Genomic DNA, 125202 nt, shown 5'->3' with positions numbered 1-125202 from the left:
ACGATCAGCTGTGAAAAAAAAAAAGGGCAGATCCCACGTACAGTGGGAATCGATGATATGCGAAGCACGAATGAGAAAAGTTGATATGTCAATTTAAAATCAGCACAACGTTACGAGGTGGAGGCAAACGATGCCGTACATGTCTTCCGTGTCATGATTATCATGTTTAGATGGGTTGTTTACCTTCATCTATTCACGTGACGTAACACCAAATTTGGTATATGTGGAGCTAGCAAAACTGCCGCGAGCGCGTCACGAAGAGCCCAATACACTCCAATATAGCGTTGACGCGCACGCACGCTGGGCACAATGACACTACGTTAGCAAAATGCGAGCACTCTATAGTCTGACGCCTGGCGCGACCAGCGTCCGTCGGCGCGGCCCGACGGCAACCGGCGCGAAATGCTGCATTTCGCGCCGAGGTGTTAATCAGACAACACTGCGTCTCCCTCTTTTCAAGACGGAGAGACGCCGGACGCACTGAAACGCGCATGCGCCAAAGCAACGCAGTGTGGCGCGCGTGTGCGAGTATATGGCAGGACCGGCGCCTGGCGTGGCGTGACGTGACGAAATGAACGCAAGTGAGCATGGTCACCGTGTCACATCGAAATGTATTGGTGCCTTGGCTGTGGCATGTAGTCATGTTCTCACATGACGCGCATTCCATGATTATCATGTTCGCACCAGTCACATTCCTTCGTTTGATCTCACGTAATACCAAATTTGTCATATGTGAAGCCAGTTAAACGGCCGTGAGCGCATCATGAGTGTGGCATGTAGTCATATTGTTACATGACATGTCGTGATTATCATGTTTGTATGTGTCATTCACCTCTGTCGTCCGTTCTTGTCGCGTAATACCGAGTTTGGTACTTGTGAAGCTAGTGAAACGGCCGCGAGTGCATCATGAGCCTAGCATGTAGTCATGTTGTTATGACACGCATCTCATGTTTATGATGTTTGCACTAGTATCATACTTTCGTCATCCATTCACGTTCAATAATACCGAAATTCGGTATAAGTGAAGCTGGCGGAACGGCCACCATCGCATCATGAGTATGACATGTAGTCATGCTGTTACATGACTCGCATCTCATATATCATGTTTGCACCAGTCACATACCTTCGTCATTCATTCACGTACCGTAATAATAAACTTGGTATATGTCACGCCGCAGCGAAACGACCACGAGCGCATCATGAGTGTGGCATAGATAGTCACATTGTTACATGACACGCATGTCCTGATGTTCATGTTAGGGTCTGTCACTTGTGTTCACCATGCAATCATGTCATACCAAATCAGTTTTGCAACATGCTATGTGGACAAAACCACCGCAAGAGCTGCAGGACCATAAAATGTAAATCATGACATTCATGACCGACATACAGACAATGAACTTTATGAGATCCTGAGGAGCTTTCGCCGGAACCCCTATCGGGGACCCGCGGAAGCCGCTGGCCGCGTCCAAGTCGGGGCTGGGATACCGTAATGTTCCGCCCTTTCTTGGGCCCTCTGGATTTCCTGGATTTGTGCTTGGAGCGATCGGCTCCGGAGTGCTTCTTCCCAGTCGGCTTCGCTGGATAAAAGGGCCGTTAGGTAACGCGGGGCATTGCCGAAGCATGTGCGCTAAGGAACAATAAATTTCATTAAATTCCGGACAACTTGAGTCAACGTCTGTGGAGATACGACTGAGAAGGCCCCGCGAGGGGAACGAGCTCGTCTGGAGCATTCTAAGTGTAATTCACTGAGACCTATCTAACTTCGGGTGAGGAAGAGAATAGGCCCTTCTACTTAGCCGATAGTGAGATGTGATTTTATTAAACGTAAAGAGTGGATCGTTATGCTGGATTTCATCCTGACCCCATAAGGCCTCCATGCCGCGGCGGCGCGTTAGATCTCGCGCACGGTCATGGGCAAGCTCGTTGAGGTTAGGTACGTGCTGATGAACGTCCGCACCCATATGGGCGGGAAACCAAGAGATTAACCCCCGAATGCAGAGATGTTACTTGGCTCGCGACTTCGACTTAACTTGAGCAAGTCAGCGTGAAGCAAGCAGCGGACTTCAAAACGCCCAAGTCAGCCTTCGCGTTTCATAGATGCTCAGGCTGCCTTGCTTGGTCAAGTAAAGAACGAGATTCAAAGCAGAAACACGCTGCTCGCGTGCTAACGGGGTAATAATAAAGTTGTTCGCGTAAGGCATGCATTACATCAAATACCATACGTTTTAAAATAACTATAAAAACGAAGGGCCACAAGCATATTCCTGCCATTTTACGGCTAACGAGCGGCACGTGGTTCCTGCCGCCACGGCTATGCGCAGTGTTGCTTCTGTAAAGCGTTCGTCGCCCGCTGGTTTTAGTGGCCACCCAAATGCGGCGTGTTTCTTCACGGTTGCTTGTTTGGAGGCGAAGCAAGCATCACGTTGGGTTGTTTCGTCGTTTTTTTTTTTTTTTTTTCAATTGAACGCCACGACATGTATTTGTGCTGACCTGGCTCGCGAGGTGACGCGATTTTCACGGTATTTGCCTTTCTGTTCGCCTGTGTGCATGCCTGAAGTGGGCTAGGTCGCAGTTATATATGAAAAAAAAAAAACAAGTTCTGGGAACAAATGTGATTCGTATCCTTTTGTTGAGCTTGGTAAACAAGAGAAAAAGCGGGGTTCAGGACATTGCCCTCAGCAGAATTCTGTCTCGCAGGGTGCAGCGGTGTCTCGCTGCATCATGGTGAAGCGGACAAAAAAAAAAAAAAAAAACCGTGATAGGGGCACCTTTTTTTTATGTGTGTGGAATTTTACGTAGCGTTGTGCTACAAATGATGCCTTTCTGAGCGAGAAACAGTGACCTAGACGGGACGAAAGGATAGACGAGGCACACAGACACAGCGCCGAGTCAATTTTGTACCGAAAGAGGCGGAAATCGTCGTCGTGTTTAAGAAAAATGGAAACGGCCTTTGCGCTTACGGAACACTTCGGTGTTGTCCCCACCGAAGCTATTAATACGCACGTGTGTGTAGTCGACACAGCCTGTAACACCAGGGAACTCAGCCACTTCATAAAAGTCCCGCATAACTGTAGAAAGTGCTGCCGGCTGCGGAAAGCGCACCAGCATAGCGTATAGGTGCTTTGCGATGAGTAGCGTAACTTTTCCTACTGCATGGCAAACTGCCGACTACGGAATGCGGACGAGATTCCAGGTGACTGTTTGGAATGTGCCAGCGCCGTAAAAACCGGAGAGCCATCAGTAGCTGTAACACTGGGGGCACAGGCTGTCCTCGGTTGTCCCCACTTTCACGGAGCGGCAACATACCCAGCAGCTGCCGCACGGCGTTCTTCGTGAATCTGTACCGAGCATGGAATTGTTCCTCGTCGTACAACTCCTTCGGATTTCCTCGGTCACGTAAAGCGGGTCCAATAATCTTCGGCAGGCAATGCGCCTCAGAAACCCCGCATCAGAATGCGTACCTTTTTGTCTTCCGTCATTGCAGAATCCGCTCGACGGAACAGACGCGACATCTCCTCAACGAACATGGCCACGCTTCCATTGGGTCTTTGATTGCGTGACTCGTTCGGCTTGTTCTTTCCGGTCGGCGCTACCATACGTGTTCCGCAGCTGAGTGCAAAGCACCGGCCAGGTTGTCAGGGCGGCCTCGTGATTCTCGAACCAAATACGCGCCAAATCCTCCAGGTAGAAATAGACATACCGCAGTTTCCGGTGCTCGTCCCACTCGTTGGCGACGGCGACTCATCGTATTGGTCCAGCCAGTCTTCAACGTCTTCGTAGGGCTCCCCATTGAAGGGCTTTGGCGTTCGAGAGGCTGGTAGCCATGGTGCTGGCGGAGTCGCGGTCTGTTCAGTCTGGCTTGCAGTTGTCGCATATGCCATGGTTTGGGAGCGTTCCGGAAGAGGGCTGAATTGGGGTGGTAGGCCTAGTTGCCGCCGACTGCGTCGAAGGTTGGCTGTTTCTACTAAGGCGTTGATGTTGGACCGAGATCTTCCTCGTGGTAACAGTGCATAGACTATTACCCAGCACCTCCACCAGTGTCACGTTACAACGTAACTGTAAGCTGCAGATAATGGCACACAAGGACGTCAAACATTCGAACAACGGCAGTTGGTTGGTTGGTTGGTTCCTCAACACCTTGGCGCAACCCACCTAGGGGGATAGGCCATGAATGGGACGGTGCCTTGCTTTTTAAATTAATTCACTTCTTGAAAGAAAGGGTTGGCAGTATGACTAGTGTTTTTCTCTGCACGCGCATCTTTGTTCTCTTCTGAACAGCGGCACATACAAGCATGCTAGCATCTGTAGAAATAATACTTTCGGAACTTGTACTAGTGGCAGTATGCTCTTCATACAGTCATGCTATGCCATACCAAGTTTGGTAGCGATACCATTATCGGCCAGGAGAGCTATAAACGCTCGGGGAGCTAAAAGTCGGCAAGGAGAGCTGAAATTCGTAGGCGGCTAGATAGATAGATAGATAGATAGATAGATAGATAGATAGATAGATAGATAGATAGATAGATAGATAGATAGATAGATAGATAGATAGATAGATAGATACGCTCAATGTCGCCGAAGTTCGCTAAGAAATGTTTCGCACTTAAAATGGCAGATACCACGTACAGTAGGAATCGATCATATGCGAAGCGCGAATGAGAAACGTTGATATGTCTTTTTAAATTCAGCCCAACGTTACGAGGTGGAGGTAAATGATGCCGTTTATGACTTCCATGTCATGATTATCATGTTTGGATGTGTCATTTACCTTCGTCATCTGTTCAAGTCACCTGATACTAAATTTAGCGTATGTGGAGCTAGCGAAACGCCCGCGAGCACGCTATGAGCGTGGTATGTTGTCATGTTGTTACTTCACACGCATGTCAGCATTATCATGTTTGCACCAGTCTTATATTTCGTCATCCATTGACGTCACGTAACAACAAATCTCGTGTATGTAGAGCTAGCAAAACGGCTGCGAGCGCATCATGAAGGGCCGAATATACTCCAATGTAGCGTTGACCAGCGCCCGTCAGCGCGGCCTGACGGCAACCGGCGTGAAATGCGACATGGTGTATTAAATGCGAAGCATTTCTTAGCGAACTTCGATGACTTTGAGCGTATCTATCTATCTATCTATCTATCTATCTATCTATCTATCTATCTATCTATCTATCTATCTATCTATCTATCTATCTATCTATCTATCTATCTATCTATCTATCTATCTATCTATCTATCTATCTATCTAGCCGCCTACGACTATTACCTCTCCTGACAGCTTCGATAATGGTATCGGTACCAAACTTGGTATGGCATAACATGACTGTATGGGAAACATTTTTGAGTCAAAACATGAAAATCATGACATGTATGTCATGAATGTCATGAATATAGGCTGCAGCTCTTGCGGTGGTTTCGTGCACTTGACACGTTGCAAAACTAGTATGGTATGACATGTTTGCACGGGGAACACAAGCGACAGACCCTAACATGAAAATCATGACATGCGTGTCATGTAACAACATGACCACATGCCACGCTCATCATGCGCTCAAGGCCGCTTCACAAGCGTCACATATACCAAATCTTGTAATACGGTACGTGAAGGGACGACGAATGTATGCGACTGGTGCAAGAATGATAATCATGAGATGCGTGTCATGTAACAACATGACTACCTGCCACGCTCATGATGCGTTCGTTGCCGTTTCGCTAGCGTCACATATACCGAATTCGGTATTACGGTACGTGAATGGATTGACGAAGTTATGCGACCTGAGCAAGCATAATAATCATGAGATGCGTGTCATGTAACAACATGACTACATGCCACGCTCATGATGTGCTCGCGGCCGTTTTGCCAGCTTGACATGTCCCAAACTCGGTATTACGCGAACGGACGACATAGGTAAAGGACACGTCCAAACATGATAATTACGACATGCGTGTCATGTGACAACACGACTAAATGCCACACTCATGATGCACTCGTGGCCGTTTCGCTAGCTCCACATATGCCAAATTTTGTATTACTGGACGCCAATTAATGGAGCATGTATGTGACTGGTGCAAACATGATAATCAAGAGATGCGTGTCATGTGTGAACATGACTACATGCCGCAGTTAAGGTACCAATACATCTCGACGTGACGCGGTGCGCGTGCTCGCCGGCGTTTATTTCGTCGCGTCACGCCGGCGTTGCCACGCCAGGCACTGGTCCTGACAGGCGCGCGCCGCGCTGCGTTGCTTTGCACGTTTCAGCGCGTTCAGCGTCCCTCCGTCACGAAAAGAGGGAGACACAGTGTTGTCTGGGTGACGCATCGGCGCAAATTTCGCGCCGGTTGCTGTATAGGGCCGCGCTGACGGACGCTGGTCGCGTTGGTTGCGCCTGGTGTCTGTCATAAAGTTCTCGCGTTTTGATAACGTAGCGTCGCTTGGCCCAGCGTGCGCGCGCGTCAACGCTACATTGAAGTATATTGGGCCCTTCATGATGCGCTCGCGACTGTTTTGCTAGCTCCACATATACCAAATTCGGTGTTACGTGACGTCAATGAATGACGAAATATATGACTGGTGCAAACATGATAATCCTCACACGCGGGTCATACAAGAACTTGACAACATACCACGCTCATGACGCGCACGCGGCCGTTTTGCTAGCTCCACGTATACAAAATTTGGTATCGCGTGACGTAAATAGAAACGTCCAAACATGATAATCATGCACGTAAGTCATGTAAAGCATCATTTCATGCAAAGCATCAATGGAACGCAGCGCCATCCACTTCGACTTCCTCGGACACTGCGCCTACAGGAAGAGCATCACCCGATCATCTCTTTAGTGGGCACGTCGGCTGGTCACCTGTGAACAGGATGACAAACCCGTTCTTCTATTTCACGCAGGTGATCAATAAGTACTCATCAGTCAAGACTAGTGACCGGTGTCTAGTCCAGCTGACGTGCCCACGTCGTTTGTGTGCTTTGTTTCACTACGCGAAAGATGCCATGTACTCTTGTCTGATGCTTTGTGGTGATATCGAGCCCAATCCAGGGCCTGAAACGGAAAAGATGCTGCGCGAACTTCTTGAGAGTCAAAAGTCAATGCATAAAAAACTAGAGAAGTTGGAAAACCGGCTTAAGAATGTCGAAGACTCAGTGGAAATTGTTAAATAACTCGGAGCTAAACTTGGGAATTTGGAACAGTGACACAGTTAGATAAATGTTGACGAAGCTTGAGGACAGGAGCAGGCGGAACAATGTTCTTGTTTTCGGTGTTCCGGAGCCGTCTGGGGAAACTATAGCTCAGGCCGACCTCTTTACTTTTCTGTAAATAAATTCTTTCTCTCTCTCTCTCTCTCTCTCAAGAATCACCAGCGCAGAAAGTGACTGAGGATATATTTCGAGATACCTTAGGAGTGAAGGTATCCTCTGTAGAAAAAAATCATAGAATTGGCCGTCCTCGTGCGAACCAGTCACGCCCTGTGATTTTAAAATTGTTTGACCATCGCGAGAAAGTTTCCGTTCTCAGCAACGGTTACAAATTAAAGGGTGTCACACCTGTCCCGTTTATTAGGGAGGCGATCGCCGGGCTAGTTCCAAGAGGCGAAGTATCGGCCCCCCGAACCGCACCACGAAAGCGTGGACAATTTAGAAGTGGTCCTTTTTGGCGCGCCAGCGGACGCCGGCTGTGGCCCAAAGAACAAGTCAGAGCCGGGAGTTGATAAACCAAACAAATACTATATTCTCGAAAATGGCAGATCGAAAACAATACACAAGAACGCACACTCCACAATAGTTACATACAATACGTCACCAAACAAACAACGTACAACGTACTACACAGTACAATCAACCACACTTGAAACAAGGGACACAGACAACAATACGCGCTACAATGCAGTCACATGCATTGAACAACCAAGACACTTAAAGACTAAAGAGATATAAAACCTATTCAGTCCAAAGTCCTTGGAACAAAAGTCTGAATGATACTCTTCCGAGAATCACTCACTCAATGTCCAGCTTTGTTGTCGTTCCGCGCCTTCGAAGTTTCTCTTCCAGGAAACCTCGCGTCTTCAATTGGCCACTCTTCAAACTTCAACTTCTTCGCCCGAACACGTCGGCTTCACACACGCAGCTGTCGCCACGCGTCCTCGCTCGATAGCGGTAAACACACTCACTCTTGCCTGTAGCTCGAGTCGTCACCCCTCAGGTGGAAATCCTCTTCATCTCCGGCTTCGTCCCTACGGACCAAAACCTTCGCCGACTACACGGCGGAATCCCTACGCGCTCTGGCGTTAACTTCCGTCTCCTCCTGATTTCTCGTCTCGGCTGCTCGGTTAAATACCTTGCGCGCGACATTCCAGACGCTTCTTGTCATTTCGTCGGCGCGATACGCAGCGAAAGCTGGGGAGAGGTGCGAGACGGTTCGACTGCCCTCCCCGGAGGATGATTCAACTCGGTATGACCCCGCCCCGTTCGTTCTGGAAAAATCGCGGGCTTGCTGGGTCGCCGATGCGGGGTGAGGAGGTTCGTCTGCGACGCCACGCTTCCGCGGGGAGAGCGCGCGCCCGGGGAGCCTCGGACGTTTGCTTTCTTTTTAGATGCGGAAGCATCTTATACTCGCGCCTTGTAGTGCGCCGTCAGCGCCGTCCGCACCGCTTCTCGAACATTCGACAGCTGACGCGCGCGCATGCGCCGTCGCGCCGTCGCCCACTCTTCCACCATCTGTGCATCCCTTCCTCCTCTACACACCGCGCGCGCTTCACTCCTCCACCATCTGTGCAACCTTCCTCCTCTACACACCGCGTTCGACATCTACAATTCTCCTGATTCTCCAGTGGACGCGCATGTGGCGTCGCGCTTCGAGAACATTCAACAGCTGACAGTGCATGCGCCGTCGTGCTGTATATATACTCAAGGTCGGCGCTCGCTCGCTCAGTTGCCGCTCGTCGGTTGGTTTGTACGGCGCGTCGACGTCCAAGGTCGCGGTGAAATGAATTCCAACGAATCCACAAACACAATGATCGACGTCCCTTCGACCAGCGCCGCCCTTTCGCATACGTGTGTACGTGTTCACTCATTTAACATCCCCTCCTACAACTACGTTAACCAATTTAGCCATCGACCCAAGTAAGTCGCAATTTAACACCCCATTTCACAACCACGTTAACCAATTTAGCCATCGACCCAAGTAAGTCGCACTTTAACACCCCGTTAACCAATTATATGCTCCGCATCCTCCTCAGTGTTCCCCCGAAGGAAGCTGCGGGCAATTTTTTTCTTTTTTTCTTTTTTTTTCTTTTGACCTCGCGGCGTTTCTCCTGCCCGTTGTCGCAAGAATTTGGCGGCGCGCTCTTTTTTAGCGCTCGTTCTGTGACACTGCCCCCCACTTTAAGAATATTATCTCATAATATTCAAAACCACACAAACGAGCGCGAAAAGTCACCACACACTCTCACAGACTGTAACATAGTCCGTCGCTCTCGACACGTCACATTCACAATAGATCACTTAATACAATTGTACATTGTAATTCAATTACACAACACGTGAAAACACAACCACAAGCACATGAGTCCAACACTCCACCACACATTCCCAATATACAATGTACAAAGTTCTCTCATTACAACAATGGTCCAATACTATACAGTCTATACATCACATCACAGCACAACACTTCGACACTTGTGACACAGGATACCACAACATTAACACAACATAGGGCACTCAACACTGCCAAACACATTCTGCTTTGACCTCAGCACTTATCCTACGTACTTCGAGCCGCGCTTGCGCCCCTTTTTGCGGTGCTCGCTCGATCTCTTCTTGTGCTTCCACGTTCCTTTTCGGCGAGCCCTTTCCAACGACGATATCTGAGGCGTTGTCTCAGCCATCGTTGTCTCTTCCGACGCCGTTAACGCGTCATTACATTCGACGGGTCCTGTCTGTTTATTTACCCGCTTGATCATGCCTCTACATTTTGCCCGGCTGGCCAACTCCGTCTCTTTTACACTGTCGGTCGGTTGAGGTCGTGCCGACGTAAGTCCGGTTGCTCGGCCCGTGAACTTATTCGACACGATCGTCTTCTCCTTCGCTGTCTCTTGTGCCGCAGCTTCACCTTGGGCTCTAGCGAGATCCGTCACGGGATGCTCCTCCACTGTATCTCGCGGCCGCTGTGTTGGCGAGGGCTCTATCTTCGGGTCTTCTCCCAAACATTCTGGATCACTTGGCCCTCGCGCCCCGTCGATGTTTCCGATGACAAGGTCATACAGGGGGGTCGTCATGCATAAAGCAGTAACCTTCCCGCTGAAGTACGGGGTTTCAACCTCAATTTCTGCTTCGGGAAGCATCCGGACCGTACGGTCAATTAGGCAAACCGGTTTCGTTCTGCCTGTCAACTCTCTTTCCCGTACCAATTTTCTCCGCACGATAACCGTGGAGCTACCGGTGTCTCTTAAAACCATAATCTTCTTGCCAGCAATCTTTCCAGGAAGCGTTGGCATTCTCTTCGTAACACCGGTTGGCTGTTTTGACATTACAGCCCCCACAATAGGAATTTTCTCCCCATTCTTCAACTCTACGAATCCATCAGTGACGGCATTATTATCAGATTTCGGTGCTGCTTGCACACAGGATACCTGGTGAGTTTGACTCACTCCGTTCCGACAAGCGTCTGCTTTGTGCCCAGTCTGACCACACTTAAAACATTTTACAACCGTAGGGCTCGTAAAGATCGTTCGACAGTTTTTCGCGCGATGACCCACTCGGTTGCACAGAAAACATCGCGGAATGCTCTCTGGTGCACGCTTCTTTTCTTCGGGAGCCAATTTCTTCGAATCGTCGGGACACTCCTTCTTTACCTTGGCCAAATTAGTGCCACCTTGCGCTTCCAAGAATTGATCAGCCAATTCAAGCATGTCTTCAAGTGAGTCAGCCTTCCTCTCTTTTAAGTACAGTGACAGGCTTGGGTGGCAACTAGTAAGAAATTGTTCTCTAATTAGCAGCTCTCTAAGCTCATCGTACTCGTGCGCTGTCCCTGAAAGTTCAATCCATCTGTAGAAATAATGGCAAAGTCGGGCGGCATACTGCGTAGCCGTCTCCCCATCAGCTGGCTTTCCTGTCCTAAATCTGTCCCGGAATCCTTCCACAGTGAATCTAAATCGCTTCAGCAAAGCAGCTTTCACCTTGGCATAGTTGGCTGCATCGGTCGGCGTCAGCCTGCCGTACACACTGAGCGCTTCGCCACTTAAGCAAGTACTCAAAGCAGTTGCCCATTGGTGTTCCGGCCAATTCTGGCTCTTCGCAATCGTCTCAAATCGGTGAAGGTACGCGTCAAGGTCGTCCTTCCTTTCATCAAACGCCACGAGCAACTTGCTTGGGTTCAAGCGGAAGCCATGATCCTCCCGTTCGCTGCTTTCAACTCTAGGTTGGACGGGAGTTTCACTTCGCTGTTGCAAACGGAGCCGCTCGAGTTCAATTTCGTGCTGCCGCTGCCGTTCCCTTTCAGCCATCTCCGCTTCTCTTTCTTCTTTCGCCCTTTCGGCTGCCAACTTCTCTCTCTCCAGCTCCAACTTCAATTGCTGCTCTCTTTCTTCTTTCAGCTGTCGCTCCTTTGCTTCTCTTTCTTCTCTCGCCATTTCAGCGGCCAGCCTTTCTCTCTCCAACTCAGCTGCTTTTTCTTCCTTGGCTCTCTCAGCTGCCAACCTCTCTCGTTCCAACTCAGCTGCTTTTTCTTCCTTGGCCCTCTCAGCTGCCAATCTCTCTCTCTCCAACTCAGCTGCTTTTTCTTCCTTGGCTCTCTCAGCTGCCAACCTCTCTCTCTCCACCGCCTCTTTCTCTTTCTGGCTTACCCACTTCCGTAGTTCGGCGCCAGAAAGACCAATCTTCTCACCAAGCGCAACTAACTTTTCGAGATCCATTGTGTCTCGCAACTCGCAAATACAACCTTGCCGCGTGCAAAAAGTATCTGCCTAAATCAGTCTATCGGAACACTCCCCTGCACTCGTTAACGAGAACACTGAACAACACACAAAATCGTTCCAATAGCACTATCAACAACTCGAGGCTCTTTCCCACTACTTTGGACACACTGTGCACCAAAAGGTCCTGTTTCGCGGACGCCAGATTAATTGTCACACCTGTCCCGTTTATTAGGGAGGCGATCGCCGGGCTAGTTCCAAGAGCCGAAGTATCGGCCCCCCGAACCGCACCACGAAAGCGTGGACAATTTAGAAGTGGTCCTTTTTGGCGCGCCAGCGGACGCCGGCTGTGGCCCAAAGAACAAGTCAGAGCCGGGAGCTGATAAACCAAACAAATACTATATTCTCAAAAATGGCAGATCGAAAACAATACACAAGAACGCACACTCCACAATAGTTACATACAATACGTCACCAAACAAACAACGTACAACGTACTACACAGTACAATCAACCACACTTGAAACAAGGGACACAGACAACAATACGCGCTACAATGCAGTCACATGCATTGAACAACCAAGACACTTAAAGACTAAAGAGATATAAAACCTATTCAGTCCAAAGTCCTTGGAACAAAAGTCTGAATGATACTCTTCCGAGAATCACTCACTCAATGTCCAGCGTTGTTGTCGTTCCGCGCCTTCGAAGTTTCTCTTCCAGGAAACCTCGCGTCTTCAATTGGCCACTCTTCAAACTTCAACTTCTTCGCCCGAACACGTCGGCTTCACACACGCAGCTGTCGCCACGCGTCCTCGCTCGATAGCGGTAAACACACTCACTCTTGCCTGTAGCTCGAGTCGTCACTCCTCAGGTGGAAATCCTCTTCATCTCCGGCTTCGTCCCTACGGACCAAAACCTTCGCCGACTACACGGCGGAATCCCTACGCGCTCTGGCGTTAACTTCCGTCTCCTCCTGATTTCTCGTCTCGGCTGCTCGGTTAAATACCTTGCGCGCGACATTCCAGACGCTTCTTGTCATTTCGTCGGCGCGATACGCAGCGAAAGCTGGGGAGAGGTGCGAGACGGTTCGACTGCCCTCCCCGGAGGATGATTCAACTCGGTATGACCCCGCCCCGTTCGTTCTGGAAAAATCGCGGGCTTGCTGGGCCGCCGATGCGGGGTGAGGAGGTTCGTCTGCGACGCCACGCTTCCGCGGGGAGAGCGCGCGCCCGGGGAGCCTCGGACGTTTGCTTTCTTTTTTTCTTTTTTTTCTTTTTTTTTCTTTTGACCTCGCGGCGTTTCTCCTCCCCGTTGTCGCAAGAATTTGGCGGCGCGCTCTTTTTTAGCGCTCGTTCTGTGACAAAGGGAAAGGCCATATCAATCTCGGAGGATTTCTCGGCTGCCACTAGAGGTTCGAAAGTGTCGGATAGCGCGGCTGATGACAGGCGAGATGGGACAAAGGAAAAACTAGTTTATGATAAAATAAAAATCGGCAGTGAATTGTACGAGTGGGACGAAATGAAAAAGGCACGAGTACCAAGTAATCAAAACCGCGAAAAGAGGCGGACCACCGGCCGTCAGCTCCGCTCAGGCGCGAGAGTCATGGAATGAAATAAAGGCCTCAAAAATACTTTCCCATGTCTTGACTTAAATGCCCGAAGTATAATAAAGAAAACAGATGACCTAGAAAGCATAGTTGCTGCTCACAGCCCCCATGTAATAGTTATTACAGAAACGTGGCTGCACGGTGACATAAGTGACTCGGAAGTCGCACCGCATGGATACCGTATCTACTGCAAGGACCGTGATTCCCGCGGTGGCGGCGCTGCTATATTGTACATCGGCTCATTGTGCGTTACACGACTACCAGATATTACCAGCATTGAATGCATATTGCTGAAAGTTCATCTCGAGGAATTCCATTTGGTAATTGGTGGATTTTACCGCTCCCCGTACAGGGACGGTACCTTTTTGAGGCGCTAAACGAGTTCACGTGCAGGAACCACGCTTCTAACTTGGTGCTAACCGGAGATTTCAACTCTCCACTAATTAACTGGGATGGTGATTATCCTGAAGCACTCTGTGCCTCCGCTGAACCACTCGTAGACTTTGCTTCATTACATGGCCTAACAAAACTATAGTAAAGGTGCCTACAAGAACACAAAAGAATAGTCAATCAATTTTGGATTTTTTCATTATTAGTGACAGTGTTCTTGATCGTGCCCCGAGAGTTGACATATTCTAGGTATCTCAGTCCACAAGCTCGTGTGCTTAAATCTCGAAGTGAAATTCCGATCACGGCTGGCGAAGAAATAGCGTATTGTTCCGGTGTTTTCTCGGGCACATGATGTTGATATTTTGGATGTTTTAGATAGTTCTTTTTCTTTGTTTAACTCGTTTTACGAATAAGATGACTATACTGTTGAACATATGTGGTGCTTATTTAAAAACCTGGTTTTGACTTGTGTGAAAAAGTTTATCCCGCACAAACGACACTTGCAGCGTACACACAATCCGTGTATGACGAAAAAGATTGCACGTCACCAACGTAAGTTAAATAAAGCGAAAAGGCAGTACAGGCGGTATCCATGCTCAAGTGGTTCAGATATGATAAGTTCGGAGTAACGCGAACAACTGAGGAACAGTATTAAAAAGGCCGAAGATTTTCTTGAAAACTTTCTTAAAACATCGCCAGAAAAATTTTGGTGACACATTTTGCCAAAGAAGAAAGATCCTCCTACTCTATCAATCGATGGTGTCCCTGCGACAGATATCGCAGTGGTTGCCGAAGCTCTTAATGCTTATTTCGGTTCTGCATTTGTCGTCGACGACGGCCGCGCACCGGAATTTAACAAATTTGATCATGGCGAACGTCTGGATAATGTGTCTATATCTGAAGAAGGCATACCAGCACTATTGTTAAAATTAAACGAAAAGAAATCGCCAGGCATAGCCGGTATACCAAATGCATTTTTAAAGCGATATGCTGAATGGTGTTCTAAATATCTATGTCTGTTGTTCAAGAAATCCCTGTATAATGCGGATCTTTCATGCGACTGAAAGTACGCGAAAATCACGCCGATCCCTAAAACAAACGTGCCATCAACTCCGTCATCACATAGACCAATTTCCTTATTATGCACATGCGCGAAGGTACTAGAGCACATAATTTTTAAACATGTATCCAGCTTCCTTGAAAACAAAGGCTTAATTGGTTCCTTCCAGCATGGATTTCGCCGTGGTTACTCTATACAGTCACCCAGCTCATCGAAACTGTCCACGACTTAGCAGCAGCCCTAGACAGACATAACCAGGTCGACATTATATTTATCGCCTGTGAAAAGGCATTCGACTGAGTCTCACATCGAAAATTATTATTGAAGTTAGAACCAATACTCAAGAACACCAAATTACTAGCTTGTATAGAAGCCTACCTCTCATGTAGACGACAAGTCGTGGCCATTGATAATGAAACTTCGCGTGCCATTCCAGTCCTTTCGGGTATCCCGCAGGGCTCTGTACTTGGTCCTTTATTTTTTTCTTGTATACATCCATGACATCGTTCGGAACATACCCGTTAAAGTAAGGTTCTTTGCTGATGATTGTATTATATACCGTGAAATTACCACACCCCATGACAAGATAACATTAAATAAATATTTGAACCGAATTCAAACATGGTGCACAGACTGGCAAATGACCATCAACAAAAAGAAAACTGTTGCAATGACAATTAGTCGCAAAAAGCACCCTTTAACGTTTTCTTACTGTTTTGATAATGAACCTCTGGAAGTAGTAACTAACTATAAGTATCTGGGAGTTATCATTTCTCATGATCTTATATAGAATGACCACATTGACTACATACGTAGAAAGGCAATGAAAAAACTCGGATACTTAAGGAGGTGCTTGAGTAATTCCTCTCCAGAAGTTAAAATATCAGCCTATAAAACATTTACTCGGCCATCCCTGGAATATTGTGCCGCTGTTTGGGATCCGTACACAAAAAGAAACATTTCAATATTAGAAAAAATACACAGGAAATAAGTTAGGTTCATCTTTAATCAATACAGCTGGGAGGCATCAGTAACATCTCTTCTAGAAACGGCTGAGCTGAAAAAAATTAGCAAATCGCCGATACCGCGAACGAATGAAACTATTTTACCTTCTTTATCATGGACACTTAGGTATAAAAAAGGATACAAATCTAAAAGACTCCCACCGGTGGCCTACTCGGTCCCTCCATAATAAAAAAGTAAGCGAGTTCTCTAGTCACACCAACATTTTCTAGTGTTCTTTTTTTCCCGAGAACTGCAACCAATTGGAATTCCCTCCCTTCAGCTGTGGTGGAATGCCCGTCACTATCATCCTATCTACAGGCCCTTCAGTCTATGGGACATAGCTCTGACATAATTTACATGAACCCTGACGCTTTTTTTTCTTCTTCCATATGTTTACGTATTCATAAGTTTTCACTAGTTATTTAAACAACTTGCTGCTGTGCTTGTATGAACCTGTTGTACTCTTCTTCTTTTGCTGTGATTGATTGATATGTGGGGTTTAACGTCCCAAAACCACTATATGATTATGAGAGACGCCGTAGTGGAGGGCTCCGGAAATTTAGACCACCTGGGGTTCTTTAACGTGCACCCAAATCTGAGCACACGGGCCTACAACATTTCCGCCTCCATCGGAAATGCAGCCGCCGCAGCCGGGATTCGAACCCGCGCCCTGCGGGTCAGCAGCCGAGTACCTTAGCCACTAGACCACCGCGGCGGGGCGCTTTTGCTGTGATTATCGCCGCAATGCTTCATATGTGTTTATTGTAACCCTTTTTTTTGTACTCATTGTACCCACTCCTGCCTAAAGTCTGAAGGTCAGACCGGCAGTACTGTAATAAATAAATAAATAAATAAATAAATAAATAAATAAATAAATAAATAAATAAATAAATAAATAAATAAATAAATAAATAAATAAATAAATAAATAAATAAATAAATAAACTTACCTCCACCTCGTGGCATTGTGCTGATTTTAAAGTGACATATATATTGTCACGCACCAAGAGTCGTGAAGACAAGACAGGAACAGCGGGACAGAAAACGTGCGTTGTTGTTGTTGTTGTTGTTTCCCTGTAGAAATGGCTCGTACCCAAAGAAGGGGATTGGCCGATTTTAAGGTGAATTTGCCCTAAACTTTCAGCATTGTGTCATTCCTACAATTTTTTTTTGTAACTTAATTTTGATTTGAAATACCGATATCAAGTTTCCAGAAAAAAATAAGAAAAATTTTGAGACAGCAATTTAGCAAGAAAATCGTTTAGTCGCAGTGATGTATTCTTGAACGGCGAATAAAACATCCCTGTGGCTGAAACCCAGTGTAGAGGCTCCAAATGAAAGAAGATCAGGCTGTGATAGTTGCAAGCCCAGTCTTTGAAGAGGTGGTGCTAGTATGCTTTGCCTGAATAAATCGAAACGGCGACAATGTAATAAAAAATGACTGATCGTTTCCTCTTGATTACAATAAATGCACATAGGGGAATTCAATATGCCTGATCTATGCAAGTAAAAATTGAGGGAGGTAACGCGGCAGCGAAATTTCGTGATGACAACTTCCATCATCCTTGATTTAGTCAGTTCACTGCGCCAGGGAAATAACAAGTGTTTGTACTCTGGAGAAGCCGTCAGTGCAGGGTCAGATAAATTTTGCCTGATTTTAAGTGTGCGAAATCGCGCCACCGTAATGTATACTGTATGGGGGAAAATAGGAATAATTGGTGTCGAAAGGGATGCCTTCGCAAGAGAATCAGCTATTTCGTTTAACAACAAACCTTTGTGCCCTGGTGTCCAGATTAAATGAATACTTCGGAGATGACAGGGGATCATCGATTTAAAAAGTTTCACTATAGGTGAATGACCAGATGCGGACAGAGAAGAGCACACTGATAATGAATCAGTTATGACTGCTACAACTGGAATGGAAATATTTACCTTTCGCAAAGCTAACATTATTGCCATGAATTCAGCCAGAAAGACAGGAAGAAAGTCCGGTAAGCGAAGTGAAAATGACCAATCAAGTACAGGGCAATATATTCCAACGCCTGATTTTTCATGTGATTGAGATGCGTCCGTTGCTATAATGACATTTGTTGGCAGAGTACTTAAATGGTCCTGCAATAAACCATTTAAAATGCCTGTAGGTAATAGCTTTGCGTGAGTTGGGAAGATATCATGGTAAACAATTTCTGGAGAATTTTGTTGCTCAGTTAAAGGAATCAGATCACGAACGTGCGTCTTTAAACGAAGCGCTAACACACACTTCTTCTTCGTTCTCTTTGCCCTTTTCGGCTCGCTAGGACTTGCCGGCTCACAACTCTAGGTGGCATTATTTCCCCTCCCATTAGAGCATCGACTCGATGCTCATACACAAGGGGACAGCAGGGCCCATAAGGGAATAAAAAGAAAGGGAGAAACGAGATATAGTGCACAGGGCATATGCAGGTGCAAAAAAAAAAAAAGTCTGTGGTTGGTCATAAGAAAAAAAAAACATTAATACAGCTCAAAGTTTGTTCTAGAGCCTATGGACAACGAAAAAAAAAAAGAAAATGTTTGCTGCCCTGGCACAATAAGGCAAATATTACCACGTAAGATAAGGTTTTAAGCAGACGACATGCACAATCTCTGTTCGTGGTGAGTGGCGCTGGGTCGTTGCCGAGCCTCCGTCTGGAATAACTTCGTAGTTGACCTCGTTCAACCGCCGAAATACTTTGTAGGATCCGAAGTATTTGCTCAGGAGTTTCTCGCTGAGACCTCGCCGTCTAACAGGAGTCCAAACCCGCACTTGGTCGCCAGGTTGATAGCTAACTGGTCGATGGTGGATGTTGTACCTTCGGGAGTCTTTACATTGCTGCGATCTTATGTGCACGCGAGCTGATTGACGTGCTTCCTTTGCACGCTGAATGTATTCCTCGACATCAGGAGCTAGCAGCTCGTGCTGGTCGATGTCGCAAGGAATCATGGCGTCTAGCATGGTTTGCACGTCTCGACCGTAAACGAGGCCGAAGGGTGCGAACCTTGTCGTTTCCTGGGTTGCGGTGTTATACGCATGCGTTACGTACGGCAGGATCTCGTCCCACGTTTTATGCTACACATCCACGTACATAGAAATCATGTAAGCCAGTGTTTTGTTGAGCCTTTCTGTCAAGCCGTTACTCTGGGGTTGGTATGCGGTTGTCTTACGGTGGTTCGTGTAACTGAGCTTGAAGATGTCGTCCAACAGTTTTGCCGTAAACGCTGTCCCTCGGTCAGTGATGATGAATGACGGGGCGCCGTGACGAAGCACTATGTGGTGCATGAAAAAAATTGCCCGCAGCTTCCCTCGGGGGAACACTGAGGAGGATGCGGACCATATAATTGGTTAACGGGGTGTTAAAGTGCGACTTACTTGGGTCGATGGCTAAATTGGTTAACGTGGTTGTGAAATGGGGTGTTAAATTGCGACTTACTTGGGTCGATGGCTAAATTGGTTAACGTGGTTGTAGGAGGGGGTGTTAAATGAGTGAACACGTACACACGTATGCGAAAGGGCGGCGCTGGTCGAAGGGACGTCGATCATTGTGTTTGTGGATTCGTTGGAATTCATTTCACCGCGACCTTGGACGTCGACGCGCCGTACAAACCAACCGACGAGCGGCAACTGAGCGAGCGAGCGCCGACCTTGAGTATATATACAGCGCGACGGCGCATGCACTGTCAGCTGTCGAATGTTCGAGAAGGGGGAGAAGCGCAACGGCGCATGCGCGCGCGTCAGCTGCCGATGTTCTCGAAGCGCGACGGCGCATGCGCGCGCGTCAGCTGCCGATGTTCTCGAAGCGTGACGGCGCATGCGCGCTACATTATACAGCTAGCGAATGTTCGTGAAGAGGAGAAGCGCACGCGGTGTGTAGAGGAGGAAGGGTGAACAGATGGTGGAGGAGTGAAGCGTGCGCGGTGTGTAGAGGAGGAAGGGATGCACAGATGGTGGAAGAAAGAGGAGGAAGCTTGCGGACGGCGCCGCACTACAAGCCTCGAGTATTAGATGCTCCGCATCTAAAACTGGGCGACTCCAGATGCTGTACCGCGTGGCAGTGGCTTCGTCTCAGCGTAACGCGTCAAGTAATCAGTTGCGACGATGATCCGCTTGTTTTTAGAGTGAGACAAAGGAAATGGTCCAAGGAGGTCCATTCCAACTTGGTCAAACGGCGTACGCGGTGGGTCGATGGGTTGTAGGAGGCCTGCAGGTTTGTCCAGTATGAGCGGCCTCGCCCCAGAAGGGCGCTGTGGTTAGTTTTCCCGGCGTGGACTGGATGACCGACCCTGCGCCACGCTCGAAAAGGTACTGCGATTATAGAGGGAAATCGCCGCGGTGACGGGGAGCGTGACTGGTGCAAGGATGACGAAGTTCCGCGCTGCTGAGCCTCATACTCTTCGATTTCAGGGGGCCGCTGACCGAACCTGGGTGGCGGTCGAAAATCCGCGTAGTCTAAGTTGTCGGTAAGAACAGTGTCGGTACAGATGCCCAGCTTTGCCACAGTGGAAGCAGAGAGGACGTCGATCTGGCGCACGCCAGACGCCTGATTTCCGCGAAATCAGGCGAGGTGCGCTGTAATATGGCGCCGCTTGGACCGTCTGCAGCATGGCTGGGGCCACGGTGCGATGCGGGATTGCGGGTTGCCGCAAAGCTTGAGCATACGACATGCGGGGATATTTTGTCACATATATTTTGTCAAGTTTTCTCCTCTCTGTGGTCAAAACATCCGAACCTTCCCGACCATGCATTCGACAAACTATCAGTAACACTCTTAGAAACAGGATTGAAATCAAGCCAAGCACGTGAACAGCGAGAGTCTTACTTTATTTAACACCCTCGATATAGGAATAAATGAGAATCTGGGTACAGTTGCACCAATTAAAGTATTAGAAAACAATAACGGCAATAGCGACAATAATAACTGAGTTCACAGCACTGCAGCTGCGACGGGCACTGGACAACTCAAAATACTTCCAAGTGTAACTACTCTTCCTAAGTACAGCTGCCGTCTGTTTCTGTTTCTACCTTACAATCAATTGTACCAAGCATGACGTGGCCAACAGCAACCCTGTGCACAATCGGGAGGCCCCTACTGCACGCGTAATCCAGAAGCGGGCTAGAATTGACATTGCACTCGCTTGCCAGCCTCTGCGGCAATACGTGGCGCCCCTCTTTCAACAACGAGATGTCCACGAGGCGCTGAATAGTTAAAAACTTCTGAAAAAAGCTCTTTTTTCTCACACCGAACCGCCAGAGCCATGCGGTCGGGAACAATACGTTAGTGGAAGGAAGGATACGCAGATCGCGGACATCCCGAAGGTTAGCGTCAGAAAAAGAAGAAAGAAAAAAGAAGGAAGGAAAGAAAGAAAGGAAGAAGAGTAAGGGGGTGGCGGGGGAGTTGACAATGCCCTCTCCGAGCCTTCCGCGGCGTCTGAATAGGCAGCTCTAGCACCCAACGGTCCCTCGTTACCACGGATAATGGCGGGGGCTGCGCCGCTTAGCCGGAGAGGTACAATGGCAGAGCGGGGAGCATGGCTGAAAATGAGGTGCAGGTGTGCAAGTTTAGTCGGTGTCGCTGCGCCACCAGCGCGCGCGTCACCAGCACGTCAACTCCAGAGGCGAACCAATAGCGCGCGAGCAATCCTGAGGCTGCCACTGGGGTCCTCCTCGCACTCTTTCTTTTCCCTCTTTCGTGTGATGCGGGGCCAGCAATGCCAAATACGCGGCCGGGGGAGCCCACCTCATATTGCACTGTTGTGATTTTTATGCACACAGCGCCTGTTCCGATAGCGTAGAAAAGGGTGACATGTAGTCAGTTTTACATGCACTGAGACAACACATGTATACATGCGAGTCTTGTGTCATGCATATTATAGTATTACACGAGACGCTTTTTATGCATTGCCTCTCAACTTTCCGCATGAAAACAATCATGTTGATGGCGTCCTCCCCAACAGTATATATAATTTGCATCATTGAATTTTAATGACTGAAAGTGAAAGAAATGGAATTTTAAATGTAGGGCAACCCCTAGAGAACCAAAGATGTTTTGAGCGTTTCTATCTACTTACCTACATATCTGGTTAGCTACGTCTTGGTACTCTCGTATTTGCCTCATCACTTAGTAAAGTCTAAAATCGGCATAGGGGGGGGGGGGGGGTGGCATGAAGGTATGAGAACATGTGTATGTTGTCGCATTACGTGAAAATCGTGTGTACGTCATGAAACTCTTTCTTTCAGTCATCTGCACGGGCTGCGGTATGCTGTTATGCGCCTTAAAGTTTGTATCTTCCTAGGAGCAGCGACAACAGAGGAGGAAGAAACTTTATTCAGAAAAAAAAAAAAATTGAAATGCAGGCAGTTTGGTCGGGCCCTCAGTCCAGGGCTCCGCTGGTGTCGGTAATTTAAACGCGAGAACCTTTCAAAAATCTGGCATTGGTAGCGTCGATACAATTAGTGCAAAGAATAAAAATCAGGATCCTAGAAGGAATCAAAATCCAGCATTTCATGTGGTAGTCATGTATTCTACCACAGAACCACGCAAGGTAATGTATATGCTTTGGTAAAGGTACTGTGCTGACATCAAGTCGGTGCTAGGTGATTACGGCGTACTATGCTAGCTATTTAAGTTCATAACAAAGAGATAAACATTTTATATGTACTCCTGCTATACAGATGCACGTAATGTCCAGTCAACATCAGTTGTAGCTACATCGCGCCACAAGGAGCCTTCAAAGACAATCGTCATATAGCAGAAATTTCGGAAACTTTTTTCTATATTAAAACATTTCCTGGTAACTTTATAATTTCCCCGTAACAATATAATTGAGTGATTATTGTGGTGAAGGAAAACTTCACCTTAGTTGTTGGTTTCCCCAGCGTGCAGCCGATAGTGACCACTGTAAAAAGTGGGAACGGGGGCTCAGCCTCCCCAACTTTTCTCAGTGGGGGGGCAGGGGGAGCTCGCGCCTCTTTTGCCCCCCCCCCCCCCGGCTATTACGCCTATGGGTACATGTAATGTATGAAAAATTGAGTAGGCAGCACTGCAACCATTATTGACGTTTCACGAAGATTAGCGTCTATTTGAAAAGTAGTTTCGAGACCTGATGTAGCTCTGTAGTAAAATTCTGCAATGCCACGCAGAATATGCTTGGGTTCGATTCCAGCTGGGACCCTTAGATATATTCTTTGCATTCGTCGGGTCGACGATACCAATGTCGGGTATTTCTCAACGTAAAATTACCCGTGCGTGTTCTCGTCGTTCCTGGGTAGACTGAGTGTGTAACACCTATGGCACATACGCGCATACCTACTGCACATACGCGCTTGTGGGTATGTGCCACTGCCTGGCGGGAAATGTTTGACGACGTACGCGACGGGAATGTGACATTATTCATGTCTTGACTAGCGCATCATATTCGTCAAATTATCTTACTCTGTCATGCTAAGTTTGGTTCACGCCAAGATATGGGGTGACCACGAGAGCACCCAAACGTAAGTGGCAAGATAGATAGATAGTTACATACGCTCAATGTCGCATAGGTTTGCTAAAAATGCTTTGAACTTAATACAAAACCATATATTTCTAGCTAAGAATGGTATAATTATCGACAAATAACATGCGGCGTTTATTCTTTGGACACAGCTGCGCGCTATATTTCGCGCGCTCGTGCGAAACCCGTCTGGCAACAAGCACTGTCTTTTTATGGACTCTTTTTTGTTCTTCTCATGCGTGCGGTAGTTACAGCGTCGTTTCCCAAAGGTGGAGATGTTTATGTTTGTGTCTGGACCAAGCGGCGACTATGCTTCCATCGAACGGCTTCTTTAATAAACTGCCGTGTCCTTTCTTTGCGTCGGGACTCTGCGAGCGGCCTCATTGCCACTTCAGCCATGAGAAAAAGGGTAAGCGCCCCCATCGGTGCTGGGGCTCAGTGTGCGCGCGACAACTTTTCTCTTCGGCTTGAAAATCCACGCCGAGGACCCGAAATGCCCCCCAAACTAATCACCGACGCGTTCACGACTACATCTAGTTTCAGTACCGATCACATTCGCTGGTGTGTTCAACAACAGTCGTTTCCGAGTGCTGTGTACAAAAGGCAAGCGCTGTGGAGACGGCGTGCAATTGAAAGACACGAGCTCAACGGGCGAATACACGATCTGCAAGGACTGAGATAGTGTTGTCGCTCACCTTATGAGTGAATGTGGTAGATGAGCTGCGCCGTCTCGAACCTGAAGCGAACCTAAACTCGGACGATACATCACTCGCCGCGCACGAGTCCTTTCGAGGTTACGATGTTGCGAAAGAGTTCAAGTTGGCGGGCGAAAAAACAATTGGCAGGCGTTGAAAGATTTTCATAGCGGATATCCGCGAGGAGATGCGTAATAGCTCGAGTTTAACGCGTACTAGAGCCGCCGATGTGACGACCATTCATTGTATGGGCGTGCCGTCACGTTCTCTGGTCGTCTTCATCCTGGGGCCCGCGTATCGACGGTAGGTCCATTCTTGCGTGTGAGCTAAAAAAAAAAAATCTGATCACAGATAGACGACGCGTTTACAAACACCAGCACGTGGAAACTGCTCGTCGCAGTTCGCTTGCGGGAAAGGTTCATTGCTAGGTGTGGGTGCACTTGACATGTCCGGACGTGCTTGAACGTGCTCGCCGCCTAGGGAAGAGTCCACATCGGATCCCCGTCAATGCCTTCCCACTAAGATCTCTGTTAAGTCCCTTGACCCTTTTCTCAAGCACATTAGGCTAGGGAACATAGACTGATCATGCATCACAACAAACACGTCTGAGACAGCTACATTCTGCAAAGTAGTCACACTCATGCGGACAGTGTGCTAAACTAAATGTTTCGACCTTTGCTGAAGCTTTTCTAACCACAAACTTCTAACTTTTATCTCTGTGCCGTCTTGTATAACTTGTACAAAAGATGCCTTTTTTTTTACTCTTAACGAGGAAACTACCTTTAACAGAGCCCATAACTTGTTCAGAAAATACATGCCGGGTAATTGCTGTTGTCCCGTCTGTCATATGTTTACGTGTCGGGTGTTTGTTTACAGATCCCTGATTTGAGCGTCAGGTATTTGTTTACAAACATCTACTGTGTTCTTATGTTCATATAAATACACAGCAAATGCCTCATACTCTACAGTGAGAAAAACATTTGTCCTGTTGCAGTGCAAGCCTAGTGACATTGATAAATTATTCTGAACAATGGGGCATGAAGTAGTTACTATGGCACACCCACTATGGCAGTGTAAAACTTTTGAAGGCAGCACCAGTTACACCTCGAAGACGAATGCATACAAGCCTGTACGGTTGAACCCTTGCTCTTGATCGGCATCATCAGCTGCACGCTTGGTGATACCGCTGTGTTCTTCGAGCAGAATTCACGAGCGGGTTTTTTTTTTAATCGCCTGGGCGATTGGCTGGTGTTCTTCAGTCGTACAGGTGGGGCCTCTGCTCCCTTATTAAATAGGCCTACACTTTTCTATGTAACCATCGGATGGCTTCACTAAAGGACTTCATTGCCTCACGAATCTAAGGGCCTCAAAATATTTAGAATCCGTCTAGTACGAGCAGAGTTACAGAAATTTGTTGCATGCTGTGACTGCTTTCTTCTCTCATTTCGATGAGTGCACTAAGAGCGGAGCAGGGAGGGATGGCACAGGGGAAGTAAGTGGCGAATGTCGTGGGTTGTATGGCTATTAGAGTTGCTGCAGCGTTTTGCATCATACCCGTCCATGATCACACTTACAGTAAGATTTTTGCTCAGAGAAAAAAAAAAAAACTAGCAATTTTTTTGTGCACGAGTACAACCGGGGATGAAAGCTCCTTATAAATGGGGCGCAAATGACTATGGTCTGATCTCACAACTGGCTTTCATGAAGGCGGTAGGGTGACGAGAGTGTCTGGTGCACTTGGGGGTGGGAATGATTGAGTGAGTGAGTGTGCGGAGCAGCGCGAGCCAGCCCAAGCAATGGACCAACGACTGGGCAGAGTGGAACCCCGAAGGTGCCACGGGGTTGAAGACTGGGCGAAGTGGTGGTTCTTGTGCATTTGCCGGTATGAGGAGAGAAGGCAGTGAGGAAAAATGAGAGAGGGAGAAAGGCGGGAGAGTGGTGCGAGCAGTGATGCAGCGGGGAGCTTTCGACGGCTGGGTGCAAGACTTAGAAGCTTGGCTCATAATGAGAAATGTCATGGTGCATGCTCATGTAGGGATGTAGCTTCTTGTGCCTTTGTCAACCCTCCACTTCCCAGCGGAGCTTTCTGTGCCCTCTCGGGGATGAAAGGAAAGAGTGATTACTTGGAGCTTGTGACAATCACCTTTAGTTCTACTCTTACTTGACGTAATCTGAAAGTTATTGTGGCAATCGATTTGCGAGTCAATAAGCTCCAATACTCATGTAATTCATGTTTACTTGGAAAACTACTCCAGGAGCCCTTCCTGTCGCATCCGACTGTGCTGCTACCACTGTGTCTCCTGCCTCCATTTTATTTCTCCCGTCTTCCTTCCTTCGAGGAAAAGGAGCCCCATTGTTTACTGGGTAGAACAATGCAACTGACTGCTTAATGCGTCCTTGCAGTAAGAGGCCTGCTGAACAGCCTATTCCAAGCACAGTTGCACGTAATTCTGTCTACCGCAGTGGGGTTGATACTGCGGTAGTGTTGGGAAGCATAAGTGGTGGTTTTGTCTCCGTGGCACAATGGCAGCCCCCCAAAGAAAAAGAAAAAATTGTGACAGCTTAATCCTAGCGATGCCGAGCATGAAGGAAATGAGAAACTGAGCAACCTTCTTTGTTTCTGCGGGGTTTTCTCATTCTTTCCTGCTGCCTTTTCCAGTCTTTTTGTGCGTTTTTCTGTTTTTATTTCTTCTATTCTTGATGTTTCTTCCCTTTCTTTCTCACTCTGTTTCTTGCTTGCTTCCTCTTTCACTTTTTACACGTTGCTTGTGATGTCATGTTTCTCTGGCCATAGTAGCAATGTCTACACTTTTATGTCATCATCAAGGCGCTCGAAGAACAAGAGGAAGTCTCTTGGGTGCAAACGTGCGTTCGATATGCTGCAGTTGGCTATGTTATGCGTGGTGCTGTCTACGTTATGCTTATCAATGACGACAGCCTAGCTACATAAAGGGCTTCGCACTCAAAAGGTTAATTAACGAGTGTGGGCATGTTCAACAAACTCCTTGTCATTGTAAAAATTTGACTTCAAAATTCACCACTGCAGTTGCGATGAGTCCCGTGTAGTCTGCACGAAGAATATAGTTGGATTTGGGTCTGTCAGATGATGCAAGGTCTGTCAGCTTCACTTGAAGGGACACTAATGTTATGAAATGAATCAATTTACATTGATAAGTTGCAGTCTGAAAACTCAAGTGTTTTCAATTTCACAATTGTAGGTTCAGTAATGGAGGAGAAGATCAAGGTTGAAGGGGGACTAACACAAATTTGGTCGGCAGAGATAGTTTGCGGGATCGATTCCCGTGAACATGCGTATTTCATCTGCAAATTATCAATGGCCAATATAGCTTCGAAGGTATTTAAAATAAATTTTGACGTTTGCGGGAGCGATCGACTCCATCGCTCTATTAACACCCTCAAAGGGGACCCCACGGAACCCCCTACTTCCCTCACATGACCTCGCTACAGCAAGTTACGATGACGTCATAACCACCTTTTTTTTTGGTCGTGTTTGCTCCAACAGACTATTATTCAGCAGCTGCTCGTGAGTCCATGGCCGCGGCGCAAGAGTTGAAAGTTGTGTGTTTGATGACACTGCTGTCTAGTTTACTGTTTGAAAAAACTTCCTGATGTGAATCGCGCGGAAGTGCATTACAGTACTTTGTGCTGCCATGGTCGAGCGTTGCACCCGCTAGGTAGTGAGGGTTGCACTCGGTGGCTTGTCGTTTTTGAAACCGATACTGAAACTGGTAGGTAGGTAATAGCGAACCTGTAATTAATTATTTGTTGCATGCTGCAGGAAACTATCTGTCGTGTTAAGCTACATCCCTAACAGTACCACAGGAACACATTTCAGCAAAGAAACGTGAGGCCAAAAAGTTTGTGCCAATACCCCTCTGAAGCTTCAATTTTAAAATTTCCTGCCTAAATCTCTGCGCGGGCCGTCACAGATTCCAAAGTACATTTTTTGTATTTTGGTAACATTTACTCAACTAAAATTTCCAAAACTTGATGTGCTGAATTTATAGCCTCCTCCAAGGACAAATTCACTTAAATTTTATTGATTGTGAGTTGTGTATGACTTAGCAGACGCCGTTAAGACCTATGACATCACGGCATCTTGTGCGAAAACTTCAAGGTGGTGTCACCACCTGCATTTTTTCGCTTATCATGTATCTTCTTGCAGCAAGTGCGACGTTTTTTTGCTATCGTCAGAGACTAATTCACTTATCTTAGAAAAATAATTTCTCTCTTTTATGTCCCTTCAAAATGTTACCATCACATTCACTGCAGTCCGCTGGGACTGACACTGCCATGAACAAGGTAGTCAGTTTACAATACCCAGCAATTTTGTGCATTGTAAATGAAAAGCCTTAGCCTGATTCTTATCAATTGGGCAACAGTTGAACTGGTTCTCAGGTGTTACTTTACGTGTTTCCAGTTTCTAAGCAGGCTCATAGACGTGCTATCCTGTAGTTACGTTTTCTGGTAATGTGCGGTCTAGGTTGCATCTAGCTCAGCTGACCTTCATATGAAAGACTGAAAAAGGGAAAATAGACAACCACCTATTTGTAGCACAAAACCACAAGGAAATTATACATATTTTTCAGAAAGAAAAGCTGAAATGCAGTAGAATGACTGTGACGGAAATGTGTTAATCTGGGGTTCAAACCCCAAACCAGGACAAATATTTGGGCAACTAGGAAGCTTTTCTTTATGAAGAAGGTTTTCTTCGTGTTATGAATAGGTGGTTGTCATTTTGTCCTTTCTTGACCCTTCTGCCTTCTTGCGGGATTGTACAGTGCTCATTCGCAATATAAGACAGAGGATATGAAACCTTTGTTTGCTGAGAAATACACTGCTGCTTGAGAAAAAGTATACAGGGGCATTCGTTTAGATATGAGTGCCATATTCTGTTGCAAACATTTATGGCAACACCTGGGGCTACATTATGAAGATCAGTTAAAGAGTAGCCTATAAAAAAAATTTCATAATTTAGAAAGCTTGGCAGGCGGTGGCATTGCGGTTACTTTTGCTGTAATTGCACTGAATGGCATGGGATTTTTAAAAAGCACAAATCTATGCCTCTGGCCAGGGTTATTGCATATACTGGCAGCAGGAGGGGGGGGGGGGGGGCTTCAGCTGTCTTTGCATTAGAAGTCTCATATTTATTCAGAAAATGTTTCTGGCGCATATGTGGAGCTCAATGACTGTGACCTTTAATGAAGCTATTGTGGTCCCAGGTTGACATAATTGTGGGTAGGTATTGACGTCAACAAGCTGAAGGTAATGTAAATGTTATAGATTTTTATCATAACTAGAGGCCAGATTTTTAGGCACTTAAAGATCACACTTCAGGTGCAAAAAATAGGCAGGTAAAACACAGCTTTCGGCCCCCAAAGTTGTAAATATAGGCAACATATATTTTTTTTCAGAAATTCAAACTTTTGCCAGATCCTTGTCTATGGCATGAAAGTAAAAAAAATTACGATGGCACAAAGGCGCTGATAGTTTGTCATAGCCTTGCAGCTGTCCTTGTTTTCACATGATTTTTAGGAGAGAGTTTCTCGTTTCATTGCCCAGCATGGAGAGTTAAGCGTCCAACATAGAATAAACCCGCTCCCGAGTCTCTTTCTTTCACCCCCCCCCCCTCCTTTTTTTCTAACATAAAGAGCCCAAAATAACACTCGGCCACATATGTGGGCCCCTGTGCCACTTCAGATCAAGTAGGTGTGCCTCCCTCCACCCCCCCCCCCCACAAAAAAAAAAAAAGATTTCTGGCTATGCCCTTCCTCGTATTGGCCGGTTGCAATACTTGTGCCGGGTCAATTTCTCCTCTGTCTATGAACACTTTAAAGGTGCTTATAGACAGAGGAGAAATTGACCCGGCACAACTGGATTAAAGGGCTGCTCACTAGGTTTGAGAATTTTAAGCTGGCATGTGCATTGCATGCACTGGGCACTCAAGTTCACATCTGCTAAGATTTCACATCTGCCAAGATCACGCGCCCTGGAAAGAGGTGAAATGTCAGACTGAACGTCGCTTGCCTTTCATCTCATGGGTGCATGCACCAACATGAAGGAGGGGACGTGACGTAGAACAAGAAATATTCCTGTGTACATCAGAGTTTTCTGTGACACTGTCAGAATTATTAGGGCGACTTGTATAATTTGGGAAGTTTGTTTCTTGAGTAGAAAACTGTAAGTTGATAGAATTGTAAAAAAAAAAACAAAAATGGAATCTGTGCATGTTTTTATTAATTCTTTTTTAGTTCAAATTGAGCAAGATGCAAAGCTAAGCTGCCTGCATTCGTGTTGTCGCCGTTCCCATGTAGGGCTGGCACCAGCGCTGACAACGCTTGCCGCATTTTTGTGCATCGTTCCTTACAGCACGTCTAGCAGTGTGACACGGTGTATTGTGGAAAGTATACATGATCCATACCAGACTTTCCAAACGTGTGTGCATAGGGGGATCCATTCCATAAAAACAGGCATTGGACACTACACAGAATGTCGAAACGGCACAACACCACTTGCGTGCATGACCTGGCTGGGCGTGTCTTCCACATGTAACCTTGCGTGCGCATGACGTGTTGATGCATCTGCGTCATGTGATCTTCCGTCTTCAAGTTGCTCCGATACTGAAAAAAGCAGGGAAGGACTTGTCGAGTGGCATACGTTTCAAGCTGAATTCCTCGTATCATGCTTTTGTGGCTCAAATTGATCCAATAAAAACATTCTTGTGATACAAAGCTTTTGCTAGACACAACTTCCTGTGTCTAACTAAAAATTTTTTATGTGACCTGGTGAAGTGCTCTTGACACTGATGGTACATGCTGTAGTATAATAAAGCATGCCAGTGCCCCGTCTTAAGCACATCATCATCATATGTTAGTAAATGAAGAGTAAACGAAAAATAAAAACTTTGTGCGGAGTTTTTTTATGGGTCCTAAATGATAATTCACATAGTTTCTGTCACAGTGTAAGTGGTAAGGCTTTGTGTGCCATCCTGTTACCTTAGAGGGGTGCACAAAATCTGCCCTCATACATTAGTAGGGAAAAGGGGGGGCGCTGGGATAAACCATTGTCTCCCCTTAATGGTAAACCCTGTGCATATTGCTTGCGGGCAGTGCCACCTGTTAGTATCAATTTATTCTATGTCAGTCAGGAACAGGTGTGTTTGATTGGCATGTGGCGAGAGATATCTATTTTAAACACACTCATTTTTTTAATATAAGCTGATTGCATGCTGGCTCGCGTGCTTTTTTTCTGGTATCGATATTCTATACCTTAGGCACAAACTTCACTCATCCAAAACGATTTGGGGCCAGTTAGGCAAGGACTGGGGGGAGAGGTGCTCGTTTGCAATTGGAAATGGATTAATGAAAATGTTAGTGACTCAAGTTCCTACTCTGGTCTGTATTACTGTGCTGTCTATATTATTGCACCAAGCTCACAGTGCAGATTAAGGGTAGCTCTTAACGTTGTAGACATCTGTTGGATACTGTGCTGTGTTGCTCGGGGCACAGTTGCATGCATTTTATTCAGCTTGCACGAAGCTTTTTGTTGGTGTGCACACTCTTACTCTTGCTTTTAGGAATCTCTCTGCTGGGTCTACAAGCTAACACCGTCCAGCCTGCTGATGAGTCCAGTCAGCTCTTGGAGTATGTCAATGATGCCCTGCGCCGAGTCCGGCAGGACATGGTTCAAGTCTCGTCACTTGGGTGAGTGAACTGCTTGTCGCCTTGGTCACTGTCCCGATAATTAGTGCATGGAGGTGTAACTTACACGGTAGCGCTGATCTTAGCTCCCTTTTTTCGTGGTTTTAATTGCTGCGCCATACACTAGTCAAGAAAAGGTGTATTCAGCAGCTTTTCAGCAACACAACAATTGAAAATATTGTGACAATATCTTGCCTGTTTTCCTATCATTACCGCTGTGTGCTCGGTAGTTCCCAGTCATTAATAGCGTGTGGCTATCAGTGGGGCATAGTGTATGGGATCTGGCGTAGAGCAGCAATAGATTCACTTGATCTGGCCGATGTACTTAAGAAAGGCTTTTATTTACACTGTTTTAGGCGATGAAGACTGTGCTAGCAATCAACTTTCTCGATTTCTTCTCTCAAGCTTGCTGGCATTTCTGCATCTGTAGGTTTGCTGGCGCCTGCGATACGGAAAACAATAACGCTCTTGATAGAAAAGGAGAGAGTGCACAGTTTTCGTGAAATGAAGATCATGATGATGAGCGTGGCATTGTACTTTGTTATTGTTGAGGCATTTATTAGCCGGCAGTCAGCTATCACGCGTCATGGCAACAGTCACAGCAATGCACGGACTCTCAGTGCGAACGGCTCCCTTCTCGGAGATGACCCACTAAAAGGCACTCGAGAGTGCAACCCATTTCCAGGTTCAAAGGTTTCACTACAGTATATTGATCCTAAGCGGCATCACTCACATTAACTCACTAATAGAGGGCGCTGCTCAGTGGTTACGGATGTTTTATGTATGGTATTATTTAACCGTATCAATAAACTGTGCAGCCGAACTTTGCATTGTCCTTTTGTTACTCTTAAAACACCATCGAGCTGTATGACAGTTGTTGCCGTGTGGCAGAAAGACACCCCACACAGCCGCAAACGTTTGTTGTAAAGTGTAAGGAATACCACCTCCTCTAGTGACTTGGAGGCTGTACATTCGGTCCCTGGCATATTTGTCACTTTCAACAATTAGAAGTGTCTAGTACCACTAGCACTGTTGGTAGCACTGTACTTCAGTTGCATGCACTCTTTCAAATACTAGTCATTTTTTTAGGGAACTACAGTTTAGAGAACTTTATCTTTTGTGTCTAAAAATATTGCTATATTTTTAAACATGCTTAATATTCTTGCTAGATTTTTCATGCTGGTTTCCCTGCTAGAAACTGCACATATCCTGTGTGCAGCAAAGAATCGAATAAGTGAATGCCGTCAATATTGCTTTGCTGAACGTTTAGGCTAACTGTGCCTCGTTGTGCAGGTACGTGCCTACGCCTGTGGCAGCACATCCGCCAGAACCGAAGCCAAAGCGCTACATTCCAGCCCAAAGCGTGCCCCAGTATCGGCCCACACCTCTGGCCGAGCTGCGCAGGCGTAACCTCCTGACTAACCGCCCGCCAACCCAGCCAAACCAGATTAGAAGTGCGGCTCCAGTGGCACTGGGTAAGGGCTCTTCAGGGGTGACTCCGCACTATGAGCATTTATTTCGGAGTAGATGGTCAGGTCCCATCTGGAGATTAAAGTGGACATCTCGCCAACAGTAGGGTCTGATTGGGAGCCAGTGTGCAGTTTAATCTGTTGCTAAAAAGAAGCCCAACGTAAACGTGACAGAGGAGAACAATGTACCAGCCTGTAATATACGTTGGCATAAGGAAGTGTTTCATTACGAAGGTAAGCTAATGTGTGTTGCAAAATGTGAGGACTAGGAAGTGCTGATAAGGTAAACAGAATGACAATGTTGAAAAAAAAAACGGTGCCTGCTGAAGTAGTGAGGTTGTGTAACAGTGTCTATATGTGAGCCAGTTGGTACATATTCATATTTAAAACATACAGTGCTGGTTCTGTGCTGTTGCATGTCCATGTTAATAGTGCAAATATTTGGGCAAGTTGGGGGTCCATTGTACTGACAGCAGTGCAACAAAGGATGATTAACGCACAAGTCAATTGAGGCAGCAGAAATAGGGAGACTTGGCAGTAACTGCATGAGCATCTCGCCCATTGCCCTGACGGAAGTTCACCATTTGTCCTGGTGAACTTGTCACGCATGACTGGCGAAAGCGCATTACTATGAAAGTGATATAGGCCGATTTGTCATTTTGGTTTTTTGCAAATACTGGCTTGCAATACTTTGTTGACGTGTCATTTCATTTTGATATTCTGCTTCGTTTAAAGAATAAACTTCATTTGTAAGCTCCGCGTCCGTCTGTGTTTCTTCATATCCCTTGGCCCTTGTTGCACTGTTGTCAGTATCCATGTTGATGTTGCACTGTTCTTTTAACTATCGATATTTGCCAACATCATTGAGATTCAGAATACACTGCGTATGCTCTCTCAAGAAAAGCGAAGATAAGATGGTAGTGTGGAGCATATTGCTTGGCTAGGTGTTTTGTGGTGCTGGTATCAATGCATCACATGCTCTTTTGGTGCGGAAGTGGGAGCAGTCTCAAACAACTGACGGACTGATGGCATCACCAGCTGGCACGCCACATCTAGAAGCACCCGTTGCAATCTGCTTTTTTGTTTTAAATGAATATGCTATTTCAGGTTGAATGAGTTACTAGTCATTTTTGCTGGCCACATTTGATTGCTAAGGTTACTGCCCGACAATTAGCAGTAATCAGACTGGATGGCGCTTTCTCGACATTGTCCACCACAACCTGGTACGCAAAGTGACTCCGCGCAACATTTAGCGAATAATCTGAATGTCTTCATCACTGCAAATTTATTTATACTGAGTGTTTTTCTTTCAGCCGAGCCAGTCAAGCAGTTGAAGTCCCCAGAACTGAGCAGTGACGACAGCAGCCAGGTGAACGGCAGTGGCGTAAATGACGAGGATGATGCAGACATGGTGCAGGAGGAAGTGGACGCCATTGTTCGGCTCAAGGACAAGCGTCTCGGAGGGCCGGACGGCTCCTTTGCAAAGCCTTCCTCTGAAGCTCGAGCCACAGATGTTGCCAAGGACAAAGACAAGGCATTGAAGGAGACTGCTAAGCACGAGCCACCAGACAAAGAGAAGGAAGAGGCAAGAGAGGAGAAGTGTGAAGAGAGCAGGGTGAAAGAAGGAGGAGACGGGAACATAGCAAACGGTGATATTGCAGAACAAGCTCAAAAGGAGGAAAGCTCGGAAGGGCACCACTCAGGACACTCGTCCACAAGCAAGGGGCATTCGTCATCCAAGCATGATTCATCAAACAAGCACTCGTCCTCTAAGACTTCACAGTCAAAGCATTCATCATCTAAACACTCATCTTCGAAGCACTCATCGAAGGAACGGTCCTCCAAAGAGTCATCATCCAAAGAGCCATCATCCAAGGAAAAGTCATCCGCAAAAAGTTCGTCGAAAGAATCATCAACCAAAAAGTCTTCATCGAAAGGGAATTACAGGGACTTGTCATCAAGAAGATCCAAGGAGTCGTCATCCAAGCACTCATCTTCTAAGGAGTCTTCAGCTAAGGAGTCCACTAGCAAGGACTCCTCATCCAAAGGCGCCTCTCCCCAGGAAACCTCATCCAAGGTTTTGTCCTCTAAGGAATCCCCATCGAAAGAGACCTTTTCGAATGATTCCCTGTCCAAGGAGTCATGCAAAGAACCGCAGCTGAAAAGTCCCTCCGAAGAGGGTTCCTCATCGAAGTCAGCATCGAAGCCACCAGCTAAAGAGTCGTCTGACAAGCATTCATCGTCGAGACACTCCTCTTCGAAGCACTCGTCGAAACATTCATCTTCGAAGAGCTCATCTTCGCACCGTTCATCGTCAAAGAACTCATCTTCAAAGCAGTCATCGTCGAAACATTCTTCTCATCACTCTTCCTCTAAGCATTCTTCTTCTTCGTCGCGTCACTTGTCCTCCAATCACTCCTCAGAACACTCATCGTCGTCCAAACATTCATCGTCGAATCACTCGTTGAAGCGGCCTTCGTCCACATCCGCCAAGGACCACTCGCCATCCAAAAAGAAGAAGGAAGGTGATTCCAAGTCTAGTCACCACAGTCCGTCCAAGCGGTCATCAAGCCACAAGCAAGGCAGCAGTAGCAGCAGCTTCTCATCGCAAAAGAAGAAATCCGGCGCGAAAGATTCTGACAAGCAAGAAGCAAAGTCTACTTCCAGTGAGTCGGAGTCCTCGTCTTCGGATGCCTCCTCCTGCCAGGAGAGGGGGTCCGACGGAGGGAAGACATCTGGAAAGAACCCAAAAGAGGAAGCGACCGCCGAGGTGCCCTCGTTTGTGCTAGAGTGGGATCTTGACTCTGAAGAAGAGGAAGATCCCGTGGAGGAGTGCTTGCGCATATTCAACGAGGCCTCCGAGCCCAGTAACACCTCGGGGACGGCAACTCAGGTAAAGGCTACATCAAATTCTACGGCTGTGTGGTGCAGTGCTCACCGAGTGAAAAGTATCAGCAGCTAGCTAATTCACACGCTATCATTTCAGCAGTCTGTAAGCCCATGTGGCATCTATGTAGTCTTAGCTTGTACATTTAACTCTTTGCGACATGAATGTTGATTGTCTGGCTATAATTGTGTCAATATTTCATAACTCGATGCTAAGGTTCTGGAAACGAAATTTAAACTATGCGTAAGTACTGCGATAAATTCCAGTGTATTTTAACGTAATTCATTGAAATTGTAAAAATCTATACCCTGTTTCGGAAGTTTCCTTCAGCACTGTGGAGGCTACAGGGCCTCTCAGCCAATAGGAAGGGTGATTAGCCCTGTGGGGTCTCGAAGTGGAGAGCGCCACGCTCTTGGAGTGGACACAGTAGACACGGTCGGACCGAACCAGGCATCACACATTTATTTAACTACATTTAGATCGACGATATTATCAGCCAAAGTATTATACATCAATTGTCATTAACACGTTAAAACAACCTTATACAAAATTACACAACATTAAAAAAACATAATAAACAGCCAGCTTCATCACCATGGTTAGAATGGTGGCGCCGGCAGTGATGCCTGGCGGCAAGCCTTGGTGGTGGCATGGGTGGCACAGGATAGATGAGCGGGCCTAGCGCCCAACGTGATGATGATGGCGGCGACAAACGCTCCAGAGCACAACACCACTTACCGTTCAGTAGTTGTGAACCCAAAATGCGGCCTATGTGCGAAACACGTACGCCACGAAGTGCACACCACATTACAGGGGGTGCTAGCACCCCCACAGCTTTTCTTATCTGCGCCATGTCATCTACTCATAGTTTTTGCGCATCTGATCGCCAAATAGTCTATAAACGCTCATTGCAGGTTATATGGCTGGTTTATCGACTTGAAAAATACAGTGAAACTGTGAAACAAGCAACCCCACCAGGAACTTGAAGCGTGGATTTGTTGCTCGGCTGAATGTCAGTAGACGCTCATGCCGGCAGACAACTTCACTTTACGCGTGTTTCTTTCCGACGCTTTACGTGGCTTTCGTATGACTACTTTTATGTCGTCGCGTTTCGATGCAACGCTTCTTTTCTCTCATTCTTTTTTCGGCGAAGGAGGATCCGACGCGCACAAAACGCTGTGCCAAGTTGCTTGTCCGTTGGATACGCATCGCTCTTGGTTTGGGCATCGGCGCGTTATGCTTAGCAGGTGCGGCTAAGCAAGCAGCTTCTCTCGCTAATAGCAATAAAACATGCCTGATGCTTTATTGTCAGAGTAAGACAAAACAAATCGATGGCTGATTTCATCATTCATTTGTTGCTTTCAGCGCAATGGGCGTGTAGCAAGAGCAAGTTCAAATCGAAGCGGGCGGTCGCTTCTCCATGGGTGCTGCCATGTTAATTTCTTAAAAGTTACCGATGATAACCTAGAAAAATAATTTAATGCATACAAAATAAATGAGAAGAAAAATAAACATACCACATATTGATGTGGCATAATACGCACCAAACAAACACGAATTTTTAGTCAACCCTGTCAATTTTCAGGCACTTACTCTATCTGGGGCTATGTTTTGGTGCGCAAGCGGGTGGCTTTCTTACACCTTGTAGCTTTGGTAGTGCTGAACCACGGTAGTGAAACTGAGTATAGTTATTGTACAGTCAGTTGTCCTGTATTTTTACATAAACTGAATTCAATGAATTACTCGAATTACTTGCAATAGTTTTCTGCCAGCAGTGAGAATTTTTCGTTAGAAGTAAAAAAAATATTTTGAAATTCCCGCTCATGCGCCTCACATCTGGTGTCTTGAAAAACACTGTGCTGTCTTCACCGATGTGGTTGTGCGTAGCGAAGTATTTCTACAAGAGCTGTTATGAAAGAACTTTAGGTAGAATGAATGCTCAGTTTACCACTAGCTGAATGTTTGTGGAGTCTTCCTTGCCGACAGTGCACAAAAGTGGCAAAAAAGATACCTCTGCCACTCTGAGGAGCTTAGTAAGTGCACCTTGCAGCTAGCGCCATTCGCATGCTGTCTCATGGGAGTGCTTTAGTGACAGACGCTGCAAAGCCTCGGTAGCAGTTGCGCGAGAATAAATGAGACATTATCAGAAACTGAGTTTATAGCATTTTAAAACTCTTGTTATTTTTGTTGCTGATATTCTTAAGCATTAAAACATTTGGTACCGCAAAAAACTACTCTGCTATTCTTGCTCTTGGGCAGTTTACAGCCATGAACGCCAGGGGCATGCGCAGCGCATGTCGTGCAATGACTGCAGCCACCGTATTTATGCAAAATGATTATCTGAATGGTTGTTTGTAGCTGTAACTCATTATTACCTAAAAAATATTACCAAAAATAGCAAATATTCATTGTGTTGCTTAAGTGCCCATTGTAATCACCATCATTTCCTGAGTACACTTTCTTTGCTCGTGTAGTAGCTGGCCGCTGAAGGAACATTCTGGGGGTGCAGGTGCACTTAGTCACGATGACACTAAATTTGACAGTGTGGCCGGGGCATAAAGCGCGTTTTCGAAATGGGGGACGGTGCGCTTTAGCACTGGTTGTTAGACCACGGTGTGCATTGCATCGAGTGAACAGATTCTTGGCGAGGTTAGTAAAAAACGTCAAGACGGATGTCTTTGATCTTTTCGAAGAGTTCAGTTCACTCAGGAAAGTCATTCACCTCGTTTGAGATTTTGAAGGCTGGGATGGTGTTTTGCTCCTGCCGTTCGCAGCCGTTGCCTATTGGTTTGGGTGTTAGTGTACTACGAGATTTAAAGTCACTGCAAAACATCATATAATTCAGTTAAACCATTTCAAAGCTAGCCCATATTGGGGACGAATGTTTCTTCCATGCGATCGTGGCCTTCACGATCAAAAGAAAACAGGAAAAATGTGCCAGAATCATCGACAACGTTTTTTCTCAATTTGTAGAGCTTTTTTTGTGAAGAAAACGCTACCATTCTTTCAATTCAATGGCGTTTCTTTATTTCACTAATCATGCTCAAAAAGATGACTCAAAGGTGGTTTCACCGCGTGACAATACAATGAAAAATGCTGCTAAAGTGAAAGCCAATACACAAAATGTCCCAACATGGGCAAGTGTAGCCTTCTAGCGTTAAACACAAGTATGATGAGCATCTTCATGGCTTTCGTGCAGCACCAGTTCCGGGTAATTTTTTTCAGAAAAATCTCATGACTACTATACTCGTCGACGGTCGTGAAAGGGCTAAACGTGTCATCTAGAAATTTGATTTAGAGTTATGCTAAACACAGACTGAGGGATTGTTGAGGTTCCTCTTTATAAAAGACACTTTGAGAGTCATTACAGCTATGCCAGTTTCTGGTTTTAGGGTTTTGACTATGTGTAAACAGTTTTATGGTTAACCCTTTGCTTGCTGAATAATTTTTGAGGTAACATCTTTGAATTACTACTCTGCTTCCTGCTTCTTTAGGACCAGCTTGTCTAACAAGCACATCAGTGCATTCAGGACAATGTTACTTCTTGCAGAACACAGGAATAAGTTGGTAAAGTACAGAATGTTGCATCCTCTCCATGGCTTTCGGAGGGTGAAAGTGAGTGTCTACGAAAATAGACATAGCCGTGAGAATGGCTAGAACACCACCTATAAATATGAATTCCGGCCTTCAGGCCTCTGAATACATTCGAAATAATTCCTAAAAACCAAGTGCATAACTTTTGTACCCACTACCTTGTATACAAAAAATAAATGTTATGTTCATAAGTTTATGTAGTTTAGCCTAAGGAGCTGCGTTCTGCACAAGCTGCTTGCCGATGTTTACTTTTTTTGTGGGGTTGTATCTCTTACATCCTTGCTTGCTAGAGCTGAATACGTAAGCTCCATTTATCTACACGCCCCAAAAAGGGCCTATTAATTATTGGGTAGCGCACAAATGGAGAACACAAAAAAAGGAAACAGGACGAGCCCAGGAAAATTTGTGTGCTACCCAACAATGCATACGTTCCAACTCACCCGTCTTTCAGTTCTACTACACAAAAATCGCAACATCACTGAGGAGTTTGCTGTTTTGTGATTCGCTCAAGGAGTCATGTCCACAAAGGTGGACACTGGAGGTCTCCTTGATTTGGCTGCACTTGGTGCTTATAGTTCACAAAAGTGTTGTGCAAGTGCCGCGTCAGTTCCTCTAGTGTTAGTGTAGCACGACACCAGTGGTTTCGATGCAGCGGTCAAATTAAGGGAAAAAGTGCAGCCACATCATTCACCTAGCGCTACTTGCCTGAGACGACAACTTGCGTGAAGGCTAGTGCTGAAGTGCCGATGAACTTGTGCCGCATGACGCCAAATTGAGTGCAGAAGTGCAAGTAGCACGATCTGCACTCGCCAAATCGAGGGCCAAAGTGCAGCACTCTTGAACTAGTGCAGAAAGTGCTGTCAAATCAAGGAGACCTAGGTAGTGAAAAGGTAAAAGCAGCACGAACCAGTCTCCCTTTCAGCTCTACACACAGAGCTTCTTTTTGCAATATTACTGGGGGGTGTCGTGGCACTGTGGCACTATCTGCACTCGAAACAGAGAACTAGACATATGGATTTACTAGGTCGTCTTCAGTGGCAAGAGAAACTAACATTTTGCTATGAACGACTTCAGCCGGTTTATTTTAGTGGGCACGCAAGATGTGTGGACGCATTGTAGCTCTTTGCGATCTATTGCCAGGCCACCCCTGACAATGCAAAACAGCCACAGTGGTTCACTGTTGGGCATCACATGCTGCCGGAGTATCACTGAGAGACTGGGGCACAAAATGCACTGCAAGAATGAACATGGACTGAGTCTTTCTTGCACAGTTGTTGTTTTCATTCGTGGTACTCAAAACTGGCAAAATACGTGTATGCCAGAGCGGCTATTAAGTGGGTGAAAGCTGCAGACCACAAAAGGTTCAAGGGACACTAAAGAAAAATAATGACTTGGTTCAGATTGACAAACTGCACTTTGAGAAATCTAATGCCATAAGTTTCACTATCATAAGTTCATTATTAGCGGAGAAAATCATGGTCGAAGTTTCATTTTTAAATATCGTCCCAAAATCTCAGCGCATGACATAACCAATTGCTGAATGTATTTTTTTGTATTTTCGTGACATTGGCTTGATAAAATTTTCCGAAACTTCATATGCTAGGCCTATGGCACCCACAGGTGACTATGTACATCATTTTTATGGAGTGGAAGCTATGCAGCACTCAGTAGACATCTTCAAATTTACTACGTCACACTGTTTGGAGTGGGAATCTCACAGTGGCGTCCCTACCTGCATTTTCATTTTGAGCATTTTCTTGCTTACCAAGCATCATGTTGCGGTAATTGTGGTGTTTCCGGGATTGGTAAATTTTACTATAATAATACGCGAAACATTGTTGTGCTCTTTAGTGACCCTTCAAGCCTGTCTGAGAAATGTGAAGGGTCAAACAATTCTATTGAAAGAAAGAAGCAGCATAATAGTTATTATTGATGCATCACCGTCAACAGCTTGCCGCCTGAGACTGATTCTTGTGATCTGCATCCGTAACTTTTTAGCCTCAGGAGCGGCTTCACACCAAGCGGGCAGTGGAGTCGACCCTGGAACCTGCCATCCCGACCAAGAAGCGCGTCGCGCACAACCCGGACCTTGCTCGGGTGAGACCACTAATGAGTGAATTGCACAACCGTGTCCGCTGTATTTTCTCAAGTATAACTTGCTTTTGCATTATTGAAGGAAGGGGAATTTTTTCCAGAGGGTGCATTTCTTTGTTAGACACAACCAAAGGAGTGCAATAGGCAGTTATGCATAGGGAACCATGAGCACCATTAATTGTTGCCTTGAAGTCTAGTGTAGTAACAGGGAAGTTGGCTGGTATAAATTAAAGTGGAAAACGGATCGCATTTACGTCGGTTGGATCTGCTCTGACAACCCTCGAATTGCACGTTGTACGCTGGAATTGTGCATCCCAGTCTGGGATTTCAACTCAAGACCTGAGCACTTAAGGTTTGGGTGCTCTATGATGAATTACAGTGAGTGCAGTTGAACCCTCTTTTAAAATGTTCAAGTGTGAAGACAACTCCGTGGTTATCACTTATGATTGCTTTAAACTGATTGCATGAAAAGAAAAAGACAGGGACAGCAGGCAATTGTGAGAAAACTATAACATCGGATGGGAGATGTCAGCAGGCGTTAGTGGCAAGGATGGAGCTGCTGATTTTTTTAAGATGCTTGAAAATTTTGATGCTTTCATGGAACTGCCACAATCTCCATAGAGTCACTGTACGACATTGTCTAGTTTCAATGGCTGAAACGCTTTGATGTCACAACATTTATTCAAATTTCATTACCTAAAGTGCATCAACAGAAGCTACTGCCACTCCTGTGCTTTTCGGACTTCAAAAATCAGCTTTTCTTAAATGCCATAGTGCTATGCAGTCACAGATACCGTGTCCGAAAGTCTCTTGTACGTTGGTTCCTTATATAGAGCATAGAGTGTAATTGAGGCGTAGAAATTTCAAAGGGTATAATACAAAACAAGTAGCTAACTGAACAATAAAGGTTGCTGAGCTCATAAGTCAGTGCATGCATGTTCAATTATTTCAGCCTTTTGAGAGAGATCTTGTGGCTCTATTATATTGATCGATATTGTATACACCATATACTTCAAGCTTCTCATGAGATTTACTCATTTGCGCAGCGCCCATCAGCCCCGCAAGGCCTATTGGCGCACGTGTCGGCTGCGCAAGCCATGCACAATCGTTTTGCCCAGCTGCACCAGCGTTTCCAGGCAGCAGGACAGGTGAGTGACTCCTTGGGCATGATAGGCATTGGTGAATCAGGGACGTTGCGGGACAGGTTTGTTGTAAATGATTGCTCGAGTCGTATTAGTTGGGCTCATAATCAAAACACTAATTGTCATGTGTCTCACAGGTTTTTCTTGCATTATCGCTGTGCACACTGTTTCTCATGGTCGTGAAAGGCATAGGGGCCATGTGCGTAACTTAGCTTTCTTGATTAAAAGTACTGAGGGCACAATATTTGGGAAAGGAATTACTGGCAAGCCCAGTGATTTTTACTCTACTGCGAGAAGCTGCCCTAAGTGTGCCCTTTTTTCTTAGAGTTTACTCTATCAAGATATGCGTAAGGTCTTAAGTTTGATTGCAGATTTATGCACATGTGTTTAACAATGTATACATGACACTGCTTTAAAAATGTTTATGCATTTGCTCATGATGCTCTGTCCTCGCATGCACAAGTTCGCATTTAGTCCGAGATAAAGGTCCAGAAAAGCAGCCTTTAATGTGCCGCATCTTTACCCTTTCATTTCTAATGTCACCAAAGAATTTTATCCTGTCTGCCTAAAGTGGTTCACCTTTTCTCGAAAACCAGGTTGCCAGGGACAAAGATGGCAATAACAATGCTTGTAGTTACACAGCAACACAGCCAGTTTACTATGTGGAGCAATTTTTGGAGCGAGAACAAGTCTGTTTCGGAGAGTGTCAAGAACACCCATTTCTAGTATGCACACTAATGTAAATATTCACCGGCATTTTAAACAAGTGTTGCTCCATATGATTCTAAATTTTGTTTCGTCTGCTTCAAACTTGCTCCAAAACACAGTTTCTTTTGCTCCAAACCTGCTCCGAAACACACTTTTCTCGCTCCAAAAATTGCTTCAAATTGTAAACTCGCGGGACCACTACTCACTGCCTTCACACGTGTCATTTGTATCTATTTCATCATGTTCTTGACACGCCACCGTGTGTGCGCATGAGTAGTTCCTAGAAGGTTTTTGCTTACATGTTGTTTCTTCAATGAAATTTCAGTTGATAATCAGTGTTCACCTTTTTCCCCTCCTTTTGTATTCGTTTTACATATGCAGTGTTCGTGCACAAGATGTAGGCACTTACGTTGCACGTGCACATGGGCATACTTTATTTCTTCATTCATGTTCCCTAGGAGCATCATGTTAGGGCACATAAAGTAGGAGAATTTACACAACCACTGTAGGCAGTTTAAACGAAACTTTGGTACCACAAATTGTGAGATAATAGAAAGAATGTAAATTTTTAAACAAAAGGGCACGATGAGCAAAGCAAGAACAATGTTGACTTTTGTATATCTTTATACTATGTATGCCCTTCCTACAAAAATTCCCATTGGGACTGGCGGCATGTCTGAAATAAATGAACAAATAAAACAGGTGATACAATTAAGTTCTCTGGTAGAGAAACATTTGTTACTGAGGGTGGCAGGATTCAAGATAAGCTAGCAATGCTGGTCGTAATAAGCTAGTCGGTGTCACCGCAACGATTTGGGTGGGTAGCTTGTTCTATTCCTTTATTGATAAGGATCAAAGATGAATTTAGTACTTTTTCACCCGGGTTTGCTCCGTAGCATGATGTGATGCTTGAGGTGGTGTTGAAATAATTCATAGGGCATGCAGGTTGAACCTGTAAGGACAGATCAATTGTTTAACAGTAAAAGCTCGTTAATTTAAACTTCCAGTTAATTCAAACTTCCACCGTGGTCATGGGGCAGCCCTGTGTATTTCCATGGGGGAATACTTCGGATAGTTGAAATGAGTCAGTATCCGATGCAAATAATTCATAGAGAGTCCCTCGTTTTTATTGCTCTTTGCAGAAGTCGACCCAGAGAGATAACAATGTGTCGCAAAACCAAACCAAACCAAATTTGCTATACAAACAAAACAGTAAAACAGGGAACTCACTCGCTTGATTTCGTGTCGACCAGTTGTACCCCCACGATCTCCAACGACAGCGCAGCTCTGGCCGACTGGCTCGCCCTACGCCATCTCCTGTTGCTGACAAGAGCTCTCGCTGAGTAATGCCCCGTCCTTGAACACCTGCGACCGTGTCCATCTTTTCTACCTTCTCCTTGCTTTTCGGTGTCGCTGTCCCTGTGCCTCACTCTCTCCTTCTTCTCTCTATATATATCTCTTAATTCTATCCTTTGAATTCCTCCTTACCCTCATCCCTCGTGAGCTACTGTTGAGGTGTCGCACGCTGATGCAGACAGTTACGGGGCTCACTTTTATCTTCTTTTCCATTTAAGAATCACATAAGAAAAAAACAGCAGCATTTCTCAGCTGATAATAATTTGGATGCTGCACCGGAACCCTTGTACAAGCTGCAAACTATGCTAGTTGGAGTCACGAATGAAGAAATGCAAGCAAATGCAAATTAATGATTACTTTGATTTTGATTGCATTAACTCTGCCATGTAAATAACTGTTTTGTAAAACAATTAACATCATTTATTTCGCCACGAAGGCTCACTGCTTACATGAATGCTCGTCAGTGCTTGTGTTTGGGTTGTCACTGACTGATCAATTAATTCTGTTCGCTGTTAGAGCTCCATGAATTTAATTTAAGAAATCATCTGCTACAAATTTTTAAGTAGGGGTGTGTTTGTGATAATGAGCCCCGAGGTAGCTTCTTTGGATTTTGCCCGTGCAGTGTATCGCGGTGTCTGTTTATTCTGACAACCGCACAATTATTCTAACTCTACTTAAATTGAACAGTTTTTAGCCCCTTTACAGGTCAATCAACGAGCTTTTACTGTGTTAGGGAAAGGAAAAACCGAAGGTCACTGATGGCACAGGGAGAGGAGGAGGGCATTAATCACACGCTTCAAGCCATTAGTAACCATAAAGTGCGCTAATGTGACAAGTGCATGAGGGTGATCGAGTACATTCGTTCGTACCTCTTCCAAACAGGGATATTGGAAAACGGTGCTCCTTCAATGAGAAAATGTTGCACAGGGCAGTGTAAAACAAAAGGAGGTTGCTCCTCTTTAGGGAGCATTGGATTGTTTCATTTAAGGGGAGACGCTCCTCGAAAAAGTTTTTTTTTTATTTCTAGTAATAGAGACTTGAAAAGTTTGTTATTAGTATAGTTTTTCATGCAGATTTCAAATATGCAATCATTTTTTGTGTAGGTGCTATAATATAAACATATAAACAATAGCAAAAAGTCACATTTTTTGCGGGCACTCTTTTATGTACTAAACTTTCAGTAAAAGCACTGTATCTGATCTTATTTGACTCTTGGTAGATTGAAAAGTGCAAATATCTATATAGATATGTCACAGAAATGTTGGAACCAAGAAAAAAAAAATTGTATTGAATGACTTATTATTTTCAATCTCCCTCGAAACAATAAGCTAATATTTTCACAACTAATGCTGGTAGGCATTGCAATTTAGAGTAGATATTTGCATTCTGCATGTGCTGAAGAATATGTGTGCCAAGTTTCGTTACTATAAAATGAATATAAGTTTCTAAAAGGCTGCCCGGAAAACGTGAAACTGTCAGAAAAAATGAAAATGAGAAAAACAAGTTTGAAAGTTCGCAAAGTTGGCATTTATTAGGAAATCATTCTTTTTGCATCAAATTGGGGCACAATGAAAAGTACCTTGCCTTGAATGCACTGCAAGTGTCTAGAAGTCCCCTGCACCATAGCTTGGTCCTTCACGGCTCTTGCGGTCAGTGTCCTCAACACGAGCTCTCTTCGCTGTGTTGCGACGGTGTGCCCTCGCTTCTGCAGTTTGCTTCAGGTTCATCTTCCTGATGCGCATGACGTCACAGTGGTCACCATGTGTGGCCAGATCTTGTGAGGGGAGAATTCCAATGCCTTCGAGCACTTCTTCAAAGCCCCTGTGGCCTTTGTTGTACCAGAGTACAGCAAGAGCGGTGGCTGTCTCCACAGTTGTTCTGGAGGCGAACTTTGTTTTTGGACATAGCAGCCATATCTTGCTGTTCAGCGATTCGGCTGCATTCTGTGTCTTGCCATGAAGGCACCGAATAAGGAGTTTCTCCTCTGTAAGGCGCTTGTAGATAGGCATAATTGCCAATCCTTGAAACTTCGTCAACAGTGGGGTGTGGCGTGGTGCAGGCTCCCCCAGTGCTTCCGCACGCTTGTGCTTGCACCACGAATTTGGTCCCGCGGGGCAAAAGTTGTGGCTACCGGCACCATCACTGGAGCAGCAATGAAAATACGATGCCCATATGGCAGTGTACATATTTCGGACACTGTCCTTGTTGCTCGTGATGGCGATCTTGTAATATGTTTGTAGTTTTATTATTGTCGCATCTTTCAGTTTTTCGCCTCGTAGCAGTGGCGTTGCCAATTTCCGTAGGGCAGTTCCCAAGCGCTTTGCAACGTGGTTCGTGCACTCTTCTTTGTCAATGGGGGTGTCACAGTATACATTTGCCTCGCAGACTGCAGTGTAGGCCTTGCTGTCACCATCACTTAGGAAGCTGGTGAATCGCAGTGGAGTTTCATAAGACAAGGTCCTCTGCCATATATTGACAGCTGCCGCAGGTTCCATTGCATGGGATGAGCAGTCAGTGTTTTTTTGGCAAACTGGAAGATGAAAAGCTTGCCATATCTCTTCATCCTCCCCAAGGTCCCTGTGTATACTGCAAGCATGGCAGTAGTTCGAAAGAACTTCAAAATCGAGGCAGAGCCCCGTGTCCAGGGACACGACTGTGCCCACTCCATTGTGGCTTTTATGACCTCTTTTCTGCCAGGTGCCATCAAACATGACTGGCACATCTCTGCCGCCGACTGCGTCCTTCGTGATGTTTCGTGCCTGGTGCAAGTTTTTGCTCACTGCCGTCATCGCCGCACCATGGAGCTTCTTGCAAATGCCGTTGAATGTCTTGTGATGCATCGGGCTCGGAAGACCGAGAATCGCACAAAATCGTGAAAGTTGGTCGTGGCCTGCGCCTATAGCGCGTGCTGCCAAAACTGCCTTCATGTTTACAGCAAAGCTGTCACGCGAGCTGCCGCTGTCAAAACGAGCGCTCGTTCCTTGGTCCCCTGCTGAAGCAGTACGTCTCGACGTGTGCGTGAACGAAAGTGCAGATTCAGGGCAATCAGAATTTTGACAGCACAGTTCGAGGAATGCCGAAGGTCCTTTGCGCTTTCCAGCTGCCTCTCGCACGCCGAGCTTCCGTTCGCGGCAGGTTGGGCATTGCGCACCCGCCACAAGTGCCGTCAGCGCATCGATTTCGCAAAGCAGCATGTTCGCAGTAGCAGCATCTACCGGTCTACGTTCACTCTCGAAGAATCCAATCTTCCTTTGGGATGCACTGACGAATTCCACGGCAGCGGCTATTTCACAACCACTGTCGCAGGGTTCGGTGACGGTGTTAGGCCTATCCGAAGCTGGAGCGTCGGGGCGTTGGTCGGGGGCGACATCGTCGTTCGCTGTCGCTTTGCGAAGCGTCCAACGCCGTTTCCCTCGATACTTGTGGCGAGTTCTGAACTTTCGATTATCTGAACTGCACTTCTTCGGGCCTGCTATGACGCAAAAATGCAGAGAAACGCAGAAAAACTCTATCGCGACGTCCGAGGCTTCGCTCTTTTGCCGGAGAGATAGGAGGGGGAGGAGCGTGGAGCGCACCGCCGTCCAATGGCGGCCTCGCGCTGTGTGCCGCGATATTCAAAACGCGTGACGTACGCGTTGTTTTTCTCGTTTTTTGTTTATTCTGCGTGAAGGCACGAGACTGGCTACTAGTGGATTATGAAGGATACGGCCTTTGCAGCATGCGTGCACGATTGCAAATGGCGGCCAACGCGTCGTTTTCGCGACAGGACGACGCGAACTTCGCCGTTTTTCGCGACTTTCGCGCATTTCTCGCGTCACCGCTGCCCACTTGGAAGCATTTTTTGATAATTTCTCGTGCGAATTTCAGCTTGATATTTTCAGAAGTAATAGATTATAGTCCAAGGATGCCAATACAGCCGGAAAAAAAAAAGCGAAAATTTTCCGGAAAACCGTGACTTTTCGACCCGCGTCTCCCCTTAAAGTGGGCCTTCGGCGCCTTAGGTGTTAGTTGTAATAATTCCAGCATTCAGTGATAAATGGCTGCTTGTTCAGTGGTGTGCTCTGTCAGTATGTTCTGTATAATCAATGCCTGTGTTTCAGGGCCGAGTGGCACCGGTGGCGAATGCGCCGCTGCTGGCGGCGGCGCGCCGCTCTGCTTTAGCCCAGCTGCCTCAGGGGACGCGCACTGCAGCTCACGTGGTGGCCTCCCAGCCCAAGGGACAGCCCAGGGTGGCCCACGTCCCAGCTTTGGTGAGTGCGTCTTTTCTCGGTTCCACACTCGTACTCACTCTTCGAGGGCACTTGCGCTACTGCCCAAAAGAGAAAAAGCCCGGCACCACATTTTAAGTTTACTCGTATCTAAAGCAGTTCTGATGCATCTACTGCTCTGTCTTTGCTCAGAAAAGGGATGTCCCTTTTTATTTCTCTCTTACTGTGCAACATTGATCCTCCGTTTGCCATGCCAACCTTTCCTTCTCCTAAGCCCCTTCTTTCTTTTCTTCTCCATCTTTTCATGCAACTTAGACACTTGTTCGCTACTTATGCAGCAGTGTGGAAGCTCTCATTAACGTGCTGCAAGAATTATGTGGGTCAAAATAGACAGTGCATTTAGGGTGTCATGAGCAAAAGGGCGCGAGTCACGTGCCGGGCGCTGGAATGCGGCGTCAGTGCGCGAGACCCGCGATGGTGCACATACATGCCACATTCATGTACGAGTTTGTACAAGAAGGCTCGTGGCACGTGACCTGAGTCGTAATGAAAATTCACGAAAAACATGCTGGCACTGTGCATTGGGGCTTCGAACTGGAAAGATCAGGAAGGTCAGCGTCGCTACAGCGAGGGAAGCAGTAGTGCCGCCCGGTTCTGAAAGCTGTCGGCGAAGAGACCCAGGAAGTGGCTGTCGATCTCGTAAGACTCAAGTGAGGCTGCCCGGACTTGCCGCAACCTTTGACCACAGTTCCTGGTGGGCATACAGCTCTTCCACTTCGAACCAGAGCAGATGTGGCCCACACCACAGTCGCAACGCCATTGATGAGTTAGGCGTAGTCTAACTGAGCCGGAGAAGATGTCAAAGACCGGAACCAACCGGCAATGAGATCAAGCGGCTTGTTCGGCAGAAAAGGACCACGACTGTAGAAACTCACGGAGAGCGTCGGCGGCGAGTTCGACTAAGTGTCGATGCAGCAAAGGGCACGGAGTCGATGTGGCAACACGGCGAATTGCAAGAACGTTCGAGGGTTGGGACGCCATATTGGCTTAGTACTAGCGGCTAGGGCTAGAGACGATTTAGACTTGGCTACAGCCAGTTTAGTTTCACTATGCACAAGCTGTTATTGGATTAATTTTGTGTGTTCGCAAGTGTTTGTTTTCGCTTTCGATTTTTTTACTTCGCTCTCATTTTTTTTGGTGTGATAAAGGGTGTTTGTTTGCCACACCCATCTCCAGTTCCTCTGAACCCAGTCCATTGCAAGTGCTCCCGAAATAATTGTGACAAAAGGGAGACACTGCTCTTAAAAGTATTTATTTATTTCTTGTTCGATTTTTCGATACTTTGTGACTTCATGTATATTTGTGTGTGGATTTCAAGTGGGCAATTATTTTTGTAGTACTACGTAGTTTGCTTCTTATGCAAGTTACCGGAGTGGTGAATATCTGCACCAGTAGGGGGGCCACACTATAACCAAACATCTTCGAAAGGCTGCGTGTGCGCAAAACATGCAAGAGACAGCTGTGCGGATTTGACTGAGGGCATGCGACTGGAATGTACGTTTGTATCCACTTAAATTCAAAAATGTTGAACAATTAGCGTTCGCAGACCTGCATTGTCCACTGAAGGGACGCGGGGAAAAAATAAGTAAAATAAAAATAAAAAGTGTGCTGTAACGGAAATATGTTTAATAACTTTTCAGACATTCTTGTTTATGTCAAATGGCAATCGATATTTTGCGGGTGTATGGGCGATGTCCAAAACATTATTGACCGTGAACTGCCACAAGAGTGTTAGACACCGGCCCTCATTTTTGTCAAAGGTGTAAGCCACTTGTTCTTAATGTAACAAGTGCAAAATGTGTGGACTCAGCATCAAACCGCACCTTTGGTATTTGGCGGCCACTACTGACAAGGCAGCTAGCATTTGTTAGGCCTAGGTTTGGGTTGCAGTGTCGTAAGCAAGCTGTTATGAGACACTTGCTAAAGAAACACGGAGATCAGACGTAGAAGAGATCGCACTCACAAGCTAAACCGAGGCCAGCACGCGGGAAACGAAGTTTTGTTTGCAGTCGGGAGAACAGCCGCTGCAACTGTTCTGAAAAAGGTCTTCCTAGTTTGTCAGCCCGACTGTTGGTGGTCAAAGGCCAAAGCTCGATCACGTTTCAAAGCATTGTCATGAGTGCGGGAATCGAACTGGCATGCACGAAATCTGCACTCTACGATGATGCAGCTATTTTCCCGACTGTTAATCGAACAGAAAAATAGCAGTGGATACGGACGCTCGCTTATGGCTAGGCGTGCATGAAAAGTGGCCAAAGCAAGAGCGGCAAAGGAGGCATAGGCTTCCCTGTCACCTATGCAACTACTCCCCCTCTGCCCCCCGCACCTGTGTAGAACTGCTGCACCCCCACCCCCATCATCACCCCCTCTTCTTTCTTCTCTGCCCCCTCGCATCTCGTTCTACATCCCCTCCCTCGTAATGCTGTTGTTGCTTCCTGCTCAGCTGGCACACGTGCACTGAGAAGGACGCTCGCTTCTTTGAGGATGTTCTGGCAGCCACATAATAACCGGTCTTTTATCTTGGGGGACTGCACAGTAAGCGGTATGCGTACACTCTCAAACCTCATTAAACAAAGTTGCGTCTTAGAAGAAAATTAATTTCATTAAATCTGAAAATTTGTTATAAAGATTATTTATTCGAATGTATCTGTTGCAAGACTTTTTCTTATTTACTTTGTTATACCTGATATTTTGTTATATCCACATTTGTTATATTCAGGTATGAGTGTACATGGAGGCCTGTGGGAGGGCAAATGGGGGTAAGAAAAAACTGCATTATAGCAGGTCCTACACTGTAATCAGTTATGGTTTAAATGGTCTACACTGTATAATGCATGGTTTTTTAAATGAGAAATATCTCATGTGTCTTATGGGGAACAAGACTCTCATCAAAACTGAGTGCATTACAAAGCAAATCAGCATATCAAAATTTATTATCTGCTATCAGGACTGTGTACTGTGTAATATTTTCTATTTTAACAGCTACACCTTATACTGCAAAAATGTCTGCATATTTAAAATTACCGTACTAATATACATAGACTCAAGACGTTTCATGAAAATAGATCAAGAAATTAAACAAGTTTTTTCAAGAGCAAATTCGTGTCACAAGACAACTTTGCGGAAACACTTGTAGCAAATGAATGGGGTACTGTGGCTCCTGTCACTATATTTTCTAGTACTTGAAGTGTTTAGACTATTCGTTCAACAGTAAGGGTTACACAGATGAAATGTCACTTTGACGTTAAGACAACAGTCTACGTGGATTGCGCAGGTCCTGTCCAAGCGTCCCACCATCCCGGCCGAGTATGGCAGCCGAGTTCCGACGGCTGTGCGCCAGCGCTACCTCAACCTTTTCCTGGACGAGTGTGCCAAGTGCTGCAGCACCGAAGACGAAGCCATCCAAAAGGTTTGCCATCTCCTGTGCCATTTTCACAGATGCTTTTTCATTGTGCATTGCAATTTAGTAGCCATCGAACTGTGTCTATAGCCACATTGCATCACGTTTTATTCACTGTAAAGGAAGGCGCGAATACTGTTCGATAAAACGTGAGCCATCTGTGTGCATCACTGTGAAGCACTGTCGTTAAGCCGCTTCCTCACTGAAATCCACATAAAACCTGCACCCTGACCTTAGCTTCAAGTTTTCCGTATTCTTTCAGTGGGTAGTGCATGAGAAAATACGGTAGTTTGCTTTTCTGTACTTTTCTTTCTCTGCCATAAATGTGGGGCAAAGAAGAGTGGGCCACTCGTGGGACATACAGATACAGTACACATCATCGGGTAATGAAGACATACATTTATTAGTTCCTTTTACACACTGGTGCGCCCATTAGCCGGGTCTTACAAATCAAATAACTACAGTAACATGACAAATAATGTCCTTGTATGCAGATATAACACTCACAACAACATAACTCACCCAATGTACCACAAAGCAGCATTGCCGGCATTCGACTCACTGCAGGGGTGTGTGGGACCGAGCCATGGAATCGTTTGATGGAACTCCTGCTAGTTGTCAGCTAGCTCGCCAAGACCCCAAAGAGGATGAGCTGCATTCATCATGACCCTGTGTAACCTCTCTCCCATTGCAGCACCACTGGTGCCATCGCACAAGCGTAGTTTCATTTCTTGCATGATGGCAACTGGGCTAGCTGTTCCACCTACGCTATTGCGCTCATGGGCGCCATGAGGGGAAAACAACCCCCTAGACTATGTGCACTGAAAGTGCTCTCGCCAAAAGTAGTCGAGCCCGTTGACCTGGCTGCATTTTCTGCCATCAGTGGAGCTTGGCTGCTGACCTGAAAGTTGCTGGTTCAGTGCCGAGTGTGGTGGTTGCATTTCAATGGAGGTGAAATGCAAAAGGCCTGTATTCCAGGACGTCAGTGCATGCTAAGGGACATTAGAACGACGAGATTTCTGGAGCCCTCTTATACGATGTCCCTCATAATCGTGTTGTGGGACGTGAAGCCCCAGATATTATTATTTCTGTGATACCGTGCTGCATGTACATGTAACGCGTGGTTCCTATTGCAGGCGTTGTCCGAGGAGAAGCAGACCTACGAGCGGAGCTCAGGCAAGACCGTCTACCTGAATGTGGCCGTGAACACGCTCAAGCGACTGCGCCGAGAGTCGGCCCAAGACGGGGGCGCGTCCTCTGCTGGCTCTAGCTCCTCTGGTGCTGGCACCTCTGCTCCCGCGGCAGCGCCCGTCCAGCCCACCAACCGGGTGGTCTCGCACGAGATGGTGCTGCAGGGTGCCCGAGCGGCACGCACAAGCTTCAGCATTGAGAAGAACCGCTATCGCAAGCCACCTCCGGAACTGACGGGTGAGCAGACCACTTCGCATAGCCTCCCCTATGAAGTCGACTTTTGGAGTAACAGTGTACCCAGTGGCTTCTAACATGTTGCAGCAGACTCCCAGTAAAGGGAAATTTTTAAGTGGAACTGCTGCCTAAATGGAGCAACTGGCTCTGATATGACTGGTTTCGCATATGTACCACCCCCCCACCTTCCTCATTGAAAAAAAAAAAATTAAAAAAAAGTATTTTTTAAATGTATCTGTTCATTTTATTTCGGTGTGACAACCAGTGCTGTTGATGATCGAAACAATAATAAATCAAGCCATTATATCACAAAATAATGATGCACTAAAAGTCAAAGCATAGTTTTGCAACCATGCTAAATGGTTGTGAGCATCGTGAAAGCGAACTACATCAATCAAAGTTTAAAAGTCGCGTCTTTCGCGGCAAAGTGCCATCTGTTGAATGCAGGAGAAATCTTACAGTGCCAATCAAGCACAGCGGCCTGAGAACAGTGCAACAAAACAAATGCATGGCCTCTGAGATGGCGGGCACGCAACGTAAAAACTCTCCACGTACCCGTCAACTCGGAGGCCATGCAAAGTGCTCATCGCCCCGACAGCACGTAGCCTGCGAAGTTTGTGCGCCAGCATCCGGCACTGCATTTTTGTTGTCGGGTTTGTCGAAGTGAGCTTAGTTGAGGACACCTGCTGCGCAGGGAGCGTATGGCCGGTATGCTAGCTACACAGCTGGTTTTAAACTTACCGGTCACTTCGTCATTTTTTTGAAAAGCCGGCACGCTGTGTTACCCGTAGAGTCATGCTATAACATATCCCATCGCGAGCAGACAAAACGCGTGGTCAGCTTTCATGGAAGTTGGTCGAACATGCACTGGAGCATGGGAACTGAGCGGCTGGACGACACTTTGGCATCGATCCGTGCACGTTCTCTATGAAAGAAAGTGAGAGCTTCGGGCTACAAAAAGATTCGTCACGCATTTTGCAGCCCAAGACGAGCAAAGTAGTCATGCAAAATTTTTTCTGGTATAACTCCTGTGACTTTTTTCTCCCGCGTGATGAACCCTACCCCCAAATTGGCGACAACACTTTTGAAAAAAAAAAAAAAATGGGTTCGTTACGCAAGTAAATATGGTACTTTGGACCCTTCGTCTCTTAAAAAGTGCAACTTTTTGTTAAATGGAACATATTTTTTTGTCCCTTCAAGTTTCACTTAAGGGGGGACATGGTTTTTAGAGATAACATAGGTTATTTCTTGGCCAAAGTAGATGAAACTGCACTGCTTTGTTCAGTTTCTTTAGCTTTATTTAACTATCCAGTTATATTTTACACAGGTCAATTATTTCCAGAGGTAATTAGTACTCTCATTCTATTGTTTGCCGAAACAATAAAGTATTATCTATGCAACATAACATCATTTTAAACACATATATGGATACAAGAAAGCCGAAGGAGAACAACGCTGCAAGCTAATTGGAAATTGAACAACTACTTCTCAATTTACAGCACTAATGAGTTCATGGTCTACACCTAGCCAAAAACAAAAAAATTTTAAATTAATATAAAAAAAATTTTGAACTGCAGATTGAAAATCTGCTTACAGCGTTGCTTTCTATGCACATTTAGCTACATTGTGCAAAAAGAATTGTAGCTCTAGCTGTCCTGGGTCGACATTTAGAGAAGAAGCAAACAAGGGAAGTGGCCAAAATCCATGTTCTGAGAAAATGAGCAAAACAGGTTAAAACTTTATTTAGCGTTACAGAATGTAAAACATCACAGGCACACATAATTTTAGCGAGTTAATATGCACCAGGCATATAATCAGATTGATTGTTAGCATGAGCATGCCTTTTTTTCAAGTTTCAAGTTTCGCGCACTCACTCATAAGTTTCGAGGCAGCAAGAGTAGCGGCAGGTGTTAGCTTCTTCTTCACGTACGCCTGCCACGTTTTCGTGTGGAGGCCGCGACGCGATATGTTCATCATTGCAAATATGTCGTTAAAAGCAGTGTGCCTGTTGCCAGTTGCCTGCATTGCGCGGGTGGCGAGCACGTTCACTGTGAATGGATTTATTTTCTGCTGTCCGTCGACGCGCGGCGAACTCCACTTTGACGACCCGTCACCGCAGTTCACACACACTAGCTCAAGCTTGACGGCAAGGCCGTATTCCCGCTCGCCTCTCCTGATCTCGGCGTCTCCGTTGCAAATCTTGCACTTTAAATGCAATATTATCAAAGCATTTACCGCCTCCAAGTCCAGGATGGTGAAAGTCGTTTCATCGGGTGGGGGACCCACAGCGTCGGCACGTTTAGCGATAAGGCTGCGCTTCCGCTCCGTCGCCGCAACAGATGAAATCTCTCGCAGCTTCTCTTCTGCCTTCTTCTTTTTATCCTCTATCTGTTGTGGCTGCAGAATTTGCGTGTCGTGACGCACACGGCCGCTTTCCGCGACGTTGTCGGCAACTGACGGGCTCGTAGGACTAGCGTCCGTTAGGCCTGCCGCGCTGGCGTCGACGACCGCTCCGCTGGCCGCTGCGAGTTCGTCATCCTCGTTGTCCTGGGTCGTTGCGGGGCGCTTCCTGAAGTTCTCGGCTAGCGATCGCCTCACCCGCTTTCCAAACTTTTGTTTGGTGCGGAACTTCTTGATGGCACGACCCATAGCTGTAGGCAGTTGACAACACCAAGACAAAATGGCGCACGCTCACGCGCGTCTCTGCGGTGAAGCAGACGCCAGAAACGCCGCTTGGCCAATCGGATGCCTAGATTTTGTCACGTGCCCCAAGCAGCCAATAAAATCGCGCGCTTGTACCTCTCGATGACGCGCTTTTGCTAGAAAACCAATGAGCAAAGCGAGCCAGTGGTGGCGGGAAATTGAAGATGAAGAACGGCTCTTCCAAACGAGATCGAGATGGCCACGATAGCCCTTGTGTACCGGCAACGGTTCGGCACGGAAAAAGCGCGATTTTAGCGTCAATTTGCGCTCATACACACCTCATATTGGTGTTACAAATTGATTTTACGGCGAAAATAATGACAATATAAGCTAAAAACTTAGCAGATTTGTGCAAAAATAGATATAGATTCCGAAAATGTCAGCTTGAAAAAGTCAATTTTTTTGTGATTTTCGGCCTTCTAAGACCCGTGTCCCCCCTTAATGAGAATCTACTGTGATTTGAACATTCCTAATATTTGGGCCTGTTTATGATTACTATGCTGAAGCTAAAATTTTCTGACATTTCAAGTTTTTTTTTTACTAAATAGCAGCATAAAACTGATTCCAAAAGGTGACAAGTTGTTTTTCAACTGGCTTTCTTGAGCCAGTTTTTATGGAACAGCCTAATATTTCGGTCATGCACCTTCTCCAGTCTCTGCAGTAGAGAAACAACACCATGCAATCGTTACACCTGAAAGGTGGAGTACTGTTAATAAAATGCTTCATCAACAAACACTGGTAGTTCCCTCCGCCTGTGCTGCGGGTAACCGAAGCGTCACTTCAGTGGATACTTCAGGCACTTCAGTGGATACTTCGCTGACACTAATAAAGGCACTTTGGCAATGTACTAAGTTTAACGTCGGCAAAGCTACTAAAGGCACTTAAGGGATTCTACAAAATGGGATTTCGCTTAAACCTCTTAATGGCACTTAGTTGATGATGTCAAAGGACATTTCTGTGATGATATTGAAGAGCTTTTTGGTTAAGTTACCAGAGGGTACTTTGGCGATGCTACTCAAGGAATTTCTGTGTAGCTGCTAAAGAGCTTTTTGGTTAGGCCACTCGAGCACTTTGGGGACAGTATTTCACGGCACTTTCGCGATGCTAGTGAGGGCACTACGGTGATGTAGCTACAGATGGCTACTTGCACTCGGGGGTTGAATGCAGAGAAACGTTTGTATGAGCTGTTGGAGGTGTACCGGATGACCCCAGAGCAGCTTGCGGAGTACAACTACCCGCGACCGCATCCAGCGGAGCCAGGGCGTGCAGTGTTCGCCGGAACTGATGGCCGTCAGTACTCAAAATCAAATGGTGAGTTGGCAACTGTGGCTGCATGCATCCTTCTCTCTTTGCTCATGCTGTTCAGAGTGATTTTCAGATACGTATCGTTCATTATCGTTCTGAGAAGTTCAGTATGATAATAAATGTTGCTCTATGGCAGAGCAAGCCCTGTGTTTGGTTGCACATACTAGGTGAGCGCTGATTATAGGCCATTGATCTATATTTTAGCATGTAAATATTACTGAGTCAAATGGGTTCAGCTATGTTCAGCTGAAAAAAAAAAAGCGAATTGTTACCATTACAGTTAAGGGGGCGGACGGGTCTTTGGGACCGAAAAATCGCGAAAAAAACGTTTTTTTTTCAATGTCATTTTTGAATTCTGCAAGCATTTTTACACCTGCCTGCCAATTTTCAGACTCCAGAAAGCGATAATTTACTTGTTATATCATTACAAAGAGGACACGCGAGCTCGATTTGCGCAGAATCTGACGAAAAAACACCACCTCTTTCGCGATGCAGAGCTGCCGTTTGCCGAACGCCATTGCCGCGATCTCGGTCTTGTTTGAAAGAGCGTTTCTTCACCTTCCGATTCCCGCCCATAGAGCCTCGCTCCGCTCATTGGTTACCGAAAAAAAAGCAACCAAAGAAGAAGCAAAGTACGCGACGCTATTGGTTGTTACGCGCACGTGACCACGAGGTGGTCACTTCATTGGCTGATTGCGCTCGCATCGTCTGCTTGGCGCGTCAACAACGCGCGAACACCTGTTGTCGCACCGACATATTTCCTGTGCCTGTGCTTCGACTAGCGTGCTCGCGATCGAAGTTGTTGCAATGCCTGGATCGGCACGAAAGTTTCATACACGGCATAAGTTCGGCAAAAAAAGAAAAAAGTCTCAGGCGAACAACTTCAAGGCGCGTCTCTTGGCGAGGAGCGTCAACGAACAACGAGATGGGTCGCCCGCCGATGCCGCCGACGCAAGCCTGACGGCCTCGCCAGCCTGCGATGCTCCCAAACGTGACGCATCGCCGGCACATCCATCACCCGAACGCGCAGACGAACTTTGCGAACATCGAGACTGCGCGACCTCCATCTCCGCCGACAGCGAAGGAATCGCCGAGGCGCCCGAGAGAGTCGACGGGGAGTTAGGCCTAGCGGGCCCGCCGGTCACCGACGCTTCGCTAAGCAGCGGCCGCGTCCGCCGTGATACAACCTTACTAACGCAATCGGAGCTGCAGGTAAGGCGCACAAAGGCCGATGCAAGGCTGCAGAAACTGGCATCGACCGCCGCGTCGAAGACAAAACTTGAGTTTTTGAGGAACGACGCACCGGCCGGCGCCGCTCCCGCGGAGCCAAACGAAGAGGCAAGTTTTTTGATCGCCGATCTTGGCTGCTTCGGTAAACTGTTAGATGCCATGAAATGTAAAATCTGCAACGGAAGCGTCAGCATCTACAGACAGGACAGACAATATGGCCTTGCCGTGAAAATGTGTGCGCGTTGCGTGAACTGCGGCGACATCGCGCAAGCATGGAGCTCTCCGCGAGTGGATGAAGCACAGAAAGTAAACTCGTTCGCCGTCAACATTCTCGCCGCTCGAGCCATGCAGGCCACTGGGAACCGTCAAGCAGCTATGAATGATATATTTTCGACAATGAACATATCCCATCGCGGACTTCACAATAAAACGTGGCAAGGATATGTGAAGCGGAAATTGACTCCTGCAGCTAATCGCGCGGCCGAAAAAGTCATGGGCGAGTGCGCGAGTGCAGTTCGTAAGCTTTACAAGGAGCTGCATATTGACAATGCCGACAGTATTGCAGTCTCGTACGACGGCTCCTGGATGACGCGCGGGCACTCGTCCCACATAGGCGTGGGGGCAGTGATCGAGCTCTTCACTGGTCTAGTGCTCGACTATGTCGTTCTGAGCAACTTCTGTGCCGGATGCAAGCGCGGACCGAAGGCAGACGACCCGGCATATCAGGCTTGGCAGGACAGCCACGTGTGCCAAAAAAATACTACAAAAAAAGCTGGCGAAATGGAAGTTGAGGCAGCTGTGCACCTCTTTGAGAGGTCCATAAAAAAAAAATGGCCTCAAGTACACTACAATCCTGTCAGATGGTGACAGCCGCACCTTTCTCGCTTTGCAAGAAGCAGATAGCTATGGCTTCATCAAAGTCCAAAAAGAGGACTGTGTCAATCACGTCCAAAAGCGTATGGGCACTGCCCTACGCAATTTAGTAGCAAGGCACAAAGGAGGTGCCTCTGAAACCCTTGGAGGAAGGGGAAGGCTCACCGGGGACCTCATCACGAAGTTGAGCTCCTATTACGGCTGGGCGCTCAAATCTCACAAAGGAGATGTTGAGGACATGCACAGAGCTGTGATGGCGACTTACTATCACATCACTTCTAATGATAGTGAGTCAAACCACAGCCTGTGTCCCACAGGCCCAGACTCTTGGTGCCGGCAAAATGCAGCTGCTGCCAAAGGGGAGCCCACTCCGAGGCACCATTACAATTTGCCACAACATGTGTGCAAGGCTCTTCTTCCAGTTTATGAGCGCCTGTCAGAAAAAGGGCTTCTAGAAAGGTGTCAAAGGGGTAAAACCCAGAATAGTAATGAAAGCCTTCATTCCGTGATCTGGGCTTTGGCACCTAAGCAGCGCCATGCTTCACTGTTTGCGGTTGAAGCTGCAGTTGCCGAGGCAGTGATGAAATTCAACTGTGGCAACTTGAGAACATCAACAGGAATCCTCGATGAGCTCAATCTCAACGCCACCCTCCCAAGCATCAGACGGATGACTGAGAAGGACAGGCGTCGAGTGGCCGACTCAAACCGCAAGCGTGCCTCTAGTGAGAAGGTCCAGCAAGCACTAAAGAAGTGCCACCGCAGTGCTAAGCACCAGTCTGACTATGTTCCTGGTGGCTATTAAGATCTGCATTGTGAAATATGCACCTTCTTATTGTTGTTTTTGAATAAAGTGTGTGTTATTTGTTTTTGCCATTTTTCTCAAAATGTGAATTTATGACTCCGTTCAATCTTAAGGCCTCGATATCTCGGCAGCTAGGGCTGGTAGAGCAATAATTCTTCTTGCAATGGAAACCTGTATGTGTATAGAATCCAAGTATGGGAATGGAATTTAGAGTACAAGCCTTTTTAATTAATTACTCATCAAAATTGTAATATTATGCCAACTGCTTTTTCAGAGTGGAAAGTGCAATTTGCCATAACATAACTAAAAAGGCCAAATAAAAGAAACTACTTGCATAATTTCAATCTTAGATCATTAGTCTATCTTGCCATATCTTGAATTTTGCTTTTAATTAGGCACTTTTTTTTCTATTGAGGCCTTAAACAATGGGGGTTGAACTTGCATTATCTTGGGAATGAGATGAGTTACAGGAAAAGTAATTGCATATTTGAAATCAGCAGAAAAAACTGCACAAGGCTGTGCATTTTCATCAAGATCACTGAAGAAATAAACAAAAAATGTCTAAGACCAGTTTGCCCCCTTAAACCTGCTTATAACGAACCTCCATATAATGAATTCCTCGATATAACTAAGTTTTTCAATTCCATGCTGTCGCTTCATAAAAGCACATGTATTTGCGACCTCTATGTAACAAAATAATAGTGGGAGACAACCTAGATATAACGAATTTTCTCCACGGACAATCAAGGAATTTCGCTCCGCATTTTGGCACTTTGGTACGAGCATGCACCTTCCGTGACTGCCCTGCCGCCAACAAAGCGCGAAGTGGCGGCGGCGGGCACCCGGGCTGCGTCCGGCAGGCAGACCAGCCTGCGCCCCACGAGCCAGCTTTGTCGCTGTTTTCGCCGCCACGCTCTCATGCGCGGGTGTGCCCCCCCCCCCCCCCTTCTTCTAACCAACACAAAAAAAAACTACTTTTGCTCATTGGCAGTGCCACGCTTTTAGTTCGTCACATATATGGGGCCGCACTGCATATGGAGGGCACTTTACCGGTTAGTTTTCCGTGGTATCCGTGTCTGTGTCGTTCGCTCTTCGTTTGCGACGCCGTGCGCGCGCACATAGCTTCACTGCGTGCGCATGGTGTGTCCCCCGACAATGTTCAGCTTTGCTTTTTTTTTTGTTGCCATAGCAATTATGTATATCGACTGTCTTGGCTGGTATTTTGCCTCCACCGCCGTCATTCACGTATCTATATTTATGAAAACTCAAGAAAGGGAAAAAAAAAAAAGAAAAAAAAAAGCCGCCCGAGCTTGGCGCCCAGATTGTCACAATGCGCCAACATGTGCTTATCTCTCACGTGTACTTTCCCTGCGAATGGGGAGGGTGGTTAGGTGCTTGTGCGCGCGCACTTATCCTTTGGTGGGGAGAATCACATGCCTTCGTCTTTGACCGGGGAACAATTGAGTTTAGTTGCCGGGCACACCAGGATCACTTCGCTCGCTGGACAGGCGCCGTTTGCGAAAAGAGTCCGCGTTTTAAACACACCGAAGTAACAACTGGTTCACTTGTTAGTTCGCACTCATATCTGTACCTGTGATTTTGTTTCGTGCCTCGTTTTTGTTTAAACAGCATGTTAAGCGTCGAGCACTAAATGTTGTTAGTTTCATCTCGTCCTGTGTATGTTCTTTTCTTGCGTCATTTGTGCGTGAGCAGCGCGCTGTCCGTTTCGATCTGCTTGCTGTTCTCAGCGCTACATTCCAAGAATTGTTGCTATCGCATTCATTGCTTCGCCCTTGCGGTGAAACTCTGACACTTCTTTAAAATTTTCGACAATTGTGTCTTCACTATCTAGGGGACGTCAGATTAGGCACTGATGGAAACTCTCCGAAACTAGGGTGATGACGAATCTTCGGAGGTAGACTCGTAGCGCACTTTCGTTTTGCGCCGCACCGCGAGTTCGCCGGCTGGTAGCTTTCACGATTAGTCGATTAGTTCTGACAACATGACGCTGCGTTGAACGCAATGCAGTGAATGCGATAGTGAAATTGTAATGTTATAAAAAGTGAGGCTTGCAGCCAACTTAACTCTTTTGGATCTGATATCGCGGAACTCCTACGAAATGCTAGTGTGAGCAAATACGGCTCTCCTAGGAGAAGTGCTCTTTTCACAGACACTTCGCGTTGTAACAGCACTGATACTCGCCGAGATAGGAAGCGCTCTAGCGATCAAGAATGCCCTTGAACTCATTCATTATTGCTGCTCGAGCGATTCCTCTTTTCACCCTCCCCAGGTTGTTTCATGCTCGTTCAAGACGGGTGGTTTACTTTCTGTATGAATATTCAACTGCAGTTATAACACGCGGGAGATGTTATGCACTTTCCAGGCGATAGGGATGGGCCGACTCAGTTTATCTCTGCTTCAGCAGCGCTCTCGCGCTTTTACCCGCTCGTGAAAGTTAAGATGCGCGGGGCATGTTATGAATTTGCACTTGTTACGGAACATGGCGGCAACGGCAAAAACCCGCCGATAGTGTCCATATAATGGCTATCACGATAATAATGAAGTTTCTTACTGTAAAATAAGTGTTTTGGGTTAGCTCTGCCTTCAGCCCCCCTTTTGTTTAATTTGCACTTTTATTTTCTCAGTTTTCGTACCGAACCTGCATATAATGAAATCCTATTTATAACGATTTTTTCTGGGAATTTATCAATTTATTTATACCCAGGTTTAACTGTACATGCCGAATACTATTCTGAAGATGGCCAACCAAATATTCCCTTGAAGCTCCATTCTTTTCCCTAAGAACGCCCACTTTTCGTATCAGGAATCGTACTTGCATAATCCTTTTGGGTTGCATCTGCTCTCATTTAGAATGTAAAGTCTTACAGGGGGGCTCACTCTATTGGCAGTATATGAAATTAGGCTCTGGAATGATGTTTTACGACAGTGTGATCATTTGCTATGGGTGTGAACTCTGGAGGGGCCAAGGGACCCTCTCATAATTTGAGGGGCAGGGGAGCTAATATTTGACATTAATTTTATTTAGGTGGAAGCCATGTCCTGTCTTTTCTGTTCTTTAGTTCATGTTTGTTAACTCAATTAAAGAGCCTTTGTGGTAAGGCCTTACATGCCTCATCAAGTGCCGAGTAAGTGTGGTAAGCGAAGAGGAGACCTGGACCTGCACGTCTGGCTACGTCGAAGGTAGCAGAACAACTGAGCGAGCCAGTACCCTTTCTTGCTTCTTTATTTCAAACATGTGAAACAAAAACTTTTAGGGTGACACTACACGATTGGCATTACGCTGATATCATTACGATGTCACGGGTCAGAAAAATTCTACAGCCTGATGTCACTGACTGCACGACAACGTCTCTCTGAGTCAAAGGGGCAGTCGACAGAGGAGGAAGAGAATAACGTTTACGCTAGGTGTGTAAATCTTAAGAAACAGCGTAGCTTGCTGATCTGAGGGGACGCTGAAGTGAAAGAATGTATTGGTTTAGCTCGATAAAGTATAAGCTGAGAACTTTAATGTTGTTAGTATTACCATCATAACTTAATTATTAGAGAAGAAAATCAAGGCAAAAGTACCATTTTAAAATTTCGTGCTGAAATCCACGCAGTGACGTCACAAATTGTGAAGTGTATTTGTCGTATTTCGCTGACATGAAATTTTGCTGAAACTTGGTACGTTATGTCTGTGGCCCCATTAGCACACATTGTGCTCCATTTTTACCTATAGGAGCAACGTATAGGCCTTAGTGAACACCGTCAAAATTTATGATGTCGCAGTGTTTAGTTCGAATTGTCACCGCCGATATTTTCTTTTTGAGCATCTTCTAGCCTACCAGGCGCCTTCTCGCAGCGAGCGCGGTGATTTTGGAACTGCAAAAGGGCAATTCAACGAATAACAGAAAAACCGTTTTCCTTCTTAGTGGCTGTTTCTTTCACGTGGCCTTTGCGCAGACAGAATACTTGAACCACTGCCTGCCACAGACCTTGCCAGAGTGTCCACACACTACTGCCAGAAAACTAACAAGCACACCTGGCTGTGGCACTCCCTGCAGAAGCGCAGGCCTTTTGTCCCTTCCACTTGACCCTCACCACACTGTGCAAACTGGGCGTGGCGGCTGCTTGGATAGCTGGTGGGCGTGGCTTGCCCCCTCTTTGGCACATGCATGGCTAGACGAGGTTAAACCCAGGTGTTGCAAATCTGTGACTTGGTTATTTTTAGGCAATGATGCAGAGATTTTTTTTGCGTACAGTGAATGTTTTAAATTGAGCTTTACATGGTAAATTTGGTAAGTATGTTCAATTCTTCAATTTATTTTTTTTCTGCAATCCTATAATCATGTTTTACATCCTGGTGAAACATTGGACCCAAATAACTAGTATAAGTCGAGAAGAAAGTATTTTACTGATGGGCTGTCATGTACGGCTATAAGAAAATTGGACTTCACAAAATGCAAATCTGCTGCTTTCCCTTGGCACAGTGCCACCATATTGGCACCATCATAAAGAAGATAGATCAGAGCTCAAGATAGCCACAAAGCTGCATTTCTCTAATGAAAAATGAAGCCAGCTCGCATTCGAGCTTTATTTTCTTGGTTTCTAGCTCCACTTTCTTTGAGCTCCATCTTCTCAACTGTAATTTTTTGAGCAGCTGTTGTAAATCATCTGTGTGCCACTTCCCAACAAATGAAGCATAGCCATTCCGTTTTCTTCGCTTAGGTCCTGAGAGACTATTGGTAAGTGCTGTAAAGCTGTCTATATTTGTCTGCACATCAAACATATCTTTATAACTGGCTTTTTGTAAAACTTGTTAGTAAGACAACATGCCCAGCACATTAAAAATATTCGTGTGGGCTTAATTTAATATTAGAAAGTAAACCTATAGCAATATGGCACAGAATGGGCTCTTGTAAATATCCTTATGCAGATATATTTACTAACTTGTGTCCAATTATTTCATTAATTTTTTGGGATGACAATGAGAGTCTATCAAGTGCTGTAACTCAAAAACTACATTGGACAGCTGAAAACCTATTTTAGTTATGATATCAGCATAGTAAATTACATCTGCATGACAAATTTAATAACTTTATGTCCATAAATAACAATAATAGTTTCCATTGCCACATCCAAGAAGATAATGGCTTTCACTTTCTAGTGGCTTTATTCAAACGCACAAGGGACTGTGTGACCTATTAGGGGCGAAGCTCCTAAAGCCGTGCGTTTGTTAATGCATGTCTGTGACCGGTTCATAACCACCTAGTTGTACGACTCACTCAGCAGGTGGTGCTAGTGTGAGTGACAGACAGACAGATGGGTGGACGGGCAGATAGGCAGACAGGCAGACGGACACACGTACAGACAGACAGACAGAAAGATAGACGGATGGGCGGACAGACAGACGAACGGATGCACGCACGGATGGAAGCAAGAACGAACGGATAGACGAACGCACGGACAGAAGCACAGATGGACAGACGCTTCGCACCACTCATCATCATTGACTCCGCGCATATGCTGTGATTTTTCGTAAGCAGCACACATGCACCTTGAATTTATTTTATATCAGTTTGTACGGCAAGTAGGCAATCTCTTGTTCTTTGTGATGTATGCCAAAGGAGGGGCATTTCCATGGAGGTGAAATGTTGGAGGCCTGTGTGCTGAGCAATGTTGATGCCTGCTATAGAACACCAAATGGTAAAAATTTTTGCTGCAGCCCTCTCCTACGATGCCTCTCATAGTCATGATTGTGGAACGTAATACTCCAGATATTAATTCTGGGGTGTGAAGGAAGGGGTAAGGGCTGTCAAGCCATGGTTTGTTTCCCCCCTCTTCTGATCTCGATGCATGCCTATGCCATTGGCCTTTGATTTACACTCACGATTAATTCGTTGCAGTGGATGACTCATTTGCCATGTGCAGTTACCAATAGCCTGCAGTTGAGTGCATTCCTTTCTGAAATTCTTCCCATGTTTGCCTGTATGCAGGTTCGGTGCTCCGATGCAGCCGGTGCGGTGCCACTTTCTCGCTGACGGAAGACGGCGACTATGTGCGCCCCGAAGAGTGTGTCCACCACTGGGGTCGCCTCTGGAAGAAGCGGAGTGAGTGTCATTGACCCTGAAGTTCTTATTCTGGCTACGTTGCACTTCAGGAGTCTGACTGCTAAACTGGCTTGCTGCGTCTGTGCATTGCATTGTGTTAGTGCAAGTAGGAGCTGCCTAACCTGAATGGATAGTTGCTGCTGCCTAAGATTTAAGTAGACACATGCAGTCAAGCTAATAGAAACATTTGGCAGGTTACAGAAATGCAGTACGCAAGTACGATAAAACAGTATACCGTATTTTTGTGCGTATAATCCGCCCCTGCATATAATCGGCACCACCACTTTCAGCTCACCGAGAAAGAAAAAAAAAAATCCTAGCGTATTGCCCGCACATTTGATATACAGGAAAGGCTGTACAAAAGCTACTGCTCAAGCAACATAGCACATATGTAGACAGAAAAACCTTTATTTAGCAAGCAGAATACGCTGTCTGCAAGGCCAGTCACAATTCACTCACTGTCGCTGCTCTCGCTAGAGCTATCACTTGAGCCGCAGTCCTCACTATTATGCACAAGGTCATCTTCGGTTCCATCCATGTTGTTTGTGATGCAGCATTTCTTGAAACTTTTTCGCACCATCTCACCTGGAATGGCCTTCCATGCCTCGACAAACCACTTGCAGAATAGGGCAATATCAGGCCTTCGGGCTCGTCCTGTCGGCGTCAAGTCGTAGCAGCCTTCGGCCATCCACTCGGCGTAATAGCGCTTGGCATGCGCTTTAAAGGGCTTGTTAAGCGACACATCTAGAGGCTGCAGCATTGACCTCATTTCACCAGGTATAACAACTAAGTCGGTGCCGTTGCGTGAAAGGCGGTCCTTCACTTCCTCAGTTGTGTGGCCGCGGAACGAGTCAAGAACGAGCATGGACCTCTTTGCGAGCATCGCACCGGGCCTCTTTTTTCATACCGTCTTGATCCAGTCTACGAACAAGTCACTGTTCATCCACGCGTTCTTGTGTGCGCGCACCACCACACCGGCAGGCAAATGAACCTTTGGTAGAGTTTTCCCTTTCAAGATGACGTACGGTCGCAGTTGCGTGCCGTCGGCGAGGGCACAAAGCAAGACTGTGATGCGCAGTTTGGTGTTCCCGCCGGTCAGCACACTCATCGAACTGCTGCTCGTCTTCTCAATCGTTGTTTCCCACGGCATTTCAAAATAAACAGGAGTTTCATCCGCATTGCCGATTTGCGAGAAAATGTAATTGTGCTGCTTTCGCAGGCCAATTACATATCTCTGGTACTTGAGCAGCTTCTCCTCATAAGAAGCCGGCAAGCGTCGACATATTGTAGTCCGCCGTCTGATTGAGAGCCCTTGCCGCTTCATAAAGCGGTGCAGCCATCCACGGCTCGCACAGAACTCGTGAGGTAGGCCTAGCTCTCTCGAAAGTCGCCGTGCTTCCACTTGGGCCACTTCGGTCTATATGGCGTGACCTTTGCTTCTCACATCTTCGATGAACTTAACTAGCTCCGCCTCCAGCTCAGGGCAGGCACCGGTCTTGGGGCCACGAAATGACCTACGGTCGCGGTGCGCAGCTTGTAGGCTCTCTTTCTTCTTTCTCCACAGTCGCACGCAGATCTCGTCCACATCGTGCCGTCTTCCCGCTTCGCGATTTCCAAATTCCTCGGCGACAGCGATGATCTTAAGCTTTTCCTGTGCCGTGAAGGCCTGCCGCCGTACACTACTCATGGTGACAGAACAGATCGACTTAGGCTTGGCGAACAGGTCGAGATGTGAAGAACTAGCGGCATCAGCGAGGTAAAGAGCGCTCACACTCGGCGACAACTTGACAGCACTACCCCTTCTAGTACACTGTAACAGCACCCTGGAAACAACAGAACCGAAATGCATGCCTGCTACCGCGTCAAAAAGTAGTACATTAATTTACTGATAATATCTCTATAGGCACTATAAAATCTCATTTGCCTTGCTGAAATAAATATTGCTTTATTTATTATGGAACTTACTTTATTTATTATGGAACTTTCTTAGACAGCACCACCTTTTCGGCAAGCCCATTCCAAAATTAAACATGGCGTCCGTGACGTAGGGACATGTGGAGGGTCACTGAGCGGCCACGAACATCCAAAAAATATACTTGTGGTGTGACAGTGAGATTTTACACTGAACAATCGAATTGTCTCTCCCCAAATGTTTTTCTAAACGCTTCAACGATGCAAGCAAGCGAAACCAAAATCGACCGCAAGCTGCCGTGCTACTTGCGGAGCAACTCGAATTTGCGGAAACCGCCTCCGTAGCCTTCGCTACACTGTTAAGGGGCTTCACAACACAACACGCATTGCCGTGAAGCAGCACTATAGAAAAAACCCCGTGTATTATCCACACCTCCACTTTGACTTTGCCACTGAAATTTTTGGGTTTTTGGTCAGGGTTATACGCGCGAAAATATGGTAGTAGCACTTCTCCTTTCCTTCTCGTGTGTTTTGCGCTCCCAATTGCAGTGATGGTGCGTCTTCCAGGGGACACATTCTCGTTAACAAAGCATAGGCTGAGAGGCTACAATGAGGCGTGACATCTCCACAGTAATTTTTGAAAAAAGAGTTTGTGCTGTTTGGGTGCCTTCACTGGAAAAAGGTCTACGACCCTGAAAGTTATGCCATACTCTCATACGGTGTCTTATTTGCATACTGTACTTTTATAACTTGCTAAAGGCTCTAAAGTAGCGCACAGCTGAAAGAAGGGAAACTGTGTCATAGTGTCCATCTCTTGTTAGGTGCTACACATTGAAGTCAACAGACAGTTAGGCAGAGGAAAGCATAGCAGGCATTGTTTTTAGATAGTAAGTGAACCAGAGAAATTGTAAAATTGAGGGAAAAAAAGTGGGTGAAAAGACAACTTTTTGTTGGTGGTGGGGGGGGGGGGGGGAGGGGCACGCTACACTTTGCGCTGCTACGCCGACACTAGTGCTGGTCCATTGTATTGGCTGGTTCTGCGTGTATAACTCTGGGGTGGTACCAGATGTGTAACGACCCTTTTGCCAGTAAGCATTCTCACGTGTGGCATGCTTTGATGTGATAGAAGTTTCACGTGGTGCAGTTTCGTGCAGCACATTTTCATGTGACACTGGCTCCTCGTTCGCAGTTGCGGGAGCCCTGGAGAGTCGCTACAGCTGCTGTGAGGGTGACGGGGAGTCGGACGGTTGCTGTGTTGCCAAGGTGAGCTCTGTTGTGCGCCGACACCCCTCACCATCTTTCCACATCCAAAGAAACCTCACCAGCTTTAAGATTCCCCTCTACTGAGCACGTGAAACACTCAGAAAGAATTTTGAACTTCGAGTAATCTTCCATTCAAAACAGTGGTCATCTGGCTCTCTCCAAGTTCCGTTTTTGAAAACTTGGGGCTCACCACTTTCTCATAATTAAGAATGCTTTGGCACACTCATGGGATGCATGGCACGCTCATGGGATTTTTTTCTTTGTCAGACACAATACCAGTAAGAAGTAACAAACAATAAGGCAAAGGAAAGTGAAGAGGACATTATTTGTGCATAATTATAATATAAACACGAAAAAAGTAAGGTGAATCAAAAGACAATGTGCTGCTGGCAGGGACCGAACCTGCAACCTTTGGAAGGTTGCAGGTTCTGTTTGATAAATGTGAAGAAAGTGAAGTGGATGAAAGGACAACTTATCGCTGCTGGCAACCAACCCTGCAAGTTTGCAGGCTCAGTTTTCGCGGGCGGAAAGCTGTCTTTCCTTCCAGTCGAACACTGTCCTAATTGCATCATCGTCTCAACATTGCATATGCAGTGAAACCTCGTTAAACCGTAGTTGGCCAAAGCTCGGAAAAAGTACGTACTGAACAGCAGTACTGCTTGACCAAAATAGCGTCAGGTCGCTCACTTACCTGTCGAAAAAAGAAACTTTCAGGGAGTGCAATGAAAGAACAAAAAACGTCCAGTAATTTATTAACTTCGCGTGACAAAGTCTGTAATCTTCATTTGACGACGCGGCGGCCTAGCAGCAACGACAGCGGCCTCAAACTCACTTATGCTGTGAGCCAGCTTTTCCGCCAGCCCCCTCTTCTCGGCAAATACCCGCATGATGCTGACGCAATGCGCAGCTTCGGCCACTGTCGGACCTGGATCACCCGTGTTGTCGCTTTCCATGTCGTCCTCATTACTATCATTTGGCGACACTTCGACAACCGAGACAACAATGGCTTCGTCGGACATGTCCGGAGATGTCTGCACATCGCTGTCTGCGTCTTTGAAGTCGGGGAAAGAAATGCCTTCCGTAACGCCCTGCCGCTCCAGCACTTCAGCTAGCAGAGTTTCGCAAGCTTCATCTACGATGTTCGAAGTCTGGTTGATGGTGTCACTGCCGTCATCTGCGTCACCCGCACACACACTGAAGCCAGCACGCTTGAAGCAATTTTGAACTGTCGTTGCTTCAACCTGCCGCCACGAGTATTCGAGCAGATGAATCGCGCCAATTTGGTCGATGGAGAATAATTTGCCACATTCAATGGCGAGAAGAAATCTGCGCAGCAGATTGTTCTTGTAGAGCTGTTTTACAGCTCGAATGATGCCTTGGTCCAAGGGCTGGGCAATCGCTGTTGTGTTTGGTGGCAGAAACGCCAGCTGCACAGCCGTCAGGTTGTCCAGGGCAACGTGTGCCGAAGCGTTGTCTAAAATAATAACAACTCTTCTGTTCTTAGCCGCAAAACGACGATCGATGAGGCGCACGTACTCCTCAAAGGGTTTTGTCGTCATCCATGCTTTGGTGTTGCTGCGATAGATGACCCCTCAACCGGGAGTCTTTGAACTGGGAGTCTTTGAAACTTCTAGGCTTCGCCAACTTTCCGATCACGAGGAGCGGAGTTTTGTTGGTTCCAGTCATGTTAACGCAAAACGCCACTGATATTCTGTCTTTTGCATGCTTGCCGCGGTGCACGTCTCGGCTTTGAACGCGAGCATTTTGTCTGGTAGCAGCTTAAAGAATAGCGCCGATTCATTCATATTAAAGATGTCATCAGGTGTGCAGTCTTCCAAGATGTTCTTCAGCTGACCATTTTGCCACTGCTCCGCGCCATCCACGTCAGCAGCAGCATCTGCTCCCGAAGGATTCCTCGAGCAGGGGTCCGCTGATAGGCAGATTTTTTGACCGTGCAGCTTTTAGCCTTTTCACCAGCGCCTCCTCTACATCCGAAAACGCCGAACCGCGTAGCCGGCACCTTTTCGCAGTTGCAGCAGCACTGCCGAGCAACTTCTTTCTGGAATTCCAAATTCCACACACCGTGGTTAACGGCAGGTTTTTTTCGCGTGCCAGCGCTGATTTTTTCGTGCCACTTTCAATAGCACGAATGATGTCCAATTTCTCCTCTATTTTCAGCACTCGATGCTTTTGTCCCAGCTTCGGCATGACGCAAGTACGAAGCAGCACAAGCACACATACACAACACGTGAAAAATGACGCGAGAGCTGTACGGTACAGATCAACCAGAGAACACCTGTGCACGGCGCCAAAAGAACAAAGAAAGAAAAGCAAGCGCACACTGTGTTTGCGTGTTTGTACAAAGCGCCATCGCGTGGACAATACCAGAAGACTAGCCGGCCGAGTGCTTCTTGTTGCAGAAAAATTCAAGAGATGGCGCTCACCAACACAGCCGCCATCATCATCAACACAAACATGCGAGGCGTGTTTCAATCTCTGGGGCTTGCTGATCTGTCGGGACGACCAGTGGGGGACGACATGCCGCGGCGAATGTGCAACGAAAATTGGAAAAACTACTTATTAACCGATACATACGCGATAAGCTGGTACGGCTTATGCGGATACAAAATGCATTATGTTCAATGCCCGCCTAGTTGGGGATTTGACTTCACTACTTTTAAAACGAAACTACTGTTTACGCGGGTACGGTTTAACGAGGTTTCACTGTATCAACCTGTTGCGCAGGGTCACGTGCACGAGGGCCCTGAGCCGAGTCAGCTGACTGGTTTTGTGTCGACGCTCGCCAAGAGTCCACCACCTGGCGGAGGTTGCCCTGGAGTGTATGCGCTTGATTGTGAAATGGTGAGACCTTCACTTGTGGCATTGAGTACTCTTGAAACTCGTCAGCAGTGCTGCTGGTGAAAAGTAAGCCATTTCGTGGGTGCATCTTAGGTGTACAGGAAAGCTCTTTTATGTAATTTTGCATGCTGTCACTTGTGGCAAATTACCATGTATTCATAACATCTTGCTTTATCATTCATCAAGACTTGGAAGTCCTGTACTTGAAGGTCCAAATGAAGGTCCAAATGTGATTTTCCAGCACATTGTCGAATAGTTTGAGCACTGCTTCAGTTAATCGTGTTTCGGTAATGTAAGCATTGTAACTTGTGCTGGCACAAGTTATCTTAGAAGAAAGAAATGTCTGGTAACGGTAACTACAAAAAAAAAAAAAAGTGGCAGGCAAATTACATTCCCGATTCCTGAACCCTTCGCACTGCTGTCATCATCAATGCTGATGGGCAGTAGATTATTTACAGTGCTGTGGCAACGGTTGGAGATAGAAGAAATATGGTTGTGCTGCTGAATCGTGTGCCAACAGAAATTAAGGGGAAACGTGGCAATGAAAATTATCTTTGTTATTTATGAAGCTAAAAAGATGAAATTTGGCATGCAGATGTCATTTGTTGTGCTGACATCATAACTGAAATTGGTTTTGAGATATCTAATAAACTTTTGAGTTACTACACTTGATAGACTCATTCTGATTTCAAAATTAATTAACTAATTAGATGCAACTTTGTCAAAATCTTTGCATAAGGATATTTACATGGGTCCATTTGGTGCCGTAATGCTATTAGTTTATTTTTAGTATTTAAGGAAGCACACAAAATGTTCTTCTGAAATGTTCTGGACATGTTGTCTTACCAACAACTTCTACAAAAAGCCAATTACAAAAGTCTGTATGATGTGCACACAAATATGGACACCTTTACGGCACTCACCAATGTCTCAAAACCTAAGTGCAGGAAACGGAATGGCTATAGCCTAATTTGTTGTGAAATGGTACAGGAATGACTGACAGCAACTGTTCAAAAAATGAAACCTTAGAAAATGGAGCTCAAAGATATTGGAGCTACAAGCTGATAAAATGAAACTCTGAAGGAAGCTGGCTTTATTTTTCATTGGAGAAATGCATCTTTGTGGTTATCTTGAGCTCCAATCTGTCCTCTTTATGATGATGCCAATGTGGTGGCACTTTGCCAAGGGAAAGCTGCAAATTTGCATTTTTCTATGCCCAATTTTCACAAAGCTTTTGACGACAGCCCACCAGTAAAATGCTAGTTTCTCAACTTCAGTTACTTATTTTGATATAAAATCGCACCAGGATGTAAAACATAGTCTCAGGATTACAGAAAAAAATAATTGAAAAACTGAACATTTTGACCAAGTTTACGATTCCCATTGCCACGTCCCCCTTAAATTGGCAGTGATGATATCCGTGTCCACAAGAGTAACTGTACTCGTATGTCAACTCCTAACATTTCTCAGATGAGGCAAGAAAGGCCCTTGAAATCGATTTAAGTGTACTTTATTTATCCAACTTCTGACAGAAAAATTTTTTCATCTTTGAGAAAATATATCACACTTGTGTGTACTCGTGGTATCAGAAATAATCTTTGGTCCTTTTTCATCGAACTGTTAACAGGAAATGTAGGTGTACCCCGAAGTGATCTCTGTCTTTTTTCAAAACGACTTTTTTGGGTGTTAGTGCACTTTCTTCACAGGAATTTACGGCATAGGCAAACAAGAAGTCTCATGTGTGTGAGCTGGTAACATTTACGTAACTGGAATCGGTATAAGTAGCCCAAGTGTGTTTGTATTGTCTTAGCTTAAAAGGAAGAAAAAAACATTCATAAGTAGCAATTTCATACATGGACAAGCATAAAATATTGTAACTAAGTTAGCTTATGTTGTGGGCTCACAATTTTAGTTTGACTTACGTTAAGCATTAGTGGCTACCTTTGTACAAAATTGCAAAGCTCTGCAATTAGTAGTTGAGAAGAAATGAGTATGTTTGTCTAAAAAATAAAATGAAAATTTTAAATATGCTTAATAGCAGAAATAACTAGCCGCTGTCTAATGAAACATGCTCCCCAGGGCCATCGTCTCCTGTAATAAGGTATACTGTGAACAGTTTTGTGATCTTCTGTGGAATTCAGTATACCCCAACTGCAGTAGATCCCAGGTATATCGAATTACTTGCTATATTGAACAGTTGATAAATCTCTTTGAATTCCCCATGCAGAAGTAAAGGACTGTTGCACGCATATTGAGCTTCTGCAGAGTGTAATCTCCTATATATCGAATGCTGCTCCAGGCCGAAGCCTAGAAAGTGCATTTATTCTGACAAAGATTCATCATTTTTCGGCCGTGTTTCTGACAAGTTTCGATCCCTCTTCGGTCGCAAGTGACACAAAGGTGGTGTATTTCAGTGGTTCCGCAGCACTTTTTGTGAGTGCATCAGCACGTGATGCATGATATGTCATAAGTTGTAACATGTGGACACAGTTTTTCAAAGGGTCCAATTGCCAAACGCACCGAAATCAGATGAATGCAAAGTGACTTGGTGGCCTTGTCGCAGTGTTCACATTCCCTTTCCTGCTTGTTCGCGCACAATGCTATACAGGCCCAAAAAGCATGGCCTTCAAGATCCGCAACCTTATGACGTGTCTTTGGCGTTTTTTAGTTATAAAGTACACCTCTCTGAAAGTGCACTTTTTCTTGCTTTTCGCTCTCCGCTACCTACAACGCCCCTTGTGTCATCGACATCGGTTTGTGGATAGGGTGGACAGCGTTGGCAATTGTGGCTTGTCAACTTCAGTAGTTCTCGCTTCGTTCTTGCTGAATCTTTTTTCTGGAGTCGAACCATAGATTGAATTGCTCGTAGTGATAACATTGATGGCTGGTGCTTGGAACAACGTCAAGCAAAGCGCCGTCGTGCACAGTTTTTTGCGGGCTTCGGTGTCAGGCGACGACTTCGGGTGTGCCATCACTGCTGACAACAAGGTACAGTGCTTTAGTCAGTTTTGCAAATTGTTAGAATTCCCGGGTGCTATATCAGACGGGAGTACAGAAAGAGACTTCATCGGTTCAGATGACGATGTCGCTGTTTCTGAGTGCATCGATGCTGATATCATGGCTGGCTTTGTCAGTGCTGTGGAAGTGATCCCGTGCTGTTATGAATCATTACAGCTCTGTGCTAAACAACATTTTACTGTGCTACATAGCTTGTAAAAGTGTTCAGCGTTAATCACCGCGCTTGTAGGCCAAGGTGCTGAATTAGCTTAGTTTTAAAGCTTTAATGCTCGATTAATGATAACGACTTGGTGAACTTGGCGGCATGCAAGTAAAAACAAGTCTACGGACTTTGTCACGCGAAGAAGTGCAGCAACTTGCAAAAGAAGTTGTCACCTTTTTTTTTAAAGCATACTGTGAGCAAATCGTCACATTATTGCTTATTACGATTTCTGAAAGCCGTTTCAGGAATTGTAATACATTAATATAAGCCTTAAAAACACATATTTCTTATATGAAGCATCGATATATCGAACAATTTGCAATCCCTTTGAGTTTGACACATCCATGATCGTCTACTGTAATGGTTTTAGTTTCACAAGCATTCAGTCATCTAACAGTCCTCAAGGAACAAAGCGCCAGCACACGAGGTTTCGCCTTAAAAATTCCTTTTTTTTTTTCATACTGTGCAGTGCTACACGTCCGAAGGAGTGGAGCTCACACGAGTCACGGTGGTCGGCTGGGACCTGAGGCCCGTCTACGAGAAGCTCGTGAAGCCGCGGGGACAGATTCTGGACTACAACACGCGGTGAGTGTGTTGTACAGCTCACTATTGGTGACCCTGGTTACCTAACTGACCTGTTTTGTGCGTGATGTGCAGACAATGAAGCCTTGATAGTGTGAATTTTCACAGGATTAAAAAAATGTTTATTTCTTATGAATTGCTTAATTATTGACATCATCTAAAAAAACCAATCAAGTGCTTAGTACGCATGCACTTATTTACCAAATGAATTGAGAAATGTTCCTGTCCTAATCCAGGATGAATTTTTAGTCTATTATTAAAACGGCTATCATCTGCTTATAACAACAATTATTTTCTAACCACTGCATTGACTTGAAACAGTTATGACATCTATCATGATGTTACTGATGAATTTGATACCAACGAAATGCGAGTGGTAGTACGACTGCTCTTTGTTTTCAACTGCTCCCACCATGCTCATGACATTGTGCCCTCATGGCAGCGATTTAAAATGAATTTTTTCCAGAGGAACTGATGGTCGCGTCCAACTTGGTCACAGTTTAGAGGCGATTCGCAGCAAGTTGAAAGGAAACTCAAACTGCTGTTCGCTGCATTTCTGGCCAAGCTGGCGATCGCGGATGATGACTGCACATTTGCAACAGCTCACGTTGAGCAGGAGTGAAACAGCTGTTTACTGCAGTTGTTCTGGGTGAAACATTGGTCACTATTGGTAGATTTATAGATGGCATTTGTGCAGCTCTGGAAGAACACAAAAAACATACATCCACTGTGGCAAAACAAGACTGTCGTTTGCTGCAGTCACTTCAGAGTTGCTAAGGATGCAGTAGGGTATGGTGGAAGTGCCGTTGTGAAGGCACAAGCACTGCCATTGTGCTGTACTCTGCAGCTCCTGTTTTCGGGAGAAACGCTCTGATGTTCCTGTTTCTCTGTATAGTTTCCTCTGTAAACTAAGGCGATAGGGATGTTGCCGCTTTGTTTCAATTCGACGGTAGCACCGTATTGGCTTTCATGCATTGTGTGTTTGCCGTGTCTTACGGTCAGCATGTTCTGATTATCTGCTGCTTAATAAACTGGGGAGCGTTTAATGCCAATAAGCTATGCACATGCTTGGTGACAACAAAGGATGACCTTGCACAGTGTGACTTACTTAATTATTTTGGGGTGAAATTAACCCAGCTTACTGTAGCCCGCAATCATTTCTTCTAGTCAACCGTCGAGCTTTTCAGAGGTTCCAGTTGGTTTATTATTTTGTTACATGAGTTTTCGAATGCTTCAAGAAAAATAGTGTTCTTGGAGAGGTATTGCTAATTATTTATGTTTATTCATTGAACAGCATGTCACTTGTAAGTTTCTGTTCTCCAAGTCTGCCGATGCGTATGTGCAATTTTGGCGGGGAAATGGCTAATTGTTGTGAAGTATTCTTTATACATGACGCAAAAGTTGTCTTCGTCTTCTGTTTTTTTTTATTATGGTTGCTGCAGTGATTTTATTCGAGTGCTCGCACTTTGATAGCTACTATGCTGACTGCATTGCTTTATGCTGTTTTGTCGCCCGGGTGTAATGCAGGTTCAGCGGCCTGACAGAAGAGGACATGGTGGGCGTGAATACGAACCTAAGGGATGTCCAGGCTGCCCTGCTGGCCCGTTTTTCGGCCGACACAATCCTCTTGGGCCACAGTCTCGACTCGGACTTGCGCGCCCTGCGGCTGATTCACGAGACTGTCGTCGACACGGCCGCCGTGTTCCCCCACCGACGGGGACTCCCTTACAAACGAGCCCTGCGTACCCTCATGGCCGAACACCTCAGCAAGATCATCCAGAATGGAGGTGATTGACAGCTTTCGAGGCTGATGTGCTTGGTTAAAACAAAACTCACTGGGTACCTTGTGCAGTCAGTTAAGACGAATCAAAGGCAAAAGCCATCCTCTTTTTTTTTAGTTGGTCAATTTATTTATTGATCTTGCCATGCCATCCTATGAAAGCTGTCTGCATTCAACATGGTTTAGCTCTGCTTCCAAGATCAGAGGCACCACACCTGATGCTGCATTGCCTCTGGGATCCGACTACTCTTGACCAAGCTACGATTCCATGTGATGAAGTCATCACGTTACTCTACGTCACAGTTACGTCATGATCATGCTAGAAAATTTGGTGATCTGAGATGTCATGATTGTGTCATGTAGTGGCATCATCATGTGACACTAGTTGCATTTGTCATTGTCAGTGCTTTAATCTTTCTTTGTTCAATCAATCAATCTTTCTTTGTTCTAGTTTTATCCCCTGCTATTGATTATTTTAATCAATAGCAATTTATTGATTTTAATCAATAGCAATTTATTTTAATGATTAATTTTATCAGTAGAGTTATCATCATGTTTTGTAATAGTGTAATAGTTTGTAATTGTTTTTGCTGTATTTTTTTGTAATTGCCCCATACATGTCGTCATAAGAGGTCCCCCTGCCAGTTTTTCTGAAATGGTCCAACATGCCAGTCCATCTAGAGAGTGGCGTGTTGGACCGACTTGTCAGACCCGCGGTGGCTGATAGGTTCTGCTTATCAGCATTGTGGATTAGCCGCAGTATGCTTGTGGTTCGAGTGAATGCCCAATAGCATGATTGCCTCACAGGTGAAGGGCGGTTGCGCCGTGTGTGAAGGAGCTATTTATTCTTAAATTGTGACTGATTGTGGTATATTTGTATAGCTGCCCTCATACCACGCGCTTGGCATCGCCAAGGAGGTGGCTGAATTTGCTCTGCCAAGTGGTGACGCAATGCCTTTTATTGTGCGCAGTGGATGGTCACGACAGCCAAGAAGATGCAGCCGCCTGCATGGAGCTGATGCTGTGGAAAGTGCGCGACGACCTCAAGAAAAGTGCACGATGATCGCTTGGATGTCTCCAGCAATACCAAACATGGCTGCTAGAAAGAGCAACACTCGATCCACTTCGCTGGAGCAGGGAGTGTGACTGGCCTTGTCTGCTGGCGTTGCAGAAAGACTGCACTGTTGGCTCATGCGGTTCATGACAAGCTGCTTGCTAAGAACAATTATAGAAGTTTCAGGGTATTCAAAGCCTGCGGTGGTTTCGGATTACCCCGGGTTCGTCCCCACCTGAGAACCTGCCTTGCGAGAGCAATGCTAGCAGTTCTCACAGACGAAGTTGAGGCACGCCCTGAAAAAACCACGTGTATTTGATTGCGTTGAAATAATGCTTCATTCGCCTAAACTTTGAAATGGCTGCTCTCGCTCTAAAAGCAGTGTACTGATTCAGAAACGAGTGGGTTTGAACAAATTCTAAAGCTTTTACAGATATGGGGGCATGGAAAAAAGAAATGTTTGACAGAAAAATTTTATCCTTAAATTAGTGGAAAAGAAGTATCAGTACTTCTTCAGTGTCGTCTGGGATTTTTATGAAAGCTGCCACACGAAGCCGCATCAGAAGCTTGGCAGTGACTTTAAATTTCACGAGTATTTGTTGCACAGACTTGTGTCTGATTGCTTTTCTTGCCGCGCTTCCAAAGGTCACACGTGTTTAACTTTGAGGAAGGCAGAGTCTGAGATAAGTGTGATAAAAGGGTGTCTTTTATGTGTTTTGTTAAAGTAGATAAAGTTGCAAGAGAAGGAAAGGGTGAGTTCTGTTCGCTTAGTGCCTGTCGATTAAAAAGTAAGTGATAAAGAAGTCACCCCTTTCTCACTTGCCAAGCACAGCTTCTTGACTTTGTGAGCATGCGAAGCACTGCGATCCGCGCCTTCATTACACCTAGCACCTCTTGGGTGGCGTGCATTGCCAGTGCTGGTCGCCTTTGGAATGCACGCTGCTGTCATTGCTCCCATGTCCCATTGTTAGCATGACTGGGGTCGTGTTTAAGACGGGGATTTGTAACCGATATTTATGTATATATTCCATACACTGTTGTCTGTTCTTGCACTTGTTTTCCTTCTCCTTAATGAGCAATACAAGATGAACCACATCCAATAAACGTGTTGTTTCGAAGTTACTCGTCTCGTCTGTTTGGTCGAAATCACTTGCACGCAGAGTGATGCACTACTGCAAGTGACACAAGGTGCTTGCCCCACCGAGCACTCCCTATCAAGCTCTTGCGGTTTTCCAAATATTCCCCCCCAAAAATCCTTCCACAAGGATAAAACTGGTGCAAAAGGGGTGGACCTGGTTCAAGCTAAAAGTTATGTTCGATATATGTGATACTGGAGCATAAGTTAACCAGTAATGAACTGTCAGGATCATTATGGAAATTAAATGAATGAGTTCATTTAAAGAGCAGACGGTTGCTTTGTAAGCAGCTGGGAACGTTGTGGTACCTGGTGGAGCAGGTCTCAACCACGTTTTTTTTTTTTTTTATGCGGCCTCTGAGTTGCGCTTCAGCAGCATGAAGGAATGCGAAGTTAAACCTAGGAAAACACTAGAGCAAACGAACACTGATGTGCTGTTACCAGGTAAATTAAAGCTTATGGGCACCTCGAATTTTATTCCCTCGAGAAGTTCCTTACTATGCTGTCAGAACTGCAGTTCATGTGACCTACGACCTCTATTGTAACACTTGACAGCTGCTAGTGTGTATTCTTATTGAGCTATACTAGCATGTCATTTGGTACTGCTTCTTTGGCCGCTCTGGGTAATGCTGCCTGGATGGTTTTTCTTGTTCACTTGAGGTCTTCCAAAGGGACGATCTAATGGGTGCCCATCATGTTAGAATATACACGGCTTGTGTGCCTAATAGGGCTAATAAATGCGAAGCATTTCTTAGCGAACCTCGGCGACTTTGAGCGTATCTATCTATCTATCTATCTATCTATCTATCTATCTATCTATCTATCTATCTATCTATCTATCTATCTATCTATCTATCTATCTATCTATCTGTCTGTCTGTCTGTCTGTCTGTCTGTCTGTCTGTCTGTCTGTCTGTCTGTCTATCTGTCTGTCTGTCTGTCTGTCTGTCTATCTTTCTATCTATCTATCTATCTATCTATCTATCTATCTATCTATCTATCTATCTATCTATCTATCTATCTATCTATCTATGTATCTATCTATCTGTCTATCTATCTATCTATCTATCTATCTATCTATCTATCTATCTATCTATCTATCTATCTATCTATATCTATCTATCTATCTATCTATATCTGTCTGTCTGTCTGTCTATCTATCTATCTATATCTATATATCTATCTATCTGTCTGTCTGTCTGTCTGTCTGTCTATCTATCTATCTATCTATATCTATCTATCTATCTATCTATCTATCTATCTATCTATCTATCTATCTATCTATCTATCTATCTATCTATCTATCTATCTATCTATCTATCTATCTATCCCCTTAGGACATTTAGTTCTCCTGGCCGTTTCGATAACGGTATCGATACCAAACGTGGTATGCCATGACATGACTGCATGACGAGCATAAATGACTTCATAACATGAAAATCATGACATGCTGGTCATGAATGTCATGATTTACATTCCATGGTCTTGCGGTGGTTTCGTTCACATGACATGTTGCAAAACTGGCATGGTAGGACGTGACTGCATAGTGAACATAAGTGACAGACCCAAACGCAGAAATCATGACGTGCATGTTAACATTTTTATGTTATGACTACTCATGACTACACACCACGCTCATGTTGTGCTCGTGGCCGTTTCGCTAGCTTCGCATCTAACAAATTTGGTATTGCGGGATGTAAATGAATGATAAAGGTATATGTGACTGGTGCAAACATAATCATTAGTGCAGGTGCGTGTCTTGTAACGACATGACTACATGCCACGCTTATGATGCGCTCGCTTATGATGCGCTCGCTTATGCCACGCTTATGATGCGCCGTTTCACTAGCGTCACATGTACCAAATTTGGTATTACATAACGCGGACGGACGACTAGGTAAAGGACACGTCCAAACATGATAATCATGACATGCGTGTCATGTAACAACATGACTACATGCCACACTCAAGGCGCCAATACACTTTGACGTCACCCGGTGCGCGTGTGCGCCGACATTCGTTTCGCCGCGCCACGCTGGCGATGCAACGCCAGGCGCGGATCTGCGCCTGCGTTGCTTTGATGCATGCGTGTTTGAGCGCGCCCGCCGTCCCTCCATCAAGAAGACAGGCAGATGCAGTGCTGTCTGGGTAACGTCATGGGCGCGAAATGCATTTAGCGCTGGTTGTCGTGGGGCCGCGCCGACGGACGCTGTTCGCACCGGTCGCGTCTGGCGTCCGTTTTGCTAGCGCAGTGTCGCTGCGTCCAGCGTGCGCGCTCGTCAACGTTAGGTCGGAGTATATTATGCCCTTCATGATGTGCTCGCGGCAATTTCGCTTGCTTCACATACATCAATTTTGGTGTTACGTGACGTCAATGAGTGACGAAGGTATATGACTGGTGCAAGCATGATAACCATGACACGTGCCTTGTAAGAAATGACATTATACCATGCTCATGATGCGCTTGCGGCCATTTCACTTGCTCCACATATACCAAATTTGATATCACGTAATGTGGATAGACGACGAAGGTAAATGATTCGTCTATACATGATAATCATGATATAGTGTCACGTAAAGTGCATTTTTGAGGAAGGCAAAGCCCGACCACAGAACTACAGTGAACTAGCCCGACACGACTACCTTGCACTATGGTGGCTAGATGGGGAGGTGTCGGCATCGGGCAGCCTGCGCTGCGAGAGGAGACGCGCCAGTGTCCCATGACGCTGCTAGGTGGCCACTTGTCGCCACGGAGATGCCTTCATGCTCGTGGTGAAGAGCTGCCGTGCTGCCGCTGCCTTCAGTGATTTCTTTTTGCAAAGTGGCCGTGCTCGCTACAGCTATGGTGATTGAAAAGAGACAGATATACTGCTTTGCTCCAGGATGTACTGCCGGGTATTTTTCCGCCGGAAACCAAGGTAAAAAAATGGCAGCATATCCACGGAGTGAATGATGGAGAGTGGGGCGAAGCATTCGTCCGTTCATTCGTTCTTGCTTCCGTACTTCGGACCTAATGTCTTTATCAGCATAATTGGAATGCCATCTGGGCCTGTTGATGTACTACTAGGAACCCTTTTCTCAGCCCTTTCCCACTATTGTTGTGAAAATGGAGCCATTGCGCCACTTGATTCATCCTTGTCTATTGTGATGCATAAAGCACTTCTTTGTTGAAAATTTTCTGTCACCCTTGTTCTTATATATTCAATAGCTTCGTCCCCTTCTAGCCTAGCACCTTGAGCAGTAGTTATAAACTTCTGCTCTAGGCTCGTCTCATTTCTTAGGGAATTTAGATGGTTCCAAAATTTCACAGCTGCCTTTCTATCTTTTTTATGTACATCTGCCAGCCACTGGGCTCTCTTTCTTCTAATCTTTTCATTGATCAGAAGGGATGCATCCCTTCTACAGCTTAGAAAGATTTCCCATTTTCTTTCAACATCATCTGTCGGTTCACCCCGCTGCTTAGCATGTCTGTGTTCCCTAGAGGCTCCCTGACGTTTTGCTATGGCTCTCTTAACTTTCTCATTCCACCAGCTTTTGGGTCTGTGTCTTTTTTTCCGGGGTGACTTGTCACGTGCCTTAGCAAGCTCTAGCTGAAACAATCTAACTAGATTCGTGTATGTCCACACTGTTTTATTATCCTCAGTGATTGCTTTCTCACTTTGTTTAGTGGCTGTTTCAATTTGCCTTTCTGAATAAAAATTTTCCTGTAGTTGCTCATCTTGTCTCCTTCCCACTTTCACTGCTCTACCAAAACTTAGCTTGATACGTTTGTGATCACTACCCAGACTTCTAGAGCCACTTTCATCTATGTGCATTCCCCTGAGCTTATCATACATGCTATGTGACATCAGTGCGTAATCTATTGTCGACTGTAGCCTTCCTACTTCCCGTCTTATTTGCCCTTCACACTTCTCGGTACTGTTGCAAATGATCAAATCAAGCTTTTCCCACATATCCATGATCGTTTTGCCGGCCGGGTCGGTATACCGATCTATATCTTCTATGTGTGCATTCATGTCTCCTAGTATAATTATCTCGCACTCTCTTCCTAACTCCTGAATGTCCTTTGATATACACTCCACCATCGCCTGGTTTTCCCCTCTGGCCTTTGCTTCCGTCCACAAGTACACGAAACCAAGGAGTGTGAATTGCCCTGCCACTTTCCCTTTTAGCCATAAATGTTCCTTGCACTCCTGCTTGACCCTTTGCCAGTCTGTACTTTTATGATTGAATGCCCCAATACCACACCCCTTTCTGCTGCCTTCTGTTCTATTACAATAATCCCACTCGTCCGCATTGTTAGCAGGTTGTTCCGTGTCCCTGAGATGTGTTTCTACAAAACCGTATAGCATCGACCTTTCCTCCCTTATAGCTGTTCTTCAATTTCTTCTCACTTCAGCCTGTTCCTACCACCCTGCATGTTAATATACCCTATGTCTGACTTGGCTCGGCGCTCGTGGCTATACGTCTATTTCTGCCCCGGACCCTACCTATCTTAGATACTGGTGCCACTTTGGAATCGTATCTGTTCATACGACCTGTCAAAGAGTCTCCCTGGTTGTTTTCCTCGTTACTAGCTATCCTACACCCTGAAGGGCCCGCTTGCCCCCCAAAAAAGCTACTGCACATCCTGCAAGCCGCCAACCCACCTCATGACCTAGCCGCTCATCGAAGTGAATTCTGTCTCGTTGAAAACCACCCCACCTATGCACCTCTCTGTTTATTTCCACCACCTCAAAGCCTTTTTCTCGACTCATCCGCCATATCTCTTGGTTTGCGTTGACAACCGCTCTTTGCAGGTTGCTATCTCGTACCGGTAGCTCAGGTATCGTGCATATCCCTACCTGTACCTGAGGAGAAGCGGCGCGCATGTCATTGACGCCTTTCGCCAGTGTAGTTCCTAGTCCAGCTGTATCTTCATTTAAGACATCGTTTAAACCGCCTGAAATTATCACGAGGTTTCGTCTATCAGCTGTAGTTTTGAGTTTTGCGCACGCTTGTCTCATGACTGCTTCCAGCTTGCGTCCTGGGAACGCCCCTACTGCAACCCTCTTGTCACCTCTTACTCTCTCTTTGATGGCTTCTGTGCATCGATTTAAATTCGAGTCCCCGGCGATTATCACATGCTGTGACTTTTCAGCTGGAGTGCCCTGCACCTGTGGGTTACTTGCATCTGTGACGCCGACTGCTTTGTCCTCTCCCAGCCCCACCACTACTTCGCTGAAGCTGGGCCTTGCGACAATTGAACTGGCTGAACCTGTTTTTTCGAAACTTGCTAGCTCATTCTTCTCCTCTGTTCTGGTTGCCGGTTCCCTACTGTTCTCTCCGTAGGCCACTCTTCTGTTAACCTTGGCTAGTGCTTCCTCGGCGGACTTCAGCCTTTCTCCCTTTGCCCTCGTTTTGCCTTGCTCTGTCGCTAACGCAGTCTCGAGCTCGGTGATACTCATCAGCAGGTCACTCTGGGTAACCACCATTTTCTTCATTTTTTCTTCGACCTCACATTGCCTACACTTCGCGTCAGCCTCTTCTCCTTCCGCTTGTACACTTGGGTCCACTTTCAAACCAACCCCACATCCTGAACACTTCACAGGCTTTTTAACCATGTCTTTCCGACACCAATTCTCCCTATGACTCGTCTCGCTCGATAATTACAAAACTCGAGTCCTGCCCTACGAAAAAGAGAAAGTCTAAGCTCTACTACAAAAATTTGCGTGTTCTATGTACGTGCACCTCTCCCAAGTGGTGGCAAAAGAAAAAGAAAAACAACAACAATGAAAAACAAAACAAATCAAACACACACACACACGCACAAACTAATAAATACCTGGTGACTGACCCCCAAAAAAGCCGTACAATAAAATAAGTGCTACAGGGATTTTAACTGCTGCCCTATAACTATAAAAGAAGTTCAAAACATGCATACAGATGGATGGATGGATGGCTGAATAGGTGGATGGATGTATATGGCGGTACCCTTTAGATCGGGCGGTGGCTAGCACCACCATGCCGTGATACTTAAACAACCAAAAACTAGATTTATTTCTTTTCCTTAAATAGTGAGGTTGAGGGTTCGTACTTTGCAGTGAAGGGTTTAATTTTCACTCGTGCCTTGACTTTAGTCACCAATCAGATAACCTCCTTCTAGTTAATTCTGCCCGCTTAAAGTCTATTTTGCCCTCACTGTCCCTAAACCCCAGTGCTTTAAAAAACTCTGTGCCATCGTCCTGAATTATATGGTGAAGCTCTTTACAGAACATTATCAAGTGTTCCGCAGTTTTTTCTTCCTCTCCACACGCATTGCATACCGTGTGTACCCCTTCGTATTTGTCCCGATATGTCTTGGTTCGCAATACTCCCGTCCTGGCCTCAAACAGTAGAGAACTACCCCGAGTATTATCATAGATCCTTTTCTTGGTGATTTCCTGCTTAAAAGTTTCATAAATCTCTAGTGCGGACTTCTTAATAATGCCAATTCTCCACATATTGGTCTCGGCTTCCTTCACCTTCTTCTTAATCGATAATTCTTGTTGGTTTGGCCCCCTGCTGCTTTCCAAGTATTTACCAGTCAATTTTCTGGTTCGCTTCCGCAATTTTGTATCGACATTCTTCATGCACAAGTAGCTGAATACCTTCCTAGCCCGACGCTCCTCCCCCATTTCTCTCAATCGCTTCTCAAATTTTATGTTGCTGCTAGCTTCCCTGCCCTCAAATGATGTCCATCCCATATCACCTTGTACTCCCTGATTTGGTGTATTCCCGTGAGCTCCTAAGGCAAGCCTACTTATTCCACGTTGCTTAATTTCTAATCTTGCTTGAACTTCTGATCTCATGCACAAGACCACATTGCCGAACGTCAGACCAGGAACCATGACCCCTTTCCACAATCCTCTCACAACATCATACCTATTGTAATTCCACAGTGCCCTGTTTTTCATTGCCGCTGCATTCCTCTTACCTTTAGTCGTCAAGTATATTTCGTGTTCCCTCAGGTACTCGGTCCCATTGCTTATCCATACGCCCAGATATTTGTATTTGTCTGTTATCTCTAGCGTGACCTCTTGTATTCTAAGCTCACTACCTTCATTGTCATTAAATATCATGACTGCTGATTTTTCCTTACTGAATCTGAAATCTAACCTATCTCCTTCATTACCACAGATGTCCACCAATCTCTGCAAATCTTCCTTGTTGTCGGCCATTATAGCACTATATCATCCGCGTACATCAATGCTGGTAGTGCCTGTTCAATGAGTTTTCCTTGTTTGAAGAAATAGAGGTTGAAGCCCAGTTCTATTCCTTCTAATCTGGCCTCTAATCCTTGTAGGTACATCATGAATAATAAGGGTGACAGGGGACACCCCTGCCTAAGCCCCCGTTTTACCTCTGCAGGCTTGGATACCTGTTTTTCCCACGTTATAATTACCTTGTTACCTTTATAGATATCCTTTAAAGATTAGTGACTACATCTTCCACGCCTAGTGAGTTCAGTATTCCCCACAATTCCTCTTGAACCACGCTATCGTACGCTCTCTTGATATCCAAAAATGCTAGCCACAGGGGCCTGTGTTCCTTTTCTGCTATTTCGATTCACTGCGTCAGTGAGAACAGATTGTCTTCAAACCTCCTGTGTTTCCGAAACACATTCTGCAGTTCCCCCAGCACCCCCTCATCCTCTATCCATGCCTGCAGTCTTTCCTTTATAATCTGCATCGCCAGCCTGTAGACCACTGCTGTCACTGTTATAGGACGGTAGTTGTTTATGTCAGCTTTGTCCCCCTTTTCTTTATAGATCATGCTCATCCTGTTAAGTTTCCATCTATCGGGAACTTTTCCATTGATTATTATTTTGCTCACTGTCTCTCTCAAAGCCTGCTTAAACTTTGGACCTAATGTCTTTATCAGCATAATTGAATGCAATCTGGGCCTGTTGATGTACTACTAGGAACCTTTTTCTCAGCCCTTTCCCACTCTTGTTGTGAAAATGGAGCCATTGCGCCACTTGATTCATTCTTGTCTATTGTGGTGCATAAAGCACTTCTTTGTTGAAAATTTTCTGTCACCCTTGTTCTTATATATTCAATAGCTTCGTCCCCTTCTAGCCGAGCACCTTGAGCTGCAGTTATAAACCTCTGCTCTAGGCTCGTCTCATTTCTTAGGGAGTTTAGATGGTTCCGAAATTTCGCAGCAGCCTTTCTATCTTTTTTATGTACATCTGCCAGCCACTGGGCTCCCTTTCTTCTAATCTTTTCATTGATATATAAGAAGGGGTGCATCCTTTCTACAGCTTAGAAAGATTTCCCATTTTCTTTCAACATCATCCCTCGGTTCTCCCCGCTGCTTAGCATGTCTGTGTTCCCTAGAAGCTTCCTGACGTGTTGCTATGGCTCTCTTAACTTTCTCATTCCACCAGCTTTTGGGTCTGTGTCTTCTTTTCAGGGGTGACTTGTCACGTGCCTTAGCAAGCTCTAGCTGAAACAATCTAACTAGATTCGTGTATGTCCACACTGTTTTATTATCCTCAGTGATTGCTTTCTCACTTTGTTTAGTGGCTGTTTCTATTTGCCTTTCTGAATAAAAATTTTCCTGTAGTTGCTCATCTTGTCTCCTTCCCACCTTTACTGCTCTACCAAAACTTAGCTTGATACGTTTGTGATCACTACCCAGACTTCTGGAGCCACCTTCTTCTATGTAAATTCCCCTGAGCTTATCATACATCCTGTGTGACATCAGTGCGTAATCTATCGTCGACTGCAGTTTTCCTACCTCCTATGTTATTTGCCCTTCACACTTCTTGGTACTGTTGCAAATGATCAAATCAAGCCTTTAACACATATCCATGATCATTTTGCCTGTCGGGTTGGTATACCCATCTATATCTTCTATGTGTGCATTCATATCTCCTAGTATAATTATCTCGCACTCTCTTCCTAACTCCTGATTGTCCTTTGATATACACTCTACCATCGCCTGGTTTTCCTTTCTGGCCTTTGCTACCATCCACACCAGCACCATATAGAAGCACCGCCATCCAGCGGACATCCAATGACTAAACGAGAGGTGGCACGCACACTTTCTTACAACTTGCGCTTCGGGTCTACTTCCCACCTTTAACCACATCGAGTTTATGGTATATACTAGTTCACTGTATTCATGGCACTGCGGCCCAACGCTCGCTAAACTTTTCTTATACAAAGGAGGTTACGCCCAGCGAGTATAACGTAGTAGCAATCCTTTCTTGTCAGATAGTGCTCAATGTACATGCCAATGGCTGCTAATGGGAAATGAGAGACAGGAGAATTCGGCTTTTACTTTCTTACGGCTTGCGCTTCGTGTCTACTTCCCACCTTTAACCACCTCAAGTTCATGGTATATACTAGTTAATTGTATGCATGGCACTGCGGCCAACGCTCGCTAAACCTTTCTAATACCAAGGAGGTTACGCCCAGCGAGTATAACGTAGCAACCCTTTCTTGTCAGATAGTGCTCAATAACATGCAAATGGCTGCTAATGCGGAATGAGAGACAGGAGCATTCGGCTTTTAGATAACGCGCACGCCACGAACGTTTTATTGTTCAACAAAGCACAGGACAAATCTCCCACCGGCACCACCTTGCTGGTCAAAATGTAACAATGGTTACACACTACGACTACGAGGGACGAACGGGTGCCGCTATAAGGAGCTTCGCCCCTAAAGAGCATCCATTTTCATCGCACCTGAAGACGACGAACGACACAAGGCTTGCGAGCGCTTGATCCCGCGTGCAGACAAGCCACTGGAGAAATGCGCTCGTTTGTGGAGCGCATTTTGATGAAAAATTTATCGTTCGGACGCATACAAACATCTGATCAATGGTGAAACAGTAGAAAATCCCCGAGACCGTCCCTGCCTGGCTCCCGACGCCATACCGACTGTTTTCCCAAATGCTCCGTCGTACCTTACGAAGCTCCCACCGAAAAGGAAAACAACAGCGTCGAATGGTGGCGTGCCGCAAAAGCGCAGGAAAGATAACTCCGTATGTGATGTCACTGAAGTCGGTCATATTTGTGTTACCGATGTAAAAGTCGACTCGGAGGTCTCCACCGCTGACGCAACACCGCGTTCTGCCGTGGAAAAGTGGCTCGAGAGCGCCAGAGACGAGGACCTTCCTTGCAAGTATTGGTGTAAGCACTACCCAAATTAATGCTCCCCATGTCATGGCATTTTCGGTTTCTGAGGTGAACGGTAGTTCACTTTGCTTTCAGAAGCTACTGTTATGTACACTGCCTGAAACTGGCATTCACTGCACTGCATACGTGCAGGGATCAGTGATAATAGCGGTGAATGTGAAAAGCTCAGAGGCTGTAAAGGGTATTTCATTTGATATGAATTCCATGACACCGTGCGAGAAGCTTGGGATGGATATCAGCGATGAGAAACTGCTAACCACGAGGAACCACAAGGTTAATGGAAGCAGGCTGTACAGAAAGAACTGTTTTGATACTTGTCAGAAATATAGTCGATGTGTGCAATGCAAGTACGCCCGCAAGCTGCTCTTAAACCAAGCTTCTTACAAATGAACAACAGCTAAACTTGTTGTCGTGGTCAAGTCACGTAAGTTGGCCGCGAAGAATTCTCAAGTTCGACGGCACAAGCGCAGTATTATAAGACTGGAGGAATTCTGCTGCTCAGAAGCATTCAATATTCCTTACTGTGAATGTGAAGTCTTACCTCATACATGTGATGTTTTTCTCCATTAGTCCAGTTGTATCAGTTAAAGATTTGTGCATTATGCGAATTTGTATTTTTTTCGTGTTATGTACTTGTACTTAACTAAAGATTGGTAGATTTTGTATAAATGTTGATTATAAGGATGGAAGTGTTTCGGTTCCCCCGGTGGCACGAACCTTTTCGAGGCAAAACGGTTCGGTTCACCCAATAGCCGCTTAAAACCGGCTTGACTTGGCTTAAAGTGTATGAATAGATGGCGTTAAAATCGGTGTGTTAAAAAACACTTTTCAGGCGATTTGGGCGTTTTTTATTCTGTGGTTCAGGTAGAGTTCCTCACTAGCTTGTGACACACAGTCTGTGGCGGGTTGATCGTATTCTAGTCGTGATGTTTTTTTTCTCCGATGTTGGTGTTGGATTGGACTGTAATCTGTTTGAAATGGCGAGAAGCGCCTCTGCCCGTGGGGTCGTGGTCGCTTTCTGTTGTTAGAAAGTGATTCATACGCAAGTCGCTGCCGCTTTTCTTAATTCCTGGGATGTCGCCGTGCTTATCGAGCAGTTAACGTCATTCGCCCGAAGCACAGAAATAACAACTACCAGCCCGAAGTGTTTGCCACCAAATCTACAAGCAATGACAACGAGCATAAAATAAAGGCCTTTGGAACGCGATTTGTGAATATTGGTCTGATGCATGTACTACGCGGATGTATGGTAGGTGCATGCGTGTTGCTTGAGGACCGATCAAACAGCTGGTGTCACTTGGGAGGAAGTATATACTGTGCCAACGCTTACATTGAAGCTTGTTCTCGCGTAAGTGCGCGAGATAGATACGGAATGCACAAGTTGGAATTAGAGAACGTTCTTGTCCGAGTGGCTTTATTAAGCAGTCGCAGATGATGGCAATTTGTTTGCTTAGCAGTGTGTGTTTAGATTGGGGTAACCAACAGTGAAGGTAGTTGTGTGTGGGTGAGGAAATTAGTTTTCTTTGTTGCGGTGCCTTCCAAACAAATCCGTTATTTCTTCTCTTCATTGCGTCGGTCTCTTGATGTGGCACTAAATTTTGCTCTGTGCTCTTCGTGACACTTCCTCTCGCTCTAGAATGCTTTAGTAAAAGTTGACGCTAAAGTTCAGCTGAAGTGTTTAAAGTTCCTTGCAGCTAACCACAGCAACATTTCTTTGTCTATGTGATCAGACGGACGCTCGTTACTTGGCATGCCTTTTATAACGCAAAACGTTTCTTTTTTTTTTTTCATTTACTGAACAGTCCGGAAAAAATCGGGGACATTTGTCCCAACTGGGACAGCGCGGGCAAAGTCTTGGACAGTCCAGCGAAATTCGGGACGGCTGGTAACACTAGTTTAGGCAAGTGTATAACAATGAAAAAAATGTAATAAAATAGAAATTTCATTGCTGGGAGCATTGTCGAGCTTCAATTGCTAACCCGTAAAGGTCTTTTTAAATGTTAACATTGCCGCAATACACCAGTGTCATGGGGTGAAGTGCTTGCAGTGTATTGCAGTAAAGCATACATTATGCGCGCGCGTGTGTGTGTGTGAAATGGAAGCGTAGCACTGCTATTAGGCCTAATGCGATGCGCCGTGCTTTGTCTCATTACTGGTCATGCGACAGACGGCATCAGCACCAACTTCAACCTTTGTAAAAAGTCCATATGTTGCCCCCATAATTATTTTTTTAATTGTGGCAAGTGATTCACACTGCAGTAAACTTCTAGTATATCGCATGAATAATTTAAAATTGTTGCATGACCCCTAATAAAGAAGTGAAAGATACCTGTGACAAACTCCTTGGTACTCCAGATTTTGTGCCATCAGATATGTGCTCTAAAATGAAAATGATCATTATTAGTGAAATATATACTCAGGCTAGGTATTGAAGACGATTGTGCATGTTTTGCAAATTTCCTTTTAAAAGCTCATGCTTCACTTTATCGGGCTTTTTTTAGTTATTAAGAAAAATAGCTCCCCAAGAATGGTCTAAAATTAAACACACAGTTTGTCATGGGGCAAGTTGAGCTTAGCAAGAAAATGATTTATGAAAACCATTCTGTCGCATAACTAAGAGCAAGCTGGTTTCAGGAAACATGTTGACCTGAGATGATGGCACGTGTTCACACATCTTGCAAAGGCTGCTTGTTGTTATAATGTGGCTGTAATTGGACAAATGTCTGTCATCAGGTGTGGAGATACATAGCATCTCTGATGATCAAATTTTTAAAGAATAGGTTTTCAGGGGATGCTAAAAACTTTTTTTGAAGGGTTGAGCATTAGAGAGCATTACTTTATTAAAGTCTCCAATTTCATTAGGTTAGCACTGAGGCTTGCAGGTATGTTAAATGAGCATGGTCACTTGAGTAACACTCGGAGGTCAATAATTATAGGGTGAACAGCAAGGTATGTATGAAACAGGATTATGCAAATTGCAGAAATAGACATAATGAAGTTGTCGAGAAGACTTTGTTAACAGTACATTTACAGGCTTCATGCAGAATTTGCTTTCCAGCAGGGTGCATTTACTTTCACTGATGCTTTCGATGGCATCATTGCAGTTCATAAGCACTGGTTTTACGGACTGCACATGATGATCTTGTTTTTTCAAGGTTCATGTACTGATTAAAAAGTATAGGATCAAGAAACTTACATGCTGTCTTAAGGCATAATCAGGCTCACCATAGAGGCTAAGTGATGAGATTTTAGTGAGTTGTATGTGGGAGGTCTGTGTACATAACATCATAGTAATCTTGCAATGCTGTAGCTTTATTTGTGTAACGAGTGAAGCTTCTTTTCCTGTTAAAAATTTCTGCCAAGCATACAAGTTCCAACAGCAGGATTGGCCCTTGGACAAAACAGGTGGGAAGAGTGAGCTTATTCAGAAGCCCTTCAAGAGTACCCACTGAAGGAACTAGTAACTATAGGGCAAAAATTCCAGTGCACCAAGAAGGGCAAGGGAGGACGGTGCAGGTTAACATTTCAGGAGGGCATCTTCTGGACATCATCCTTCTCTAGCCACAAGCTTGTATGGCCAATGTTTAGCAGACTCCTACTAACATAAACTAGGTATAAATGTTGCTTCTCTATTGCAAGATGACACACCATATACCTTTTGAGAGTCTCCTCACCACAAGCCCTTACATTAGCCTAAAAATATTTTTTTCTACGGTGCCCTTTTTTTGTCCTAAACAGTTGTCTGAAGCAACAATATGCACATTGTGACAGTCTAGCTGGTGACCACAGAGATGGCTCCCGCCATCACGATGTATACTCCACTCACAATGTAAGACACTACAAAATCCTAGTCCGGTGTGCGTGCATACGACCTTGAACATGCAAGCAGTGACCACTTCTCTTGTGTTCTCTGCACTGGCGCATGCTTGTTGCACACCTGTTCAAGATTGTGACAGTGAAATTAGTTCTGGCAATGCTGTCTCAGAGGTAAGACTGTGTACGCCCTTAGGAACACCATGGTGGAGCGAGCAGAGATTCATATCAAATGTAGTAATAAACTGGCAACACCATGGTGATATAAGCACACTTGCATTATTTATTACATTTTTATTGAGGCAGACATCACACAGCTAAGCCTAGTTGTGATCTCTTTTCATTATTGTCTACATAGTTTTCCCGTTGGTCACAGCACAGGAAGAAAAATTTCTCTGTGGGAGCACCATATTTTAAGCTTGCATGACTCCAATGAAGCACTGTGCGAACAGATATATTGAAAATGTCAATACTTTGGGTCCTATAAATGGTGAACTGGTTGTCACATTCAGCCGGTGATCCTGCAGGAGCTTTAGCATATACTCTAAGGTCATTTTGCATCAACAATGCCACATACAATAGTTTAACAATGGTTGTTAATGGGCAAGATGATGCAAAGCTTCAGGGAGGTAATTAAGCTAAGGGGGAAAATTATAGATGCCTAAGCACCACTGGAAAAATGAAAAAGCACAAAAAAAGAGCATCGGTCGCAGCTGAACTACAGAAAATATTTACACTGCACCACACATTCGCATCGTCTAGAATTTTTCCCTAATAATGTTATACCAACCTGCCTAGCAGCAAGTACTTCTAAGGTAATAAAGTGCAAAATGACACTTGCATAAGACAGGGAACAGGACGCAAGTTAACTGCCATCTATCTTTGTTTGTGGCTTTGGTAGAAAATATATAAGGAAACAGACACATGTGAAGAGTGACAGTGTGCAATGTCACAGTCATCAAAAACATCACTTAACATTGCCTGCTCGAGAAATTTTCCTGGTTCTCAAAGTTTCAACAAATGTGTCACAATTAAATACACCACTTCTTTTCCAGCTTGAACTGCTTCCAACAGTTCACATCTATTAGGACTGCTGCCTGTAATCTTTGTCTGGTATTTAATCTGAACTGACATGCCCTAATACTTACACACAATCAGCCATATTTGTCTCTCTACCCTTAACAGCCTGTAAGTTCACGTGTAACAACACACGCTCCACCCTTCCAGTGGTCATAGTCCATACGGGTCATTATATCATTCAGTTAGCTGCCTAACTATACTTTCATTCATTCACTTCATATTTCTTGAAAATAGAGATATGTGAACCCTACAACTGCTTTGCAAAAAACAAATGAAGTACCACACTTGCTATGATGGCTTAATTAAAAAAATTATTTCACGATGATGGCCCAGAAGCTTTCTCTAGAAAACATGTAAAGCCCATATGGAGAAGTATGCGTCCCAGGGAAATTCTGCAACTGCCAAATTTGAAGAGTGTGCAAAATATTCTACGATTTCACATACCAAGTTGAATACTGTTCTATTTGATTCAGTCGCCATTATTTGTAGAACTAAACATTTTTTACTAGTTTAATAAAATTTAAAATGTTAAGTGCACTGAAATAAAGCGAAAATGTATAGAAGTATCATAAGTTTCATTCCTGGCAGGTTATACGCATTAAACATGACAGCTTATCTAGTGCAGCTGGCTGCTTCGCTCTAGGAAAGTAATTTTGCTACCTATACAATTGTCACTTACCCTTTCTTAACACTTCTGTAGATTTTAAGGGCTTGATGTTTTTGCCAGATACTCGATTCCTACTTTTAAGATTTCCAGGAGTCCTTATCATAGCTGCAAAGGAAGATACAGCCAGTATTTGATGTACTTGTTTTTATATTGCAATGGAAATAATACATCAACTGGGAAATAGCAATGAAACATTTTGTGTTAAATTTCATTTCAAATTCGTTTTGCTGCGCAACTTGTGTACCAAACAGTGGCTGACAACCATTGGGTGTATTTGCACCATGCTCTGCCATGACGAAGCACATGCATGAAACTTGAGAGACAAAAGCTCATGCATGCAGGTGCAATTACTATGTAGTCATCCCTTGAAACATCCTTGGTAATTTTAAATACTTGGCTGGGCAGATGTCTGTTAAATTATTCTCGAATGTCCAGGCTGGCTACAAAATGAGCAATGATAATAATGTTCTTGGCTTGTGCCACAAATTTTTTACCACTCATTCTTTAAAAATATTTCCTAACGCTGTTGTTGTACAACCAAACAAGAATATGTACATGCTCTTTAGCATACTGTTATTCACAAACTAAATGCCAGTTCATTAAAGCTCAAGATAGTTAAACATTCATACTCCATAATTACGATCAAACTGCAGGTGAGTTACCACAACAACCAATCTTGAACTGATGTCATTATGTTTTCATTATGAATTTAGTAATTTGCTTGCTTGCTTCTTTTTCACAGAGTATGCATATTATTATACAAGACACCACAACTAACTCATTTATCAACTTCAGTATTTTATCACTTTCAATCAACCATCATATTGCAAAGTCTTGAAACAAGTCACTTTTAAGACCCACAAGTTTTCTTGTGCCCTTACAGTGCATCGAAGGCCCTGAAGTGTCAAACAGGCCAAAAGGCATTGATAAGGCTTGTTCATAGGCATTGGACAAATCTGTTTACAGAATGTGTTAAAGGCACATGCGTGCACATGTTTTGGTTTGATTGTACGTTAACATTAAGAAAGGAAGGAGTGGTGCGACATTTCTGGCACAAGCCAAGCATGTGGTTAGCATTGCTAACTTTCACTTCACTTCACTTTATTATCTTAAAGACCCCGGTGAGGGGGTATAACATAAGGGGTAGGTTAAGAAATGGAGGTTACAGAGAGTGATCTTCTGACAAACAATATGTATTTATGTTTTGCGCAAACGTTGATGAACACGTGATGGCTGCAATGTCACAGGGAAGGCCATTCCAGTCCACTGCTGTGCGAAGAAAAAATGAGGCAGCAAAAGTAGTAGTGCGAGCGCGTGCGCATGCGATTGAATAAGGATGGGTTGTGCGGTGAGATATGCGCGTTGGTGGAATAATGTAAGGTGCTTGATTGAGGGAACTGTGAAAGAACTTGTGAAACAAACAGAGGCTGGCGATGCAGTGATGCACAGAAAGATGATTAATATCAATGTCATGTTTTAGGGATGATACGCTTATTTCGTATGAATATGAAGAGCAAATGAACCTAGTGGCATGATTTTATACAGATTCTATTTCGTTTATTAGGTATATCTGGTGCGGGCTCCAGATGGGCGCTGCATATTCTAGTTTAGGCCTGATGAGCGATTTGTAAGCCAGAAGTTTTATGTCTAGTGGTGCGTGACGCAAATGACGCTTTAGGAAACCGAGGGGTCTGTTCGCGGATGATATGATGTTGTTTATGTGAGTGTTCCAGGAAAGGTCAGATGTTAAGGTGACGCCTAGGTATTTATGACTGAACTTGTTCGTAAGCGGAATTAGAGATTAGGTATGAGAATGATAAAAAATTACGCTGGCGTTGAAATGAGGCGAGTTTGCATTTAGTAGGGTTAAGCTTCATTAACGAAAGATCACACCACTGTTGCACGAGATCCAGATCCTGTTGGAGTGTAGTTTGATCAGAAATGTTAGTAACTGTGCGATAGATGACACAGTCGTTGGCAAATAAACGGATATGGGAAGATACATGAACAGGAAGATCATTAATATATATTAGGAACAAGAGGGTTGCGAGTACAAATCCTTGGGGGACGCCGGATGTTACTGGGAGGGAGCTAGAACGGGTATTTTTAATGGAGACGAACTGAGAGCGGTTAGTAAGAAATTGTGTGGTCCATGCAAGAATGTCGGGGGCAGGTTCAGCTGGGAAAGTTTCAACAGTAGGCGTTTGTGCGGTACCTTATCAAAGGCTTTTGCGAAGTCGAGAAAGATTGAATCGGTCTGAAAGTGATGGTCGAGAGAAGAGTGTATATCATGAATAAATATAGCTAGTTGGGATTCACAGGATAATGATTTACGAAATCCGTGCTGGGAAGAATGAAAAAAATTGTTGGTGTCAAGAAAGTTCATGATGTGTGAATATATGATATGTTCCATGACTTTGCAGGGGACGCTTGTTAGAGAGATGGGTCAATAATTTAGGGGGGACTGTCTGTTACCTGATTTGTGGACTGGAATGACCTTTCCCTCCTTCCAGTCGTCTGGTAAAATTCCTGTTTCGAGTGACAATGAGAACATCATCGAAAAGTACACTGCAATAATTTCCTTAGTATTTTTTAATAACTTAGAGTTAATATTGTCTACGCCAGCTGATGATGAAAGTTTTAATTTGTCAATGAGTGATGAAATGCCACTAACGGATAACACAACAGGGGCCATCGCTGGTGATGCCGTAGTAGGTGGCGTAAGAAACGGTACGTTGGCTTCTTTAGTGAACACTGATGAGAACGCGGTGTTAAAGATATTGGCACAAACAGTGTCGCTTACGTCTTCATTTTTATTGCTTGTAAGCGTGATGTCTCGTGTTAGTTGCAGGTTCATGATTTCCGAGAATTTTCTAGGGTTAGATTTCAGAATTTTAGATAAATCATTGTGATAGAATGTCTGTTTCGCTTTTCTAATTTCAGCATAATAAGCATCTTCCGCAGCATAGTACTTGCCCCATGCGCACGCATTACCATTCAACTTCGCAGCTCGTAAGAGGCGCTTTTTTTATTTTCAAGTGTTTTCAAACTTTTGGAAAACCATGGTTTATCTTTATTGGCAGTAAAGCTCACTGTGGGGATGAATTTATTAGTCAAGTCAGTTATCTTGTCCTTAAGCATTAGCCAGCTGTCATTGAGAGAACAGGAACCGAGATTGGGTTTGAAGTATGGTAGGAAATCTCATAGTTCACGATTAATTAATTCATAATTAACCTTATCATACAAGTGAATCGTTTTGCAGAAAATAGAGCGTATTTTTGGGGTGAAGTTAAATATGGTATGGATGACTTTGTGATCGCTGATTTCACGTAAGTATGCAATAGATTTTAAGCTTTCGGGGCTATTTGTTAATACCAGGTCTAAAATGTTTGAGGATTCACTAGTGACGTGCGTTAGTTCGGTTACCTGTTGGATGAGGTTAAAGTTGAGGCAAACATCGATGAATTCTCTTGCTTCAGTATTTCCCAAGGTTGGTGAAACCTGATTGAGCCAATTAATGGAGGGAAAGTTAAAATCCCCATAAAGCAGAACATGTGCGTTAGGGTGTTTATTAGATAGCTGGGATAAGGTTTCGTTAAGTTTGCGGGGGAAGTCTGGGTCAGTTCGAGGGGGCCTATAACATACGCCAAGTATTATTGCTTCGGGAGGGGCACGGCATATTACCCATAATGATTCTAGTTGTGAAGATGTGTTGATTAGAGAGCATGATAGTTCTTTTTTAGTGGCCATGAGTATGCCTCCACCACCTGAATTTTTACGATCGTGACGAAAGAATATGGTATTTATCCCGCACTAACTTTATAGTTAGTGCGGGAGTTTCAGATTAATTCCAGCCTATTTTTTTAGCAATATATCTATAATGTGTGGTACAAATAGTTTCTGTTAGTAATTTCACAAATGACAACACTATTATCAGCAAATCATGACGAAATTTAGATGATAGCAAGGAAGGGGCATTGGCAGTTAAAATGAGAAATAAGCTGGGCTTAGCTGAGAACAAAGTGAGTTCAATTTCATGCGAAGCATTCAAAGTACTAAACTTTGTTCGGTAGTGCCAAGGTCCAGATGACTTAATTTTGAAGTAAATGTTTTTTGACTGACCTTGTCAAATGTGTTAGAAAATTCTAAAATAATTCAGTCTATGAATCACTCCATCAAGAGAATGGCACAATTTATGAGTAAATAAGTGGAGTCTAACTTTGAAGCGTAGTTTTAAATCTATACTGCGTGGTTGTATGAAATGTAGAGTGATATAGAGGTACTTAGCTGCTGAATAAGCTTTGTTAGAATATAATAATAGTAGTGGTATTACAACATATGTGCAAGTTAAAATGAGGAAAAAAAATAATAAAATTTTAAATTCCAGAAGGAAAAAAGAAAATTAAAAAAAATTACAGCATATTCATGGAGTGATTGATGATGAGTGGGGTGAAGCGTCAGTCCATGCATGCGTCTATGCGTTCGATCGCGTTCGAGAATGCAGGTGACGCATGGGTAACACCGATGAGACGCGTGCCAAAGGAGCTGAGCGCAAGCGTCTTTAACGTGCCCGCCACTCTGCTTCGTTCATGCCCCACCAACGATCCACTACGTATGGTGACTATAAAGGAGACTGAGAGATCCGCTCGTTCTATGCATATCCAGGCACAGCCCCCCGTGCAGCCAATCTGAGAGTAGGGGTACAGCGCCATCTAGTTATCTTTACCCAACTGCAGTTCCTATGTAATTCTTAAGAAAGTGCTGTCTATTATACTGTTCGGCAAATACTGCCTTCCTTTCTTTGTTTTCTCTCCTCTCGGTTATGCGTGATGCTTGTACCATATCTAAGGACACAGTGAAAGATGAGGCATCAGTACCAAAAGGACTTATTTGGTTTGCATTCTTTTATGGTTTGGGGGAAATATGAATATTTATAGCAACTTGATTTAAAAGTGTATTTATTATGTGTTTGTGAGTGCCTGTAAGGTGTTAACTCAAAATGACAGAAAAAAATTACTTTTGACGGGTCGATGTTTATGTCACTATGAATTAATTGAAACAAAATCTTTAGTTTTGCTATTTTTGCCCTACCTTGTAGTGTTAATAGACCAGCTTTCGTTTGCAACTCAGTAGGAGAATTCGTTAGATTGAATTTGTTATAAATATACCTCATTGCCTTCCTGTGCACCCCCTTTTAATTCTTGCCATTAGTTACTTTGTATGTGGAAACCCCACAAACTATTATAATCATGTTAGTAATATATTCATTATTATTATTATTATTGCATTGATAACATTGCACTTGATTTGCAGTTTACTCATTAAATCTGTATTTCACTGTTACACTGTTTAAGGCAGTATTTATAATGTCCTTACAAAGACCTACATATTTTAACTGCATTTAATGGACTCAGATATATCAGCCAGTCTTGTGGCACACCCTACAGGACAAGAATATTTTCGTCATTTAAGGACATCCCGGGGATGTTTTGGATTTTTGCAGGAGGTACGTATTAGGGAATGACTGATGCACGGCTACCTGTTTTTCATGCAACCTTACCTTATCTCCAAAAGATCAGGTGATGGCAGTATGAGGCAAAGCAGTTAGACCTTTTCAGAGTAGCTTTATGCCTTTCTATAAATTGCAGTGCCATGTCCTCCTCTGGCAGAGAGGTGCTAGGCAATAGGAGGTAAGGGAGTGCCAGCCCGTTTAAACTTCGATGCAGCACACAGCAATATTTGGTTGTGCATATGTCCTGTGCTTTACTCAAACTGTTTTTTAGTTGTTTGCACTGCTTGAAATACCCTGTGCCTTTTTAAAATGAAACTTGTACTGGCATACAATGAACTGTATATGTTGTCAGCATTAGATGTACAAAAAAAAAACCATCATGAAGGCGATGAGCCCTTATCACTTATTTGCCTTGCACTACAGCTATTCTGGGATGAAGAGAATGGCCATAAGGAAGATAATAATAATAATAATAATAATAATAATAATAATAATAATAATAATAATAATAATAATAATAATAATAATAATAATAATAATAATAATAATAATAATAATAATAATAATAATAATAATAATAATAATAATAATAATAATAATGATAATTCACACCAACTGGTTTCATTATAACAAATGATTCCAGCTGGTTTCATTTTCAGTCTCGAGTGGTTCATGCTGGGACCAACTGGAACATGTTGCTAATGTGTTGGCTTGTATTTACTCCCAGCTGTATACAGCCATGGTTTCAGTTAAAGTGAACTGAAACCGTGGAGTATTTTCACCTGGAAAGGAAAGAATGTAGAAAGTGATGCATCCAAAGGCAGAAAAGAAAACAAAGAGGAAAGATACAACAGGGAACAGAGCAAGAAAAAAAAAGGCGAGCTCTCAAAGAGAAAGAGAGAAAGAAGGAGGCACACGCACACTGCACTTCTCTCGCCCTCATTTTTGAGGGCTCCTCGTTTTTTCCCTATGCGTCACTTTATTACCGTTACCTGGCTAAATTTTCGCTCCCATACACAGATCGACTGAATTGACGGTGCACTCAGATTTAGCATACATGCTCGTTGTCATATCCTGTCCCAAAATTCTCAAGCCTGTCGTGCCAGAAAACAGCTTTTCAATGCAAATCACTATCGTGCAGCTGAGGAGCTGTATCATACACAGATCATAATGTCGGCCTGATCGCACGAAGTAACGGTAATAACTTAGTAGTACACCATGCATAACACAAACGTTCAGTGAGTCCTTAAGTTATGTCGTCTTAACTGCAAAAGTGCAAGTTGTACTTTGCCAGCATTTTCCTCAACTATGAGCCATACACTACAGCTGTGTTTGTATGAATACAAAATAGAGTACTGCTTAAAATGTTAAGTACACTGACTATACAATTAAAAATATGGTTATCGGCATTTCTAAGAGTTAAATTTTCTTGTAAAAAACTGACCCATACTTATGTCAAGATTCGTGCCGAAAGTACGTCTTGCCCAAGGATATTTCTGCAAAATTCAGCATATTCCACGTAGCTCTGGAATCGACATTATGCGAAGCATGCGGAGGCATGCTTAGCGTGACCATGTTGTGATTTTTTTATAGCAGCACGTCATGAAATTATGCCAAATATACATCCAAATGTTCCACACACAGGCATACATTGAAGAATTTCAAGTGTTTATATAACCACTTGTTTGCACTTGTGCAATGATGCAAACATGAACTTGAGCATTAGGAACACCAGAATCAATAAGCTGGTATGAAGTGCTGGTGCTAGTGGGGATGGTAGCCCTGGACGCTGCTGCATAAATCAACTTCAGTGCATGGCACCTAGCAACAATTGACGTCCACCCGATATTACAGCTGCATCATAGGAGTACATATGTAATGTTTATAAAGCTGGATTGCCACCACTGCAACCACTATTAACGTTTCATGACCATATTAAGGTATTAAGCTATTTGAAAAGTAGGTCCGAGATCTGGCGTGGCTTTGTTGTAGAATATGCTTGAGTGCCGCGCAGAATGCTTGGGTTCGATTCCTGATGGGACCGCGACATTTATTCTTTGCATTCGTCGGGTCAGCGCTGCCGATGTAAGGCGTTTTAGATGCGAAGCATCTCTGACTCACGTGTTTAACGCCGTACGTACGTCCGTGCGAACGCACCGCAGCGCGTTTCTCTCACCGCAGGTATTGGAGCACTGCCAAGTAGGTCAAGTCGCAGCTGCGCGTTGACATCTCACCCGCAGCAGCTGCCGGCTCCTCCACCCGCTCATAACACACATCTCTCCCACTTCACCCTCTCCACCACCCGCAACGCTCGACCGCACGTCGAGTGGAAACACTTTTTTAGCTTGTTATCTGCGATGAAACTTACACGAAACCCAACCCGCCTCCCATGTCTTTGCGTTTCAAACAAACGTTTACTCGAGTAAACATTACACCGAGTTCGCTTCCAGCCGTTCTTCCAGCACCCGCGTCGACGCCCGTTTCAACTGGGTCAACGACGTGAGCACCACTACTGCTTCGCATCCCAGCAGGGTTCTCTTCGGGAAAATGGTTCATAATTTCTCAATGCTCACGCATCAAAATTTTCTTCGTGTGTTCTCGTCATTCCTGGGTAGATGCAAAAAATGAAGTGTCAATTACTTGGGGCACATAGTCGCCTGCGTGTATGTGTCACTGTTCAGCAGGAAGCGTTTGACGACGCGCGTAACAGGATTGTGACCTTATTCATGTTATTATTTATTATCGCGTTTCTTTGAACTCACCGCCGCACCTGTGGAGAATACAAAAGAACGCATGGGCTCATGTACGCAAGCCACTTGGAGCCGCCGCACTGAAACTCTGTATTGATAGCATGTTTCGCTCCTGCAAGGGCTCTGTGCCGCAAGGAAAACATAAAGGTGCAAACGTCCTCCGGCTAGCTCATACCTCGAATTTTCAGTGACACATTTTCAGTGTCTGTAGATTGTTGTCTACACAACCAGCTTCAATATTTTTATACTGTTTTCACACTTTGTGGCCACCAGGGTTGCCACCTTTTCTTAAACAAAAAACAGGCCCTTCAACGAGGGAAAGAAGGAGGGCCGAGGATACTTGGAGATTAATGTCCAACAATAGACACCATGTCAGGTCTTTGGCATACAGTGCCATTTCAAAATAATATTGCTTTCTTTGAGTCAAATTAACCTGATATAAACGCTTAAATGGCTCACTGAGCTAACCTACTAGTCAAATCGCTGGCATAAAATATCTATGGTTACAATATTGCTTTGTTTCCCTCATTTAAAAAACAAAAATTGGGGGACCCTTACGCTTTTATTTTAAGAATTGAGCACGATAACGATACCCTGGTCCTAGTGCGTACTTCAAGCACATGGTGCATGAAATCTTTTCCAACTTGGTATGCACTCACTATGTGGTCTGAAGGAAAGTGTGCAGCAAAATGTGTGCATTTTGTTATGGCTGGCTACCTTTTAACTATGAAGTCCTCAAGATAATCACATGTTCTGATGCCTGATTACAGTGCACGCTTGTATCAAGAAATATTACTGTGATATTACATATTGAATTGTGAAGGCAGTATACAGGATACATGTGTTTGCAAAGCCTAACATTATTTTCACTGCATTTTCAAGCAGATGAAGTTATTTTCTTTAATTTCCAAGCAGATGTGTGGCTGTGCGGTAGAATGCCTGCTTGCATCGCAAATGGCCTGGGCTTTATCCTCCCGCAAACTGGGACATTTTTTATTACTTATTTTATTTGCATCTTTCTTGATTTTTCCGGTTGCTCACAAGGTTCATCACTCACAATCAACGATGCCCACGAGATTTTTAAAACTATCGCATTAAAACTAGCATAAAAGGGTAACAATGTATGACTGATTGAATAAGCTTTTACAGCTTATGCCAAATCACATTGGTGTGATGTTGAAATCCCTAGGTCCATTGTTAGACTACCAAATGTCATGGTTTTCACTTTTATGTCTGTTTAGGGGTACAGCAATTAACTGGCCAGGAAGTGTAAATAGATCTTTCTTTATTTGGAAACATGCAGGAGTATGATAAAGTCAAGCTCCCTTTCCCTTGAGTAATTTGAGTTGTATATGTATTTTGAGATGGTGTTTGAAAATCACAGCAGCTGTGCCATTACACCGCTTCATGGCAAAAGCTTAGTATCGAGTTCTGGAGAATTTCTGCACGTTGCCTGCTGCAGCTCAGACAATCGTTAATCTGGCTTAAAATATATAGTATATATATTGCATTCTCACTTTCAATTTTGCTTATTATGCAATTTAACTTACCCTTTGTGAATTCATCGATATTTTTCACATAATAACAGATATTTGCAGAACTTCATGCCTAAAAATAGTGTGACACAATCTTCACTAAAATATGGCCATCGATTTATGAGAAAAAAGTGGGACGCATGTGGTTCATCGACCCATGAAGCATCTTTGAATAAGTGGGGCAACACATGTCACATTGTCTCATAAGGGCACTAAGCTGTAATTCTGCTGCCAAATTTCTCGCCCAAAAAGGCCCAATGGAAGCAGTACAAAGGAACACTTCTAAAACTGTGGGAGAAAAATTGCAGTTAACATTAATTTCAGATTTTCTACGCAATTCTGCGCCTCTGCCTGTGGCATTGAGTCTAGCGGCTCTGTCCCAAGGTCTTCACATACACGTACCCTTTCAGCTTGTGTCTGTCTTGTCGGTAGGTGGCGATAATATTGAAACTCGTCGAAAACAAGGAGAAAACAGCAGGCATAGATGAGTGCACTCATTCATATGAAAATAAAAAAAAAGGAGAATATTGCTTTTCATTCACATTTAACGAAGCTGTGTCTATGCATGTCTTGTCTTGTATCTGCAATGAATAAGGGCGAACATCTCAGTTAAGCCTGCATTTTCGTAAATAGGTAATTAAAATTGTGGTAATGAATCATGGCAAGCCACTTTGACGTGGTGTCAATGCACTGAATGCTGTAAGTGTGTTAACAAATGCTGCATCATATTCGTGAACTCTATTCAGGTGTGACATATTTGCTTTTCTCATATATCTTGGATGATTTGATGATCTTGAAAATTTGTGTTCTCTTTGGCTTCCTGGCTGTATGAAGCAGCAATTTTGCCATATTTTTCCTTTGGCATGAAATTTTAGCAACAGTGTCTTAGTCACAGCTTTTGGTTTCATTGCCTCTCCTCATAATGATAAAAAATATCAAAGAATGTGTTGTTTTGTGGCATCCATCAAAAATGAAAAAACAGTTATGCATGTATGCTATGTTGTTAGGCTATGCAAGGAACTGCTTCATTTTTCATTCGAGTGCACTTCCACAATTATTTTAGGCAGATATAATTTTTGCAATTTAGAAAGAAAATCTATAGTTGCATAATAAAATTCCTTAAAAATTTTGAACAGAAGAATACCATAAATTTGAAACTTTAGCTAACTGGTATGCAATATGACACCGACTTAAAAAAAATATTAACAGAATAAAAGATTTTAAACTCAACGTATCACTGATACCATGCATTGTAAATGTGCAATATATAGTTTCTCAGTTTCCTTAATGTTTCTGGTACACCACAACTGGAAGGCATTGTGCTGATGGCAACGTAAAGTGGCAGAGAAAGTTTTACTGAGGAAAAAGTGGGATGCATTCATCCTATTAACCATCAAAAGGTTAAGAAATTGATGCTCAACAGTGGAGTTTCCTCCACAGCAACAAAAAACCTGCATTGAACCACAGTGCATGCACACACCATCTCTCCAGCACTTTGCTCATGCACTCTGTCATGGCAGTATTTGGTACCAATGCAGTGAACAGCTGTAGGCCACTGTTTTCAACATGTGTTGCATATAAGACTCCATCAGCAACAACGGTTAGTGAAAACTGTTTCATTACCTTTTTTGTGTTGCCAATGCGTGATTAGACATTCTGAATTACGAGCTTTCCAGTGACATAAAAGAAATGTACATTAAAAAATTGATTGGCCGTAGAAAATAATCAGGCCCTCGAAATCCACAGAACCGTTAAGAAAGGGTAAGTATTCATTGGTACAAGCACATTCCTGGAGCTGAGTAGCCAGCTGCGCTACACAACTTCTCAAGTCTTTTTTCTTTTAATGTGCCAGGGTGGATGCTGTGTATCATACTGTTGCACAAGTTTTCTTTTATTTTGGTGTACTTAACATTTTAAAACATTAGTAAACTTTTAAAACATATACAGTTTTGCAAATCATGACTGTTGAATCGAACACAACAAAATTAAATTTGGAGTGTTAAATCATTTAATATTTGTAGAGATCGAATCACACTTGCCTAAAACACCCAGCCGACCGCTCCAGTTGCTGTTTTCTGCAGAAATATGTTAATGCCGACGCCGTATGAATATCTAACATGGCATACGGCGTGGTAGGCCTTTGTGCGATAATTTAAGCGTGAACAGAAGCATGTAGCTAAGGTGACGTAGAAGCCGTCACTAACAAGAGCCATACGCTCCGCTGCTCTGGACAAGTGTGATTCCACCTGTACAGCTGCAGTGTTCTCCATTCTCCATGTTCACTTACATCTCCATGTTCTCCATGTTCACTTTACATCTGGTCTATTATATAAAAACATGGAAATAAAAAGAATAACAAATAAAACCTTCTAGGTCTGAGTGAGAATAGAAGCCAAGCTGCTTGTGTGGCAAGCAGGCATTCTACCACAAAGCCACGTGCCTGCTCAAAAATAATTTTCATGCTTTACAAATACACGCGTCTAGTATACACGCTTCAATATACAATATGTAATATCGCAGTATTTCATGGTACAAATGTACATTGCCACTGGCCATCAGAACGTGTGATTATCATAATGACTTCGTTGTTTAAAGCAGCCACAAAAAACAAAAGGCACAAATGCTACTGGAGTATTCTCTTAGGACCATGTACTGGGTGCATATCAAGTTTAAAAACATTTCATGCGCATAGTTGCTCATGATTTAAAGCATACTACACAGTACCTGTATTTTGTGGTCTATCCTGTGTCCCATCTCTGCGCTCTTCGAAGTAACTATGTGTACGTATCAAGAAGCTCGCTTAGCCACCATTTAGAAATCTATTACGCAGACCGCAACTATATGCAAAACCCTTACTAGCACAAGCCACTTTAAACATTGATTACGTAGTAATAATCTGCAGTATAAACTTTTCAAGTAATGTTACCCTGCAAAAAGTATGCACTAGGTGGTTGGAGTATGCACTAGGGATAGGATATCACTGTTGTGTTCTACTCAAACCTTGAGGGTCCCCTAATTTTTTTCACCAAACAATTGTAAGATTCATAGATAGTGATGTTCCACAAGCATGGTATTGTAAATAATCACCCTTTTGGCCTATACTGGAAGAGTGGAGGGGGTGTTGTTAGGAGTGAATTTACAAGCTGTTAAGAGTGTATGGAAAATTTGACAGATTGTTGTGTAGGTATGCAAGCATTAGGGCATGTCAGTTCATATTAAATACCTGAAAAAGATCACAGGCAGGGCTCCTGATAGGACTCTTGAAAGCATTTCATCCTAGGAAAGAAGTGATGTGTAAATGACACATCTGTTGAAACTTGGAAGGTCAGAAAAGTATTTCAAGCGTAGGTATGTGACGTTTCTTGACAATACATGACTGTGACATTGCACACTTCCATACTGCACACGTGTCTGTTTCCTAACATACTTGCTAGCAAAGCCACAACAGGGTGTTTATCAATTTAAATTTTTTCAAATTTAGTGATTTTTCCAGGTTTTTCACATAGATTAAAAGCAAACTCCATGACCATAATGTCTTCTTGGAAAATGTGCGGTGGAAAGAACATTTTAGCAGTAAAAAAATAAAATAAGAGGCACTCATATAAAACAAATGAACACATTTTACACACACACTCATAATGTTGTGAGTGTATGTGGTAATTATGAAAAAATGTGTGTATCTGGTCAAAACAAAACTTGTGACCCAGGCACTGAGGAAGTTGGCTGTTTGGTTTTTGGAACAACCAGAACAAAACCACACAAATAAAATCAACTGCAGCCGCAAGTTTGAAGGAGCCTGCGATAGTCCAACAGTGCAGCCAATGCTGCTAGGAAACGTAAAGGTGGCGCTATCTCGCGGCATTTGTATAAAACAAGGATGCAACAGCCCGGCAAGTTGGCTTACTGGAGCACATTCCAGTTCATTATAATGGCTATAGCCTGCAGGCCATTTAGGATTGGATTAGATTACCTTGATCTAGACTGCTGTATTTACTAATGATTTGCATCCCCGTCTCATTTGTAAATGTCTAAAATATACTTTTCAGCAAAAAGGAGTACTTACGTATTTTATGCGACCTTGTCTTGACAACGACTAACAACAGTGTCGCAACAACGAAACTGTACAGCAAAATTTACTTTATCCTTTCTTTCACTCTCTTTTTTTTTTGTTACGCAATGCACACATGCTTGTTGGTGTTTTATTTCTCTGGGTTCTGACACGTGGAGCACAATGAAAGTACTCAGACACCTGCAATAAAAGCTGCGGTAGCGTTTGAAGCGCTGATGTTTGAATATGGGGTGGAAAAAAGGAATCTGTCAGACCGCAACTGCTTCCCCGATTCTATAGGTAAATAAAAGATGCAGAATCGTGAGTTAGGCAAATTGGTGAGTGTTCACCGTAGGATATTTTACAAAGGAACGGGTTAGAAGCAGTCAGAGAGGGTCACAGCGCTGATTTCACAACTGAAATTTATTTGGAAAAGGAAAGAACATACATAGAAAATATTGACTCATCAAAACTATGCACATGTACACATGTGTTACAGCACAGAATGATTCATGTCTTCTCTAAGACCTTATGTTCTTCATCTAGACGAGTGTTACATGAAATACTTATGCACTTGTTGTTAGACCTAATGAAAATGCTTCGGCTACACATGCGCTAATCAACATGTCAATATTTGATACTTGTTTTCTACAAGTGGGGCACACACAGGGCTGGGTAGTATCGCAATAGTATTTAAGAGATACTTTTGAGTGTCTGTATTGCTGTATCAAGGCACTTTTAAAAAATGTATTTGTATCTCAGTAGTGAAATACTTTTACGGTGTATCGCATGTATCGCGATACTATCCAGGACACGGGTATCTTGTTACTTTTTTTTTTCGTAAATGAGCTGAGACATGTTGACAATGGGGAAAAAAATTTCTGCTGTGACCTTGGCAGTCCACGGCAAGATATGCACCCACCATTTCTACATTTCTGCTGAGGGCGAAACTGACTCCTACCTTCTTGAAAGTGAGCTAGTTGCTTTGCTACCCGCATCCCATGATGTGTTTGAATGATGGCCTGCTTCAGCGTGACAACAATCTTATACTGCTATATTGAATTCCAGCACAGATATTTTCATTGTGAGGAGTATTGTATACTGCACAATGGGCGCCATTTTTAAATGTATTTCCTCATGCCAATTGAACGAGTAGTGTTTGTTTTTCTCGTTTTTTTTTTACTTTTCTTTTGCAGTGCCTATTTGAAAAACTGGAGCTTGATGCGGAAGCCACGAACCAACCAAAGAGAATTTGGTGCCGTGTGCCATCTACGATACTTCTTTCTGCAGAGCATTTCTGAAAAACGCCAGCATGGCCAAACAGCGATTCGAAAGAGGTCTTTTTGAGTTTCCTTTCGCATTCCTTGTTTTGTCCGTTCTTAATTCTTTCTGCCTTTTCTAAGATGATTCTAGAAAACACTAAACCTTCAACTGGAAGTTCGTTTGTTTATGGTTCCAGCACTTCGCTTGAACTATGCTCCTTCTAGCATAACTAATAGTGTTGCTGTCGAGTTCCGGATTTCAGTGTACAATGCGTGTGACTGATGCTCTCATATGGCATAGTTTTTTATTGCAACTGATATCTGTAAATATGTGGTTATTAACAATTATGTGCAGTGTAAGCATCCTTTGTAATGCCTTAATGACACCCGGAGAATGGTGAAAATATAATAAATGAATTTTATTTGCAAGTTTCAATGTGCTGCACATTTTAAATATTATGCTGCACATAACGAATGTTTGTATGGAGTATAACTATCCCCGACATAGACAAAAGTATTTTAGTATATGTATTCTGGAATACTCTTTTGTCTTTTTGCAAACGTATCTCTGAAATATCCTGTCACATGAATTACAAATTTATCTCAGTATCTGTATTTTATGCTTCCAAACCACACATTTCGATATCTGCATTCCGGAATACTTTTTCGGGCATCTCTGCCTAGCCCTGAGCACACATCCACATGGCCTACAACGAGCTGCCAAATTAGACATGATTTTAGCATCTGATGGCATTAGCCCATGCTCTCTTAAGCACACGTTTATGTAATCCCCCATTTCACCTAAATATTCGCAGCTGCCAGACAGTGGAATCCCATAAACCACGCCAGTAGTGCAAGGAGCATATCTGTGGACATGACTGGAGACACATTTGTTCCCTTTCCCTGGCTGCTGACACAATGCTCTATCCACCAAAGTACACACATTATGCACTTTATTACATGCTGAGAATGACAAGTTTATGCAATAACGAGCACCAACATTTTTCAAACCATGTGCTATCCTGTGTATGTATGAGATAACTGCCTGCCTCTTTTTCTTGCTAATTTCTAGTGCACTAGAATCACAATGATAAAACTTCTCGATCTTTGAAATAAGGTTTTTCGACAAGGAGCAAATCACGTCACTCGGAAAGCCAGAATTTGCAAGGCGAGCAACTTGTGCATCAAATGCATGCGCCATAAGGTGCTCGCGTAACTTCTGAAGAGCGGCACCCAGCAAAGTTGACACAATGGCTCCGTGTATGGTTTTGAGTGGTATGGTATGGTTTTGAGTGGTTTTGAGTGGCCAGAATCGGCTTTATGAATCTAGGTTGGTATTGCTATATATGTGATCTTTTACGAAAGCCTGTCTTAAATCGAGAAACTGTAGCTCATCAATTTTTAGACACTCCAAAGTGAAACGCTGACATTTCGTTTTCCTTAACATCTTTCTTTATATTAGCAACCAGTAAAGAGCAATTGTTAATGTCCAGTAGAAATAAGAAGTCATGGACATATCAAACAGCGTGTGATGATAACCAATTCAAATGCTTTTGCAGCTGCCCGTCTACATACCCAAGAAAAATATATCTAATTACAGGTATATTCATGATTCAATGCAGATACCAGAGTTTTGGACAAAATTATTTCCCTTCCAAAGCACAACGGCAGAATTTAGGTGGCCTGCATGAGCTCTAAAAACGATGCAATAAAGATGCCACACTGGCACTGAAACAACAACTCATCATTATCTTCTCTCATGCACTGCTTTGTACACTTCAAATCTTCACATTGGGGCAAACAATAATATAAATCTTTTACGTCTATACCGAATGCATTACGGCACAAAGAAGGTTGTTCACTTAGTGATAAGATGATAGACTCTGAGTTAGAAATTCTTAGCGGATCACAAGTCTTCAAACGCTCCGAATTTCTTTGAATATACTCTGAAACATTTATTTACCAAGTGTCTTTTTCTGAAACAACAGCTCTTAGTGGCAACATGAATCTTCACTGAAATAAAAACTGATAGTTTTTGCCTTTTTGCTTTTTTCACACTTGCCGCTACATGTTCCTGATTAAGCGTTAGTAACAGGGCATAAACTTATTCGTTCAGTCACCCGCTTTGTGCATCAACACTTTTTTTTATTAATATATACCCTAAAGGCCCATTCAGGCATTACGCAGGGGGTTTTAGTTATACAATAAATTTGCAAATCAGAACATTGCCATCATAAAATTAAAGTGGTAAATAATGTAAAATACAGTTCCATAGACAAAGATGCAAAAGGAAAAAAAAATTGTGGCAGGAATGAAAACTCAATAAGAGAGACACAGCTATAGTGCAAAAAAATATATATACAGAAAATTGCCATGAAAAAAATTGCCCCCTATCTGCATATTTGACCAAAAATGTCGTCGAAAGACTATTGTATTTCGCCTGAAAAGAGTGAATAGACAGAAATATTTATTTGATGTTTTGCACGAGAAAACTGGTGAATGGGATCCTGAAGGTGTTGCGTGAGACATGAGTGCCATCTGGCGGTAATTTCAGAAAATGAAAGGATGGCCTTTGTTATAGCGAGCACGCAGCACGCAGCATGCGTGCAATCTTGGAGGCGATACTTTGTAGATTTCAAGACAGGTAGCAGCACAGTATTGTCTTAGAAAAGCGTAGGAGACTCGCCTTTCCATGCGAAGCGTCGCATTATCAGCTGCAGTGCTTAGAATTACTTATTTATACCTTTTCTAGTATAAATAAACACAGTGCACAATATTGATGTGTTGATATTGTGCCCCAAATATGCTCAATATTTGCTTTTCATTGACAATAGTACAAGTATGAACGCAGAAACTTGAGCAATACTGGTGGATGCTGTGGATGTGGTCGTACTTGAGCCTTTTTGCTGACAGACAGACCAAAATTTTTGCGTTGGAATATCCCAAGCAAGACTATCATCTTTAAGGAGAAAATATATTTACAATGAAAGAAGAGTAAAAATAAGCACATACATGCACTTACAAACTCACACAGATAGGTAAGTCACATGTCCAAGAAAATATTGAATTGGTTTACAAAGGCGGCATGATCAATGAATCAAGCGATGTCGCTCGGCAGTGTGTTCCAGTGATGTGTGCTTCGAAGTAATGTGAGTGTTGATACATAATTGTGTGTACCAAAAAAGGCTGTATTTTGAATTGGTTGTCAATATGTTTCAAAATATTATGAGGTGTGTTTGTGCAAGCTTTACGAAGGCAGATTTACTACGATGAAATCTATGAAAATGCAACAACAGCAACGACAGTCTGCGTGTTTCAAGAAGGGGTAATGGAAGTGAGTGTGTAATATCTGTAGTGCTGCAGTTGCGAGAATACTACTTGGTGATAAATCCTGCTGCTTCATTTCGTATTGATTCTAGTTAATCGATGAGATATGATTGATGTGGGTTCCAGATGATAGATGCATATTCTATCTTTCTACGGACAAGTGTAGTGTAAGCTAGCATTTTAGAGGTATAGTTCACCAAGTAAAGGTTTCTTTTAATAAATCCAAGTGCTTTTGACACCTCACTAGTTATGATATTGATGCGCTTATTCTAAGGCAGGTCAGAAGATAAATGAATTGCAAGATATTTAAATAGGGATACTTTTTCAATGGGGAGAGCTTGAATTTCATATTGACTCATTTCTGTTTTATGTGCTCTTGTAAACGTCATGGCCTTCGTTTTGGAAGTGTTAATTTGCCATGGTGACACAAAATGCGAGTTTATTAGGGTCCAACTATAATGACTCGTTAGCTTGGGTACTGTCAATTTTTCCATAAATGATGTAGTTGTATGTAAATAATTTGATAGTAGATGACAAACCATGTCCAATGTCGTTGATGTAAATGAGAAACAAAACTGGTCCCATGATTGATCCCTGGGGAACACCAGACTTTGCATGTGAAAGTGAAGATGCATGTCTATCCACATAAATTGATTGGCTGCAGTTGCTCAGAAAATGATTTATTCAACTTTTTTCCAAACCAGTGGCTACCTTATCATTATACATAGAGCCATCTAGAGTTGAAAAGAAGCCTTTCTTGTCAGCAACCAAAACATGCAACTTAGCTTCCAGATGCGTCTCGGACAGCATGAACACCGTTGTGAAGAGTGACCAGGCTATGTACAACAAAGGCAAGCTGAAAAAGTCAGTAGGCTTTTTTTGTGAAGCTAAGTTGCGTGTTTTGGTTACCTTCATGCTACCTTCATTTACGTACTCTTCTATGAACATAATGATAAAAAATACTCATGGATTTAATAACACCATCTCAAAGAAATGAAATGAGAAGAGAGTGTGCTACTCTTGAAATATCTGCAATAAGTGCATAGCGGAGGACATTTTCAGCTGCATCGCCAATAATAATAATAATAGCAATAATATTATACAAGGCAAAACATAGCCCAGCTAACCTCTTGTGATGGCAGTTCTAACATAAGCACCAAACTAAAAGGCCTTCAAGCCAAGCCGAATTTGTGGCCACGACAAATATGCACAAATTTACCGATGTGAGAAATGCTGTGCTTGGAAAGTCAGATATGATATGTGATATGTAGAAGGAACATACATCAAAATAGTGCATGTACCAACATGGAAGCTAAGGACTGTTTTAGTCAATGGGAAGAATAAGCTGCCGAGCGAACCTTCTGTAGTCTTCTTTACACTGTAGTCTGCCACGAGTGTGACAACATATCAGTCTATGAGACCTGTGATTTCAATGAAAGAGTTAAACAACACAACAGTTCAAAATGAAGTCACCAAATCATGGGTGGCCTTGGATGCCCTCGCTGAACATGCGAAATATACAGGCTTTCAAATTGACTGGTCAAGCAACCGTGTTCTGGTCGAAGAAAACAAGCTAGCATCATGCCAGCACCTGGAATCCCTGCACATTCACACAGCTGCACATATACTCAATAAGACTTATGGAACGCTGACCATATACTTTTGGTGCTTACATCACGCACCTAGTCATACTTAAATACGATGTACCTTTCTTATGGCTGTCATTCAGAACAATATCAGGTGCCCAAACATCAGTAAACTTTGTGTTATTTTGGTCGGTGTATCCTTTTGTTTGTACACTAAGAAGAAACAGTTATGCATAGCCTTTTTTTAGGCCTCTTCTAGCTGTTCACTGTAGTTGCAGTCGAAGGAGTGACTTTTTGAGTATTGATCAAGGGCAATGCTTATTTTTGTGATGGTGGCACAGACCGCCGCCAGTTTCCATGAATTAGCCAGGTTTTACCAAAGTTCCTACAGTTTTCCAGCAAGGCCCCAATTCCCCGACTTTCCCAGGTTGGTAGACACCCTGCACAAACAAAGATAGATGGCAGTTAACTCGCGTCCTGTTCCCTGTCTTATGCAAGTGTCATTCTGCACTTTATTACCTTAGAAGTACTTGCTGCTAGGCAGGTTGGTATAACATTATTAGGGAAAATTCTAGACGATGCGAATGTGTGGTGCAGTGTAAATATTTTCTGTAGTTCAGCAGCGACCGATGCTCTTTTTCTGTGCTTTTCATTTTTCCAGGGGTGCTTAGGCATCTATAATTTTCCCCCTTAGCTTAATTACCTCCCTGAAGCTATGCATCATCTTGCCCATTAACAACCATTGTTAAACTATTGTATGTGGCATTGTTGATGCAAAATGACCTTAGAGTATATGCTAAAGCTCCTGCAGGATCACTGGCTGAATGTGACAACCAGTTCACCATTTATAGGACCCGAAGTATTGACATTTTCAATATATCTGTTCGCACAGTGCTTCATTGGAGTCATGCAAGCTTAAAATATGGTGCTCCCACAGAGAAATTTTTCTTCCTGTGCTGTGACCAACGGAAAATCTATGTAGACAATAATGAAAAGAGATCACAACTAGGCTTAGCTGTGTGATGTCTGCCTCAATAAAAATGTAATAAATTAATGCAAGTGTGCTTGTATCGCCATGGTGTTGCCAGTTTATTACTACATTTGATATGAATCTCTGCTCGCTCCACCATGGTGTTCCTAAGGGCGTACACAGTCTTACCTCTGAGACAGCATTGCCAGAACTAATTTCACTGTCACAATCTTGAACAGGTGTGCAACAAGCATTCGCCAGTGCAGAGAACACAAGAGAAGTGGTCACTGCTTGCATGTTCAATGTCGTATGCACGCACACCGGACTAGGATTTTGTAGTGTCTTACATTGTGAGTGGAGTATACATCGTGATGGCGGGAGCCATCTCTGTGGTCACCAGCTAGACTGTCACAATGTGCATATTGTTGCTTCAGACAACTGTTTAGGACAAAAAAAGGGCACCGTAGAAAAAAATATTTTTAGGCTAATGTAAGGGCTTGTGGTGAGGAGACTCTCAAAAGGTATATGGTGTGTCATCTTGCAATAGAGAAGCAACATTTATACCTAGTTTATGTTAGTAGGAGTCTGCTAGACATTGGCCATACAAGCTTGTGGCTAGAGAAGGATGATGTCCAGAAGATGCCCTCCTGAAATGTTAACCTGCACCGTCCTCCCTTGCCCTTCTTGGTGCACTGGAATTTTTGCCCTATAGTTACTAATTCCTTCAGCGGGTACTCTCGAAGGGCTTCTGAATAAGCTCACTCTTACCACCTGCTTTACCCAAGGGCAAATCCTACTGTTGGAACTTGTTTGCTCGGCAGAAATTTTTAACAGGAAAAGAAGCTTCACTCGTTACACAAATAAAGCTACAGCATTGCAAGATTACTATGATGTTATGTACACAGACCTCCCACATACAACTCACTAAAATGTCACCAATTACCTCTATGGTGAGCATGATTATGCCTTAAGACAGCATGTAAGTTTCTTGATCCTATATTTTTTAATCAGTACATGAACCTTGAAAAAACAAGATCGTCACGTGCAGTGCATAAAACCAGTGCTTATGAAGTGCAATGACGCCATCGGCAGCATCAGCAAAAGTAAATTCACCCAGCTGGAAAGCAAATTGTGCGTGAAGCCTGTAAATGTACTGTTAACAAAGTCTTCTCGACAACTTCATTACTTCTACTTCTGCAATTTTCATAATCCTGTCTCTTCATACCTTGCTGTCAACCCAAAAATTATTGACCTATGAGGTGTTACTCATATGACCATGCTCATTTAACATACCTGCAAGCCTCAGAGCTAACATAATAAAATTGAAGACTTTAATAAATTAGTGCTCTCTGCTACTCACCCCTTCAAAAAAAATTTTTACCATCCCCTTCAAACCTGTTTTTTAAACACTGAACAGGCACAGTGACGTGACTCATGAAAGGCATATCCGGAGCTTGTGGTGCAACTAAAATCTTTTTGGAGCAGCATAAAAGCTGCCTGAAGCTTTTAAGCTAGAGCTGTTGCACCACATGTTACAGGGAACTAGTTCATGAACATATGCAGGCATGTTCACTTGGACTTCTGCTCAGCATAAACGTAGGCTTTTTGCTTTTTTGCAGACATCCCCAATTTATATAAAGCTACCTAGCACTTTCCGGGAATTCACATGGCATTTGTAAATGACCCTGGCTTTCAACGATAGTTTAGCTACAATATTGAATCACGGACTGGTAAGACTATTTATGCATTGTATTTACTTTTCAAAAAAAAAAGAGTCTGATTATATTAATGCTTTTATGAGTACAACCTAATCGTTCAATCTGTGGAGAAGTAGTTGCTGTCATCGTTTATGTACAGAATTGTTAGGTCCCTGATTAAAGAGCACTTCATAAAAAAAGGGTTTTGTAACTGGTTCTTACTGCCAATTATTTATTATGGCTCGACAAAATTTAGAGTTATGTGGGAGTAAGTAGTTACACTTGGCAAACTGTTTGACATGTACAGTCGTCGAGGTCGAGAAGCCCAGCCGAGACATACCGGAATAGTGGAACACCATGCTTTCTAGGAGAAGTAAAAGTGATTGTACAGCATGCAGTATTGCTGATAAAATTTGCCCACTGTATGGACTTAAAACTTAACCACCTTGTATGAAATATTTTGAAAGTAAACTGTAACAAATAGGACCACAAATAAAAAAAAATAAGTGGTCAGTTCTATATGCAGGTACTAAATTAGTGTATTTTAATACAGTAAAGCAAGACTGTTGTCCAAGCACAACTAGCTCATTATTACTTTTATCTGACAGTAACCACAACAGTTGGAAACTATTTGACTGAAGTCACGTGGTAACTTTTGTAGTATAAGCGGGTTCAGATTGTTAAGAAAGTTTGTGCCCAGCAACATTTTCAACTACACTGCACGTTCATGTCCACTGTGATAACATCTTCAAATCGCAGGGGTAACGTATGGATTTCAAGCGTATGCCATATACTTGCACCCTGAGAGAACACAACAACGAAGAGTGCACGCATGCTTGACACAAATAATGAAATTTATTAAAAAGATGTAGCAGGTTTCGTCTCTTTGTGCAGATCCCTGCAGGCACTTACCTAATTCCCACCCCATTTTGCCAACAAGCAGCCCCCATGTAAAACGTTCGAACATGCGCTATTATGTCGGGTCATAACCAGTTTCCTCTAACCACCTTGCACTTAGTTCTGGCACGACATACGTTTCAAAGACCTATTTCTTGCAAACTGTGTGAGTAATTGTAGACCATTCTTCAACAGTTATTTTTGTGCTTATTCGATAGGAAAACATGAGCTACAAATTTTCTAAGTTTCTAAAATATGAATGGTAATTGAATTGTGAATGGTAATCTACACCCAGCCTTAGCATATATTTCCTTTATAATCATTTTCAATTTAAGGCATGGCACAAATTTTGAAGTACAACTGAAGCCTCTCATATGCATGTTTCGTTTATTTGAAGGTGCCATTTAACAATCCTGAATTAATCCTGCAATGAACTAACATCTGAATGCCTTGCGAATTGCCTGCCACAAAATATATTTTACTAGGTAAATTGTTCTGTGCTTGTTACACAAGCTGAAGATGATGACGATACTGACTGACGCATCGTCACTGATGAGGCAGAGGATAGCGCGTGTACAATTTAGGTGCACACACGAGGCCCAATGTCAGTGCTACATTTCCAATTTAAACACGAGCGCGCGCAATATGTATGCTTTACCGCAATACACAGCGTGCACTTCACCGCAAGGCACGACTGCCTTGCGGCACTGTTTAATTTTAAGAAGACGCATAAGGTGGCAATTTTGAGCGAATATTTATAGTGCTCCCAGCATATCTTCAACTTTATTTCTTTTTTTCTTTGTATGCACCCACAAGAAAAGACATAGCTTAGAAAACCGATTATCGTAATCGGCGACAACATATTTAAGCCACTTAGAAAATAACGTCGTGTGAACGACTGCTAATATTCCATCGCTTCCAACTTGTGCATTTCGTATCTGTCTCACGCAGTTACGCAAGAAGAAGCTTCAATGAAAGTTTTGGCGCAAGCATACACTTCACCGAAGCGACACATCGATCCTTACGCTACACACGCACTTACCAGACATACACGTACGGCATACATCCACAAATAGCATAACACACGGTGTTCATGATCGGGCAAGTCGTTACCACTTTGCTTATAGACAGTATTACAGAACGAGACCACGTATCCATGCGCAGAGGCGGTTCTCGCGAATGCATAAGGCTCCCGGCCAAGCGAAGACCACGGATAAATAACCACCGCACGGTAAAGATCCTCACAAGTTAGTGAGGAACCTTAGACCTTTCGTTCCCACCACCTAAACGTCCCCCAAAAAATGTCCAACACGGCGATTCTATCGCCGTCTATTCATACGTTTGCAGCCAAGTCAAGCCGGTTTTAAGCGGCTATTGGGTGAACCGAACACTTTTGCCTTGAAAAGGTTCGTGCCACCCGGTGGCAGCAGACGCGGCCTATAAGGATGACCATGTCCTGAACTCTTACAAGTGAACATGTAGCTCGTTGTGTATTCTGCAAGGTAAGGTAAGGTGCTTGGCTGCAAGGTAAGGCAGCCAAGCCTTGCCAGAATGTAATTTTATGAGAATTTCATGCATTCACCACTTTAATTGCTAAAAGTCGTTCTCGCCCTATTATAATAATATTTTCAAGAAACAGCCCTAATGTACAGAACCAGCTAGTCTAACACCAGTGGTGTAGCCAGAAACGTTTTCCCGGGCGAGGGTTGTTTAAGCACCCTTTATGAATGTCCGTGCCAAAAAGGCAGCCCCTCCTTAATAGATGTGGGTACAAGGCAGGCAAATGTGGTCGAGCGTCATTTTGTGCTCCATATCCCATGGCAAAAAAATATATATATATATTGGGGGGGGGGGGGGGGGGGCAAGGGCCCGGTGTGCCACCTCCTAGCTACGCCACTGGTCCATGCGTGCATATATACTCATGCGAAATTGAAAGTTACGTCAGAGTTCAAACCAACGTTGGTTCAAACCACTCTGGTTCCACCGTTGTCGAACACACGGAGAAGAAGGTGACCTTATAATTTTACCTTGTATAATGTTGACGTGAAAGTGTATTTAATGGAAGATGAACTGTAATGTAAAACATGCGCGCTGCTATTGATCTTACAATTTTCTGGCAGATAGCTTGATTATAGAGCATGCGAAGTTCGCTATTTTGCCGCCGAGGCGACCAGTCACGCGTCTTGCATTTCCATCGCATCTCCGTGCCGGCAGGAGCGCCGCCGCAGCATCCTGAAGGTCCGCTCTCTCCATGGCGCGTTGTTCCGCACACCTCCCCATCTAGCCACCATACTTGCACAGTTTGCTGTGCAACCAGTAGAGGTGTGTGTCGACTGGTCGGCGCGCCGCCACCGCTGACGCGAACTCATCGGCGCGCCACCGCCGCCGCCGCCGACGTTTTTCATCGGCGCAATCGCCGCGCCATTTATGCGCCAGTACTGACTTTTCACAGATTTGTCTTCTTTTTCATCTTGATTCATAGCTTCGTTTCATATTTATGTAGCCAATAAAGAAACAGGCCTCTTAGTTATCTTCATCCAGCTTCAGAGACAGAGAGTACCACGATGAACAACGGCACAAGTTCAACGGCCGCTGCATGAAATGACATATTGAACAAATTGACAAAAAATAAATGTAACAGTTACAGTAAAGCATAGACACTGCCATCTTAGGCTTAAAAGCAATTTTTGCTGTTTTTGTGTCGTAATTAGCTATGATTATGGTCATACGACGTTGAATGTAATGGCCCAGCGTTTTGATGCGTGCGAGTTCACCATAGCACTATCCGAATATTCATACCGATGCAAAACGGCATCATTATCAGTCCAAGATGGCAGCCTATAATTGTGCCCGAAACAGTTCGTATATACAGAAGAAATGAAGTGGTAGTAGTGCAGCACGAATGCAGCGCGTTAAATGAAGAACTACATAAAGCCCCGAAGGATGAAATCGAAAGAGAGAAGTTTAATGAAGATTAAAAGCGTCGAGGCATAATATATGCTCGAACCTACTCAGGGTACATCAGCACCTGTCCGCGGTGTTAAAGTTGATAATTTTCGAGGATGACCACTTATATGCAGCGTCTGAACATGCTGCAGAAAATATTCACCATCGGTTTTATTCTTTAACTTATCTATTTGTACCGGCCTTTTAAGACATTGGATATCCGGGATGAAGATGCCAAGGCAGTAAGATGGCAAGAGAGAGAAAGGAAGGCTGGGGGTTTAACCATATCTTGGCATCCGGTTTGCTGCCCAGCACTGGGGGTGGAGAAATAGGGGCAAGAAAGGGCGTGTAGAGAGACAGAAAGAAAAACGCATGTGCTCTCAGGAGTAAGATGGCAAACTTAACAGAGGATTTATTACATTCTGTACAGACAGGGCGAGAGAGAGATCTCTTGCGAATGAGCTGGGTGGCTCATTATAAAGTGTGCGTTTTGACTAAATCAGGGAATGGATCCAGAAGGAGCTGTTGAATGACGGGGGACACACACCATTTCTGATGGTGCCGCTCACACTCGCTAAAGTCAACGTCTTTGATTGGGGCGTGGCCACCACACTGCACCTGTGACACCAAGAAACCACTGTGGTCGTCTCGTCGAACGTCTTATGGTGTCGGAATGCCACCTCACTTCCCGGCTAAGATGGACAAAACACGGCGAACAGCAGGCTGGCAGCCCTTCGGTGACTTGTTTGATGAACAAAGAACGCGGCCCGCCCCCGTCGGCCCAGGCGCCGCGCGTAACAGCGGCTATCCAGCGGTATCCAGCGTAACAACGGCTATCCAGACAGGCGCAATAAGCCTGTCTGAGGTGACCACTTTTAAAAATAACAAAACAAAATTAAAAAAAAAACTTGCCAGTAGAGACTTTACAAAAGACGGCTGGATTCATCAAAAATGCAGAGACCGAAATTTGAGCGACATGTCATATATGACATAGTCCAGCAAACTGGTTTTCATCACGTAACTTGAACGGACCTACTGGCACTGGGAGAGGTCAAGAATGATTGTCGCTGACAGATGTACTTCTGTTGCGAAGGTAATGCTCAGAATTAACCAAATAAATCTTAACTTTATATTCAGGTCTTGATAAAAAACTTAGTGAAGTTAGAAAGCTCCTCAGGTGGCCAAGTAATAAATTACTTCACCATACTTTATGGTGAAGTAATTTGCAAGGGAATAATGCAACCTCTGTTTAATGGATATTCAATAACGTGACTGCAATCAACGGTGTGTCGTCGCTATAAAACTGGAACGTTATCTGCGGACACGAGCGGGCGAATGCAGCGGAGAACGAATATGTCACGTAATAAAAGCGATGTGATGTCGCACATATTCGCCTGTACAACTCCGTGCCCTTTTGCTTGCTCGTGATGTATTTGAAGGAGCTAGCCAAGTCTCGGGTAGAAGTCGAACAGAGTAGCCGGGGCTGATACGAGGGACGTTTATATACACTATTTACACACTTAAGGTAGCTATATGTTGATGGTAGCATCATGGAAGCGTGATGGGAGCTTCTCAGGGATGGTTCAGAGCGTCTCGGTGCTCACGCTTTACGCCCTGGTCTTCCTAAAATTATCTTCAGGAGAAAACAGTGGGCAGTTTGCAATAATCTGCTAGGCAGCTTTTCTGTAAGGTTAGTTTTTCAACCAAGAACTCACGTTCACAGGCTGCTTTTCTCGCTCATTTCGTTTTTGCCATTTCTTTTTTTTTTGAGACCTTGTTGTGCTCGCGTGCCTCTTGGTACGTCGGACAAATCAAGCAGCCTCGATTTCCAACAGCTCTTCCTAGGCCGTCAGTCAGTCAGG

General features: G+C 44.3%; 1 protein-coding gene across 1 annotated transcript; it reads left to right on the top strand.

Annotated features, from left to right (window-relative positions):
* Positions 1 to 23700: 23700 nt before the first annotated feature.
* Positions 23701 to 81066, top strand: LOC119181459 (uncharacterized). Its single transcript, XM_075883684.1, has 16 exons — positions 23701 to 23906; positions 31790 to 31916; positions 33207 to 33388; positions 34696 to 36275; positions 41862 to 41960; positions 43004 to 43105; positions 49264 to 49413; positions 52706 to 52840; positions 53968 to 54259; positions 58127 to 58270; positions 67166 to 67279; positions 70380 to 70453; positions 73199 to 73315; positions 77002 to 77117; positions 78642 to 78901; positions 79866 to 81066. The coding sequence occupies exons 1-16, from the start codon at positions 23807 to 23809 to the stop codon at positions 79955 to 79957; spliced, it is 3684 nt and encodes a 1227-aa protein (XP_075739799.1). The 5' UTR covers positions 23701 to 23806; the 3' UTR covers positions 79958 to 81066.
* The last annotated feature ends 44136 nt before the right edge of the window (positions 81067 to 125202 follow it).

This window comes from Rhipicephalus microplus, unplaced genomic scaffold (assembly GCF_043290135.1).
Source record: "Rhipicephalus microplus isolate Deutch F79 unplaced genomic scaffold, USDA_Rmic scaffold_20, whole genome shotgun sequence".
Taxonomy (NCBI): Eukaryota; Metazoa; Arthropoda; class Arachnida; order Ixodida; family Ixodidae; genus Rhipicephalus; species Rhipicephalus microplus.
This window is presented reverse-complemented; position numbering and strand designations above follow the sequence as displayed.

Bases quoted from the DNA above. Each gene is read 5' to 3' on its own strand.
- LOC119181459 (XM_075883684.1), top strand. From the start codon at position 23,807: ATGCTTCCATCGAACGGCTTCTTTAATAAACTGCCGTGTCCTTTCTTT. The intron at 23,907-31,789 runs GTAAGCGCCCCC...TCTTGCTTTTAG, and splicing joins CTTCAGCCATGAGAAAAAGG to GAATCTCTCTGCTGGGTCTA. The intron at 70,454-73,198 runs GTGAGCTCTGTT...CCTGTTGCGCAG, and splicing joins ACGGTTGCTGTGTTGCCAAG to GGTCACGTGCACGAGGGCCC.